This window comes from Salvelinus alpinus, chromosome 26, assembly GCF_045679555.1.
Source record: "Salvelinus alpinus chromosome 26, SLU_Salpinus.1, whole genome shotgun sequence".
Classification (NCBI taxonomy): domain Eukaryota; kingdom Metazoa; phylum Chordata; class Actinopteri; order Salmoniformes; family Salmonidae; genus Salvelinus; species Salvelinus alpinus.
In genome coordinates, this window is record NC_092111.1 from 37122479 (window position 1) to 37255630 (window position 133152).

At 44.2% G+C, this 133152-nt stretch overlaps 3 protein-coding genes across 5 annotated transcripts; 2 read left to right on the plus strand and 1 right to left on the minus strand.

Moving 5' to 3' along the window:
• Window positions 1-14216: 14216 nt before the first annotated feature.
• On the plus strand, window positions 14217-20565 carry LOC139555260 (amine sulfotransferase-like). Of its 2 annotated transcripts, XM_071368920.1 has the most exons (7): window positions 14219-16806; window positions 18186-18291; window positions 18461-18663; window positions 18958-19084; window positions 19180-19274; window positions 19821-19998; window positions 20140-20565. In XM_071368920.1, the coding sequence occupies exons 3-7, from the start codon at window positions 18511-18513 to the stop codon at window positions 20214-20216; spliced, it is 630 nt and encodes a 209-aa protein (XP_071225021.1). In that variant the 5' UTR covers window positions 14219-16806; window positions 18186-18291; window positions 18461-18510; the 3' UTR covers window positions 20217-20565. The 2 variants fall into 2 exon arrangements, with proteins under 2 accessions (XP_071225020.1, XP_071225021.1); XM_071368919.1 differs by having other exon boundaries at window positions 14217-18291.
• A 77-nt stretch (window positions 20566-20642) lies between these two features.
• On the plus strand, window positions 20643-25784 carry LOC139555262 (small integral membrane protein 13). Its single transcript, XM_071368921.1, has 2 exons — window positions 20643-21165; window positions 22775-25784. Exons 1-2 carry the CDS (start codon window positions 21090-21092, stop codon window positions 22963-22965), a joined length of 267 nt encoding a protein of 88 aa, XP_071225022.1. The 5' UTR covers window positions 20643-21089; the 3' UTR covers window positions 22966-25784.
• Window positions 25785-33491: 7707 nt separating this feature from the next.
• Window positions 33492-112105, minus strand: LOC139555263 (enhancer of filamentation 1-like). Of its 2 annotated transcripts, none has more exons than XM_071368923.1 (7): window positions 112043-112105; window positions 63062-63460; window positions 45841-45939; window positions 45418-45573; window positions 41447-42655; window positions 37624-37713; window positions 33492-36812 (listed from the first exon to the last, which is right to left on the minus strand). In XM_071368923.1, exons 2-7 carry the CDS (start codon window positions 63452-63454, stop codon window positions 36228-36230), a joined length of 2532 nt encoding a protein of 843 aa, XP_071225024.1. In that variant the 5' UTR covers window positions 63455-63460; window positions 112043-112105; the 3' UTR covers window positions 33492-36227. The 2 variants fall into 2 exon arrangements, with proteins under 2 accessions (XP_071225024.1, XP_071225023.1); XM_071368922.1 differs by lacking the exon at window positions 112043-112105 and adding an exon at window positions 106368-107608.
• Window positions 112106-133152: the final 21047 nt, after the last annotated feature.

The window sequence follows — 133152 nt, forward strand, 5'->3', positions numbered from 1 at the left end:
CCTCCACCCGTGTTGAAGCGAGGAATTATGTTACAACGTTATTTATGTGGCAAATAACACCTGTAAACTGTGTGTCAGTCTGTGGAATGAGTTAACGGACTCAACTCTAAACTAAAGCGATTTAGCGAGCTAGCTGTAAACATCTATTTACTTACTTGGTAACTAGAGCTAACGTTAGCTAGCAAGCACTGACAACAAGACAAAAATGAGCTGGCTTAGGCACCCCCGATTCCATCAGCGGGGGAATCCAAGCCCGACGTCACCAAGAAAACTCATGGGCCGGCTTGGCGAACAAGACATGACAATCTGGCTGAGGCCCGACGTGGGATGGGCGCCTTCCGAGCCAACCGGGTCAAGGAAACCTCTCGAGCCATAACCGACGAGCTGGTTATGCACCTACGGTCCCATCGGCGGCGTCCCAAGGACCGGCGTCACCACCACCCGGAACACCAGTACTCCCCGATGCTTTGGGTGATGGCTGCTGCATTCTGTAAGGACCGACGCCGGCCAGGAGACGTAGGTACGGGGAGTCAGACATTTATTCGGGAACAGACATAGAACAAGAAAGGAACAGCTTCAGCACATGGGTAACACGGCCATATGACAATCAATGCGAGAGCTGGGGAACTGACACATATAGGGGAGGTAATAAACAGGTGATTGAATGAGTCCAATATCGCTGAGGCGCGTGACGAGGGAAGGCAGGTGTGCGTAAATGATGGTGGCAGGAGTAAGATTGGTCCCATTTAAAATGTCCAAATGTCATCAGTTTGACCGGTTTTAAGGAAATGAAAAGCTGACTTCAGTTTGTCTGGAGACAACACATTATAGACATATTCATATTTTCTCAAGAGATGCTGAAAGAAATAAATCATATTTCTCCAGTCCTGTTCCCGAGACAAAATTAACATTTGTTGTATCATTTTACTGCAAGAAATGAACAATTCTGCAGGAGTAAATATTACAGTTGAAGTCGGAAGTTTACATACACCTTAGCCAAATACATTTAAACTAAATTTTTCACAATTCCTGATGTTTAATCCTTGTAAAACATCCCTGTCTTAGGTCAGTTAGGATCACCACTTTATTTTAAGAATGTGAAATGTCAGAATAATAGTAGTGATTTATTTCAGCATTTATTTGTTTCATCACATTCCCAGTGGGTCAGAAGTTTACATATACTCAATTAGTATTTGGTAGCATTGCCTTTAAATTGTTGAACTTGGGTCAAACATTTCGGGTAGCCTTCCACAAGCTTCCCACAATAAGTTAGGTGAACTTTGGCCCATTCCTCCTGACAGAGCTGGTGTAACTGAGTCAGGTTTGTAGGCCTCCTTGCTCGCACACGCTTTTTCAGTTCTGCCCACAAATTTTCTATAGGATTCTCTAATAGAATCCAATAGGATTCTCCACTCCAATACCTTGACTTTGATGTCCTTAAACCATTTTGCCACAGCGTTGGAAGTATGCTTGGGGTCATTGTCCATTTTGAAGACCCCTTTGCGACCAACTTCCTGACTGTTGTCTTGAGATGTTGCTTCAATATTTCCACATAATTGTCCTTTCTCATGATGCCGTCTATTTTGTGAAGTGCACCAGTCCCTCCTGCAGCAAAGCACCCCCACAACATGATGCTGCCACCCCCGTGCTTCACGGTTGGGCTGGTGTTCTTCGGCTTGCAAGCCTCCCCTTTTTCCTCCAAACATAGCGATGGCCATTATGGCCAAACAGTTCTATTTTTGTTCCATCAGACCAGAGGACATTTCTCCTAAAAGTGCAGTTGCAAACCATAGTCTGGCTTTTTTTATGGCGGTTTTGGAGCAGTGGCTTCTTCCTTGCTGAGTGGCATATCAGGTTATGTCGATATAGGACTCGTTTTACTGTGGATATATATACTTTTGTACCTGTTTCCTCCAGCATCTTCACAAGTTCCTTTGCTGTTGTTCTGGGATTGATTTGCACTTTTCGCACAAAAGTACATTCATCTCTAGGAGACAGAATGCGTCACCTTCCTGAGCGGTATGACGGCTGCGTGGTCCCATGGTGTTTATACTTGTGTACTATTGTTTGTACAGTTGAACGTGATACCTTCAGGTGTTTGGAAATTGCTTCCAATGATGAACCAGACTTGTGGAGGTCTACAATTTTTTTTCTGAGGTCTGGGCTGATTTATTTAGATTTTCCCATGATATCAAGCAAAGAGGCACAGAGTTTGAAGGTAGGCCTTCAAATACATCCACAGGTACACCTCCAATTGACTCAAATGGTGTCAATTAGCCTATCAGAAGCTTCTAAAGCCATGACATAATTTTCTGGAATTTTCCAAGCTGTTTAAAGGCACATTCAACTTAGTGTATGTGAACTTCTGACCCACTGGAATTGTGATACAGTGAATTATAAGTGAAATAATCTGTCTGTAAACAATTTTTGGAAAAATGCCTTGTGTCATGCACAAAGTAGATGTCCTTACCGACTTGCCAAAACTATAGTTTGTTAACAAGACGTTTGTGGAGTGGATGAAAAACGAGTTTTAATGACTCCAACCTAAGTGGATGTAAACTTTCGACTTCAACTGTATATTTCGCTACTAACCCATATGAATTTAAATTATGAATATTCTGTGAGAAATTAGGGATATTCCGAATTAGACCTTAAGCCTAAGATTACCAAGTGCCGTGCAAAGCATCGGCTGGAGCGGTGTAAAGCTCGCCTCCATTGGACTCTGGAGCAGTGGAAACGCATTCTCTGGAGTGATGAATCACTGTTCACCATCTGGCAGTCCGACGAACGAATTTGGGTTTGGCGGATGCCAGGAGAACGCTACCTGCTCCAATGCATAGTGCCAACTGTAAAGTTTGGAGGAGGAGGAATACTGGTCTGGGGCTGTTTTTCATTGTTAGGACTAGTCCCCTTAGTTCCAGTGAAGGGAAATCTTAACGCTACAGCATATAATGACATTATAGATGATTCTGTGCTTCCAACTTTGTGGTACCAGTTTGGGGAAGGCCCTTTCCTGTTTCAGCATGACAATGCCCCCATACACAAAGCCAGGTCCATACAGAAATAGTTTGTCGAGATCGGTGTGAAAGAACTTAACAGGCCTGCACAGAGCCCTGACCTCATCCCCATAGAACACACTTGGGATGAATTGGAAGGCCGAATGTGAGCCAGGCCTAATCGGCCAACATCAGTGCCCCACATCACTAATGCTCTTGTGGCTGAATAGAAGCAAGTCCCAGAAGCAATGTTCCAACGTCTAGTTGAAAGCCTTCCCAGAAGAGTGGTGGCTGTTATAGCAGCAAAGGGGGGACCAACTTCATATTAATGTCCATGTTTTTGGAATGAGCTGTTTGATGAGCAAGTGTCCGCATACTTTTGGTCATGTTGTGTATATACAGTATATATTTAGGAACTTAGTCGGGGTCTCAACTTACTAATGAGAGTTAGAATAGTAGAACACCCAAGGTGTAATTTTGAAACTTGGTTGTGTATCAGCAGTCTTCCTTTTCTTATATGTCACTCACTGATAGTCACTCAATTAGCCCATGACAGGAAACATTCAATGACGAAGGGCATGTCCCCAGGGGCCCTGATCTCCCGGGGCCCACATTGATTTTATTAGGCACTCTCACTCAGATGATTTTTGATTTGAATTCAGATCCCCATTAGCTGTTGAAGAAGAAGCAGCTATTCTTCCTGGGGTCCACACAAAACATAGAACATGACGAAATACAGAACACTAATAAACAAGAACAGCAACACAAATATCATATTTAATTGTATTTTGTTTGTATTCAATTCATATTAAATTAGCAAAATATATCATATTCAATCCAAGATGGCGTAGCAGTCGGACGTGTCTTTGTCTTGTCTTGTGTAAATAGTCTTCGTATTTTTCGTATACATTTCGTATATATTTTAATTTCACTTTCCATCTAGGAACTGAATATACATTCCTACATTCCGCCTCACCCAATGTGGTACGGACCTGCTATTTTTTTATACTTTAGAACCGTAACCCCAATCAGAAGCTAGCCAGATAACTAGCTACTAGCTAGTAGTCAGTTAGCCACTGCTGCGGTCTTCACCCTCAACTCGGACACAGCCAGCTTCAATACCGGGCCAATACCTGCCAGTCTGCAAGCGCGATATCAACCCAGAGCATATAGGACTGCTTTTTCTCTACCACATCACCGGATTCCTGACGCAAGCTCTGGACAATTACACCGTATCATCACAGCTAGCTAGCTGCAACCGAGTGGCTACTACTGGCTAACACCTCTGTCCCGAAGCAAGCACCAGTTAGCCTTGAGCTAGCCTCGAGCTAGGCCCATCTGCCGGCTAGCCGAAGAGGTCTACCAGCGAATTCTTGGGCTACAATACCTCTTTTGCCAATTGGACTGGACCTTTTTTTTTTTTTGCCGACACAGAGCCCTGCCAATCCATCACAACTGGTCTAAATCAGCTACAAGCTAATTTAGCCATTTTTTTGCCGCTGCTAGTAGCTTTTACCTTCTGCACAGACACCAGCCCTGTTATTAGCCTGGATATTACTCACCAATTTACCAGCATCGGACTGTCTCTCGACAACAACGCCGGATTCCTGCCGTAATCCCTGAGCCACTACTTCTGATCCTCACAGCTAGCTTGCAGCTAGCGCAGCTAGCGCCACTGCCACGAAGCTAGCACCAGTTAGCAAACACAATTCTACAATTCACAACCTCTCTTTCGCCATCCGGCTTGGATTCTCTGTCGACACGACCACGTCTGAGCAGACCCCCTCCGTCTGAGCAGACCACCCCCCGGGCTACTAACTTTAAACGCCGCGTGCTAGCTTAGTGGAGGCCTCCCTGCTCCATCTACGGCTGCCCCCTGGACACTATGATCACTTGGCTACATAGCTGATGCATGCTTGACTGTCCATTAATTCACGGTACTCCATTCTGTTTATTTGTGTTTTATCTGTCGGCTCTGTGCTTTAACTCAGGATCTGTGTGTAGTTAATCCGACCCTCTCTGCCTAGTCGTCGCCATTTTTACCTGTTGTTGCTGTGTTAGACTAGCACCCTGTTATTGCTGCTGTTATCTTACCTGTTGTTTTAGCTAGCTCTCCCAATCAAGACCTGCAATCACTTTATGCCTTATTGTATGTCTCTCTCAAATATCAATATGCCTTGCATACTGTTGTTCAGGCTAGTTATCATTATCATTGTTTTGGTTTGCAATGGACCCTGTAGTTCCACTCTCCGTACCTCTGATACCTCCTTTGTCCCACCCCCCACACATGCGGTGACCTCACCCATTGAGACCAGCATGTCCAGAGATACAACCTCTCTTATCATCACCCAGTGCCTGGGCTTGCCTCCGCTGTACCCGCGCCCCACCATACCCCTGTCTGCACATTATGCCCAGAATCTATTCTACCACGCCCATAAATCTGCTCCTTTTATTCTTTGTCCCCAACGCTCTAGGCGACCAGTTTTGATAGCCTTTAGCCGCACCCTCATCCTACTACTCCTCTGTTCCTCGGGTGATGTGGAGGTAAACCCAGGCCCTGCATGTCCCCAGTCACCCTCATTTGTTGACTTCTGTGATCGAAAAAGCCTTGGCCTCATGCATGTCAACATCAGAAGCCTCCTCCCTAAGTTTGCCTTACTCACCGCTTTAGCACACTCTGCCAACCCTGATGTCCTTGCCGTGTCCGAATCCTGGCTTAGGAAGGCCACCAAAAATTCTGAGATTTCCATACCCAACTATAACACTTTCCGTCAAGATAGAACTGCCAAAGGGGGAGGAGTTGCAATCTACTGCAGAGATAGCCTGCAAAGTTCTGTCATACTTTCCAGGTCTATGCCCAAACAGTTCGAACTTCTAATTTTAAAAATTAATCTCTCCAGAAATAAGTCTCTCACTGTTGCCGCCTGCTACCGACCCCCCTCAGCTCCCAGCTGTGCCCTGGACACCATCTGTGAATTGATCGCTCCCCATCTAGCTTCAGAGTTTGTTCTGTTAGGTGACCTAAACTGGGATATGCTTAACACCCCGGCAGTCCTACAATCCAAGCTTGATGCCCTCAATCTCACACAAATCATCAAGGAACCCACCAGGTACAACCCTAAATCCGTAAACATGGGCACCCTAATAGACATTATCCTGACCAACCTGCCCTCCAAATACACCTCTGCTGTCTTCAATCAAGATCTCAGCGATCACTGCCTCATTGCCTGTATCCGCCACGGGTCCGCGGTCAAACGACCACCCCTCATCACTGTCAAACGCTCCCTAAAACACTTCTGCGAGCAGGCCTTTCTAATCGACCTGGCCCGGGTACCCTGGAAGGATATTGACCTCATCCCGTCAGTTGAGGATGCCTGGTCATTCTTTAAATGTTACTTCCTTACCATATTAGACAAGCATGCTCCGTTCAAAAAATGCAGAACCAAGAACAGATATAGCCCTTGGTTCACTCCAGACCTGACTGCCCTCGACCAGCACAAAAACATCCTGTGGCGAACTGCAATAGCATCGAAGAGCCCCCGCGATATGCAACTGTTCAGGGAAGTCAGGAACCAATACACGCAGTCAGTCAGGAAAGCAAAGGCCAGCTTTTTCAAGCAGAAATTTGCATCCTGTAGCTCTAACTCCAAAAAGTTCTGGGATACTGTAAAGTCCATGGAGAACAAGAGCACCTCCTCCCAGCTGCCCACTGCACTGAGGCTAGGTAACACGGTCACCACCGATAAATCCGTGATAATCGAAGACTTCAACAAGCATTTCTCAATGGCTGGCCATGCCTTCCTCCTGGCGACTCCAACCTTGGCCAACAGCCCCGCCCCCCCCGCTGCTACTCGCCCAAGCCTCCCCAGCTTCTCCTTTACCCAAATCCAGATAGCAGATGTTCTGAAAGAGCTGGAAAACCTGGACCCATACAAATCAGCTGGGCTTGACAATCTGGACCCCCTATTTCTGAAACTGTCCGCCGCCATTGTCGCACCCCCTATCACCAGCCTGTTCAACCTCTCCTTCGTATCATCTGAGATCCCCAAGGATTGGAAAGCTGCCGCGGTCATCCCCCTCTTCAAAGGGGGAGACACCCTGGACCCAAACTGTTACAGACCTATATCCATCCTGCCCTGCCTATCTAAGGTCTTCGAAAGCCAAGTCAACAAACAGATCACTGACCATCTCGAATCCCACCGTACCTTCTCCGCTGTGCAATCCGGTTTCCGAGCCGGTCATGGGTGCACCTCAGCCACGCTCAAGGTACTAAACGATATCATAACCGCCATCGATAAAAGACATTACTGTGCAGCCGTCTTCATCGACCTGGCCAAGGCTTTCGACTCTGTCAATCACCATATTCTTATCGGCAGACTCAGTAGCCTCGGTTTTTATAATGACTGCCTTGCCTGGTTCACCAACTACTTTGCAGACAGAGTTCAGTGTGTCAAATCGGAGGGCATGTTGTCCGGTCCTCTGGCAGTCTCTATGGGGGTACCACAGGGTTCAATTCTCGGGCCGACTCTTTTCTCTGTATACATCAATGATGTTGCTCTTGCTGCGGGCGATTCCCTGATCCACCTCTACGCAGACGACACCATTCTATATACTTCCGGCCCTTCCTTGGACACTGTGCTATCTAACCTCCAAACGAGCTTCAATGCCATACAACACTCCTTCCGTGGCCTCCAACTGCTCTTAAACGCTAGTAAAACCAAATGCATGCTTTTCAACCGTTCGCTGCCTGCACCCGCACGCCCGACTAGCATCACCACCCTGGACGGTTCCGACCTAGAATATTTGGACATCTATAAGTACCTAGGTGTCTGGCTAGACTGCAAACTCTCCTTCCAGACTCATATCAAACATCTCCAATCCAAAATCAAATCAAGAATCGGCTTTCTATTCCGCAACAAAGCCTCCTTCACTCACGCCGCCAAACTTACCCTAGTAAAACTGACTATCCTACCGATCCTCGACTTCGGCGATGTCATCTACAAAATAGCTTCCAATACTCTACTCAGCAAACTGGATGCAGTTTATCACAGTGCCATTCGTTTTGTTACTAAAGCACCTTATACGACCCACCACTGCGACCTGTATGCCCTAGTCGGCTGGCCCTCGCTACATGTTCGTCGTCAGACCCACTGGCTCCAGGTCATCTACAAGGCTATGCTAGGTAAGGTGCCGCCTTATCTCAGTTCACTGGTCACGATGGCTACACCCACCCGCAACACGCGCTCCAGCAGGTGTATCTCACTGATCATCCCTAAAGCCAAAACCTCATTTGGACGCCTTTCCTTCCAGTTCTCTGCTGCCTGCGACTGGAACGAATTGCAAAAATCTCTGAAGTTGGAGACTTTTATCTCCCTCAACAACTTTAAAAATCTGCTATCCGAGCAGCTAACCGATCGCTGCAGCTGTACATAGTCCATCTGTAAACTACCCACCCAATTTACCTACCTCACCCCCCATACTGCTTTTATTTATTTACTTTTCTGCTCTTTTGCACACCAGTATCTCTTCTTGCACATGATCATCTGATGATTTATCACTCCAGTGTTAATCTGCTAAATTGTAATTATTCGATTTATTGCCTACCTCATGCCTTTTGCACACATTGTATATAGATTCTCTTTTTTTTCTACCATGTTATTGACTTGTTTATTGTTTACTCCATGTGTAACTCTGTGTTGTCTGTTCACACTGCTATGCTTTATCTTGGCCAGGTCGCAGTTGCAAATGAGAACTTGTTCTCAACTAGCCTACCTGGTTAAATAAAGGTGAAAAAAAAAAAAAAAAAAAAATATTAACATGGCATAAGACATGGAAAAGTGTCTAGAAATACAGGAAATTTGTTTGTAAATCAGCAAAAAAAATTATCCCCACCTCATGACAAAATGTGTAGAATTGTTGAAAATTTGCAGTAAAACTGCAACAACAACAAAAGTTATATAAAACAAACGTATTTGTTTACCTTTTGTTAATAAAATACTTTTTCTGCTAACAGATCCCTATGTCCGTATGAAATTATTTTTTAAAACCCGGTGCAGAGTTAATGTGTAGCTTCTAATATTATATAGCTAATAGTTAACGTGTTTGTAGATGGACTGAGGTGAATGAAGAGACTGAAAAACATCTTCTATCTCAAGGCTATCAGACTGTTAAATAGCCATCACTAGCCGGCTTCCAGACGGTTACGCATCACTGCACCTTAAAGGCTGCTGCCCTATGTACATAGACATGGAATCACTGGCCACTTTAATAATGGAACACTAGTCACTTTAATCATGTTTAAATAATGTTTACATACTGCTTTTCTCATCTCATTTGGATATACTTAGATTTGTGTGTATTGTTGTGAATCGTTTTTTTATACTACTGCACAGTTGGAGCTAGGAACACAAGCATTTCACTATGCCTGCAATAACATCTGCTAAATATGTGTATCTGACCAATAACATTTGATTTGATGTCAACTGTTGTGATTGCATAATGACAGTTATGTTATGGTTAGGGTTACAGGGAAAGGGAAATGGGGATACCTTGTTCAAGATTGCTGATCTAAGGTCTTATTTTAACAAAGCTACCAGCTTTAATGAACCACAGAGAGGTGTGACATGCCATCATCCAGAGCAGTGCGGTGCCATAAGCAAGTATCCATTATTAATAACAAAGGCGTTAAAGCACAGTGTAGTAGCCTGGAAAAAAGCCTGGGAGAAGTGTAGGGCCTCAAACAATCTCAGATGTGGATATACCACCCCCTGCTGGACTGATGAGGGATGAACTGACAGAAGCCCTCCAGTGAGATCTCGTTGGACAGAAAGACTGGCTGGCCTTCTGCTCTGGCTTTGGCGCTCCTGAGGGACATGTTGGATGTCAGTTTGTCTCTGTGGATGGTTTATCCTCAAGGTAAACAAATCAACAAATCAACTGTAAATTTCGGTGTTCCTCAAGGTGCCGTTTTAGTGCCTCTATTGTTTTCACTATATATTTTACCTCTTGGTGATGTCATTCGGAAACCTAATGTTAACTTTCACTGCTATGCGGACTATACACAGCTGTGCATTTCAATGAACCATGGGGAAGCACCAAAATCGCCCTCCTTGGAAGCTTGTGTTTCAGACATAAGGAACTGTCATTCTTATTGTAAACACAGCACCGACAGAGATGGTCACCTCGCTTCGCGTTCTTAGGAAACTAAGCAGTATTTCAATTAATTAATTATTTCTTACATTGTTACCCCAGGAAATCTTAAGTCTTATTACAAACAGCTGGGAAGAACTGTTGAATATAAGAGCAATGTCAACTCACCAACATTACGACCAGGAATACGACTTTCCCTAAGCAGATCCTCTCTTTGTACCACCACCCAGGACAATGGATCTAATCCCAGCAGCTGACCGAAAACAACGGCGAAGCGGAAGGGGCAGACGGAGCGGTCTTCTGGTCAGCTTTCGTAAACGGGCACATCGCTCACAAGTATACTACTCACCAATGTCCTGTCTCTTGACAAGAAGGTAGACGAAATTCGAGCAAGGGTTGCCTTCCAGTGAGACATAAGAGATTATAACATTCTCTGTTTCACAGAAACATGGCTCTCTCGGGATATGTTGTCGGAATCGATCCAGCCACCGGGCTTCTCTATGCATCGCGCCGACACAGATAAACACCTCTCTGGGAAGAGGAAGGGCGGGGGTATATGCTTTATGATTAACAACTCATGGTGTGATCATAACAACACACAGGAACTCAAGTCCTTCTACTCACCCTACCTAGAATTCCTTACAATTAAATGCCGGCCATTCTACCTACCAAGAGAATTCTCGTCAGTTATAGTTACAGTTGTGTACATCCCCCCCCTCAAGTGAACATCTAGACGGCCCTCAAGGAACTTCACTTGACTCTACGTAAACTGGAAACTATATACCCAGAGGCTGCATTTATTGTAGCTGGGGATTTTAACAAAGAAAATTTGAGATCAATGTTACCTACATTTTATCAGCATATTGATTGCACGACACGAAGGGCTAATACTCTCGACCACTGCTACTCTAACTTAAGCGATTTATACAATGCCCTCCCCCGCACTCCCTTTGGCAAATCCGACCACGACGCCATCTTGCTAGTCCCGACTAATAGGCAGAAACTCAAACAGGATGTACCAGTGATGAGAACCATTTAACGCTGGTCTGACCAGTCGGAAGCCACGCTCCAAAGACTGTTTTGATCACGCGGACTGGAAGATGTCCAGTCAGCCTCAGAGAACGACAATGATCTGTACGCTGACTCGGTGAGTGTGTTTATAAATAAGTGCATTGGAGATGTCGTGCCCACTATTACTGTTAAAATATACCCTAACCAGAAACAGTGAATGGATGGCGGCATTCGCGAAAAACTGAAAGCGCGATCCAGCGCATTTAACCATGGAAAGAGGTCTGGTGATATGGCTGAATATAAACAGTGTAGTTATTCCCTCCGCAAGGCAATCAAACAAGCAAAATGTCGGCACAGGGACAAGGTGGAGTCGCAATTTAATGGTTTAGACACGAGATGTATGTGGCAGGGTCTACATGAAATCACGGACTACAAAAACAAAAACAGCCACATCACGGATACAGATGTCACGCTTCCAGACAAACTACACACCTTCTTTGCCAGCTTTGAGGACAATACAGTGCCGCCGTCGCGGCTCGCTAACAAAGACTGCGCCCCCCCCCCCCCCCCTCCTTCTCAGTGGCTGACGTGAGTAAAACATTTAAACACGTTAACCCTCGCAAGGCTGCTGGCCCAGACGTCATCCCTAGCCGCGTCCTCAGAGCATGCGCATACCAGCTAGCTGGTGTGTTTCTGGACATATTTCATCGCATCCTATCCCAGTCTGTTGTCCCCATATGCTTCAAGATGGCTACCATTGTTCTTGTACCCAAGGAGGCAAAGATAACTGAACTAAATGACTACCGCCCGTCACACTCACTTCTGTCATCATGATGTGCTTTGAGAGGCTTGTCAAGGATCATATGACCGCCCCCTTACCGACCACCCTAGACCCACTTCAGTTTGCATACTGCCCCAACAGGTCCACAGATGACGCAATCGCCATCGCACTGCACACTGCCCTGTCCCATCTGGACAAAAAGAATACCTATGTAAGAATGCTGTTCATTGACTAAAGCTCAGCATTCAACACCATAGTTCACCATCAAGCTGGAGGCCCTGGATCTTGGACTTTCTGACGGGCCGCCCCCAGGTGGGGTAGGAAACAACAGCACCACTTCACTTACCCTGAACAGAGGTGCCCCACAAGGGTGTGCGCTCAGCCCTCTCCTGTACTCCCTGTTCACCCATGACTGCGTGGCCATGCACGCCTCCAACTCAATCATCAAGTTTGCAGACGACACAACAGTAGTGGGCTTGATCACCAACAATGATGAGACAGCCTACAGGGAGGAGGTGAGGGCACTCGGAATGTGGTGTCAGGAAAACAACCGTGGACTTCATGATGATCGTGGACTTCAGGAAACAGAGCACCCTCCTACCCACATCAAAGGGTCAGCAGTGGAGAAGGTGGAAAGTTTTGAGTTCCTGGGCATACAGATCACACACAAACTGAAATGGTCAGAACACACAGACAGTGTGGTGAAGAAGGCGCAACAGCATCTCTTCAACCTCAGGAGTCTGAAGAAATTTGACTTGTCACCCAAAAACCTGACAAAACTTTACAGATGCACAGTCGAGAGCATCCTGTCGGGCTGTATCACAGCCTGGAACGGCAACTGCACCGCCCTCAACCGCAAGGCTCTCCAGAGGGTGGTGCGATCTGCACAACGCATTACCGGTAGTAAACTATCTGCCCTCCATGACATCTACAGCACCCGATGTCACAGGAAGTCCAAAAAGATCATCAAGGACATCAATCATCCGAGCCACTGCCTGTTCAACCTGCTGACATCCAGAAGGCGAGGTCAGTACAGGTGCATCAAAGCTGGGACCGAGAGATTGAGAAACAGCTTCTGTCTCAAGGCTATCAGATTGCTAAACAGCAATCATTACGTCAGAGAGGCTGCTGCCCACATTGAGACCCAATAACTGGACACTTCTTAGAACTAGGGGGCGACATTTTCACTTTTGGAGGAATTGGTGCCCAAATTAAACGGCCTCATACTCTGTCCTAGATCATATGATATGCATATTATTATTACTATTGGATAGAAAACACTCTGAAGTTTCTAAAACTGTTTGAATTATATCTGTGAGTAAAACAGAACTCATATGGCAGGCAAACTTCCAAACAGGAAGTGAAAATTCTGAAATGGGTCGCTGTGAAAGGCATCGCCTATTCAATTGCCTTATATTTATGGATCTGTATGCACTTCATACGCCTTCCACTAGATGTCAACAGGCAGTAGAACGTGGAATGAAGCGTCTAGCCTGATGTGGGACCGAATGAGAGCCTTTGGAGTGACAGGTCAGGCATATTGCCAGTTCTCGGCCACGCACATTGGGAATGTCATGTCCTTGTCTGTAATGCGTTAGATAGACATGAAGAAATGCTCCGTCTGGGACGTTATTTGATATATATGAGAAAAACATCCTGAAGATTGATTCTCAACTGAGTTTGACCAGTTTATTCGATTTGTAATATCACTTTTTGAAGTTTTCGTTCATTAGCGTAAAGTTCTATGGTCATGTGAACTACACATGCTAGCCAAAGTTGCTAATTCGACAGAAGTAATGGACATTATAAAACAAAAAAACTATTTATTGTGGAACTAGGATTCCTGGCACTGCATTCTGATGAAAGATCATCAAAGGTAAGGGACTATTTATGATGTAATTTCGTATTTCTGTTGACTCCAACAGGGTGGAGAATGGCTGAGCGCTGTCTCAGATTATTGCATGCTGTGCTTTTTACTAAAGTTATTTTTTAAATCTAACACAGCGGTTGCATTAAGAACCAGTGTATCTTTAATTATATGTTAAACATGTATTTTTCATCAAAGTTTATGATGAGTATTTCTGTATTTCACGTGGCTATCTGTAATTACTTTCGCTATTTTGGAGCCATTTCTGAACATGGTTTGTGGCTATAAATATGCACATAATCGAACAAAACATAAATGTATTGTATAACATGATGTCATATGACTGTCATCTGATGAAGTTGTTCAAAGGTTAGTGATTCATTTTATCTCTATTTGTGGGTTTTGTGAAAGCTATCTTTGCTGTGAAAAAATGGCAGTGTGTTTTTGGATATTGTGGGGAGCTAACATAAATATATGTTGTGTTTTCGCTGTAAAACGTTTTAAAAATCGGACATGTTGGCTGGATTCACAAGATGTTTATCTTTCATTTGCTGTATTGGACTTGTGATTTCATGAAATTATATTATATCCCTGTGGCGCTAGGCTAGGCTATGCTAGTCAGCGTTTCTGATGACAGTTATCCCGGATCCGGGATCACTAGTCACTTTAATTAAACAACGCGACTTAAAATAATGCCACTTTAATAATGTTTACATATCTTACATTACTCATATCACATGTATATACTGTATTTTATACCATCTACTGCACCTTGCCTATGCCGCTCGGCCATCGCACATCCATATATTTATATGTACATATTCTCATTCACCCCTTTAGATTTGTGTGTATTAGGTAGTTGTTGGGGAGTTGTTAGATTTCTTGTTAGATTTGTGTGTATTAGGTAGTTGTTGGGAATTGTTCAATTATTTGTTACATATTACTGCACTGTTGGAAATAGAAGCACAAGCATTTCGCTACACTCCCATTAACATCTGCTAACCATGTGTATGTGACCAATAACATTTTATTTGATTTAATTTGGATTGCGGAATTCTTTTAAAAACTCGGACAAAACAGAGATGCTAGTTCTAGGACCCAAGAAACAAAGATATATTCTGTTGGATGTGACTATTAATCTTAATGGTTGTACAGTCGTCTCAAATAAAACTGTGAAGGACCTCGGCGTAACTCTGGACCCTGATCTCTCTTTTGACGAACATATCAAGACTGTGTCAAGGACAGCTTTTTTCCAACTACGTAACATTGCAAAAATCAGAAACTTTCTGTCCAAAAATGATGCAGAAAAATGTATCCATGCTTTTGTCACTTCTAGATTAGACTACTGCAATGCTCTACTTTCCGGCTACCCGGCTAAAGAACTAAATAAACTTCAGTTAGTGCTAAACACGGCTGCTAGAATCTTGACTAGAAACAAAAAATTGGATCATATTAATCCAGTGCTAGCCTCTCTACACTGGCTTCCTGTTATGGCTAGGGCTGATTTCAAGGTTTTACTGCTAACCTACAAAGCATTACATGGGCTTGCTCCTATCTATCTTTCCAAATTGGTTCTGCCGTACATACCTACACGTACGCTACGGTCACAAGACACAGGCCTCCTTATTGTCCCTAGAATTTCTAAGCAAACAGCTGGAGAAAGGGATTTCTCCTATTGAGCCCCAATTTTATGGAATGGTCTGCCTATCCATGTGAGAGACGCAGATCATTCTCGACCTTTAAGTCTTTATTGAAGACTTATCTCTTCAGTAGGTCCTATGATGGAGTGTAGTCTGGCCCAGAGGTGTGAAGGTGAACAGAAAGGCACTGGAGCGACGAACCACCATTGCTGTCTCTGCCTGTCCGGTTCCCCTCTCTCCACTGGGATTCTCTGCTTCTAACCCTATTATGGGGGCTGAGTCACTGGCTTACTGGTGCTCTTCCATTTTGTCCCTAGGAGGGGTGCGTCACTTGAGTGGGTTGAGTCACTGATGTGATCTTCCTGTCCGGGTTGGCGCCCCCCTCGGGTTCGTGCCATGGGTAATTAGTTGTCCTGGACCTGCTGTTTTCGACTCTCTCTATCGCACCTGCTGTCTCTAACTCTGAATGATTGGCTATGAAAAGCCAACTGACATTTACTCCTGAGGTGCGGACCTGTTGCACCCTCCACAACCACTGTGATTATTATTATTTGACCCTGCTAGTCATCTATGAACGTTTAAACATCTTGGCCATGTACTGTTATAATCTCCACCCGGCACAGCCAGAAGAGGACTGGCCAACCCTCAGAGCCTGGTTAGTGTCTAGGTTTCTTCATAGGTTCCTGCCTTTCTAGGGAGTTTTTCCTAGCCACCGTGCTTCTACATCTGCATTGCTTGCTGTTTGGGGTTTTTGGCTGGGTTTCTCAATAGCACTTTGTGACTTCGGCTGATGTAAAAAAGGCTTTATAAATACATTTGATTGATTGATACATATGAATCAGAAATGTATCAAACATGACTGATGATTCAATTTCTTGAGGGAAACGGTAAGTATATCTCAGAATGATATGGAGATGAAGGGGTTTAATTTTTAATTAAAAAAAAAAAATATGTCTCTGCTTGTATTTTTATTTGACCTTTATTTAACTAGGCAAGTTAGTTAGGAACACATTCTTATTTTCAATGACGGCCTAGGAACAGTGTGTTAACTTCACATGGAACACTTGGTCCTAGGCTGTAATAGCTGTTTTAACTGTAGGCTGTAATTGGTGTTTTAACTGAAGGCTGTAATAGCTGTTTTTGCCAATTTTCATGCCAGCAAGTCTTTGAACCATGATTTTATCTTTAAAAAAAGCAAATTTGGCAACGAGTGTGCGTTCATACCTGTGCCCTCTCTGTCCGAAGCGGTCTACACGTTCGAGTTGGATTTTGTCGATTGCTTCGTGTGGAATCTGAAGAGCTGTAAGGAGGAACTCTCTAACTACAGATTCAGGAACTTCTCCTTCTTTCTCTTGGATACCTGTAAGTACCAGATTCTCTCTCATGGATCTAGTCTGTATGTCAAGTAAGGCTTCTTTTAGAACGGTGTTCTCCTTTTTAAGTTCATTAACTTTGGTTTCAATCTTATTGACTGTCCCTTTTAGCTTGTTTGTGTCTTTCTCCAATGTTGCAGATTTTTCATCACTCATCTCGAGGCTTGCCTTCAACTCTTTTGCGTATATCCTTACTGACTAGTTCAAGTATACCCACTTTGTCATTTATTGATTTTAACAGATCGGTTTCGACCTTTACCATTTCCGGTGGTGAAAATATTAAATCGTCTGTGTCTATAGAAGAGTCACGTTTTCATTTTGAAATAGGTTCCCCTGTCTTACTCTCCATCATGTTTGGGTGTTGCTTGTTTTCGTATTATTTGTTGATACATATCTCTAGTTTTAAGATTTGTTGTATGTTGTTATCCAGATTGAAGGTTATCACCCACCAGATTGTGTAGTGCTAATATTTAGTCTAACTTACCAATTTTGAATATTACGTTTTTATCTTGAGGTGCTCTACATAGCTTTGTTCAGTGCGCCATCTTGGTGTGTGAGTCTTGGCGAATCATCTCCCTCCTTGCTGTCCCAAGTCCACCTGGTTGTGCTGCTGCTCCAGTTTCAACTGTTCTGCCTGCGGCTATGGTACCCTGACCTGTTCACCGGACGTGCTAACTTGTTCTGGACCTGCTGTTTTCGACTCTCTCTTTCTATCGCACCTGCTGTCTCTAACTCTGAATGATCGGCTATGAAAAGCCAACTGACATTTACTCCTGAGGTGCTGACCTGTTGCACCCTCTACAACCACTGTGATTATTATTATTTGACCCTGCTAGTCATCTATGAACGTTTGAACGTCTTGGCTATGTACTGTTATAATCTCCATCCGGCACAGTCAGAAGAGGACTGGCCAACCCTCAGAGCCTGGTTTCTCTCTAGGTTTCTTCCTAGGTTCCTGCCTTTCTAGGGAGTTTTTCCTGGCCACCGTGCTTCTACATCTGCATTGCTTGCTATTTGGGGTATTAGGCTGGGTTTCTGTATAGCACTTTGTGACTTCGGCTAATGTAAAAAGGGCTTTATAAATACATTTGACTGATTGATACATATGAATCAGAAATGTATCAAACATGACTGATGATTCAATTTCTTGAGGGAAGCGGTAAGTATATCTCAGAATGATATCGAATTAAAGGGGTTAAAAAAAGAAAAGAAAAAATTATATGTCTCTGTTTGTATCAACTTCACATGGAACATTTTGTACTAGGCTGTAATAGCTGTTTTAACTGTAGGCTGTAATAGTTGTTTTAACTGAAGATGGGAGAGGAACAGAAGATTCAGATTACTGCCCTTGGGCTTTTCCCATACAAGGGGATCAACCTGGTCAGAGGGGTATATCAAGTCCAACACCTTGATTCTCTGGAGACATTTGAAATATGGGATGATGACATCATTGCTGTTACTTACCCACGGTCAGGTAAGACCATGCATCTGACATAGGTTATCGGCCTGTACAGTACTTACTGTAGAGTGACATATAGGCTACACTACACAATCTATTGAATTCTGCATGAATTTAGGTATTGTATCGTGAATGTGCAACATGATCTGACAAATTCTGTGATTGTATTTCTTTAAAAACACAGGAACTACATGGATACAGTATATTTTGTCCCTTTTGTATCATGGAGATCAAATGACAGAGGGAAGTAACAAACCAATCCAGGAACTGGTGCCCTTCCTTGAGAAAAACATAAGACAAATAGACAACAACAAGCCATCAACAAGAACATTCGCGTCTCACTTACATTTGTCCTCGATCCCTCAAGGACTGAGAGAGAAGGGAAAGGTAAGAGAGAGAGAAATAACATGCAATGAATGCAAAACAACAACTGCCAGTGAAACCCATGTTTTGATAATTGTTTAAATAAAACTGTACGCAGACAGAATATATGAATATGTTTTTAAAAAGTCTTCAGAGACTGACTGTACATTTAAAAAAAACCTGGATGCCAACAATGAGATTTGACAGATTATTTAATTTACATCAATTGAATCTACAATGTACTGTATTAGTTTTGTATTGTGGTGTTCAAGTTATATTGATAAGGCTGCATTCTAATTGGGTCAATTGTTTATTAAGGTGATCTACATAGCCAGGAACCCAAAGGATGTTGCCGTGTCCTTATTTCATCTCCAAAATTTCACGAAAGTCCTTAAGAGCGAACCTGACTTTAATACATTTCTGATTCAATTTCTCAAGGGGGAGGGTGAGTATATCTCAGAAGTTTAAACACATTTTTAACCGATTCAAAACATGTCCAAAGTGTCAATGTGAAATACCCTAATAATGTTTCTTTCTTAGTTGTCGGGGGCTCTTGGTTTGATCATGTTGCTGATTGGTATGCTCACAAAGATGAATTTGACATCCTTTCCTTGAGATATGAAGATATGATCAAGGTAAGTTAATTTCCATAATAGATGAGATGACATAACAGTGGATACACTGAGCGGAGCAAACATTAGGAACACATGCTCTTTCCATGACGTAGACTGACCAGGTGAAAGCTATAGTCCCTTATTGATGTCATTTGTTAAATCTACTTCACTCAGTGTAGATGAAGGGGGGGATACAGGTTAAATAATATTTGTTAAGCCTTGAGACAACTGAGAGGTGTATGTGTGGCATTTAGAGGGTGAATGGGAAAGACAAAATATTGAAGTGCCTTTGAACAGGGTATGCCAGGCACACCTCTTTGAACGTGTCAAGAACTGTAACGCTGCTGTTTTTTTAATGCTTAACAGTTTCCTGTGTGTATACAGAATGGTCCACCACCCAAAGGACATCCAGCCAACTTGACACAACCGTAGAATGCTTTCGACACCTTGTAGTCCATGCCCCGACGAATTGAGTCTGTTCTGAGGGGAAACGGGAGGTGTTCCTAATGTTTTGTATACTCAGTGTATTGATGAGACTAGTAATCAAACTATAACAATTGCTTTCAGGACACACGAGGCGCAGTTGTCAGGATATCAAACTTCTTGGGAAAAAAGCTGGATGACCAAACCATTGACACAATCGTGGACAAATCCTCCTTCAAGAACATGAAGGAAGACCCACAGGCTAGACGTGATAAACAGCATCCAGAATTTTTTGAACAAAGTGGATCCTTTATTAGAAAAGGTATGGCATCTATGTGATCCACATTAAAAAAAGATTGCGTTAGTCATGAAGTCAATTTGAACTATTGGTTACAAAATTCAACAAGGAAAATATCACTAAAAATAATGCCCTCAAAATGCTGTCTGTTTTGTCTCTGACCAGGGAAGGTTGGGGACTGGAAGACTATGTTCACTGTGGCCCAGAGTGAGAGGTTTGACCAGATCTACATGGGAAGATGAAAGACGTGCCTCTTGAATTTGACTGGGAGCTGTGAAAATAGACATGTCCTGGTTACATGATGAAGACCTTCATCAACTTGGCTGAAGATGTCAGCAAATTGATCCAGATCAACAACAACAACAAAAAGTTGTTGATCTGTAGTTGTCAAATTGTGCTTCAGTTGTGCGAATCACTCCAAATATGTCACTTAAAGATGTTTTGAATCTAGGCTGACTAGATTGGAGGAAATAGCTGCCCTGCTGCAATGATTGTGAAAATAAACAAATGCAATTAATTACAAAATATTATTAAGATGCGCACATAATTAATATCTTCATAAACTGTTACTAATAAATAATTGATATCTTATTATGATTCGCCCCATGTTTTGTGGAACTACAAAGTGAGGAAATGGACTACAGTATCCAAAAGGCAATGCTGGTCTTCAGCCCAATGCACAGCTTCATTTCGAGACCAATGAATCATTGGTCTCTGTCTGTACTGTATTTATTTTGCAATAACGTAGATATGAACGATACTGCATCCTCCTGTGATACCTAGCTATCAGTCCATGATTTAGGCAAAGCAAAGCGACGTTGACATTTTTACAGAGGGGCAGACTGTCTGGCCAGCTGACCGTATCGGAAATGAGGGGTTTGTTTTCCTTAATAACAACAACTAGTTAGCTTCATCCACCCGTGTTGAAGCGAGGAATTATGTTATAACGTTTATGATGTGGCAAACAACACCTGTAAACTGTATGTCAGTGTCAGTCTGTCGAATGAGTTAACGGACTCAACTCTAAACTAAAGCGATTTAACGAGCTAGCTGTAAACATCTGTTTACTTACTTGGTAACTAGAGCTAGCTAGCAAGCACTGACAAGAAGACAAAATGTGGCAAAGCGTTGGTCTCACTGTGCTGGTAATTGTGGCCACCCTTGTGTGCGCGTTACTCTTCATGGTTTTTGGTAAGTAACAAATGTGTTACATTCGTTATTTTTCAGTTTTCTTGAATGTTGTGAGATTAACGTTACTGAGATTTGACGAGAACTTCTGACACAGCTTCGAAATGTATCAACTAACCGTTAGCTACAGTAGCTAGCTAGCGTTGCCATTATAACTAGCTACTGTACGTATACAACATCATCAAGATCTCATGTTTGCAGCTAACAATCTTTACTTAGGAGCAGTGACTGTGCAAGACCTCAATACACATCATGGTATTATAGGTTCGTAGTTAGCACCTGTTTGTAGCTAAGCCCCTCAGCTGTTATGAATTGGTGGAGGTCCTGGGCCGGCGTGGTTACACATGGTCTGAGGTTGTGAGGCCGGTTGGACATACTGCCAAATTCTCTAAAATGACGTTGGAGGCGGCTTATGGTAGGAAATTAACATTAAGTCCTCTGGCAACAGCTCTGGTGGACAACTCTTGCCAAGTTAAAAAAACAAACAGTTAAACAGCTCTGGTGGACATTCCTGCAGTCATGCCAATTGCACGCTCCCTCAAAACTTAAGACGTTTGTGGCGTTGTGTGACAAAACTACACATTTTAGTGTGGCCTTTTATTTGAATGATCATGCTGTTTAATCAGCTTCTTGATATGCCACACCTGTCAGATGGATGGATTATCTTGGCAAAGAAGAAATGCTCACTATCAGGGATGTAAACACATTTGAGATTAGTAAGCTTTTTGTACGTATAATATTATTTATTTCAGCTCATGAAACATGTATGATTTGTTTTGCTGACACTCCATACTGGACCATATAGCCTACTGGCTACTTTCACTCCTTTTTTAGAGAAGTTTTTGCTTATAATTTATGACATTTGGTAGGACATTTTTATAATTTATGACATTTGGTAGGACATCATTTCTGACATTTGGTAGGCCATTTGTTGGTCAACTATAAGTTGGATAAATTTAGCTTCTCTTCTGTCATAACTTGTTGCCCCAGAAGACTAAATAAAGTAGTTATCACCAGAATAATGTCATACATTGATAGAATGAATGCATTAGTAATCTAGTTAACACTGGTGAAGTTGTCTGTTTCATTTAGGGACCGGGGAGAAAACACAATAACTCCAAAACAGTGGAAAGATTGGTCCTGTGCAAAATGTAATCAGTTTGACCGGTTTTAAGGAAATGAAAAGCTGACTTCAGTTTGTCTGGAGACAACACATTATAGACATATTCATATTTTCTCAAGAGATGCTGAAAGAAATAAATCATATTTCTCCAGTCCTGTTCCCGAGACAAAATTAACATTTGTTGTATCATTTTACTGCAAGAAATGCACAATTCTGCAGGAGTAAATATTATATTACACTTCTAACCCATATGAATTTAAATGAGGAATATTCTGTTTATTCATGGATACTAGTGAGTGGGATATCAAAGGTGCATGTAAACAGCTTATCCCGAATAAGGCCCTAAGCGGGATATGAGCTACTATCCGGAATACTGTGTGCATGTAACCGTGGTCACTGACTCAAATACAACAAGTTCATTATTTGATTCTTACGCACAGTCAGTGTTCACTTTCTCCTGGATGACCTTTGCTCTGTTTGGCCCCTCAGGTTGGTATGTTGTCTGGCAGCTCTTCCTGTCCAAGTTCAAGTTCCTGCGTGAGATGTTGGGCGACACCGGCTCTCCACAGGCCGAGACCCAACCGTCCGAATCCAGGAGCGAACGTACCTCTCCTCCACCCCCACGCCAGAGGCCCAAGACTGCCCGCCAGAGGGCTGTTCCTCCTAATAGTACTACATAGATTACCTTACCCATCCGCTGTCGGCCACACCCTGTCCTGTTGTTCACCAAACCAGCGGTCCCACTAGGAAACAGTGGTGGACAAAAACCCCTTTAATAAATTGCATGATTTGGAATGGCATACTACTCCCATGTCCGTGTATACTGCTGCCTCTCCTGATGAAATCCACCCCTCCACTCTGCACTACTAAAGACATCCTCGTTGACACTTGACACTCTACTTTTCTCTCCTGGACATGTTCTTCTTACTAGACTAGGCACAGCTGCTGATATTATAAAGGGACAAGCCATCAAATCATGGAACATTCTGTATACCACTTGTTCATGTTTCAAATATGTATTTTAGCTGTTCACCGTGTATGTACTGAGCAGCATGTCTGGTCTCTTCACCTGGCCTTCACTGACACTGCAACATGGTCACCTCTAATTGGCTGACGCTGTAACATGGTCAGCTCTGACTGGCTGACACTGTAACATAGTCAGCTCTGACTGGCTGACACTGTAATATGGTCACCTCTGACTGGCTGACACTGTAACATGGTCACCTCTAATTGGCTGACGCTGTGACATGGTCAGCTCTGATTGGCTGACGCTGGAACATGGTCAGCTCTGTGGACTCCCGAGGGGCGCAGCGGTCTAAGGCACTGCATCTCAGTGTTAGAGGCGTCACTACAGACCCTGGTTCGATTCCAGGCTGTATCTCAACCGGCCGTGATTGAGAGTCCCATAGGGCGGCGCACAATTGGCCCAGCGTTGTCCGGGTTAGTGTCGTCCAGGTTAGGTTTTGGCCGAGGGAGGCTGTCATTGTAAATAAGAATTTGTTCTTAACTGACTTGCCTAGTTAAATAAAAGAATGGCTGACACTGGAACATGGTCAGCTCTGATTGGCTGACACTGGAACATGGTCAGCTCTGACTGGCTGACACTGGAACATGGTCAGCTCTGATTGGCTGTCATGCTGCTGACACCTGCATTTGGAATCTGTTTCTCCAACAGCAGACAGCTGAGTGTGAGTTCTCTGTCGTGTGTGTGTGTGTGTGTGTGTGTGTGTGTGTGTGTGTGTGTGTGTGTGTGTGTGTGTGTGTGTGTGTGTGTGTGTGTGTGTGTGTGTGTGTGCGCGCGCATGTTTTATGAGAGTGTGTTTATTTGAACATACGTGTGTTTGTAGTAAAGCCTATATTCAGACACATAGACAAAGTGTTGTATAAACAGGCTCATTTATCATTTACTTTCAGAGGCAAAATAACTTCTAGAAGAGAAACTGAATGAAACAATTTGCATAACTGACAACCGAAGTTCCTCCATGCCAGTAAATTTCACTTTATTTGTAACAAAAGTGCAATGAAAGGAATGTTATTATTTTTTTTGTTATTTTGTTGTTCAGACTACATATGCAACGGAACGGTTGATTACCCTTAAGACCGAGAGGGTTGTAATAACACCGTGAAGACAATGTCCAGGGGCTGTATCTGTCTCAGAGTAGAATTGCTGATTTAGGATCATTCTTGCCCTTTAAATCACATTGAATACAAGTACATGGACAGGGGGGACCTGATCCTAGATCAGCACCACTACTCTGATCCGCTTTATACACAGAGTTCCCTAGGAAGGCAACAAATAGGCTATAGCTCATTGCTCTGGCCAGCTAGCCTCCCCGAGGTGTTAACTGGGGTGTATTCAATAGGAACCAAACGGAAGCGAACAGCTGAAACGGGGTGGACCTAACCTGAACTTGTCCGATAAGAAACATTTGTTTTTGTTTTTCGTTGCAAAACACTTTGCTATGGTATGCACTAATGAATACACCCCAGGGCTCCAAGCTACAGCTAGCATAGTTCCCTTCCCAGTGATGTGTGATTCTAAAACGTCAGCACTCCTACTCTGATGTGCTTGACACACATGGCTCCAGAGCTCCCCAGGAAGGCAATAGAATAGGCTAACTGAAGCTCTGGCTCGCTGGTTCCCAGTAGACGTGTAGGCTGGGCTCCAAGCTGCAGCTATAGTCGAAGGCCTCCCGAGTAGTCCCCTGAGCCGCTGTACCAGTGCCTGTCTAGATGGCATCCTTTCCTCTAGTTGGTCACATGGCCTCTGATCCAGTTATAAGCCTATAGCCGCACAGCATTGTACAAAAACTAAATTCAATTCTATGTGTAATGGTTTTTACATGTGATGCTGGTCAAATTTTTAAGTTTGTTTTGGCTATTGCTGTAATTTAGCCTCATAATAAATATATTTCTTAAACTCTGTGTAGAAATACATTTCTTTTAAATTTAATTTTTGCAAAGCTGATAACTGATAATTTTAAGAATCTAACATTGACGTAGACAGTTCTTTAGGGAAATTGTAATCATAACATTTTACTGTAGGTTTAATTTGGTTATTGTCACGTCAATGGCTGATAACTTTCTCCGTGTGTTATTGTGTCTTACACATATACAGCCTGAATTCTGACACTATGTCCCTCATTCTTTTGAAAGTCAGCCTTCGTTTTACCCTTTCACCCCATAGACTTAGGCATTGTGGTTTTCCCGTCACGTTCATGTCATATCTGCTTACAGGGACTGAACAACAGGAGGCAGTATTGTCCAGCATTGTAGAACAATGGAGAAAATCAGTCTTCAAAGAGTTTGAAACCAGCCAGTTTTCATTTGGGATGTCGCTGTATTTCAAGTGTATCAAGCTAAACTTTGTGGCTGTGTGATGTTGAAAAAAAACTTTCTGTCATTGTGAATGATTTGTATAAGCAGCCTTGACAGTTAAATGGGCTGAAATGACTCAGATACTCAACTACAATAAAGTACAACATTGAAATCCCAGGCATCCAGCCGTTTCATCCCTCCACATTCAACGGATGCTTCTAATTTCAAAACAACGCGGAAGTAAATGGCTTTTGCGGCTTTATACTCTCACACTTTAACAGAAATGCTAATGAAGGCTCTTTATATCCTCTCACAGTGTGTTTTGCGAGCTACTGTGCTGTCTGCAGCTGGGCTGTTTTTTTTAAAGAGCAGCGAGAGCACATGCTGAGCAACAGCAAAAAAGCTGTAATTTCAGAGCCTGCAAATACTTTGCAGGAAATGATTGTGGTAAGCCAAGGAAATTACATAGACTCTCGACTCTTTCTATATATAAATCTCTCTGTCACTCCCCCGTGTGCTTGACTTGTAGCATTGCACATCATTTCCACGTAACCCTATCAGTCCTGAGACCCCAGTAAAAATCGGCTTTTCATTTAAACAGTTACATTAATGAGTTTTATTAACAAATGTAAAACATAAAAAAAAAAAAATTTGAAAGTCAGTCAAATCATAAACCTGATAAAAATACATTTATATGAACGCCGTGAGTACAGAAATTGTTTACATGTGCAAGTACAAAAACATGTTACGTATTCGTGTGAGTCTCAGCTTTTCATAAATCGTTTTTAATAGTTTGTAGCTCAAACCATTCTGACTCTACAGATGTTTTTTGGAAGAAGGCCCCGGTCACGGGTCCCTTCCATCGGGACCTGCCCTCGTCTCACAAACACTGATCTAGCTCAGCCCCTGTTCATCACGCAGACTAATGGTTGCTGCCAGCGGATGCAGAATAAATAGACGAATCCAAACACACAATGTTTAAAAGGGATTAGAATTCCTAAATCACGCCGGCGCGATGGTGGGATTCATTGGGTTAACTGACCTTGTCGTGATTCTACACTCAACAGCCAGGTGAACATAGTAGCTGACTTGGTTGGCTGTTGACCAGCTACCCTGTACATCCCTCACTCATACAACCCCCATACATCCAGCCAAACACCTGTTTGGAGTTTCCTGTCAGGACTAGACAGTGTCTCATTGAGGAGCACAGACAACTGCCCAGGGAACAGCAGAGCACAGCTTAATCCATCTGCCTTTGTGAGCACCTAGCTTGCCTGCGTGACCCGCTGTTGTTCCTACACTGTGTGTTAGCGGTGAGCCAGAGGTGAGTTGTTTGGCAAGCTGCCTTCTCCCCCCTCACATCCCACAGACAGACAGGAGCTGCTGTTTCTTTCATTCACCCCCTTAGGTGAGTTCAGTGTGTCCCTAATGGCACCCTATTCCCTGTATAGTGCACTACTTTGGGCTCTATTCAAAAGTAGTGCACTATATAGGAAATAGGGTGCCATTTGGTTCAAAAGTAGTGCACTATATAGGGAATAGGGTGCCAATTTGTTCAAAAGTGGTGCACTATATAGGGAATAGGGTGCCATTTGGGATGTCTCCCAGGACTGTCAGTCCTCCAGTTCTGAAATAGCTCATTGATTCATCAAGCTCTTTCCAGTCTCCAGGTCTGCAGGTTAACTCAGCCAAGGACCATTTCTTTCTCTTGTTTCTGAGCGACGCGATTTTCCTAGATGACATTTTTATCTGAGGATAAATCAGAGCAGAATCTTGTCAGCCAGGACCTGAGACTTACTTGGGGGAATGACACATCCTCCTGATTTACCGTGTTAGTCGGCAGCCTGTGTTTAAAACATATATATAATTTTTTAATTTCACCTTTATTTAACCAGGTATGCAAGTTGAGAACCAGTTCTCATTTACAATTGCGACCTGGCCAAGCTAAAGCAAAGCAGTTCGACACATACAACAACACAGAGTTACACATGGAGTAAAACAAACATAAAGTCAATAATACAGTAGAAAAATATGTCTATATACAATGTGAGCAAATGAGGTGAGATAAGGGAGGTAAAGGCAAAAAAGGCCATGGTGGTGAAGTAAATACAATATAGCAAGTAAAACACTGGAATGGTAGATTTGCAGTGGAAGAATGTGCAAAGCAGAAATAGAAATAATGGGGTGCAAAGGAGCAAAATAAATAAATAAATACAGTAGGGGAAGAGGTAGTTGTTTGGGCTAAATTATAGATGGGCTATGTACAGGTGCAGTAATCTGTGAGCTGCTCTGACAGCTGGTGCTGTGAGGGAATTAAAGCTAGTGAGGGAGATAAGTGTTTCCAGTTTCAGAGATTTTTGTAGTTCGTTCCAGTCATTGGCAGCAGAGAACTGGAAGGAGAAGCGGCCAAAGGAGGAATTGGTTTTGACCAGAGAGATATACCTGCTGGAGTGCGTGCTACAGGTGGGTGCTGCTATGGTGACCAGCGAGCTGAGATAAGCGGGACTTTACCTAGCAGGGTCTTGTAGATGACCTGGAGCCAGTGGGTTTGGCAACGAGTATGAAGCGAGGGCCAGCCAACGAGAGTGTACAGGTCGCAGTGGTGGGTAGTATATGGGGCTTTGGTGACAAAACGGATGGCACTGTGATAGACTGCATCCAATTTATTGAGTAGGGTATTGGAGGCTATTTTGTAAATGACATCGCCGAAGTCGAGGATCGGTAGGATGGTCAGTTTTACGAGGGTATGTTTGGCAGCATGAGTGAAGGATGCTTTGTTGCGAAATAGGAAGCCAATTCTAGATTTAACTTTGGATTGGAGATGTTTAATGTGAGTCTGGAAGGAGGGTTTACAGTCTAACCAGACACCTAGGTATTTGTAGTTGTCCACATATTCTAAGTCAGAACCGTCCAGAGTAGTGATGCTGGGCGGGCGGGCAGGTACAGGCAGCGATCGGTTGAATAGCATAAATTTTGTTTTACTTGTATTTAAGAGCAGTTGAAGGCCACGGAAGGAGAGTTGTATGGCATTGAAGCTCGTCTGGAGGGTTGTTAACACAGTGTCCAAAGAAGGGCCAGAAGTATACAGAATGATGTCGTCTGCGTAGAGGTGGACCAGAGACTCACCAGCAGCAAGAGCGACATCATTGATGTATACAGAGAAGAGAGTCGGCCCAAGAATTGAACCCTGTGGCATCCCCATAGAGACTGCCAGAGGCCCGAACAACAGGCCTTCCGATTTGACACGCTGAACTCTATCAGAGAAGTAGTTGGTGAACCAGGCGAGGCAATCATTTGAGAAACCAAGGCTATTGAGTCTGCCGATGAGGATGTGGTGATTGACAGAGTCGAATGCCTTGGCCAGGTCAATGAATACGGCTGCACAGTATTGTTTCTTATCGATGGCGGTTAAGATATTGTTTAGGACCTTGAGCGTGGCTGAGGTGCACCCATGACCAGCTCTGAAACCAGATTGCATAGCGGAGAAGGTGCGGTGGGATTCGAAATGGTCGGTAATCTGTTTGTTGACTTGGCTTTCGAAGACCTTAGAAAAGCAGGGTAGGATAGATATAGGTCTGTAGCAGTTTGGGTCAAGAGTGTCCCCCCCTTTGAAGAGGGGGATGACCGCAGCTGCTTTCCAATCTTTGGGAATCTCAGACGACAGGAAAGAGGGGTTGAACAGGCTCGTAATAGGGGTTGCAACAATTTCGGCAGATAGTTTTAGAAAGAAAGGGTTCAGATTGTCTAGCCCGGCTGATTTGTAGGGGTCCAGATTTTGCAGCTCTTTCAGAACATCAGCTGACTGGATTTGGGAGAAGGAGAAATGGGGAAGGCTTGGGAGAGTTGCTGTGGGGGGTGCAGTGCTGTTGACCGGGGTAGGGGTAGCCAGGTGGAAAGCATGGCCAGCCGTAGAAAAATGCTTATTGAAATTCTCAATTATAGTGGATTTATCGGTGGTGACAGTGTTTCCTGTCCTCAGCGCAGTGGGCAGCTGGGAGGATGTGTTCTTATTCTCCATGGACTTTACACTGTCCTAGAATCTTTTTGAGTTTGTGTTGCAGGAAGCAAATTTCTGCTTGAAAAAGCTAGCCTTGGCTTTTCTAACTGCCTGTGTATATTGGTTTCTAGCTTCCCTGAAAAGTTGCATACCACGGGGGCTGTTCGATGCTAATGCAGAATGCCATAGGAAGTTTTTGTGTTGGTTAAGGGCAGTCAGGTCTGGAGAGAACCAAGGGCTATATCTGTTCCTGGTTCTAAATTTCTTGAATGGGGCATGCTTATTTAAGATGGTGAGGAAGGCATTCAAAAAAAATAACCAGGCATCCTCTACTGACGGGATGAGGTCAATATCCTTCCAGGATACCCGGGCCAGGTCGATTAGAATGGCCTGCTCGCTGAAGTGTTTCAGGGAGCGTTTGACAGTGATGAGTGGAGGTTGTTTGACCGCTGACCCATTACGGATGCAGGCAATGAGGCAGTGATCGCTGAGATCTTGGTTGAAAACAGCAGAGGTGTATTTAGAGGGCAAGTTGGTTAGGATGATATCTATGAGGGTGTCCGTGTTTACGGCTTTGGTGTGGTACCTGGTAGGTTCATTGATCATTTGTGTGAGATTGAGGGCATCAAGCTTAGATTGTAGGATGGCTGGGGTGTTAAGCATGTCCCAGTTTAGGTCACCTAGCAGCACGAGCTCTGAAGATAGATGGGGGGCAATCAATTCACATATGGTGTCCAGAGCACAGCTGGGGGCAGATGGTGGTCTATAGCAGGCGGCAACGGTGAGAGACTTGTTTTTAGAGAGGTGGATTTTTAAAAGTAGAAGTTCGAATTGTTTGGGTACAGACATGGATAGTAGGACAGAACTCTGCAGGCTATCTCTGCAGTAGATTGCAACACCGCCCCCTTTGGTCGTTCTATCTTGTCTGAAAATGTTGTAGTTAGGGATGGAGATTTCAGAGTTTTTGGTGGTCTTCCTAAGCCAGGATTCAGACACGGCTAGGACATCCGGGTTGGCAGAGTGTGCTAAAGTAGTGAATAAAACAAACTTAGGGAGGAGGCTTCTAATGTTAACATGCATGAAACCATGAAGACCTTCTAAAAGCCATTCCAGAGCAGAGTCCTTTTCTCTTCTCATCCCCTGGGATAACAGTGAATGATGGAATGGAGTTGGTGATTAAAACACGGATTGCTTGTTAAGAGCAAGGCTATGTGTTCAGAGCCCTTGAATTAGGTTTTCTGATGGGGTTGGTAGTAGTCTCAGAGAGTATCTAGTCAGGGGTATGGGCGTCTCCTTCACAGCCCTTTACCAGTCCCTTATTGCTACAGACCCACCTCGCCACAGGGACAACATATATATAACGTATATTTCAGTCAGGCTGGAATGAAAAGGAGGGACAGAAGGAGGGTAGAGGGAAACAAAATAATGGTTGTTTTGAGTTGTATTTTAAAGGGGCAATCAGTAGTTGCTATGTGCATTGTTGGACTTACAAATGAATGAAATGTACCCATTGATTATTGAAGAATGTAACTTATAAATGCCTCATGAGCTTAGTTCAACTGTCTTACCTCATCAGAACCCAAAATATAATATTGTTTTACTCCAATGTTTGCAAACAAAGTAAAGGTGAAAAAACCCTCTATATAACCTCAAAACATGGTTAACTATAATGCTGACCCCATACACTGTTATGCGCAAACAACTACATTCTGACCCCATCCACTGTTATGGCAGACGAAAGGAGAGAATGCTAATGCTAGGATGTTCCACAGGCTAACTAAAGATAGCTCCTAGATCAGTAGGACGTGTTAAGTCCCCCTGTAACCCCTAACCCACGCCATAAAGGATGTTCCACAGGCTCACTAAGGCTGAACATTTGGCACGGATGGGCACCTTTCCATTGGCCATGCCCCACTTACCTTGAAATCCTTTTATCCCCGTCTTTCACCGTCCCCTCTGAGGCTCAGATGATATCCTCATTGAATATGACATGGAATGGAAAATATCATGCGAGTGTAAAGGATGTCACGCTGCTTAGTGAGTACCGCTTCCTCCTGATTCGGCCTACAATGAGGCTCCAACCCAGGACCTCTGCCTAGCACACATGACCCCCCCTCCTGAAGCATCTTACCAGTCGACGCCACGTGAAAAGCTAATTATTCACTGGCTCCATGCTATGCTACATGAGGATCCGAGAGGATAAAAGAGAAGAGACGACTTATCTTGATGTTAACATATGTTCTGCCATATCAGTTATGATGGTAACATGTGATCTGCTATACATCCGTTATGTTAACATGTGATCTGCCATATCAGTTATGATGGTAACATGTGATCTGCTATACATCCGTTATGTTAACATATGATCTGCCATATCAGTTATGATATTAACATATGTTCTGCCATATCAGTTATGATGGTAACATGTGATCTGCTATACATCCGTTATGTTAACATGTGATCTGCCATATCAGTTATGATGGTAACATGTGATCTGCTATACATCCGTTATGTTAACATGTGATCTGCCATATCAGTTATGATGGTAACATGTGATCTGCTATACATCCGTTATGTTAACATATGATCTGCCATATCAGTTATGATGTTAACATGTGATCTGCCATATCAGTTATGATATTAACATATGTTCTGCCATATCAGTTATGATGGTAACATGTGATCTGCTATACATCCGTTATGTTAACATGTGATCTGCCATATCAGTTATGATGGTAACATGTGATCTGCTATACATCCGTTATGTTAACATGTGATCTGCCATATCAGTTATGATGGTAACATGTGATCTGCTATACATCCGTTATGTTAACATGTGATCTGCCATATCAGTTATGATGGTAACATGTGATCTGCTATACATCCGTTATGTTAACATGTGATCTGCCATATCAGTTATGATGGTAACATGTGATCTGCTATACATCCGTTATGTTAACATATGATCTGCCATATCAGTTATGATGTTAACATGTGATCTGCCATATCAGTTATGATATTAACATATGATCTGCCATATCAGTTATGATGTTAACATATGATCTGCCATATCAGTTATGATATTAACATATGATCTGCCATATCAGTTATGATATTAACATATGATCTGCCATATCAGTTATGATATTAACATATGATCTGCCATATCAGTTATGATATTAACATATGATCTGCCATATCAGTTATGATATTAACATATGATCTGCCATATCAGTTATGATATTAACATATGATCTGCCATATCAGTTTTGATATTAACATATGATCTGCCATATCAGTTTTGATATTAACATATGATCTGCCATATCAGTTATGACGTTATGATATTAACATATTATCTGCCATATCAGTTATGATATTAACATATGATTTGCCATATCAGTTATGATATTAGCATATGATCTGCCATATCAGTTATGATATTAACATATGATCTGCCATATCAGTTATGATATTAACATATGATCTGCCATATCAGTTTTGATGTTAACATATGATCTGCTACATCAGTTATGATATTAACATATGATCTGCTACATCATAACATGAGCTGTTTACCATCCGGTCATGTAATATCCATTTCATTTATTTCAAATAACTACACCCAGATCTGAGTGAATGTGAAAGATGAATACCAGGCTTTGGCTGTGAGTTTCAGTGTTGTTGCCAATATTGTGTACAAGGCCAGCCATTCAGGTCTCTAGTTACTGTTATCCAGGCAAACATGTCCGACAGTTGTGTGTGTGTGCAATAACATAAGTGAGATTTAACAAGGCTTGGTTATGTCATGTCATGTGCAGTGTCTGAAAACAAAGTGGCGCTCACTAGTCTTCTAGCAGTTAACACACTTTATAAAAAAAGACACAGTCATATGGGTAAGAACAGTCCTTTACTTTGTCTGTTGAGAGCCCTACCCCCTTTTCAATAAAAGAGTGCGACATCAAACGATTTGCACAAAGCACTGACGTCATTTCCAGCAGTAGGGTGCGTCAACAATCTACAGGTAAAAAAAAAAAAAAAAGGACATCATCATCATTAGGTGCTTTATAATATATGAAACGGGAATGTTACGAAAATATGTCCAAATCACCCTAAAAAGACACATATATCATATCTATATATTTCATATCTTAATTAAATGGAGTACCAGTCAAAAGTTTGGACACACCTACACATTCAAGGGTTTTTCTTTATTTTTACTATGTTCTACATTGTAGAAGACATCAAAACTATGACATAACACATATGGAATCATGTAGTAACCAAAAAAGTATTAAACAAATCTAAATATATTTTATATTTTGTATTTATATTTTGATGACAGCTTTGCACACTCTTGGCATTCTCTCAACCAGCTTCACCTGGAATGCTTTTCCAACAGTCTTGAAGGAGTTCCCACATATGCTGAGCATTTATTGGCTGCTTTTCCTTTACTCTGTGGTCCAACTCATCCCAAACCATCTCAATTGGGTTGAGGTCAGGTGATTGTGGAGGCCAGGTCATCTGATGCAGCACTCCATCACTCTCCTTCTTGGTCGAATAGCCTTTACACAGCCTGGATGTCACGTTGGCATGAATGACTCGGGAGACAGACGCAAGAATGCGTAATATTTTTTTTATTAAGCGCCAAATTACGGCGTGCCGTGTAAAGACACGGGGACGAAGACCAAACAAACACGTAACAAAAACACAGGGTTGAAACCCAAACAAAAGAGCGAGGAGTACCTCGAATAAATAACACACGCCGCATAATGATTAACACACGGGACGAGACCCGTAATCATCTGCGCAATCCACAAGGGCACGAAAGCCCAAAACACACAGCACAGGTACTCACACTCACATTGTAAAAATAATCGACAAGACCATGGAAACCAAAGGGCACATATATACATGTTCTAATCAGTGGGAATAGGGGACAGGTGTGCGTCATGAAAGTTCCAGAGGGTTCATTGACTGTTGAAAAACAAATGAAAGTCCCATTAAGCGCAAACCAAATTGGATGGTGTATCGCTGCAGAATGCTGTGGTGGCCATGCTGGTTAAGTGTGCCTTGAATTCTAAATAAATCATGACAGTGTCACCAGCAAAGCACCCCCACACCATCACACCTCCTCCTCCATGCTTCACGGTGGGAACCACACATGCTGTTACGATTGTCTTCGGGAGAAGGAGAAGACCAAGGTGCAGCGTGGTAAGTGTTCATGTTAATGTTATTAAATTAACTGAACACTGAATGAACAAAATACAACAAAGAGAGAGAACGAAACAGTCCTGTAAGGTATACACACAAAACAGAAAACAATCACCCACAACTCAAAGTGGGAAAACAGGCTACCTAAGTATGGTTCTCAATCAGAGACAACGATTGACAGCTGCCTCTGATTGGGAACCATACCAGGCCAAACACAATAGAAATAGAAAACATAGACATACAAACATAGAATGCCCACCCACATCACACCCTGACCAAACAAAAAATAGAAACATACAAAGCAATCTATGGTCAGGGTGTGACACATGCAAAGATCAATCGTTCACTTACTCTGCGTCTCACAAAGACATTGCGGTTGGAACTAAAATTCAATTTTTTTTACTCATCAGACCAAAGGACAGATTTTCACCAGTCTAATGTCCATTGCTCGAGTTTCTTGGCCCAAGCAAGTCTCTTATTATTATTGGTGTCCTTTAGTAGTGGTTTCTTTGCAGCAATTCGACCATGAAGGCCTGATTCACGCAGTCTCCTCTGAACAGTTGTAGTTGAGATGTGTCTGTTACATGAACTCTGTGAAGCATTTATTTGGGCTGCAATTTCTGAGGCTGGTAACTCTAATGAACTTATCCTCTGCAGTAGAGGTAACTCTGGGTTTTCCTTTCCTGCGGCGGTCCTCATGAGAGCCAGTTTCATCTTAGCGCTTGATGGTTTTTGCGATTGCACTTGAAGAAACTTTCAAAGTTCTTGAAATGTTCCGGATTGACTGACCTTCATGTCTTAAAGTAATGATGGACTGTCGCTTTTTTGTGCTTATTTGAGCTGTTCTTGCCATAATATGGACTTGGCTTTTTACCAAATAGGGCTATCTTTTGTATACCACCCCTACCTTGGCTCAAATGCATTAAGGAAAGCAATTCCACAAATTAACTTTTAACAAGGCAGACCTGTTAATTGAAATTCATTCCAGGTGACTACCTCATGAAGCTGGTTGAGAGAATACCAAGAGTGTGCAAAGCTGTCATCAAGGCAAAGGGTGGCTACTTTGAAGAATCTCACATATAAAATATATTTTGATTTGTTTAACAGTTTTTTGGTTACTACATGATCCCATGTGTGTTATTTCATAGTTTTGATGTCTTCACTATTATTCTACAATGTAGAATATAGTAAAAATAAAGAAAAACCCTGGAATGAGTAGGTGTATCCAAACCTTTGACTGGTACTGTATATAAAAACATTCTACACAAAAATAGAGCCAAATATGTACAGAACAGCCCCCCAAAAAACTCTTAAGATTAACAACGAGCAATATACATTTATAGATATATACGGTATATACACATAGGATGCTATGGTGCAATAGGCGGGACCAGGTAGTGACAACACAAACTATCACAAAGCAGCCATCTGCAGCAGCTGTTCTTTGAACTGTTGAGCGTGGTGTGAGAGATCCGTGACTCTGTCCACCATGTCCTGAACGGCGGCTGTGTTGGGGTAGTGCAACGCGGCCGTCTTAGTGGCTCCCACCACAGTCTTCAGCAGGTCGCAAAGCACATTGCTAGAGTTCATCACCCGGTTGGCCACCTCGGGCGTGGCTGCCTGCCTGGACAGAGTGTCCCCAATAAATACCAGTTTGTGAGTGCTGAGGATGACAAACTTGCTGTGTGCCACAAAGATGCGGGGCGGCTGGCCAGCGCCCACGCAGCCGAAGAAAGCGTCCACGGCCTTGAGCAACGTGACAAAGTGCTGCTGGCACTGCTCTGCGTAGAAGCCCAGCAGCTGACGGTCCCGCCCACACAGCTGGGCCCTGCCTCCTGTCAGGGAGGGGGAGGGAGAGGAGGAGGTGTCTGACGGGGAGGAGGAGGGGCCTGAGGGGGAGGAGGAGGGGCCTGTCGGGTGCTGCTGGGAGATCCACTGCGTGATGTCATTCTCCACTGGTTTGATCACCTCTTGCTCCAATTGCTTGAACTGGTTCATCTGTGAAGGTTGAAAGAGAGTTGATATTTCTTTCTTCATATTTACACAAATGGGTTAAGGATTGTGGCGAGACGGGAGACGGAAATCTCTCGTACACAATAAACATGATGAAAATACATCCTACCTGTCAATTCCATCATATTAGTATAAAACAGAAGGAATTATCATCATTTTTTCCATAGAGAGCGTAACATAATTCATGGAGGATTACAGGAGTGAAAAGGTTCATCTCTTCTTCTATGTATGTGTGCCCTGAGGCCATCTGCCTGGTGGGCTGCTCTGTCAGAGGGGGACAGATGTTCATGTAGCACATGTTGGCGCTGATTTGTTCTAGGTACCTCCTATGAACCCATGCTAGAAAGGTCATCCACTGCGTGTTTCATTGAATAATGTTTGTTCCATAAATGATGTGAATAGTACGAAACAGAGAAGAACAGAACAGAGAAGAACAGAACAGAGACAAACAGAACAGAACAGAGAAGAACAGAACAGAACAGAGACAAACAGAACAAAGGAGAACAGAACAGAACAGAGAAGAACAGAACAGAGACAAACAGAACAGAACAAAGGAGAACAGAACAGAACAGAGAAGAACAGAACAGAACAGAGACAACCAGAACAGAACAAAGGAGAACAGAACAGAGAACCTACTGGGCACAGATGTCAATTCAACATCTTTTCCAAGTTTGTTCATCGTAATTTCATTGAAATGACGTGGAAAAAAACTTGGATTCAACCAGTGTCTGCCCAGTGGAACGAGAAGAACAGAGCAGAACAGAACAGAGAAAAGGAGAGAGAAAAAAGCCTTTACCTGTTCCTGTCCCAGCTGCACCTTGCTCTGTTTAATGATGTTCTCTTTCTCCAGGAGCTCTTTCTGCTGCCGCTCAAAGTCCTCTTTTCCCTGAGAAGAAACAAGAGTGTGAGGAAAACTCAACTAAGACAGCAGACTTAAACAGCAAAGGATGGCTACATACATAGGGTGGCTACATACATAGGGTAGCTACATACATAGGGTAGCTACATACATAGGATGGCTACATACATAGGGTGGCTACATACATAGGGTAGCTACATACATAGGGTGGCTACATACATAGGGTGGCTACATACATAGGGTGGCTACATACATAGGGTGGCTACATACATAGGGTAGCTACATACATAGGATGGCTACATACATAGGGTGGCTACATACATAGGGTAGCTACATACATAGGGTGGCTACATACATAGGGTGGCTACATACATAGGGTGGCTACATACATAGGGTGGCTACATACATAGGGTGGCTACATACATAGGGTGGCTACATACATAGGGTGGCTACATACATAGGGTGGCTACATACATAGGATGGCTACATACATAGGGTAGCTACAGTGCATTCGGAAAGTATTCAGACCCCTTCCCTTTTTCCACATTTTGTTACGTTACAGCCTTATTCTAAAATGTATAAAATATTTTTTTCCCCTCATCAATCTACACACACTACCCCATAATGACAAAGCGAAAACAGGTTTTTAGAAATGTTTGCTAATTTATTTAAAAAAATTAAGTATTCAGTATTCAGACCGTTTGCTATGAGACTCAAAATTGAGCTCAGGTGCATTTTGTTTCCATGATCATCCTTGAGATGTTTCTACAATTTGATTGGGGTTCACCTGTGGTCAATTCAATTGATTTGACATGATTTGGAAAGGCACACACCTGTCCATATAAGGTCCCACAGTTGACAGTGCATGTCAGAACAAAAACCAAGCCATGAGGTCGAAGGAATTGTCCGTAGAGCTCAGAGACAGGATTGTGTCGAGGCACACATCTGGGGAAAGGTACCAAAAAAGTTCTTCAGCATTGAAGGTCTTCAAGAACACAGTGGCCTCCATCATTCTTAAATGGCAGAAGTTTGGAACCACCAAGACTCTTCCTAGAGCTGGCCACCCGGCAATCAGGGGAGAGGGCCTTGGTCAGGGAGGTGACCTTTTTGGTAGAGTGGCCAGACGGCCTTTATGGTAGAGTGGCCAGACGGAAGCCACTCCTCAGTAAAAGGCACATGACAGCCCACTTGGAGTTTGAAATAACATTCTCTGGTCTGATGAAACCAAGATTTAACTATTTGGCCTGAATGCCAAGCGTCACGTCTGGAGGAAACCTGGCACTACTCTAAGCTGAGGCATGGCGGGGGCAGCATCATGCTGTGGGGATGTTTTTCAGCGGCAGGGACTGGGAGACTAGCTAGGATCAAAGGATAGATGAACTGAGCGAAGTACAGAGAGGCTGTAATCGCTGCCAAAGGTGCTTTAACAAAGTACTGAGTAAAGGGTCTGAATTCTTATGTAAATGTGATATAATTCTTTAAATTTTTTATAAATTAGTAAAAAATTCTAGAAATCAGTTTTTGCTTTGTCATTATGGGGTATTGTGTGTAGATTGATTAGGGGAAAAAACTATTTAATCAATTTCAGAATAAGGCTGTAACGTAACAAAATGTGGAAAATGTCAAGGGGTCTGAATACTTTCCGAATGCACTGTGCATACAGAGGGTAGCTACATACAGATGGTAGGTACATGTAAACTCATAAAATACATAGCCTCATTCAACCTTTACTTGCATTCCCCTCGATTAAGATCTGCCTCTTCCTTGATGAACATATGGTACAACCCAATAGGCCGACACAGCCTGACTACCTCTACACTGTAAGCAGCTAGTACACACATCCTGAATACCACCACATCCTCCAAGGGTCAATAAGGGTCAACCTTCCAAGGGTCAATAAGGCAGCAACACACCTTAGAAGCTGTAAAGGAATTTCACATCCAAGCTCTCACACATACATCAGGGATTATGTCTTGACATGAGTGGCTAACATCTTACCTACAGTGCCTTGCAAAAGTATTCACCACTTTGGCATTTTTCCTATTTTGTTGCATTACAACCTGTAATTGAAATATATTTTTATTTGGATTTCATGTAATGGACATACACAAAATAGTCCAAATTGGTGAAGTGAAAAAAATTACTTGTTTAAAAGAATTCCCCCAAAAATTAGAAAGGAAAAGTGGTGCGTACATATGTATTCACCCCCTTTGCTATGAAGCCCCTAAATAAGATCTGGTGCAATCAATTACCTTCAGAAGTCACATAATTAGTTAAATAAAGTACACCTGTGTGCAATCTAAGTATCACATGATCTGTCACATGATATCAGTGGATATACACCTGTTCTGAAAGGCCCCAGAGTCTGCAACACCACTAAGCAAGGGGCACTACCAAGCAAGCGGCACCATGAAGACCAAGGAGCTCTTCAAACAGGTCAGGGACAAAGTTGTGGAGAAGTACAGTTCAGGGTTGGGTTATAAAGAAATATCAGAAACTTTGAACATCCCACGGAGCAGCATTAAATCCATTATTAAAACATGGAAAGAATATGGCACCACAACAAACCTGCCAAGAGAGGGCCGCCCACCAAAACTCACAGACCAGGCAAAGAGGGCATTAATCAGAGGGGCAACAAAGAGACCAAAGATAACCCTGAAGGAGCTGCAAAGCTCCACAGAAGAGATTGAAGTTTCTGTCCATAGGACCACTTTAAGTCGTACATTGCACAGAGTTGGGCTTTATGGAAGAGTGGCCAGAAAAAAGCCATTGCTTAAAGAAAAAAATTAAGCAAACATGTTTGGTGTTTGCCAAAAGGCATGTGGGAGACTCCCCAAACATATGGAAGAAGATACTCTGGTTATATGAGACAAAAATTGAGCTTTTTGGCCATCAAGGAAAACGCTATGTCTGGCGCAAACCCAACACCTCACATCACCGCGAGAACATCATCCCCATGGGGATGTTTTTCATCGGCAGGGACTGGGAAACTGGTCAGAATTGAAGGAATGATGGATGGTGCTAAATACAGGGAAATTCTTGAGGGAAACCGGTTTCATTCTTCAAGAGATTTGAGACTGGGACAGAGGTTCACCCTCCAGCAGGACAATGACCCTAAGCATACTGCTAAAGCAACACTCAAGTGGTTTAAGGGGAAACATTTAAATGTCTTGGAATGGCCTAGTCAAAGCCCAGACCTCAATCCAATTGAGAATATGTGGTATGACTTAAAGATTGCTGTACACCAACGGAACCCATCCAACTTGAAGGAGCTGGAGCAGTTTTGCCTTGAAGAATGGGCAAAAATCCCAGTGGCTAGATGTGCCAAGCTTATAGAGACATACCCCAATAGACTTGCAGCTGTAATTGCTGCAAAAGGTGTCTCTACAAAGTATTGACTTTGGGGGGGTGAATAGTTATGCACGCTCAAGTTTTCAGTTCTTTTGTCTTATTTCTTGTTTGTTTCACCCCCCAAAAAATATTTAGCATCTTCAAAGTGGTAGGCATGTTGTGTAAATCAAATGACACAAAAAAATCTATTTTAATTCCAGGTTGTAAGGCAACAAAATAGGAAAAATGCTAAGGGGGTGAATACTTTCGCAAGCCTTTGCAGCTACCTTTTTTGTCTTAACTAGCTACCCTTAGTTGAATGCTCGACTGTACGTTGCTCTAGATAAGAGCATCTGTTAAATTACCAAAATGTCATGTAAATGTAACATCCAAGTGGTGAGTTGGGCTAGAGTCAGAGTCAGAGTCATACCTGCAGATGGACGTAGTCATAGTCCTCCATCCAGCTCTTAACACACTTCTCACTATTGTTCATGTTGCCTTTGTCTTGGCTGGAGGGCACAGGAAAGGGCTTGGTGTGGCCCCAGTATTTATCACTATCTGAGGGTGGAGAGGTTAGAGGGTGGATGACGGCCTCCTCGGGCGTACCACCCCTGGGGTAGGAGGACCCGTTCATGGTGGGTGCTCGTCTAAAAAGCAGCTCAGCGTTACCCCCCACGGAGGAGGCCAGCTGCTTGGTATCGTCGGGCACCGTCCTGGACACCATGACAAAGCGATCCAGGTCGTCACTCTTGATCTGGTGCTTGGAAGCGCTGGAGATGGTCAGGGCGTTGAGGGCCCAGCCGCAGTTCTCCAGGCTTTGGTAGGTCTGCAGGATGATCTGCTGGGAGTCCTCCAGCCTCCCCAGCTGCCTCCTTAGCTTACTGTGCAGGCTGGGGTCTGACAGGGCAGTGGCATTGGCCGCAGCACCCCTCCCAAACACCACAAAGTCTGCCAGGGCTGCCCGCACCCGGTCCAGCACGGCGCGCACCTCGTTGGTATGGCGCTCCATGAAAGGGTAAGTCCTCCAGTGGGGGGAAGAGGCCAGGCTCTGCAGGGCCCCGACTGAGGCCTCTACCGCCTGCTGCTGGCGGCACAGCCTCTGGACGGCCTGGTCCACATCCAGGGCCAGCCGGCCCTCAGCGCTGGAGACCGTGGAGGTGGAGGAGGTGGACATGGAACTGTGTGTGGAGCCCGTACTGGAGAAGGACAGGCGATTCACCCCATCCGTCACGTCCCCCAGAGCAGGGGGGATGTCATATATGCCTTGGCCCTTCCCCCTGTCCCTCTCCTGGGGGGTGGAGTGGTGCTGGGAGGAGGGCTGCTGCATCCCCCTGGGGATGTCATACAGGTCCCCCCGAGGCACCTCCCCAGAGAGCTGGTGGGAGGAGGGCGGCACGTCGTAGACTCCCTCGTTGTCATTGGCGACGGGGCGTTGGAGGTGGTGGGGGCCAATTGGCTGGGAACTGGGGAGGAAGTCATAGTTGGACTGGGGGGACAGGGAGGCTGAGGGCTTGGTAAATGTGGGAGGGGGTACGTCGTAGATGCCCTCCTGTTGTTTGTGTTGTTTGAGAGGCTGGGGGAAATCGTAGTTCCCCTCCTGGAGGGCTGGGGTGTTCCAGCAGGGAGGCACAGAGTACACCTGTGGGGACAAGACAAACATTTGTTGAGTGCCTCAGACTACTGTAGTAAGGAGGGCAATAGACAGTGATTCAACCAACAATACCTCATAGTTACAGACACACAGCTTACCCATATCAATATCATAGTTACAGACACACAGCTTACCCATATCAATATCATAGTTACAGACACACAGCTTACCCATATCAATATCATAGTTATAGACACACAGCATACCCATATCAATATCATAGTTACAGACACACAGCATACCCATATCAATATCATAGTTACAGACACACAGCTTACCCATATCAATATCATAGTTACAGACACACAGCATACCCATATCAATATCATAGTTACAGACACACAGCTTACCCATATCAATATCATAGTTACAGACACACAGCTTACCCATATCAATATCATAGCTACAGACACACAGCTTACCCATATCAATATCATAGCTACAGACACACAGCTTACCCATATCAATATCATAGTTACAGACACACAGCTTACCCATATCAATATCATAGTTACAGACACACAGCTTACCCATATCAATATCATAGCTACAGACACACAGCTTACCCATATCAATATCATAGCTACAGACACACAGCTTACCCATATCAATATCATAGTTACAGACACACAGCTTACCCATATCAATATCATAGTTACAGACACACAGCTTACCCATATCAATATCATAGCTACAGACACACAGCTTACCCATATCAATATCATAGTTACAGACACACAGCTTACCCCTATCAATATCATAGTTACAGACACACAGCTTACCCATATCAATATCATAGTTACAGACACACAGCTTACCCATATCAATATCATAGCTACAGACACACAGCTTACCCATATCAATATCATAGTTACAGACACACAGCTTACCCATATCAATATCATAGTTACAGACACACAGCTTACCCATATCAATATTATAGCTACAGACACACAGCTTACACATATCAATATCATAGTTACAGACACACAGCTTACACATATCAATATCATAGTTACAGACACACAGCTTACACATATCAATAGCATAGTTACAGACACACAGCTTACACATATCAATATCATAGTTACAGACACACAGCTTACCCATATCAATATCATAGTTACAGACACACAGTTTACCCATATCAATATCATAGTTACAGACATACAGATTACCCATATCAATATCATAGTTACAGACATACAGATTACCCATATCAATGACAAGCATACTTTGCATCACAATATTTTTGTCAGATATTGAGGAACTGAAAGTACTGTTTAGTTTCTGTTGATTCTATATGTGTTCATCTAAATATGGTGTCTGTCTATTACTCCATTTCTTCCCCCATGATAACTCCATATCAACTTGAATATGGCAAGCACTATAAGCAATAAACAGCTAGACCTTTAAAACCAGTATAGTCCTGACAGAGTGGAATGAGGATTGTGAGGTACAGTACATATCATGCAGCATTAAAGTGGAGTTGTATAAATAAAATGAGTGATTTCACTTAGCCTTGAAATCCACTCCTGAACCCAAACTGTAATTAGGAGCAACACAAATAACGGGTTCCCACATATTTCATGTTATTACAAAGTAACTGATGTCACAAAACCTTGGCTGTCCTGGACAGGCCTGGAACACTGGCTATTATGATGTCACTAAGCCTGCTGGTCCTGGATAGGCCTGGAACACTGGCTATTATGATGTCACTAAGCCTGCTGGTCCTGGACAGGCCTGGAACCCTGGCTATTATGATGTCACTAAGCCTGCTGGTCCTGGATAGGCCTGGAACACTGGCTATTATGATGTCACTAAGCCTGCTGGTCCTGGATAGGCCTGGAACACTGGCTATTATGATGTCACTAAGCCTGCTGGTCCTGGATAGGCCTGGAACACTGGCTATTCTGATGTCACTAAGCCTGCTGGTCCTGGATAGGCCTGGAACACTGGCTATTGTGATGTCACTAAGCCTGCTGGTCCTGGATAGGCCTGGAACACTGGCTATTGTGATGTCACTAAGCCTGCTGGTCTTGGATAGGCCTGGAATACTGGCTATTATGATGTCACTAAGCCTGCTGGTCCTGGATAGGCCTGGAGCACTGGCTATTCTGATGTCATTAAGCCTGGGCTGGCCCTGGATAGGCCTGGAACACTGGCTATTATGATGTCACTAAGCCTGCTGGCCCTGGATAGGCCTGGAACACTGGCTATTATGATGTCACTAAGCCTGCTGGTCCTGGATAGGCCTGGAATACTGGCTATTATGATATCACTAAGCCTGGGCTGGTCCTGGACAGGCCCGGAAGTTAATATAAGACGACCCAGGCCACGTCTCAAATGGCACCCTATTCCCTACATAGTGCACTACTTTTGACCACTCCTTTCTACCACATCCCTATTGGCCCTGGTCAAAAGGATGCACTATATAGGGAATAGGGTGCCATTTGGTACATAGCCCAAGAGAAGTAATAATTTATTCCTTGACTTTCCCTGCGAGAGAGAACGCTATTTTGGCAGGCAACGCTTTCATTTAGGGAACTGCAAAGAGGTCATAAATATGATCATTTGACATATTATTCATTTATTACCAGGCAATTAAGAGGAAAACTAGGACCTGTATCAATAAACGCATAGTAACATTCTCCGGACTTAAACGGCTACCGCTTCCTACAGGCCTTCTGTATGCTGTCTCTCCATGTGGGCAGTGTTTCTGTGTGTAGTATGAGTGGTCCCAGACATACCCCTTGTGTGGAGGGAGGGATATCGTAAACCCCTTGTGTCCGAGGATCCATTTGAGTGGATGGAGGAATATCATAGATTCCTCCTTGGGGACGAGCATTCCCATGTTGTCCAGGAGAGTGTGAGCCCATCAGTTTCCCAGGAGGAATGTCATACACCTGGAAAACACAGAGACAATCCCAAATCAGGACACCAATAATGACATTAAATTTACAAGGCAGAATTAGCTATGTGAAATACAGAGGTTGTGTCTGAAATTGCTCCCTGTTCCCTTTATAGTGCACTACGTTTGGCCATGTCCCTGCACAGCTGCGTTTCATATACAGTAGCTATTTGCATACGGTGAAAGGTTCCATTTTGGAATAGTCCTGATGAATTGAAATAGGGATTGCTATACACCGTGTGTAGTTGAGTGAGACACCTACCCCCTGTGGTCTCATGGGAGGAACGTCATAGAGGTCCTGTTGGTTATGCTGACCAGCGCTGTAGGCATAGGACTGTCCCACTCCTGTCGGGGTCACCACCTGTCCACACCAGGGGCGAGGCAGAAGAAACAAGACATGACAACAGGTTCAGGACAGTTCCAACAGTGTTAGCCCTACAAATGCTTAACCTGTATACCAGTCAGTTTGTTTCATTTTGTCATGCCAAGTAGTGGCATAATGGCACAAACAGACTGGTACCCAGGCTACCAAGGAGTGGCATGATGGCACAAACAGACTGGTACCCAGGCTACCAAGTAGTGGCATGATGGCACAAACAGACTGGTACCCAGGCTACCAAGGAGTGGCATGATGGCACAAACAGACTGGTACCCAGGCTACCAAGTAGTGGCATGATGGCACAAACAGACTGGTACCCAGGCTACCAAGTAGTGGCATGATGGCACAAACAGACTGGTACCCAGGCTACCAAGTAGTGGCATGATGGCACAAACAGACTGGTACCCAGGCTACCAAGGAGTGGCATGATGGCACAAACAGACTGGTACCAATGCTACCAAGGAGTGGCATGATGGCACAAACAGACTGGTACCCAGGCTACCAAGTAGTGGCATGATGGCACAAACAGACTGGTACCCAGGCTACCAAGGAGTGGCATGATGGCACAAACAGACTGGTACCCAGGCTACCAAGGAGTGGCATGATGGCACAAACAGACTGGTACCCAGGCTACCAAGTAGTAGCATGATGGCACAAACAGACTGGTGCCCAGGCTACCAAGTAGTGGCATGATGGCACAAACAGACTGGTACCCAGGCTACCAAGGAGTGGCATGATGGCACGAACAGACTGGTACCCAGGCTACCAAATGCTAGCCCCACATACTGTATATTCACCCTGTATGTCCTATGAGTTGATAATGTAGTCCCTGAGTCCCTGTGACTCTAAACCTGCACATCTCTCCTGACTATCATAGCTGGGTCACATTCATTAGAGCACACAGTAGTAAAATGTTTTGCAATGGAAAACAAAAACAGATGTTTCGTATTGGACATGTTCAAGTATTCCCCCCTCCCCTCCATGCCTTTCTTAGTCTGTTTTCTTCCGTTTGGTGACTAGTGTATATGAATGACCCTATTCTCTGTTAGTGTCCCAAATTGCACCCTATACTGCTTTTGACCAGGGCCAAAAGCAGTGCACTATATAAGTAATAGGGTTCGATTTGGGATGCAGCCCCAGTCAGTCCTCTCCTTATGTGACCCTGCAGCAGTAATAACGACTCAGACCAAATCAGTCCTGACTGTGCATGTCTCAGCTGTGCATGTCTCAGCCTACTCGCGGAGCGCCCTCCAAACCCAACCATGTGATAAACAGAAGCCTGGCAAGCAAAGGGCCAATGATGTGGGAGAAGGCTAGATCCAACCACTTAGGCAGCGGAGCTATGGCCAGAAATGTCACAGAAAAGCCATGGTCTACGTCCCAAATGGCACCCTATTCCCTATGTAGTGCACTACTTTTGACCAGAGCTCAGCCAACAGGGCTGGGGCCAGAAACATCACAAAAAAACTAAAGCCATGAAGTAGGGGACTGAGCTGTCATGAGGTGTGATGCTGCAAGTGAAAACAGAAGTCCCAGGACATTGGGTGTCACTTCAGGTCCTCGAGAGAAGAGAGGCAAGGAAGAAAGAAACAGCCCAAAAAGGCAGTAATACAGTGACAGCTTTTTCCTCCCTTTCCAGCATTTTCATTCATGGGTCTCTCTCTCTCTCTCTCTCTCTCCCTCCCTCCCTCCCTCTGTCCCTCCCTCCCTCTGTCCCTCCCTCTCTCTGTCCCTCTCTCTCTCTGTCCCTCTCTCTCTCTGTCCCTCTCTCTCTCTCTCTCTCTCTCTCTCTCTCTCTCTCTCTCTCTCTCTCTCTCTCTCTCTCTCTCTCTCTCTCTCTCTAACAATCAAACATTAACAGTAAACATTACACTCACAAAAGTTCCAAATAGAGACATTTCAAATGTCATATTATGGCTATGTACAAAAGGGAAAATAAATAAACATAAATATGGGTTGTATTTGTTGTATAAATCTTGCTGCTGTGATGGCAAACTGTGGTATTTCACCCAATAGACATGGGATTTGTTTTAGACTTCTTTGTGGGTCTGTGTAATCTGAGGGAAAATCTTTCTCTCTGTCCCTCCCCCTCCACAGACACACAACACACTAGCGTCGCCACACTGGAACACGCAAAGTTCACTGACAAGGCTGGAAAACGGGAAGCATACATACGCCTTCCAGTTCTAACAACAGAGAGACTGCCTGTAAGGGGTGCGTGTTGGTGGCAGGGAAGTCAGGCGCAGGAGAACGAACTTGGACTAAACGGAGTTCTTTAATAAATGCTGACAAAACTCCAAAAAAACAAAATATACAAAATAACAAAGTGAGCACAAAACCCGTCGCACACCAACACTAAATAGCACATCACATACAATCAAAACAATCTCCGACAAGGGCATGATGGGAAACAGAGGGTTAAATACACAACATGTAATTGATGGGATTGGAACCAGGTGTGAAGGAAGACAAGACCAAAACCAATGGAAAATGAAAAATGGATCAGTGATGCCTAGAAGGTCGGTGACGTCGACCGCCGAACACCGCCCGAACAAGGAGAGGAACTGACTTCGGCGGAAGTCGTGACACTGCCTCTCAAATGGCAACCTATGCCCTAAGTAGTGCATAGGCTTATAGGGCTAGGGTCAAAAGTAGTGCACTATATAGGGAATAGGGTGCCATTTGGGATGCATCCAGAGGTCTCTTCTTTAGTCCCTGTGTAGCCGTTCCAATACCTCCTCTCATTGACAAATAAACATCTGAATGATCAAAGGTATAACCCCAGCATTATACCCCATCCATCCACCCGACTAAGATGAATGTCTCAGTGGACAGAGACAGAGGGAGGGAGAGAGAGATAGAGAGAGAGGGAGAGACAGATCGAGAGGGAGAGACACAGAGAGAGAGAGGGAGAGACACAGAGATAGAGAGAGAGACAGGGGGTACCGGTACCGAGTCAATGTGGAGGCTTTATACAGGGGGTACCGGTACCGAGTCAATGTGGAGGCTTTATACAGGGGGTGCCGGTACCGAGTCAATGTGGAGGCTTTATACAGGGGGTACTGGTACCGAGTCATTGTGGAGGCTTTATACAGGGGGTACCAGTACCGAGTCAATGTGGAGGCTTTATACAGGGGGTACCAGTACCGAGTCAATGTGGAGGCTTTATACAGGGGTTACCGGTACCGAGTCAATGTGGAGGCTTTATACAGGGGGTACCAGTACCAAGTCAATGTGGAGGCTTTATACAGGGGGTACCGGTACCGAGTCAATGTGGAGGCTTTATACAGGGGGTACCGGTACCGAGTCAATGTGGAGGCTTTATACAGGGGGTACCGGTACCGAGTCAATGTGGAGGCTTTATACAGGGGGTACCGGTACCGAGTCAATGTGGAGGCTTTATACAGGGGGTACCGGTACCGAGTCATTGTGGAGGCTTTATACAGGGGGTACTGGTACCGAGTCATTGTGGAGGCTTTATACAGGGGGTACCAGTACCGAGTCAATGTGGAGGCTTTATACAGGGGGTGCCGGTACCGAGTCAATGTGGAGGCTTTATACAGGGGGTACCGGTACAGAGTCAATGTGGAGGCTTTATACAGGGGGTACTGGTACCGAGTCATTGTGGAGGCTTTATACAGGGGGTACCAGTACCGAGTCAATGTGGAGGCTTTATACAGGGGGTACCAGTACCGAGTCAATGTGGAGGCTTTATACAGGGGTTACCGGTACCGAGTCAATGTGGAGGCTTTATACAGGGGGTACTGGTACCGAGTCAATGTGGAGCCTTTATACAGGGGGTACCGGTACCGAGTCAATGTGGAGGCTTTATACAGGGGGTACCGGTACCGAGTCAATGTGGAGGCTTTATACAGGGGGTACCGGTACCGAGTCAATGTGGAGGCTTTATACAGGGGGTACTGGTACCGAGTCAATGTGGAGGCTTTATACAGGGGGTACTGGTACCGAGTCATTGTGGAGGCTTTATACAGGGGGTACCAGTACCGAGTCAATGTGGAGGCTTTATACAGGGGGTGGCTACAGCATCTCAAAATGGACAAACAGTACTAGTGCGCTTCTTTCTTGTTTTTCAAGCGAAAGTCTTTTAAAAGAGTATGTGAGCACACTCGTTTGGTTCGGCTAGCTGAGTTCTGCTTGGCGCCTTTACCCAGCAGAACTGAAGCATGCCGGCGCCTTTACCCAGCAGAACTGAAGCATGCCGACGCCTTTACCCAGCAGAACTGAAGCATGCCGACGCCTTTACCCAGCAGAACTGAAGCATGCCGACGCCTTTACCCAGCAGAACTGAAGCATGCCGGCACCTTTACCCAGCAGAACTGAAGCATGCCGGCACCTTTACCCAGCAGACCTGAAGCATGCCGGCACCTTTACCCAGCAGAACTGAAGCATGCTGACGCCTTTACCCAGCAGAACTGAAGCATGCTGACGCCTTTACCCAGCAGAACTGAAGCATGCCGGCGCCTTTACCCAGCAAAACTGAAGCATGCTGACGCCTTTACCCAGCAGAACTGAAGCATGCCGGCGCCTTTACCCAGCAGAACTGAAGCATGCAGACGCCTTTACCCAGCAGAACTGAAGCATGCCGACGCCTTTACCCAGCAGAACTGAAGCATGCCGACGCCTTTACCCATCAGAACTGAAGCATGCCGGCACCTTTACCCAGCAGAACTGAAGCATGCCGGCACCTTTACCCAGCAGAACTGAAGCATGCCGACGCCTTTACCCAGCAGAACTGAAGCATGCCGACTTCTTTACCCAGCAGAACTCTCTCCCTCCCTCCCTCCCTCTGTCCCTCCCTCCCTCTGTCCCTCCCTCTCTCTGTCCCTCTCTCTCTCTGTCCCTCTCTCTCTCTCTCTCTCTCTCTCTCTCTCTCTCTCTCTCTCTCTCTCTCTCTCTCTCTCTCTCTCTCTCTCTCTCTCTCTCTCTCTCTCTCTCTCTCTCTAACAATCAAACATTAACAGTAAACATTACACTCACAAAAGTTCCAAATAGAGACATTTCCAAATAGAGACATACAGGGGGTGCCGGTACCGAGTCAATGTGGAGGCTTTATACAGGGGGTACTGGTACCGAGTCATTGTGGAGGCTTTATACAGGGGGTACCAGTACCGAGTCAATGTGGAGGCTTTATACAGGGGGTACCAGTACCGAGTCAATGTGGAGGCTTTATACAGGGGTTACCGGTACCGAGTCAATGTGGAGGCTTTATACAGGGGGTACCAGTACCAAGTCAATGTGGAGGCTTTATACAGGGGGTACCGGTACCGAGTCAATGTGGAGGCTTTATACAGGGGGTACCGGTACCGAGTCAATGTGGAGGCTTTATACAGGGGGTACCGGTACCGAGTCAATGTGGAGGCTTTATACAGGGGGTACCGGTACCGAGTCAATGTGGAGGCTTTATACAGGGGGTACCGGTACCGAGTCATTGTGGAGGCTTTATACAGGGGGTACTGGTACCGAGTCATTGTGGAGGCTTTATACAGGGGGTACCAGTACCGAGTCAATGTGGAGGCTTTATACAGGGGGTGCCGGTACCGAGTCAATGTGGAGGCTTTATACAGGGGGTACCGGTACAGAGTCAATGTGGAGGCTTTATACAGGGGGTACTGGTACCGAGTCATTGTGGAGGCTTTATACAGGGGGTACCAGTACCGAGTCAATGTGGAGGCTTTATACAGGGGGTACCAGTACCGAGTCAATGTGGAGGCTTTATACAGGGGTTACCGGTACCGAGTCAATGTGGAGGCTTTATACAGGGGGTACTGGTACCGAGTCAATGTGGAGCCTTTATACAGGGGGTACCGGTACCGAGTCAATGTGGAGGCTTTATACAGGGGGTACCGGTACCGAGTCAATGTGGAGGCTTTATACAGGGGGTACCGGTACCGAGTCAATGTGGAGGCTTTATACAGGGGGTACTGGTACCGAGTCAATGTGGAGGCTTTATACAGGGGGTACTGGTACCGAGTCATTGTGGAGGCTTTATACAGGGGGTACCAGTACCGAGTCAATGTGGAGGCTTTATACAGGGGGTGGCTACAGCATCTCAAAATGGACAAACAGTACTAGTGCGCTTCTTTCTTGTTTTTCAAGCGAAAGTCTTTTAAAAGAGTATGTGAGCACACTCGTTTGGTTCGGCTAGCTGAGTTCTGCTTGGCGCCTTTACCCAGCAGAACTGAAGCATGCCGGCGCCTTTACCCAGCAGAACTGAAGCATGCCGACGCCTTTACCCAGCAGAACTGAAGCATGCCGACGCCTTTACCCAGCAGAACTGAAGCATGCCGACGCCTTTACCCAGCAGAACTGAAGCATGCCGGCACCTTTACCCAGCAGAACTGAAGCATGCCGGCACCTTTACCCAGCAGACCTGAAGCATGCCGGCACCTTTACCCAGCAGAACTGAAGCATGCTGACGCCTTTACCCAGCAGAACTGAAGCATGCCGACGCCTTTACCCAGCAGAACTGAAGCATGCCGGCGCCTTTACCCAGCAAAACTGAAGCATGCTGACGCCTTTACCCAGCAGAACTGAAGCATGCCGGCGCCTTTACCCAGCAGAACTGAAGCATGCAGACGCCTTTACCCAGCAGAACTGAAGCATGCCGACGCCTTTACCCAGCAGAACTGAAGCATGCCGACGCCTTTACCCATCAGAACTGAAGCATGCCGGCACCTTTACCCAGCAGAACTGAAGCATGCCGGCACCTTTACCCAGCAGAACTGAAGCATGCCGACGCCTTTACCCAGCAGAACTGAAGCATGCCGACTTCTTTACCCAGCAGAACTGAAGCATGCTGACGCCTTTACCCAGCAGAACTGAAGCATGCCGACACCTTTACCCAGCAGAACTGAAGCATGCCGACGCCTTTACCCAGCAGAACTGAAGCATGCCGACGCCTTTACCCAGCAGAACTGAAGCATGCCGACGCCTTTACCCAGCAGAACTGAAGCATGCTGACGCCTTTACCAAGCAGAACTGAAGCATGCTGACACCTTTACCCAGCAGAACTGAAGCATGCTGACGCCTTTACCCAGCAGAACTGAAGCATGCCGACGCCTTTACCCAGCAGAACTGAAGCATGCCGGCACCTTTACCCAGCAGAACTGAAGCATGCTGACGCCTTTACCCAGCAGAACTGAAGCATGCCGGCACCTTTACCCAGCAGAACTGAAGCATGCCGACGCCTTCTCTCATATTACCTACCATTCCACCATCCCCGCTCACCCCCCACCTTCCATCCCCCATCTACTGTTAGCCTCTGTCAGCTTTGACACTGAGGGAGTGCAGGAGTCATGCAGGCAGACTCCAGGATACATGTGGGTACCAGTGAAATTCAATCTGCTGCCACCCGATAGGTGATTCAGAACGTAGAGGAGAGTGGTTATTCCTCCTATCACTCCAAAGGGAAGGGCTGTGACAGAGTTTCTTTAATAGCCTTGCCTCTTGGTTTCAAGGGGGCACCTGCGGTTGCTGAATCACTGTCGGATAGCTTTACAGTGTTATTATAGGTTACTTTTCCAGCTTTTCGCCTAATGTTCCCGTACACAGCTCGGAGCAACGGTGGCCTATTAAAGTGACAAACTAATTAATGCAGGCAATTACGTGGACAAACCCAAGAGTCCTCAATCAGCCGTCTCCATGACGACGGTGTGACCATGTGGCCAAATCAAAATCTAAACAGAGATTGGGCATAAAGAGGGGCAAAAGGGAGCACACACACACACACACACACACACACACACACACACACACACACACACACACACACACACACACACACACACACACACACACACACACACACACACACACACACACACACACACACACACACACACACACACACTGATTACATCGCTAATAAGGATAATATTTTATTCCCTCTGATCAAAGGGCTTCTCAAGACAGGACCCAACTTTAATGTGATTATACTGATAGGGGGTAGTTTTAATGATGGCATGGTCATTTCCAGTTTACTTTCTAGAAATGAATTCATTATTAAGATGTCCCTCTTGACTTTGTTATTCATTCATTATTCATTATTAAGATGTCCTTCTTGACTTCTTTATTCATTCATTATTCATTATTAAGATGTCCTTCTTGACTTCATTATTCATTCATTATTTAGATGTCCTTCTTGACTTCTTTATTCATTCATTATTCATTATTAAGATGTCCTTCTTGACTTCTGAGAAAGTAAAAAAAAAGCGGAAAGAGGGGATGAGAAATGTCTGGTCTGACCCCTGACCCCTGCCAGTATAGATGTTAAACATGGGAAAATGTAAGTCACCATTCAGCCAAGCATTTCCTGTCCTCCTTCTTTACTTTCACTCCTCTTTCTTACTCCTTTGCACTGCAGAACTTTTCCGGAAATGATCTCTCTCTCTCTCTCTCTCTCTCTCTCTCTCTCTCTCTCTCTCTCTCTCTCTCTCTCTCTCTCTCTCTCTCTCTCTCTCTCTCTCTCTCTCTCTCTCTCTCTCTCTCTCTCTCTCTCTCTCTCTCTCTCTCTCTCTCTCTCTCTCTCTCTCTGTATGCGGTGGCAGGACGGGGCCAATGGCTTTTCATACAATGAGATTTATGACCTTGCCCTGGGTCAATTCACACATGCCAGTGATTCGTCACCACGGCGACAACAGAGAGCAGACAAGTGTCTAAAGGAGTGGAGCGCCACAGGAAGGAATCATTCATTTATCTGCTGCTGGGTCCCTTCCACACATGATTAGAGGGAGAAAATATGTCTGTCAAGCCTCACAAACAAGTCCATACAGTACATTGGTGCTTAACCGGGTTACCTCAAAAATAAAATCATCTTATCAAGCTAACGGACGGCTCAGTTACCCAAGCAGTGCACTTCCTCAATCCTCTGTGACTTGTGGGAGTTTATTAACTCAGTCCCTCTGTGTTCCTGTCTGTCCTGATGGTATGTCCATAGTCCACATCAATGAATAATAGAATCTCTTTATGGCTATTTAACATAGTGACAGGAAGGGCCCATAGAAGGAGCCTTGTAATGCAGGATGTGAAGCAGAGAAGGCGTTCCAGCCTGGTAGGAGTAGATAAGAGGCTTGGCGGGGCCTTTGAACTCCAACCCGACTCCGTCTTTGAGCGCTGTGACCTCACTGCCTGACTCACACAGGGGGAATTACAGAGAAACAACCGGGAAGTCAAAGAGAGAGAGAAAAAAAGAAAGAGCGCGCGAGAGAGAGAGAGAGAGAGAGAGAGAGAGAGAGAGAGAGAGAGAGAGAGAGAGAGAGAGAGAGAGAGAGAGAGAGAGAGAGAGAGAGAGAGAGAGAGAGAGAGAGAGAGAGAGAGGGAAACAGACACACCTTTCAGAATCAGAGCTGTAAAATAATTTAAAAAAGAAGCAGTGCCAGTGGCTGATGATAATCTTCCCTCTAACACCAGGGTGACAAAGTGGTACAAGGCAGCTCCTGGCTTCCATGTGAGGGGCTCTTTGTGTAGCCGAGAGACCCAGGGATAGCTTCCAGCTTCGGGCCAACACTGGGGCCTTGAATGGGGCAGCTGTGGGACGCTTTAGCTCACCCTCCCTGGAGGGTCAGTCAAGGACAGACAGGGAGGGCCACAGCATCAAACTGAGCAGCCCGAGAAAGCTAGCTAGAGCCAGTGCCAAACCTCAGTGTGCCTTTATATACAACATGAACAGAAAATAACCAGTCGACAATCTGGATTTGCACAGCGGGGTTGGCACACACACACACACACACACACACACACACACACACACACACACACACACACACACACACACACACACACACACACACACACACACACACACACACACACACACACACACACACACACACACACACACACACACACACACACACACACACACACACACACACACCATGCTGGGTTCTTTCACTGTTGGGGATGACATGTTGACACATGGTGGCTTTGGTGGAATATGAGAGGGGATCATCAGTGCAGGAGGTTGCCTCAGTGCCCATTACCATTTGATTCCTCGGAGGAGGAAGTGTGTGTGTGTGTGTGTGTGTGTGTGTGTGTGTGTGTGTGTGTGTGTGTGTGTGTGTGTGTGTGTGTGTGTGTGTGTGTGTGTGTGTGTGTGTGTGTGTGTGTGTGTGTGTGTGTGTGTGTGTGCTTGGCAACCAGGAAATCCATTCTTCTAACCAGCTCAATCAAACAGAACACCTAAACAGCATATAACCTGTCTACAGCTCTCAGCCAATCAACGACAGGGCTGAGCACTCCTCTTACTTCATCAACCTAGACCAGGACTGCTTCACAAATGGGACCCTATTGGTCAAAAGTATTGCATTATATATAAATATATGGAATATCAAATCAAACTTTATTTCTTACATTCGCCCCGAATACAACAGGTGAACAGTGAAATGCTTACTTACAAGCTCTTAACCAACAATGCAGTTCAAGAAAGTAAAAGATTATAAAAAGTAACACAATAAAATAACAATAACGAGGCTACAGTTGAAGTCGGAAGTTTACATACACTTAGGTTGGAGTCATTAAAACTCGTTTTTCAACCACTCCACAAATTTCTTGTTAACAAACTATAGTTTTGGCAAGTCGGTTAGGACATCTACTTTGTGCATGACACAAGTAATTTTTCCAACAATTGTTTACAGACAGATTATTTCACTTATAACTCACTGTTCCAGTGGGTCAGAAGTTTACATACACTAAGTTGACTGTGCCTTTAAACAGCTTGGAAAATTCCAGAAAATTATGTCATGGCTTTAGAAGTTTCTGATAGGCTAATTGACATAAGTCAATTGGAGGTGTACCTGTGGATGTATTTCAAGGCCTACCTTCAAACTCAGTGCCTCTTTGCTTGACATCATGGGAAAATCAAAAGAAATCCGCCCAGACCTCAGAAAAAAAATTGTAGACCTCCACAAGTCTGGTTCATCCTTGGGAGCAATTTGCAAATGCCTGAAGGTACCACATTAATCTGCACAAACAACAGTACGCAAGTATAAACACCATGGCACCACGCAGCCATCATACCGCTCAAGAAGGAGACGCGTTCTGTCTCCTAGAGATGAACATACTTTGGTGCGAAAAGTGCAAATCAATCCCAGAACAACAGCAAAGGAGCTTGTGATGATGCTGGAGGAAACAGGTACAAAAGTATCTATATCCACAGTAAAACAAGTCCTATATCGACATAACCTGAAAGGCCGCTCAGCAAGGAAGAAGCCACTGCAAGCCCTTTGTCTTGCTCAACCGCCATAAAAAAGCCAGACTACGATTTGCAACTGCACATGGAGACAAAGATCATACTTTTTGAAGAAATGTCCTCTGGTCTGATGAAACAAAAATAGAACTGCTTGGCCATAATGGCCATCATTATGTTTGGAGGAAAAAGGGGGAGGCTTGCAAGCCGAAGAACACCATCCCAACCGTGAAGCATGATGGTGGCAGCATCCTGTTGTGGGGGTGCTTTGCTGCAGGAGGGACTGGTGTACTTCACAAAATAGATGGCATCATGAGGGAGAAAAATTATGTGGATATATTGAAGCAATATCTCAAGACATCAGTCAGGAAGTTAAAGCTTGGTCGCAAATGGGTCTTCCAAATGGACAATGACACCAAGCATACTTCCAAAGTTGTGGCAAAATGACTTAAGGACAACAAAGTCAAGGTATTGGAGTGGCCATCACAAAGCCCTGACCTCAATCCCATAGAAAATTTGTGGACAGAACTGAAAAAGCGTGTGCGGGCAAGGAGGCCTACAAACCTGACTCAGTTACACCAGCTCTGTCAGGAGAAATGGGCCAAAATTCACCCAACTTATTGTGGGAAGCTTGTGGAAGGCTACCCGAAACGTTTGACCCAAGTTAAACAATTTAAAGGTAATGCTACCAAATACTAATTGAGTGTATGTAAACTTCTGACCCACTGGGAATGTGATGAAAGAAGTAAAAGCTGAAATAAATCATTCTCTCTACTATTATTCTGACATTTCACATTCTTAAAATAAAGTGGTGATCCTAACTGACCTAAGACAGGGAATTTTTATTAGGATTAAATGTCAGGAATTTTGAAAAACTGAGTTTAAATGTATTTGGCTAAGGTGTATGTAAACTTCCGACTTCAACTGTATATAGAGGGGGCACCGGTTAATCAAGTAATGTGTACATGTAGGTAGGGGTAAAGTGACTATGCATAGATAATAAACAGGGAGTAGCAGCAGTGTTTGAATGTAAATAGTCCAGGTGGCCATTTGATTAATTGTTCAGCAGTCTTATGGCTTGGGGATAGAAGCTGTTAAGGAGCCTTTTGGTCCTAGACTTGTCACTCCGGTACCACTTGGGCTTTCCTCTGACACTGCCTAGTATATAGGTCCTGGATGGCTGGAAGCTTGGCCTCAGTGATGTACTGGGCCGTACGCACCACCCTCTGTGGTGCCTTACGGTCAGATGCCGAGCGGTTGCCATACCAGGCGGTGATGCAACCGGTCAGGATGCTCTAGATGGTGCAGCTGTAGAACTTTTTGAGGATCTGGGAATCCATGCCAAATCTTTTCAGTCTCCTGAGGTGGAAAAGGTGTTGTTGTGCCCTCTTTACGACTGTCTTGGTGTGTTTGGACCCTGATAGTTTGTTGGGGATGTGGACACCAAGGCATTTGAAACTCTCAACCCGCTCCACTACAACCCCGTCGATGTTAATGGGAGCCTGTTCGGCCCTCCTTTTCCTATAGTCCACGATCAGCTCCTTTGTCTTGCTCACATTGAGGGAGAGGTTGTTGTCCATTTGGGCCTAGCTCTCTGAGTAACTCGGAGCCGGGTGGAAAACAGCCCTGTCTGTCTGTCTGGACTCCACAGAGGACACAGAGACAGCATTTCTGCTCTCTTTAATGGCCAGCAACACAGCTGAAATCTGACTGCACCACTTTGCCAAACACAGATTGGACATTCAGACGTTGACGCAGACTCAATTTAATCTAAAAAAAGGCAATTATACACAAGTATAGACACATTCATAAAGACACATTTAATTGGCCTTATTAACAAAGACTTCATTCCGTTCCCTTAGTAAAGCTCCCTGTCAGTGAGAGGGGGAGTGTGAGTGTGTTGGTAGGACTGGTCTGTGAGTGTGATGGTAGGACTGGTCTGTGAGTGTGATGGTAGGACTGGTCTGTGAGTGTGATGGTAGGACTGGTCTGTGAGTGTGAGTGTAATGGTAGGACTGGTCTGTGAGTGTGATGGTAGGACTGGTCTGTGAGTGTGAGTGTGATGGTAGGACTGGTCTGTGAGTGTGATGGTAGGACTGGTCTGTGAGTGTGAGTGTGATGGTAGGACTGGTCTGTGAGTGTGAGTGTGATGGTAGGACTGGTCTGTGAGTGTGATGGTAGGACTGGTCTGTGAGTGTGATGGTAGGACTGGTCTGTGAGTGTGATGGTGGGACTGGTCTGTGAGTGTGATGGTAGGACTGGTCTGTGAGTGTGATGGTAGGACTGGTCTGTGAGTGTGATGGTAGGACTGGTCTGTGAGTGTGAGTGTGATGGTAGGACTGGTCTGTGAGTGTGAGTGTGATGGTAGGACTGGTCTGTGAGTGTAATGGTAGGACTGGTCTGTGAGTGTGATGGTAGGACTGGTCTGTGAGTGTGAGTGTGATGGTAGGACTGGTCTGTGAGTGTGAGTGTGATGGTAGGACTGGTCTGTGAGTGTGAGTGTGATGGTAGGACTGGTCTGTGAGTGTGATGGTAGGACTGGTCTGTGAGTGTGAGTGTGATGGTAGGACTGGTCTGTGAGTGTGAGTGTGATGGTAGGACTAGTCTGTGAGTGTGAGTGTGGTGGTAGGACTGGTCTGTGAGTGTGAGTGTGATGGTGATGGTAGGACTGGTCTGTGAGTGTGAGTGTGATGGTAGGACTGGTCTGTGAGTGTGAATAGGGATGTGTCTGAAATGGCACCCTATACCTTATATTGCACTACTTTTAACCAGAGCTCTATGGGCACATGCCTTGCTGTTTTCCCTGTGGGCCCTGGTCATAAGTAGTGTACTATGAAGGGAATAGGTTGTCATTTGGGAGACAGCCACAGTCTCCTAAGCACCAGCTCCCTATTTACCCCACAAACACACCTTAGTTGGGTAACGTCTCTGCCAACTCAAGCCATGTTGAAAATACCCACAGACAGAATACATTTCGCCAGGTTATAATTATTTCCCCTCTCCTAAGGAGATGGAGTAGAGTACCTCTCCAGTTCAGGTTAAGAACTGGTTATAATTATTTCCCCTCTCCTAAGGAGATGGAGTAGAGTACCTATCCAGTTCAGGTTAAGAACTGGTTATAATTATTTCCCCTCTCCTAAGGAGATGGAGTAGAGTACCTATCCAGTTCAGGTTAAGAACTGGTTATAATTATTTCCCCTCTCCTAAGGAGATGGAGTAGAGTACCTATCCAGTTCAGGTTAAGAACTGGTTATAATTATTTTCCACAAGAAAGCCCAAACAGATATAATATTTGACAAAAACACAATAATTCAAACCGTGCTTACATTTGTATATTTCATTTTTATTTTTACCTTTATTTAACTAGGCAAGTCAGCTAAGAACAAATTCTTATTTTCAATGATGGCCTAGGAACAGTGGGTTAACTGCCTTGTTAAGGGGCAGAACGACAGATTTTTATCCTTGTCAGCTCAGGGATTCAATCTTGCAACCTTTTGGTTACTAGTCCAACGCTCTAAAAACTAGGCTACTTGCCGCCCCATATGATCATATATACTGTACACTATATATACAAAAGTATGTGGACACTCCTTCAAATGAGTGGATTTGGCTATTTCAGCCACACCAGTTGTTGACAGGTGTTTAAAATCAATTACACAGCCATACAATCTCCGTAGACAAAAATTGGCAGTAGAATTGCCTTAATGAACAGCTCAGTGACTTTCAACAAGTCAGTTCGTCAAATTTCTGTCCTGGTAGAGCTGCCCCGGTCAACTGTAAAAGTGCTGTTATTGACATTATAGACGATTATGTGCTTCCAACTTTGTGGCAACAGTTTGAGGAAAGCCCTTTCCTGTTTCAGTATGACAATGCCCCCGTGCACAAAGGGAGGTCCATACAGAAATGGTTTTGTTGAGATCAATGTGGAAGAACTTGACTGGCCTGCACAGAGCCCTGACCTCAACCCCATTTGACACCTTTGGGATGAATTGGAATGCTTGCGAGCCAGGCCTAATGGCCCAACATCAGTGCCTGACCTCACTAATGCTCTTGTGGCTGAATGGCAGCCAGTCTTCGCAGAAATGTTCCAACATCTAGCGGAAAACCTTCCCAGAAGAGTGGAGGCTGTTATAGCAGCAAAGTGGGGACCAACTCCATATTAATGCCCATGATTTTGGAATGAGATGTTTGACGAGCAGCTGTCCACATACTTTTTGGACATGTAGTGTATCTCTCTATTATACGTGGGACATTTTTTAAACACATTTCCCGAATTAAAATAAATTGGAGCTGATTTGCTGGTGTTTTTACAGTCTTGTCCAACAAATACAAAGAATTATTTTACTCAGAAAATTGGGGGGCAAATAAAATGAACCGCTGGCCAGTTGGGGAACCCTGCTGAAGAGTATAACTAGCTTATTACAGTATAAAAATACACAGCTGTACTGTACTGCCTGGAACATGAATAGACATGTAGATGACTGGTGAATCCATTTGCACTGGACTTGGTTGTTGTCTGTGAGCTGGTGTACAGTATTTGAGTACAGACACACCTAAATACATGCAGCTGTTGCTGGACTCCACCAAACACCAACAGCATAAAAACACAACTCTGCACTGTTGGCTTTTCCATGAGTTGTGCCCTGTTCAGTGCCCTTCTGTGGCTTCCTTGGCCCTACACACAGCTCGCCAACACACAAATAAGCCAAATGGGAGTCTCTCTCTGTCTATGTGAATAAAAACACTGCCCTGTGGTGAACTAACATCTCGGCACACCCTGTCCACATTTCATTTCACATTGCAGCCCTGCAATCCCTCCACCCTGTGACTGTGTCTGTGTAATGACTCTCATTAGACTGGTCTGGGGCCAGTGGCATGGCAGTAGCCTCACAGGGCAGGACAACAGAACAGGCCATGGTTTAAACTGGTCTGGGGCCAGTGGCGTGGCAATAACCTCACAGGGCAGGACAACAGAACAGGCCATGGTTTAAACTGGTCTGGGACCAGTGATGTGGTAGTACCCTCACAGGGCAGGACAACAGAACAGGCCATGGTTTAGACTGGTCTGGGACCAGTGACGTGGTAGTACCCTCACAGGGCAGGACAACAGAACAGGCCATGGTTTAGACTGGTCTGGGACCAGTGACGTGGTAGTACCCTCACAGGGCAGGACAACAGAACAGGCCATGGTTTAAACTGGTCTGGGGCCAGTGGCGTGGCAATAACCTCACAGGGCAGGACAACAGAACAGGCCATGGTTTAAACTGGTCTGGAACCAGTGACGTGGTAGTACCCTCACAGGGCAGGACAACAGAACAGGCCATGGTTTAAACTGGTCTGGGACCAGTGATGTGGTAGTACCCTCACAGGGCAGGACAACAGAACAGGCCATGGTTTAAACTGGTCTGGGACCAGTGATGTGGTAGTACCCTCACAGGGCAGGACAACAGAACAGGCCATGGTTTAAACTGGTCTGGGACCAGTGAGGTGGTAGTACCCTCACAGGGCAGGACAACAGAACAGGCCATGGTTTAAACTGGTCTGGGACCAGTGATGTGGTAGTACCCTCACAGGGCAGGACAACAGAACAGGCCATGGGTTAAACTGGTCTGGGACCAGTGATGTGGTAGTACCCTCACAGGGCAGGACAACAGAACAGGCCATGGTTTAAAGCTCCATTTAATGCCGTTTGAACATCTCAGAGCCCTCTGTCTCTTCTTGCCAGGGGACCGGCTTTAGCTGAGCAGTTAGTATTTTTCACAATTTCTCTCTGTCTGTCTGGCCCCCCCCTCTCTCTATCCAGTCCTCTGTCTGTCTGCCCCCCCCCCACTCTCTTTCTCTATCCAGCCCTCTGTCTGTCTGCAACCCCCCCCCCCCCCCCCTCTCCAGTTGGCTTACCTTGCTGGGGGTGTTGTCTGCAGCCAGGGCATTCCTCTGAGGGGGGACCTGGTACACATCTTGTCCCAGGGGTACCTGGTAGATCCCTTGCTGCCCCGGGCTCTGGAGGGACGGGGGCACCTGATACAGCCCCTGGGACGATGACACGGCCTTCTGCTGGTAGGCTGAGCCTATAGGTGATGATTGGGCGATAGGGGACTGGGCGTCGAACATTGGACCAATCAGCAGCTTGAGGCGGTTGCCCGGGGCGATGCCCTGGCGTCCGTGTAGCGAGCAGAGCCACCACCCCTCCAGGCCGCCCGTGTTCTGCTCAATGATTGTTAAGATGTCCCCTTTCCGGAAGGCCAGCTCCTCCGGGGACTCGGGGACGTTGTCGTACAACGCCTTGGCCATCAGGTTCTGCAGAGAGAAGAGAGGTCAGTCTACTGTTCAGAACATACTGTTAAAGAAGAGAGGTCCGTCTACTGTCAGGAACATACTGTTAAAGAAGAGAGGTCAGTCTACTGTCAGGAACATACTGTTAAAGAAGAGAGGTCAGTATACTGTCAGGAACATACTGTTAAAGAAGAGAGGTCAGTCTACTGTCAGGAACATACTGTTAAAGAAGAGAGGTCAGTCTACTGTTCAGAACATACTGTTAAAGAAGAGAGGTCAGTCTACTGTCAGGAACATACTGTTAAAGAAGAGAGGTCCGTCTACTGTCAGGAACATACTGTTAAAGAAGAGAGGTCAGTCTACTGTCAGGAACATACTGTTAAAGAAGAGAGGTCAGTCTACTGTTCAGAACATACTGTTAAAGAAGAGAGGTCCGTCTACTGTTCAGAACATACTGTTAAAGAAGAGAGGTCCGTCTACTGTCAGGAACATACTGTTAAAGAAGAGAGGTCAGTCTACTGTTCAGAACATACTGTTAAAGAAGAGAGGTCCGTCTACTGTTCAGAACATACTGTTAAAGAAGAGAGGTCCGTCTACTGTCAGGAACATACTGTTAAAGAAGAGAGGTCAGTCTACTGTCAGGAACATACTGTTAAAGAAGAGAGGTCAGTCTACTGTTCAGAACATACTGTTAAAGAAGAGAGGTCAGTATACTGTCAGGAACATACTGTTAAAGAAGAGAGCTCAGTCTACTGTCAGGAACATACTGTTAAAGAAGAGAGGTCAGTCTACTGTCAGGAACATACTGTTAAAGAAGAGAGGTCAGTCTACTGTTCAGAACATACTGTTAAAGAAGAGAGGTCCGTCTACTGTCAGGAACATACTGTTAAAGAAGAGAGGTCAGTCTACTGTTCAGAACATACTGTTAAAGAAGAGAGGTCCGTCTACTGTCAGGAACATACTGTTAAAGAAGAGAGGTCAGTCTACTGTCAGGAACATACTGTTAAAGAAGAGAGGTCAGTCTACTGTTCAGAACATACTGTTAAAGAAGAGAGGTCAGTCTACTGTCAGGAACATACTGTTAAAGAAGAGAGGTCAGTCTACTGTCAGGAACATACTGTTAAAGAAGAGAGGTCAGTCTACTGTAAGGAACATACTGTTAAAGAAGAGAGGTCAGTCTACTGTTCAGAACATACTGTTAAAGAAGAGAGGTCAGTCTACTGTTCAGAACATACTGTTAAAGAAGAGAGGTCAGTCTACTGTTCAGAACATACTGTTAAAGAAGAGAGGTCAGTCTACTGTCAGGAACATACTGTTAAAGAAGAGAGGTCAGTCTACTGTTCAGAACATATTGTTAAAGAAGAGAGGTCAGTCTACTGTCAGGAACATACTGTTAAAGAAGAGAGGTCAGTCTACTGTCAGGAACATACTGTTAAAGAAGAGAGGTCAGTCTACTGTCAGGAACATACTGTTAAAGAAGAGAGGTCAGTCTACTGTCAGGAACATACTGTTAAAGAAGAGAGGTCAGTCTACTGTCAGGAACATACTGTTAAAGAAGAGAGGTCAGTCTACTGTCAGGAACATACTGTTAAAGAAGAGAGGTCAGTATACTGTCAGGAACATACTGTTAAAGAAGAGAGCTCAGTCTACTGTCAGGAACATACTGTTAAAGAAGAGAGGTCAGTCTACTGTCAGGAACATACTGTTAAAGAAGAGAGGTCAGTCTACTGTCAGGAACATACTGTTAAAGAAGAGAGGTCAGTCTACTGTCAGGAACATACTGTTAAAGAAGAGAGGTCAGTCTACTGTCAGGAACATACTGTTAAAGAAGAGAGGTCAGTCTACTGTAAGGAACATACTGTTAAAGAAGAGAGGTCAGTCTACTGTCTGGAACATACAGGACTGGGATATGTTCCGGGTTGCCTCTGAGAATAACATTAACGTATACGCGGACATGGTGACTGAGTTCATCAGGAAGTGTTTAGGGGATGTTGTTCCCACTGTGACTATTAAAACCTACCCAAACCTTAATCCGTGGATAAATGGCAGCATTCGCGCATAACTGAAAGGTGCAAACCACCGCATTTAACCATGGCAAGGGGACTGGGAATATGGTCGAATACAAACAGTGTAGTTATTCCCTCCGTAAGGCAATCAAATAGTCAAAACGTCAGTACAGAGACAAAGTGGAGTCGCAATTCAACGGCTCAGACACAAGACGTTTGTGGCAGGGCTTCCAGACAATCATGGATTACAAAGGGAAAACCAGCCACGTCGTGGACACCGATGTCTTGCTCCCGGACAAGCTAAACACCTTCTTCACACGCTTTGAGGATAACACAGTGCCACAGATGCAGCCCACTCCCAAGACTGTGGGCTCCGTGGCCGATGTGAGTAAGACATTTTAGCGTGTTAACCCTCGCAAGGCTGTCGGCCCAGACGGCATCCCTAGCCGCGTCCTCAGAGCATGTGCAGACCAGCTGGCTGAAGTGTTTACAGATATACTCAATCTCTCCCTATCCCTGTCTGCTGTCCCCACTTGCTTCAAGATGTCCACAATCGTTCCTGTACCCAAGAAAGCAAAGGTAAATTAACTAAATGACTATCGCCCCGTAGCACTCACTTCTGTCATCATGAAGTGCTTTGAGAGGCTAGTTAAGAATCACCCTAGACCCACTTCAATTTGCATACCGCCCCAATAGATCCACAGACGATGCAATTGCCATCACACTGCACACTTCCCTATCTCATCTGGATAAGAGAAATACCTATGTTAGAATGCTGTTCATTGACTACAGCTCAGCCTTCAATACCATAGTACCCTCCAAACTCATCATTAAGCTCAGGCACTGGGTCTGAACCCCGCCCTGTGCAGCTGGGTCCTGGACTTCCTGATGGGCCGGCCGTGAAGGTAGGAAACAACACCTCCACTTCGCTGATTCTCAACACAAGGGGCCCCACAAGGGTGCGTGCTCAGCCCCCTCCTGTACTCCCTGTTCAACCATGACTGCGTGGCCATGCAAACCTCCAACTCAATCATGAAGTTTGTAGATGACAAAACAGTAGTAGGCCAGATTACCAACAATGACGAGACAGCCTACAAGGAGGAGGTGAGGGCCCTGGGAGAGTGGTGCCAGGAAAATAACCTCTCCCTCAACATCAACAAAACAAAGGAGCTGATCGTGGACTTCAGGAAACAGCAGAGGGAGCGCGCCCCTATCCACATCGACGGGATCACAGTAGAGAAAGTGAAAAGCTTCAAGTTCCTCTGCGTACACATCACTGACAACCTGGTGAGGAAGGCGCAGCAGTGCCTCAGGAGGCTGAAGAAATTCATAAACTTTTACAGATGCGCAATTGAGAGCATCCTGTCGGGCTGTATCACCGCCTGGTACGGCAACTGCACTGCCCAGAACCGCAGGGCTCTCCAGAGGGTGGAGTGGTCTGCCCAACGCATCACCGGGGGCACACTGCCTGCCCTCCAGGACACCTACAGCACCCGATGTCACAGGAAGTCCAAAAAGGTCATCAAGGACATCAACCACCCGAGCTATGTCCTGCTCTCCCCGCTGTCATCCAGAAGGCGAGGTCAGTACAGGTGCATCAAAGCTGGGACGGAGAGACTGAAAAACAGCTTCTATCTCAAGGCCATCAGACTGTTAAATAGCCATCACTAGCTGGCTTCCACCCGGTTACTCAACCCTGCACCTTAGAGGCTGCTGCCCTATGTACATAGACATGGAATCACTGGCCACTTTAATAATGGAATCACTGGCCACTTTAATAATGGAATCACTGGTCACTTTAATCATGTTTACATACTGCTTTACTCATCTCATATGTATATACTGTATTCCATTCTACTGTATTCTAGTCAATGCCACTCCGACATTGCTCGTCCTAATATTTATATATTTCTTAATTCCATTCATTTACTTTTAGATTTGTGTAATGTTGTGAATTGTTAGATACTACTGCACAGTTGGAGCTAGAAACACAAGCAATTCGCTACAACCGCAATAACATCTGCTAAATATGTGTATGTGACCAATAACATTTGATTTGATTTAAAGAAGAGAGGGGTCTACTGTAAACAACATAGTACCGTTAAAGAAGAGAGGGGTCTACAGTAAACATCGTAGTACCGTTAAAGAAGAGAGGAGTCTACAGTAAACAACATAGTACCGTTAAAGAAGAGATCAGTCTACAGTAAACATCGTAGTACCGTTAAAGAAGAGAGGAGTCTACAGTAAACATCGTAGTACTGTTAAAGAAGAGATCAGTCTACAGTAAACATCGTAGTACCGTTAAAGAAGAGATCAGTCTACAGTAAACATCGTAGTACTGTTAAAGAAGAGATCAGTCTACAGTAAACATCGCAGTACCGTTAAAGAAGAGATCAGTCTACAGTAAACATCGTAGTACCGTTAAAGAAGAGATCAGTCTACAGTAAACAACGTAGTACTGTTAAAGAAGAGATCAGTCTACAGTAAACATCGTAGTACCGTTAAAGAAGAGACCAGTCTACAGTAAACAACATAGTACTGTTAAAGAAGAGAGGAGTCTACAGTAAACATCGTAGTACTGTTAAAGAAGAGATCAGTCTACAGTAAACATCGTAGTACCGTTAAAGAAGAGATCAGTCTACAGTAAACAACGTAGTACCGTTAAAGAAGAGAGGAGTCTACAGTAAACATCGTAGTACTGTTAAAGAAGAGATCAGTCTACAGTAAACATCGTAGTACCGTTAAAGAAGAGATCAGTCTACAGTAAACATCGTAGTACTGTTAAAGAAGAGATCAGTCTACAGTAAACATCGCAGTACCGTTAAAGAAGAGATCAGTCTACAGTAAACATCGTAGTACCGTTAAAGAAGAGATCAGTCTACAGTAAACAACGTAGTACTGTTAAAGAAGAGATCAGTCTACAGTAAACATCGTAGTACCGTTAAAGAAGAGACCAGTCTACAGTAAACAACATAGTACTGTTAAAGAAGAGATCAGTCTACAGTAAACATCGTAGTACCGTTAAAGAAGACTTCAGTCTACAGTAAACATCGTAGTACTGTTAAAGAAGAGATCAGTCTACAGTAAACAACATAGTACTGTTAAAGAAGAGATCAGTCTACAGTAAACAACGCAGTACTGTTAAAGAAGAGATCAGTCTACAGTAAACAACGTAGTACTGTTAAAGAAGAGATCAGTCTACAGTAAACATCGTAGTACCGTTAAAGAAGACTTCAGTCTACAGTAAACATCGTAGTACCGTTAAAGAAGACTTCAGTCTACAGTAAACATCGTAGTACTGTTAAAGAAGAGATCAGTCTACAGTAAACAACATAGTACTGTTAAAGAAGAGATCAGTCTACAGTAAACAACGCAGTACTGTTAAAGAAGAGATCAGTCTACAGTAAACAACGTAGTACCGTTAAAGAAGAGATCAGTCTACAGTAAACATCGTAGTACTGTTAAAGAAGAGATCAGTCTACAGTAAACAACATAGTACTGTTAAAGAAGAGTTCAGTCTACAGTAAACAACGTAGTACTGTTAAAGAAGAGATCAGTCTACAGTAAACATCGTAGTACCGTTAAAGAAGAGATCAGTCTACAGTAAACACCGTAGTACCGTTAAAGAAGAGATCAGTCTACAGTAAACATCGTAGTACCGTTAAAGAAGAGAGGAGTCTACAGTAAACAACGTAGTACCGTTAAAGAAGAGAGGAGTCTACAGTAAACATCGTAGTACCGTTAAAGAAGAGATCAGTCTACAGTAAACATCGTAGTACCGTTAAAGAAGAGAGGAGTCTACAGTAAACAACGTAGTACTGTTAAAGAAGAGATCAGTCTACAGTAAACATCGTAGTACTGTTAAAGAAGAGATCAGTCTACAGTAAACAACGTAGTACTGTTAAAGAAGAGATCAGTCTACAGTAAACAACGTAGTACCGTTAAAGAAGAGATCAGTCTACAGTAAACAACGTAGTACTGTTAAAGAAGAGATCAGTCTACAGTAAACAACGTAGTACCGTTAAAGAAGAGAGGAGTCTACAGTAAACATCGTAGTACTGTTAAAGAAGAGATCAGTCTACAGTAAACAACGTAGTACTGTTAAAGAAGAGATCAGTCTACAGTAAACAACGTAGTACCGTTAAAGAAGAGATCAGTCTACAGTAAACAACGTAGTACTGTTAAAGAAGAGATCAGTCTACAGTAAACAACGTAGTACCGTTAAAGAAGAGATCAGTCTACAGTAAACATCGTAGTACCGTTAAAGAAGAGAGGAGTCTACAGTAAACATCGTAGTACTGTTAAAGAAGAGATCAGTCTACAGTAAACAACGTAGTACTGTTAAAGAAGAGATCAGTCTACAGTAAACATCGTAGTACCGTTAAAGAAGAGATCAGTCTACAGTAAACAACGTAGTACTGTTAAAGAAGAGATCAGTCTACAGTAAACATCGTAGTACCGTTAAAGAAGACTTCAGTCTACAGTAAACATCGTAGTACTGTTAAAGAAGAGATCAGTCTACAGTAAACAACATAGTACTGTTAAAGAAGAGATCAGTCTAAAGTAAACAACGCAGTACTGTTAAAGAAGAGATCAGTCTACAGTAAACAACGTAGTACCGTTAAAGAAGAGATCAGTCTACAGTAAACATCGTAGTACTGTTAAAGAAGAGATCAGTCTACAGTAAACAACATAGTACTGTTAAAGAAGAGTTCAGTCTACAGTAAACAACGTAGTACTGTTAAAGAAGAGATCAGTCTACAGTAAACATCGTAGTACCGTTAAAGAAGAGATCAGTCTACAGTAAACATCGTAGTACCGTTAAAGAAGAGATCAGTCTACAGTAAACATCGTAGTACCGTTAAAGAAGAGATCAGTCTACAGTAAACATCGTAGTACCGTTAAAGAAGAGAGGAGTCTACAGTAAACAACGTAGTACCGTTAAAGAAGAGAGGAGTCTACAGTAAACATCGTAGTACTGTTAAAGAAGAGACCAGTCTACAGTAAACAACGTAGTACTGTTAAAGAAGAGTTCAGTCTACAGTAAACAACGTAGTACCGTTAAAGAAGAGAGGAGTCTACAGTAAACATCGTAGTACTGTTAAAGAAGAGATCAGTCTACAGTAAACAACGTAGTACTGTTAAAGAAGAGATCAGTCTACAGTAAACAACGTAGTACCGTTAAAGAAGAGATCAGTCTACAGTAAACAACGTAGTACTGTTAAAGAAGAGATCAGTCTACAGTAAACAACGTAGTACCGTTAAAGAAGAGATCAGTCTACAGTAAACATCGTAGTACCGTTAAAGAAGAGATCAGTCTACAGTAAACATCGTAGTACCGTTAAAGAAGAGATCAGTCTACAGTAAACAACGTAGTACTGTTAAAGAAGAGATCAGTCTACAGTAAACAACGTAGTACTGTTAAAGAAGAGATCAGTCTACAGTAAACAACGTAGTACCGTTAAAGAAGAGATCAGTCTACAGTAAACATCGCAGTACTGTTAAAGAAGAGATCAGTCTACAGTAAACATCGTAGTACCGTTAAAGAAGAGATCAGTCTACAGTAAACAACGTAGTACTGTTAAAGAAGAGATCAGTCTACAGTAAACATCGTAGTACCGTTAAAGAAGACTTCAGTCTACAGTAAACATCGTAGTACTGTTAAAGAAGAGATCAGTCTACAGTAAACAACATAGTACTGTTAAAGAAGAGATCAGTCTACAGTAAACAACGCAGTACTGTTAAAGAAGAGATCAGTCTACAGTAAACATCGTAGTACCGTTAAAGAAGACTTCGGTCTACAGTAAACATCGTAGTACTGTTAAAGAAGAGATCAGTCTACAGTAAACAACATAGTACTGTTAAAGAAGAGATCAGTCTACAGTAAACAACGCAGTACTGTTAAAGAAGAGATCAGTCTACAGTAAACAACGTAGTACCGTTAAAGAAGAGATCAGTCTACAGTAAACATCGTAGTACTGTTAAAGAAGAGATCAGTCTACAGTAAACAACATAGTACTGTTAAAGAAGAGTTCAGTCTACAGTAAACATCGTAGTACCGTTAAAGAAGAGAGGAGTCTACAGTAAACATCGTAGTACTGTTAAAGAAGAGACCAGTCTACAGTAAACAACGTAGTACTGTTAAAGAAGAGTTCAGTCTACAGTAAACAACGTAGTACCGTTAAAGAAGAGAGGAGTCTACAGTAAACATCGTAGTACTGTTAAAGAAGAGATCAGTCTACAGTAAACAACGTAGTACTGTTAAAGAAGAGATCAGTCTACAGTAAACAACGTAGTACCGTTAAAGAAGAGATCAGTCTACAGTAAACAACGTAGTACTGTTAAAGAAGAGATCAGTCTACAGTAAACAACGTAGTACCGTTAAAGAAGAGATCAGTCTACAGTAAACATCGTAGTACCGTTAAAGAAGAGATCAGTCTACAGTAAACATCGTAGTACCGTTAAAGAAGAGAGGAGTCTACAGTAAACAACGTAGTACCGTTAAAGAAGAGAGGAGTCTACAGTAAACATCGTAGTACTGTTAAAGAAGAGACCAGTCTACAGTAAACAACGTAGTACTGTTAAAGAAGAGTTCAGTCTACAGTAAACAACGTAGTACCGTTAAAGAAGAGAGGAGTCTACAGTAAACATCGTAGTACTGTTAAAGAAGAGATCAGTCTACAGTAAACAACGTAGTACCGTTAAAGAAGAGATCAGTCTACAGTAAACAACGTAGTACTGTTAAAGAAGAGTTCAGTCTACAGTAAACAACGTAGTACCGTTAAAGAAGAGATCAGTCTACAGTAAACAACGTAGTACTGTTAAAGAAGAGATCAGTCTACAGTAAACAACGTAGTACCGTTAAAGAAGAGATCAGTCTACAGTAAACAACGTAGTACTGTTAAAGAAGAGATCAGTCTACAGTAAACAACGTAGTACCGTTAAAGAAGAGATCAGTCTACAGTAAACATCGTAGTACTGTTAAAGAAGAGATCAGTCTACAGTAAACAACGTAGTACTGTTAAAGAAGAGATCAGTCTACAGTAAACAACGTAGTACTGTTAAAGAAGAGATCAGTCTACAGTAAACAACGTAGTACCGTTAAAGAAGAGAGGAGTCTACAGTAAACATCGTAGTACCGTTAAAGAAGAGATCAGTCTACAGTAAACAACGTAGTACCGTTAAAGAAGACTTCAGTCTACAGTAAACATCGTAGTACCGTTAAAGAAGAGATCAGTCTACAGTAAACAACGTAGTACCGTTAAAGAAGAGATCAGTCTACAGTAAACATCGTAGTACTGTTAAAGAAGAGTTCAGTCTACAGTAAACATCGTAGTACTGTTAAAGAAGAGTTCAGTCTACAGTAAACATCGTAGTACCGTTAAAGAAGACTTCAGTCTACAGTAAACATCGTAGTACCGTTAAAGAAGAGATCAGTCTACAGTAAACAACGTAGTACCGTTAAAGAAGAGATCAGTCTACAGTAAACAACGTAGTACTGTTAAAGAAGAGATCAGTCTACAGTAAACAACGTAGTACCGTTAAAGAAGAGATCAGTCTACAGTAAACAACGTAGTACTGTTAAAGAAGAGATCAGTCTACAGTAAACAACGTAGTACCGTTAAAGAAGAGATCAGTCTACAGTAAACATCGTAGTACCGTTAAAGAAGAGATCAGTCTACAGTAAACATCGTAGTACCGTTAAAGAAGAGAGGAGTCTACAGTAAACAACGTAGTACCGTTAAAGAAGAGAGGAGTCTACAGTAAACATCGTAGTACTGTTAAAGAAGAGACCAGTCTACAGTAAACAACGTAGTACTGTTAAAGAAGAGTTCAGTCTACAGTAAACAACGTAGTACCGTTAAAGAAGAGAGGAGTCTACAGTAAACATCGTAGTACTGTTAAAGAAGAGATCAGTCTACAGTAAACAACGTAGTACCGTTAAAGAAGAGATCAGTCTACAGTAAACAACGTAGTACTGTTAAAGAAGAGTTCAGTCTACAGTAAACAACGTAGTACCGTTAAAGAAGACTTCAGTCTACAGTAAACATCGTAGTACCGTTAAAGAAGAGATCAGTCTACAGTAAACAACGTAGTACCGTTAAAGAAGAGATCAGTCTACAGTAAACATCGTAGTACTGTTAAAGAAGAGTTCAGTCTACAGTAAACATCGTAGTACTGTTAAAGAAGAGTTCAGTCTACAGTAAACATCGTAGTACCGTTAAAGAAGACTTCAGTCTACAGTAAACATCGTAGTACCGTTAAAGAAGAGATCAGTCTACAGTAAACAACGTAGTACCGTTAAAGAAGAGATCAGTCTACAGTAAACAACGTAGTACTGTTAAAGAAGAGATCAGTCTACAGTAAACAACGTAGTACCGTTAAAGAAGAGATCAGTCTACAGTAAACAACGTAGTACTGTTAAAGAAGAGATCAGTCTACAGTAAACAACGTAGTACCGTTAAAGAAGAGATCAGTCTACAGTAAACATCGTAGTACCGTTAAAGAAGAGATCAGTCTACAGTAAACATCGTAGTACCGTTAAAGAAGAGAGGAGTCTACAGTAAACAACGTAGTACCGTTAAAGAAGAGAGGAGTCTACAGTAAACATCGTAGTACTGTTAAAGAAGAGACCAGTCTACAGTAAACAACGTAGTACTGTTAAAGAAGAGTTCAGTCTACAGTAAACAACGTAGTACCGTTAAAGAAGAGAGGAGTCTACAGTAAACATCGTAGTACTGTTAAAGAAGAGATCAGTCTACAGTAAACAACGTAGTACCGTTAAAGAAGAGATCAGTCTACAGTAAACAACGTAGTACTGTTAAAGAAGAGTTCAGTCTACAGTAAACAACGTAGTACCGTTAAAGAAGAGATCAGTCTACAGTAAACAACGTAGTACTGTTAAAGAAGAGATCAGTCTACAGTAAACAACGTAGTACCGTTAAAGAAGAGATCAGTCTACAGTAAACAACGTAGTACTGTTAAAGAAGAGATCAGTCTACAGTAAACAACGTAGTACCGTTAAAGAAGAGATCAGTCTACAGTAAACATCGTAGTACTGTTAAAGAAGAGATCAGTCTACAGTAAACAACGTAGTACTGTTAAAGAAGAGATCAGTCTACAGTAAACAACGTAGTACTGTTAAAGAAGAGATCAGTCTACAGTAAACAACGTAGTACCGTTAAAGAAGAGAGGAGTCTACAGTAAACATCGTAGTACCGTTAAAGAAGAGAGGAGTCTACAGTAAACATCGTAGTACCGTTAAAGAAGAGACCAGTCTACAGTAAACAACGTAGTACTGTTAAAGAAGAGATCAGTCTAGAGTGATGAGGAAAAACCCTGGAATGAGTAGGTGTATCCAAACTTTTGACTGGTACTGTATATATATTTTGGGAAGGTAGGGGGGGGAGGGTTCCCCTCGACCCATCAGGGCCCCAGCCCGACCCACAGTTTGGGAACCACTGTTCTAGTCTATGTGGCTCTCGTCCACAGTTAGACCTAGGGTGAACTGTCACATTTGTGCTTTGCAGAACTTGCAATTACCATGCACAATTCTATTAGCTCCGATGCCAGATGTCTTTTCGACTGATTTGAATTTGATAGGATTTTCTCTCAGTCTTTGCTGGGAGTGCTCCAGGGCATGGTGACCCAACCGGTTGGTTGTTGTGGTGGTGTGTGGTCATAGGAAGGGATAATGGTTCCTAACCACAGCACTAGAGATAGGAAACCCCTAAGGGCTGCTGCTATTGTGTCTATAGGGGACAGACACCTGGTAAACCGACATTCAGTGCAAAACAAATACGCATACATACCGTCTGCACTACAGGCTAGCATAGCAATAAAATGGCTATCAAAACATACAACCACAAAAAGGTTCCTTATCATCACATCCCAAGCAGAGATAAACCCACAGTGGGACTGGCAGGATTGAGCTCACCGTGTAACACAAGTCCTCCGGACTTACTGTTCATTTTAAATCTGCTTTTCTTCATACACAGTACAGTCAGTGTGCTTTACTGCTTTTTACTTACTACGCTAGCAGAGAACCTGAGCTAGGCTGGGCTAGCAGAGAACCTGAGATGGGCTTGTCTAGCAGAGAACCTGACCTGGGCTTGTCTAGCAGAGAACCTGTCCTGGGTTTGTCTAGCAGAGAACCTGGGCTGGGCTGGGCTAGCAGAGAACCTGGGCTGGGCTAGCAGAGAACCTGAGCTGAGCTGGGCTGGGCTATCAAAGAACTAGGGCTGGGCTGGGCTACTCTATGAGAGAACCTGGGCTGGGCTTGGTTGGCAGAGAACCTGGGCTGGGCTATCAGAGAACCTGGGCTGGGCTATCAGAAAACCTGGGCTGGGCTGGGCTACTCTATCAGAGAACCTGTGCTGAGCTGAGCTGGGCAAGCAGAGAACCTGGGCTGGGCTGGACTATCAGAGAACCTGGACTTGGCTGGGCTATCAGAGAACATGGGCTGGGCTACTCTATCAGAGAACCTGGGCTGGACTGGGCTGGGCTATCAGAGAACCTGGGCTGGGCTGGGCTGGGCTATCAGAGAACCTGGGCTGGGCTGGGCTGGGCTATCAGAGAACCTGGGCTGGACTGGGCTGGGCTATCAGAGAACCTGGGCTGGGCTGGGCTACTCTATCAGAGAATCTGGGCTGAGCTGGGACACTCTATCAGAGAACCTTGGCTGGGCTGGGCTAGTCTATCAGAGAATCTGGGCTGACACAGTACAGGATCATTCATTGCCGTAACTAACAGCTCGTTTTACAGTAACAAACAGCTAGTTTTACAGTAACTAACAGCTTGTTCTACGGTAACAAACAGCTAATTCTACAGCAACAAACAGCTCATACTACAGTAACAAACAGGTTGTTCAACATTAACAAACAGCTCGTTCTACAGTAACAAACAGCTTGTTCTACAGTAACAACTACAGTAACAAACAGCTCGTTCTACAGTAACAAACAGCTTGTTCTACATTAACAAACAGCTCGTTCTACAGTAACAAACAGCTTGTTCTACAGTAACAACTACAGTAACAAACAGCTCGTTCTACAGTAACAAACAGCTTGTTCTACAGTAACAAACAGCTCGTTCTACAGTAACAAACAGTTCGTTCTACAGTAACAAACAGCTTGTTCGACAGTAACAAGTTCTACAATAACAAACAGCTCATTCTACAGTAACAACTACAGTAACAAACAGCTTGTTCTACAGTAACAAATAGCTCGTTATACAGTAACAAACAGCTCATTCTACAGTAACAAATAGCTCGTTCTACAATAACAAACAGCTCGTTCTACAGTAACAAACAGCTTGTTCTACAGTAACAAACAGCTCGTTCTACAGTAACAAACAGCTCATTCTACAGTAACAAACAGCTCGTTCTACAGTAACAAACAGCTCGTTCTACAGTAACAAACAGCTCGCTCTACAGTAACAAACAGCTTGTTCTACAGAGTTATGAATAGAATACAAACACATAACCCAGTGTTCAGGAAGCACTGTCCTTGCTGTTTCTGCATATAGTCTCTCATTTCAGAATGTAGGCTAAGACCTCTCTCTCACACACTGTCTTTCACTGTCACTCTCTTCCTTGCTCTCTCAAGCACACCTTATCTGAGCCCTTCTCTGTCACTGTGTGGGAATCATGATTCAGGAAGCATTCCTCTCAGGCTGAATGTTCCCTGGCCTTCTCCCTTTTCACACCGGCTCTGATTCTCCTGAATTGCGTCCCAAATGGCACCCTATTACCTACATAGTGCACTACTTTTGACCAGGGTCTATAGGGATCTGGTCAAAAGTAGTGCACTATGAAGGGAATAGGGTGCCATTTGTGACATACACAGGGTTCCCATGTGAATCTTAACTAGGTCGGTGGTTATCGTTATCTCTCACTGGGCGTCTCACTGGGCGTCTGGCCTCACTAGCCATTGTCTCAGTGCTCTGTCACAGGCCCCAACACTCATTGCACAATTACAGAACACAATTACCCCCCCCCCCCCCCCCGCCACCCGGCCGCTTGCCTGACCACAAATGTCACGGCATGCTGCTGGCCAATGGGAGCGGATCGCTGGGCTCTGTTCTTGTTCATTATTCAGATGATGAACGTGCTAGTTACAGTCTCTTAGGAGCAACAGAAATGCTGATTATTATGAGTATGAACTGCCTCGCTATTCCCCTGATACAGTACAAATATAGACATCTATATCCATCTAACCTCCTTTATGGATGAACGTTTGATTAATTGCTGAGACAACAGTTCTGAAAGCAAAGCCTCTGTTCTAGTAGGATTCCATGTAATATTTACAGTATGAGAAGGACAGAAGAGGTCACCATCACAACAACAATAGACATGAGAAGGACAGAAGAGGTCACCACCACAACAACAATAGACATGAGAAGAACAGAAGAGGTCACCACCACAACAACAATAGACATGAGAAGAACAGAAGAGTTCACCATCACAACAACAATAGACATGAGAAGGACAGAAGAGGTCACTACCACAACAACAATAGACATGAGAAGGACAGAAGAGGTCACTACCACAACAACAATAGACATGAGAAGAACAGAAGAGGTCACCACCACAACAACAATAGACATGAGAAGAACAGAAGAGGTCACCACCACAACAACAATAGACATGAGAAGGACAGAAGAGGTCACTACCACAACAACAGACATGAGAAGGACAGAAGAGGTCACTACCACAACAACATACATGAGAAGGACAGGAGAGGTCACTACCACAGCAATAGACATGAGAATGACAGGAGAGGTCACTACCACAACAACAATAGACATGAGAAGGACATGAGAGGTCACTACCACAACAACAATAGACATGAGAAGGACAGGAGAGGTCACTATCACAACAATAGACATGAGAAGGACAGGTGAGGTCACTACCACAACAACAATATACATGAGAAGGACAGGAGAGGTCACTACCACAACAACAATAGACATGAGAAGGACAGGAGAGGTCACCACCACAACAACAGACATGAGAACGACAGGAGAGGTCACTACCACAACAATAGACATGAGAAGGACATGAGAGGTCACTACCACAACAACAATAGACATGAGAAGGACAGGAGAGGTCACTACCACAACAACAGACATGAGAATGACAGGAGAGGTCGCTACCACAACAACAATAGACATGAGAATGACAGGAGAGGTCGCTACCACAACAACAATAGACATGAGAAGGACAGGAGAGGTCACTACCACAACAACATACATGAGAAGGACAGGAGAGGTCACTACCACAACAATAGACATGAGAAGGACTCATCTTACCACACAAACAAACACAAACAACCACACACACACAGTGAAAGAGCCTTACTCAGTTAGTCTTTCAGAGTGTAAGGATAAGAGCTCCACTAATCCTAACACCTCTGAACCACCAATAGTCTGCTAGTTCTCATATCTGACTGTCAGCGGTTAGCTTCCCCTTGTATCAACAACTTTACCTCACACACTAAAAACACTAAACACTCTTGCACACACACATTGCAAACACACACACACACACACACACACACACCTCTATTTTTTGCAGGTTTGAAGCACCAAGGCACCCAGAGATGGCAACAAACTTTACACGTCTTCTTTTTGACTATTTCATCTGAACAATTGAGCTTTCATTTGAGTGATTAAATAAAACTCCATCTGGTCAAAACACTTCATCTGGATGCAGTCTCTCCTCGCTGTTTGATATCTCCCCCTCTCTCTCTCCCATAGATGAACGGGACCGGGTACATAAAAAGACCCGATCAGGACACACACACACAACAGTCAATATACAGTAGTGAGGTAGCTCGAAGTGATTAAACTCAACTGTTATACTGTGGTAACTGGACTTCTGAGGTCTGACAACTGAGTCAGTTGTCAGGAAGTCCAGTTACCACAGTATAACAGCTGAGTTTATTCACTGTCAGTATGCATCAACTTTTGCTGATGAGTGTTGACAAAGTATTGGCTTCGAGCTACCTCACTACTGTATATTGACTGTTGTGTGTGTGTGTCCTGATAGGGTCTTTTTATGACTCTTTTTATGACGCACGCACGCACGCACGCACGCACGCACGCACGCACGCACGCACACACACACACACACACACACACACACACACAAACAAATGCATACTAATACAAGCACTTCCTGCTATGCAAAGTTTGGGTTTCAAGGGGCTAAAGTTAACCGTTTATAGTAATGATTCAGATTTGTCCATGCAAAGCACTTCAGCAGAATCAATGACTCAGAAGAGTATTAAACCAGAATAGGATTCCAGTTAATGTGAGCTGAATATAGTCTTGATATATTGTGACAGCAAAAACATGATGATACCAGCAATGCAAATGACCTAACAGAAATGTTGAGACTGAGAAATATTTTTGATCTAAAGTGAGGAGGAAAAGAAATGGTCTCCTATTTGTTGGTCTTGGTTTGGTCTGTGCTACTACACATCTGTAATTGGAGCAGGTGTGACGACCAGTGAGCACATACGTACATATATCCCTGGTAAAAACATTGGCTAGTCATACGGAGGTGACTCAGCGGGCTGCTGACTGTTGATCCTCCGGTAAACATCTGTCCTCCATCTGTCAGTGGGTTGGGAGGCCGGGAGGCCCCGGCTCTTACTCTACTGATGACAACCAATGGGCTTCCTTGGATCCTGGAACATGGAAGTTGTCTTTTAACGAGCAGTAAGTACCTCGTGAGAGGGGGGAAAGAGGGGCATTCCACCACCTCTCACGACATGAACCATGACAAACCAGGGAGTGGTCTTTCTGGTCCTTCTGTTACCCAACGTCCCTAACCAGGGAGTGGTCTTTCTGGTCCTTCTGTTACCCAACGTCCCTAACCAGGGAGTGGTCCTTCTGGTCCTTCTGTTACCCAACGTCCCTAACCAGGGAGTGGTCCTTCTGGTCCTTCTGTTACCCAACGTCCCTAACCAGGGAAGAGTCTTTCTGGTCCTTCTGTTACCCAACGTCCCTAACCAGGGAGTGGTCCTTCTGGTCCTTCTGTTACCCAACGTCCCTAACCAGGGAGTGGTCCTTCTGGTCCTTCTGTTACCCAACGTCCCTAACCAGGGAAGAGTCTTTCTGGTCCTTCTGTTACCCAACGTCCCTAACCAGGGAGTGGTCCTTCTGGTCCTTCTGTTACCCAACGTCCCTAACCAGGGAGTGGTCTTTCTGGTCCTTCTGTTACCCAACGTCCCTAACCAGGGAGTGGTCTTTCTGGTCCTTCTGTTACCCAACGTCCCTAACCAGGGAAGGGTCTTTCTGGGTCTTCTGTTACCCAACGTCCCTAACCAGGGAAGGGTCTTTCTGGTCCTTCTGTTACCCAACGTCCCTAACCAGGGAAGGGTCCTTCTGGTCCTTCTGTTACCCAACGTCCCTAACCAGGGAGTGGTCTTTCTGGTCCTTCTGTTACCCAACGTCCCTAACCAGGGAGTGGTCTTTCTGGTCCTTCTGTTACCCAACGTCCCTAACCAGGGAGTGGTCTTTCTGGTCCTTCTGTTACCCAACGTCCCTAACCAGAGAAGGGTCTTTCTGGTCCTTCTGTTACCCAACGTCCCTAACCAGAGAAGAGTCTTTCTGGGTCTTCTGTTACCCAACGTCCCTAACCAGGGAGTGGTCTTTCTGGTCCTTCTGTTACCCAACGTCCCTAACCAGGGAAGGGTCTTTCTGGTCCTTCTGTTACCCAACGTCCCTAACCAGGGAAGGGTCTTTCTGGTCCTTCTGTTACCCAACGTCCCTAACCAGGGAAGGGTCTTTCTGGTCCTTCTGTTACCCAACGTCCCTAACCAGGGAAGAGTCTTTCTGGTCCTTCTGTTACCCAACGTCCCTAACCAGGGAGTGGTCCTTCTGGTCCTTCTGTTACCCAACGTCCCTAACCAGGGAGTGGTCCTTCTGTTACCCAACGTCCCTAACCAGAGAAGGGTCTTTCTGGTCCTTCTGTTACCCAACGTCCCTAACCAGAGAAGAGTCTTTCTGGGTCTTCTGTTACCCAACGTCCCTAACCAGGGAGTGGTCCTTCTGGTCCTTCTGTTACCCAACGTCCCTAACCAGAGAAGAGTCTTTCTGGGTCTTCTGTTACCCAACGTCCCTAACCAGAGAAGGGTCTTTCTGGTCCTTCTGTTACCCAACGTCCCTAACCAGAGAAGAGTCTTTCTGGGTCTTCTGTTACCCAACGTCCCTAACCAGGGAGTGGTCCTTCTGGTCCTTCTGTTACCCAACGTCCCTAACCAGAGAAGAGTCTTTCTGGGTCTTCTGTTACCCAACGTCCCTAACCAGGGAAGAGTCTTTCTGGTCCTTCTGTTACCCAACATCCCTAACCAGGGAAGAGTCTTTCTGGTCCTTCTGTTACCCAACGTCCCTAACCAGGGAAGGGTCCTTCTGGTCCTTCTGTTACCCAACGTCCCTAACCAGGGAAGGGTCCTTCTGGTCCTTCTGTTACCCAACGTCCCTAACCAGGGAAGGGTCTTTCTGGGTCTTCTGTTACCCAACGTCCCTAACCAGGGAAGAGTCTTTCTGGTTCTTCTCTAAAGGGGTCTACACAGAATACGCAAAGGGAGCCGACGAAGCGTAGCAATGTCGTTTTTCATCAAAAAGTGGCGGCTCCTTGTATTTCGCTCTGACATACTCCTGTACCACATGAAAACTGTAACGCGCTGTATCATTCCTTCTGTAGCCGTGGAGACAGGGTTGTGTAGGCAATGAAACACGCTTGGTTCCTTGATCTGATCTATAGGTTATGCATCAAAGTAGCCTATTTTGCATTGATAAGCAATTACAATCTCAGTGACTGTTTAAAACATTTATAATAACTAGTAATTCCAGGCAACTGGTAAAAACAGCTGTGAGATATGTGCTTTTTCTATGACATTCTGGTATGGGAGTGAATACATCCAAGCAGCATATTAACTGGGATAACATTGTAGGTTACACACCAGCAAGTAAAGAATATTTGCCAGAGCATATTATTTATTTATAGATCTAATTATTTCACATGGAGATGTGGGAAGCTAAAAAGGCTAGCTAGCTTGCTATGTTTTAATCGAGGCTAAAGCCAGCTAGCCAGGCTGCCAGCTAGCTACTACCTAGCTACTAACGTCCCTAAACAGAGAGGGTTTTTTCTAGTCCTTCTCTTACCTAACATCACCAATGGGATGATTATACAGGGAGACAGTGATAATGATCCACCCAGGATTCCCTTCCAGGTAGCTACAACAAAACATTCTTCAGTATGTTGACTCACTGTCTCTGTCACTTGGTAGGTAGCTTCATCACAAACTGATAACATGGAGTACAATCTAGCACCAGTACTTAGATAATAGTTTTAAGATAAGAATTGAACACATAAACAGTTTGTGTGTCTCCAGACACGTAGGCTAATGATTGAAGAGAAAGAAAACTCTGATTCACACATGACCTAGTTGGAGATGAGTCTCACGTCTCTCTGTCCACGGCTGGGATACAGCTGGCTAGTGATATATAGTCCTGGTCTCATATGCTGTTGTCATTAGAAGTGTGGAATAGTGCAGTGTTGAACTGTCCAGACCCACACCTGGAGGCTGGAACACACACACATACATGTATATCCAGCTGTTTACCTCCTTTCATTCCCTTAAGTTAGACCTACCACCCCTCCAGCCACTCTGGGGAGTTTTATGACTCAGACATTTCTATATCAAGAGGGGTTTCAACAGGGTCTCGCCGAAACACAAATAACAGTTCTCTCATTTGTTTTGGGGGAACACGTATGCTTGGTTGCTGAGCAACCCGAAAATAAAAAGCCTTTACGTAACGTCACCACTGAACGGGGCCCCGCCTACCTCCCAACTCCAAGTCAGTCAGTATTCAGTACTCTGCCTCCAGAGTACACATCAGCCTAATGAAGGTGGCTTTGGGTAAATGAGCTCACAAATACGACAGTCCAAATTCCCCCTCTGCTTCAGCCAACATCACCACCACAGATCTGTGTCCCTAGGCAACGGGAGAGAGTAGCAGCCCTAGCTGCAATTAAGGAGACAAGGATTTAAACCACTCCCCCCCCCCCCCCCCCCCCAGATGTGGTACCCCGGCAATGGGCTGCTGGTGTGAAAATTAGGGCCAGCCCATCTTTAACACGTGCCCCAGGGGTGATGGTGGTGCATACTGCATATGAAAGGGTGAACCAGCACATCTCATTTGGCCTCATTTCACCATACTGTAGGTAAATATAGAAAATAATTATAGTAATGATGGTGGAATGAGAACCTGACGACTTTGAACGGCCTGTTCCTCTGAGTGTTCTGTTCCTCTGTGTGTTCTGTTCTGTTCCTCTGAGTGTTCTGTTCCTCTGAGTGTTCTGTTCTGTTCCTCTGTTCTGTTCTGTTCCTCTGTTCTGTTCTGTTCCTCTGAGTGTTCTGTTCCTCTGAGTGTGCTGTTCTGTTCCTCTGAGTGTTCTGTTCCTCTGAGTGTTCTGTTCTGTTCCTCTGTTCTGTTCTGTTCCTCTGTTCTGTTCTGTTCCTCTGTGTGTTCTGTTCTGTTCCTCTGAGTGTTCTGTTCCTCTGAGTGTTCTGTTCTGTTCCTCTGTTCTGTTCTGTTCCTCTGAGTGTTCTGTTCCTCTGAGTGTTCTGTTCTGTTCCTCTGTTCTGTTCTGTTCCTCTGAGTGTTCTGTTCCTCTGAGTGTTCTGTTCCTCTGCTCTGTTCTGTTCCTCTGAGTGTTCTGTTTCTCTGAGTGTTCTGTTCCTCTTTTCTGTTCTGTTCCTCTGAGTGTTCTGTTCCTCTGTTCTGTTCTGTTCCTCTGAGTTTTCTGTTCCTCTGTTCTGTTCTTCTGAGTGTTCTGTTCCACTGAGTGTTCTGTTCCTCTGAGTGTTCTGTTCCTCTGTTCTGTTCTGTTCTGTTCCTCTGAGTGTTCTGTTCCTCTGTTCTGTTCTATTCTGTTCCTCTGTCCTGTTCTGTTCCTCTGTTCTGTTCTGTGCCTCTGTTTTGTTCTGTTCTTCTGAGTGTTCTGTTCCTCTGTTCTGTTCTGTTCCTCTGAGTGTTCTGTTCCTCTGTTCTGTTCTGTTCCTCTGAGTGTTCTGTTCTGTTCCTCTGAGTGTTCTGTTCCTCTGGGTGTTCTGTTCCTCTGAGTGTTCTGTTCTGTTCCTCTGGGTGTTCTGTCCCCCTGAGTGTTTTATTCTGTTCCTCCGAGTGTTCTGTTCTGTTCCTCTGAGTGTTCTGTTCCTCTGAGTGTTCTGTTCTGTTCCTCTGGGTGTTCTGATCTGTTCCTCTGGGTGTTCTGTTCCTCTGAGTGTTCTGTTCTGTTCCTCTGAGTGTTCTGTTCTGTTCCTCTGAGTGTTCTGTTCCTCTGAGTGTTCTGTTCTGTTCCTCTGAGTGGTATGTTCCTCTGGGTGTTCTGTTCCTCTGAGTGTTCTGTTCTGTTCCTCTGAGTGTTCTGTTCTGTTCCTCTGGGTGTTCTGTTCCTCTGGGTGTTCTGTTCCTCTGAGTGTTCTGTTCTGTTCCTCTGAGTGTTCTGTTATGTTCCTCTGAGTGTTATGTTCCTCTGTGTGTTCTGTTCATCTGAGTGTTCTGTTCCTCTGGGTGTTTTGTTCATCTGAGTGCTCTGTGCCTCTGAGTATTCTGTTCTGTTCCTCTGAGTGTTCTGTTCCTCTGAGTGTTCTGTTCTGTTCCTCTGAGTGTTCTGTTCCTCTGAGTGGTATGTTCCTCTGGGTGTTCTGTTCTTCTGAGTGTTATGTTCCTCTGAGTGTTCTGTTCCTCTGGGTGTTCTGTTCCTCTGGGTGTTATGTTCCTCTGTTCTGTTCCTCTGAGTGGTCTGTTCTGTTCCTCTGGCTGTTCTGTTCCTCTGGGTGTTCTGTTCTGTTCCTCTGGCTGTTCTGTTCCTCTGAGTGTTCTGTTCTGTTCCTCTGGTTGTTCTGCTCCTCTGAGTGTTCTGTTCTGTTCCTCTGAGTGTTCTGTTCCTCTGAGTCTTCTGTTCTGTTCCTCTGAGTCTTCTGTTCTGTTCCTCTGAGTGTTCTGTTCCTCTGAGTCTTCTGTTCTGTTCCTCTGAGTGTTCTGTTTTGTTCCTCTGAGTGTTCTGTTCTGTTCCTCTGAGTGTAGCCTCATGCTGAGGCTGTTCTGTTCTCTTCCTCTGAGTGTAGCCTCATGCTGAGGCTGTTCTGTTCTCTTCCTCTGAGTGTAGCCTCATGCTGAGGCTGTTTTGTTCTCTTCCTCTGAGTGTAGCCTCATGCTGAGGCTGTTCTATTCTGTTACCCTGTGTGCTGCTAGCCTGCTAAAGCTGAGGCTGATGTGTTCTGTTACCCTGTGTGCTGCTAGCCTGCTAAAGCAGAGGCTGTTCTATTCCTCTGAGTGCTGCTAGCCTGCTGAGGCTGAGCATCACAGCCAAATGGCACCCTATTCCCTATATAGTGCACTACTTTTGTAGTATATATGGGTGCCATATGGGACGCAATGCGAATTAATTGGCCGTGTGAAGGGTTTGGGGTAGAACAGGCTCGCGGGACTGAAGGAAGTTCAGAGCTCAGGGTACATTTCTTAATGTGGACCTAGAGAATCCTGCTGATCCTCTGATTACTACGGCCTAGAGAATCCTGCTGATCCTCTGATTACTAAGGCCTAGAGAATCCTGCTGATCCTCTGATTACTACGGCCTAGAGAATCCTGCTGATCCTCTGATTACTACGGCCTAGAGAATCCTGCTGATCCTCTGATTACTAAGGCCTTTTAAACCCTGCTGATCCTCTGATTACTAAGGCCTAGAGAATCCTGCTGATCCTCTGATTACTAAGGCCTTTTAAACCCTGCTGATCCTCTGATTACTAAGGCCTTTTAAACACAGCTGATCCTCTGATTACTAAGGCCTTTTAAACACAGCTGATCCTCTGATTACTAAGGCCTTTTAAACACAGCTGATCCTCTGATTACTAAGGCCTTTTAAACCCTGCTGATCCTCTGATTACTAAGGCCTTTTAAACCCTGCTGATCCTCTGATTACTAAGGCCTAGAGAATCCTGCTGATCCTCTGATTACTACGGCCTAGAGAATCCTGCTGATCCTCTGATTACTACGGCCTAGAGAATCCTGCTGATCCTCTGATTACTAAGGCCTTTTAAACCCTGCTGATCCTCTGATTACTAAGGCCTAGAGAATCCTGCTGATCCTCTGATTACTAAGGCCTTTTAAACCCTGCTGATCCTCTGATTACTAAGGCCTTTTAAACACAGCTGATCCTCTGATTACTAAGGCCTTTTAAACACAGCTGATCCTCTGATTACTAAGGCCTTTTAAACACAGCTGATCCTCTGATTACTAAGGCCTTTTAAACCCTGCTGATCCTCTGATTACTAAGGCCTTTTAAACCCTGCTGATCCTCTGATTACTAAGGCCTTTTAAACACAGCTGATCCTCTGATTACTAAGGCCTTTTAAACCCTGCTGATCCTCTGATTACTAAGGCCTTTTAAACCCTGCTGATCCTCTGATTACTAAGGCCTTTTAAACCCTGCTGATCCTCTGATTACTAAGGCCTTTTAAACCCTGCTGATCCTCTGATTACTAAGGCCTTTTAAACCCTGCTGATCCTCTGATTACTAAGGCCTTTTAAACCCTGCTGATCCTCTGATTACTAAGGCCTTTTAAACCCTGCTGATCCTCTGATTACTAAGGCCTTTTAAACCCTGCTGATCCTCTGATTACTAAGGCCTTTTAAACCCTGCTGATCCTCTGATTACTAAGGCCTTTTAAACCCTGCTGATCCTCTGATTACTAAGGCCTTTTAAACACAGCTGATCCTCTGATTACTAAGGCCTTTTAAACCCTGCTGATCCTCTGATTACTAAGGCCTTTTAAACACAGCTGATCCTCTGATTACTAAGGCCTTTTAAACACAGCTGATCCTCTGATTACTAAGGCCTTTTAAACACAGCTGATCCTCTGATTACTAAGGCCTTTTAAACACAGCTGATCCTCTGATTACTAAGGCCTTTTAAACCCTGCTGATCCTCTGATTACTAAGGCCTTTTAAACCCTGCTGATCCTCTGATTACTAAGGCCTTTTAAACCCTGCTGATCCTCTGATTACTAAGGCCTTTTAAACCCTGCTGATCCTCTGATTACTAAGGCCTTTTAAATGCGGGCCAATGCGAATGTAATAACATAATTACAGACTGGGTGAAACCCCATGTCCTGAGTTTCTCCAATTCTCTCAATGCCAGTAAGGCCTATACCACGTCACAACGTCGACTTTTCCATTTCTAAAGTAGCCTAGTACCAGTCTGTAAGGAGGCATTAGCAACAATCTATCATAGCATGCCACGTTTTCTATCCCCTTGCAGTTTATGATGCCATGTGTATACAGACTACAGTACAGTAGTAAATCAATGCTCCAGTCCAGTTACAGACAGTAAATACAGCCAGTATTTAGATAATCCATAATAACACACTCTGTGCTGAAGCTAACATCACTGACAAACTCAGGTCAATAGTCATTTTGAACACATCCTAGTATCCTGCTGGAAAGCCGAAGTGAAACGGATTAACCAACAGCCAAACTGTGGTAAAGATGACTCTCTAAATACATTGTTTGTACAAGTCGTTATCAATAAAAGACCACAGTAAGTTCCAGAGCGTTATATTTGCCTTCTGGGAGGGGGGGGGGGGGGCATGGAAACCCGCAGAGCCGCTAAAACCATTGACAACTGCGTGCCGTTTTTAAGGGATTGTAAAAAATTTTTAAAATAAATAAACATTTGGTTCAAATATCATCCCCTCTTGAAGACCATAGTCAGAACTACAAAATGTCAGATTATTCCATCCAAAACAATGACGTACATTTAGCTCTATTATCAGAGGTATAGGCCTTCAGCTAGTAGGCTAGGCCTAACTGCATACTTTTCATGATCAGTAGGCTTAACATCAATTGATCATGTCATTTCAAAAACGTGAGGGTAGCCTAATAACAGATCACGTCAATATAGCTAGATAACAAGCTTTCAGGGAATAAACCAGATGGCTATGTATCCAGATATTGTTTGATTTGCTTTCCATCAGTAGTAGTGACAGTAGTCCAACTGACAACTTTACCAAAACGATGTCAAACTCTTTCCAAAAGCCTAATCTCTGATGACGGAAGCGAAATAACACGTGTTGTTTGCTTAGCTAGCTAGCTACATGCCAAATGGATCTGGCTACCCTCACAAATACATGATCAATTGATGTTTACTGGTTGCTGTATAACTCTGATGACAGACCTAAATGTAGAATAATAGGAGCTGTGTAGTTCTCTTCAAGAGATGATATTAAAAACAAATAGTTTTAACATTTATTTAAAAATCCCTTGAAAACGGCACATAGTTGTCAATGGTTTTAGCAGAGCTGGAGGTCTCCTTGCTCCCCAGCAGCCAAATTGAACGCTTTTGTGATGTTTAATTGAAAACGACCTATATAGGGGAAATGGTATATACATATAAGGGTAGCTCGATGTCACCCACCTTCCTCCTCTCAGCTATGATTCACTATATTCCGCTACACACAGGGACACATTGATAGTATCACTGAAATCCTCCAGTAAACAGTGACACCATGGATACTGTAACTTCAACAGGATATGATATGCAATGTAGTGTCTAACTGCAATGCATGTTGGTACAAACCACACACGCTAAGTTTCACCTTGACATTTCTGCAAGATGTAGGCTAGCACCAAACTGATGTCCTTAGTCAATACAGTCCCGTACCATCCACCTTGTGTGTTGGGTTTCAGAACAGACTTACGTATATTCAATTCAAGTCTTACATGTGATAATTTCACATATCAAAGGTCAAATGTAATATTGTTGAACCCTTCCCAGTGGAGACGATCCTCTCTTGTGGATGTACCCATGTCTACTGTGTTGGTTAGGTGTTCCACCCTCACCAACTTCCACCAAACCAACTTTCACCAAACCAACTTTCAACGAAGGCTAGCAGTATAAGTCTAGATGAAAGCTTTAAATTGTGGGCAGGTCAGAATGTCAGATAGCGCAACGTCTAAAGACCTCCATTGACGCCAATCACAGAGTACAGTCTGACCGTCTCCAAGCCCGTTACGTAAAACAAACGTCTTCCGCACCCTTGAGTCAGCCCTCGGTTTGTTAGTTTTATTGTCACATTGATGACATGATGTCCACCTCTCTCCTCTCCATTTCCGCCACGTTCCTCCTTAGCCTGAAGCAGTTCCTGTTTACACACTCAGACTCTAGCCTGATCTATCTCTGTCTGGCCACGTAGACAACTGACACCCTCTACCACAGAAAACAAGATAAGACAGATACACGCGGGTATATTCTTTTAATTGTGTATTGAAAAGCCTTCTCCAAAAGTGCTCAGTATAGTAGTGTATTGTGTAATACAGTCCTTGACATAACTAAAAGCCAGAAGACTTTTTGACTGTCAACTAATGTAACGGTATTCATGGGATCAGAGATAAAGAAGTCTCAGCTCTGGAGAAGAAGGGGGTTCTATTAAGAGGAATAAGGGGGGGGGGGTGTAACCTAGTAACCCTTGGGGACATAATCCGTCAAAGCTATTGGCCGAGATGTACGATGTGTTTACGGTATCTCTACAGGAACACATTTCATGGCTTTACATAGAAACAGCCAACCAACTCCAGATTCGCTTCACACTGTCCTCTCAATTTCACGCTCCACAAAGAGGTTCTGCCCGAACACAAAAAGATAAAACGTCCTCCATCGTCGTATCTTTAATAAAATAAAGAAGACCACTTTGGGGGGAAAAAAAGGAGAGTATTTACTCCACAAAGCGTGACTTTATAAAACAAGATATTTGCCGACTTACAAAATAGTAACTAACGTAGACAGTGCTATTTACTCTCTCTAACACAGACACTCACACGGACTCTCCCAGGCACTGAACGCACAGTAGCCGCTTGCATACAAGGCAATTTGTTGTGAAAGCTGAGCTTGAGAATGCCTTAGCAGCATGGGGACTTCTGGGCCGGACCACCATGTTCTCAGCTGTCAAGGTTCTTTTAGTTTGACATCTGGACGGAATCCCAAATGGCACCCTATTCCCTAGACAGTGAACAACTTTTGACCTAGGCCCATATTCACAACCATCTCAGAGTGATCTAGGATCAGTTTTGCCTTGTAAATCATAATTATATGAGAGGGGGGGGGGGGGGGGGGCAATGATTTCCTCCTAAGGTTAAACATGGAAATTATTGGTTTTGTATTGTTGTTGATGTAAGGCAGAGAACTCTCAGGCGCCGCGGCCCACAATGCATTCTGCCTCTCCCCACTGGCCATTTTCAAATGGTAATGCTCGGCCCACGGTGCAATGGCACAGCAGGGGGTGGGGTACCTTTGTTCATTCATAGCAGGGGAAAATGCTCTTCACGTTGCTCACAGTGGAACATTTTGTTGACGGGGGGGGGGGGGGGGGGGGGGATGAAGTGGGGGCAACAAGAGGGAGAATTCAGAAATAGCTCCAGAGAGGTGTAGAGAAACTGAGTACACACACACACACACAGTGACACACACACACACAGTGACACACACACACACCCACAAACACTTATGCATGCGTACGAGCAAACTACACTCTAAAATGTCTCCCAAACTTTTCACCACCTTATGAAAACAACATAGCGAGTCTGTTTTGTGGGGTCTTATATTGAAAGGACTAAGAATGATTTGATATTGAAAGTAAGAACATTGAGATACAATGGTCGTGTCATACCAATGTACCTGCATAACAATGTCTTTGTAATTACACGGGTACAGGCTCCCTCAGTAAAAGGTTGATTTGTGGGAGAAAGGCCTTGCAACAAAGGAGAGGACTGTATAGTTCAACAATGGCTGAAGTCTGTTCCATGAATCAACCCTATTCTTCTCCTGGAGAATACAAAATGCCTGCCCGGAGAAGTGCTCTTTCTGAGCAATGCCACACACACACACACACACACTGAAAAGACTGTGAACTCTTGGTGGGCCCCGTAGCTGGGGTAAACTCTCAGAGCCAATCAGAAGGGGAAACCTTGAAACAATCAAGTGCATCTTCTGACTAATCTCTCCATACACATTCCTCTAGGAGGGTTTTAGTCATGGGGAGCTCCTGGACCCAACCACCCCACCCCCATCTCTCCATACACATTCCTCTAGGAGGGTTTTAGTCATGGGGAGCTCCTGGACCCAACCACCCCACCCCCATCTCTCCATACACATTCCTCTAGGAGGGTTTTAGTCATGGGGAGCTCCTGGACCCAACCACCCCACCCCCATCTCTCCATACACATTCCTCTAGGAGGGTTTTAGTCATGGGGAGCTCCTGGACCCAACCACCCCACCCCCATCTCTCCATACACATTCCTCTAGGAGGGTTTTAGTCATGGGGAGCTCCTGGACCCAACCACCCCACCCCCATCTCTCCATACACATTCCTCTAGGAGGGTTTTAGTCATGGGGAGCTCCTGGACCCAACCACCCCACCCCCATCTCTCCATACACATTCCTCTAGGAGGGTTTTAGTCATGGGGAGCTCCTGGACCCAACCACCCCACCCCCATCTCTCTATACACACCCAGCTCTATTACACCTCGCTCCGCCTACCCCACTTCCTATTTCTTTCAGTTTCTTTCTCTTTCAGTATTAGAACCCCCCCTCCTCCATCCTCAATCGCTGGCTTGCAGAACAATGTCTTCACCTCCGCCCCCATTCTCTTTGGACCGCTGCCTGGCACCTGAGCCCGTAAGAAAGAGAGAAAACACACCCCAGAAGAAGTTCGGTTCACCTAATCACTCTTCACTGTGGTGGTGGAGCTATTTCTGCCACAGTTTATGTACTGTAAGTCTCAAAAGAACCAGCTTAAAGGGGTGGATGTTGGACTACTATGGGTATGTAGGACTGAGCCATTAAGACCAAAATAAACACATCACAATATTTTTCTCATTTCTTGATGGACTGGTGGTATTTGACGGTATGTTTCTGAATAATAAAAGTGCTAAATGTGTTTTATGACCCCAGATGACTTATCTTATCCCTCTGCTGTCTTTTATATTTTCCTCCAGGATATTCTCTCTCTCTCTCTCTCTCTCTCTCTCTCTCTCTCTCTCTCTCTCTCTCTCTCTCTCTCTCTCTCTCTCTCTCTCTCTCTCTCTCTCTCTCTCTCTCTCTCTCTCAATTCAATTCAATTCAATTCAAGGGGCTTTATTGGCATGGGAAACATGTGTTAACATTGCCAAAGCAAGTGAGGTAGGTAATATACAAAAGTCAAATAAACAATAAAAATGAACAGTAAACATTACACATACAGAAGTTTCAAAACAATAAAGACATTACAAATGTCATATTATATATATGCAGTGTTGTAACAATGTACAAATGGTTAAAGCACACAAGTTAAAATAAATAAACATAAATATGGGTTGTATTTACAGTGGTGTTTGTTCTTCACTGGTTGCCCTTTTCTTGTGGCAACAGGTCACAAATCTTGCTGCTGTGATGGCACACTGTGGAATTTCACCCAGTAGATATGGGAGTTTATCAAAATTGGATTTGTTTTCGAATTCTTTGTGGATCTGTGTAATCTGAGGGAAATATGTCTCTCTAATATGGTCATACATTGGGCAGGAGGTTAGGAAGTGCAGCTCAGTTTCCACCTCATTTTGTGGGCAGTGTGCACATAGCCTGTCTTCTCTTGAGAGCCATGTCTGCCTACGGCGGCCTTTCTCAATAGCAAGGCTATGCTCACTGAGTCTGTACATAGTCAAAGCTTTCCTTAAGTTTGGGTCAGTCACAGTGGTCAGGTATTCTGCCACTGTGTACTCTCTGTTTAGGGCCAAATAGCATTCTAGTTTGCTCTGTTTTTTTGTTAATTCTTTCCAATGTGTCAAGTAATTATCTTTTTGTTTTCTCATGATTTGGTTGGGTCTAATTGTGCTGTTGTCCTGGGGCTCTGTGGGGTGTGTTTGTGTTTGTGAACAGAGCCCTAGGACCAGCTTGCTTAGGGGACTCTTCTCCAGGTTCATCTCTCTGTAGGTGATGGCTTTGTTATGGAAGGTTTGGGAATCGCTTCCTTTTAGGTGGTTGTAGAATTTAACGGCTCTTTTCTGGATTTTGATAATTAGTGGGTATCGGCCTAATTCTGCTCTGCATGCATTATTTGGTGTTCTACGTTGTACACGGAGGATATTTTTGCAGAATTCTGCATGCAGAGTCTCAATTTGGTGTTTGTCCCATTTTGTGAAATCTTGGTTGGTGAGCGGACCCCAGACCTCACAACCATAAAGGGCAATGGGCTCTATGACTGATTCAAGTATTTTTAGCCAGATCCTAATTGGTATGTTGAAATTTATGTTCCTTTTGATGGCATAGAAGGCCCTTCTTGCCTTGTCTCTCAGATCGTTCACAGCTTTGTGGAAGTTACCTGTGGTGCTGATGTTTAGGCCGAGGTATGTATAGTTTTTTGTGTGCTCTAGGGCAACGGTGTCTAGATGGAATTTGTGGTCCTGGTGACTGGACCTTTTTTGGAACACCATTATTTTGGTCTTACTGAGATTTACTGTCAGGGCCCAGGTCTGACAGAATCTGTGCAGAAGATCTAGGTGCTGCTGTAGGCCCTCCTTGGTTGGTGACAGAAGCACCAGATCATCAGCAAACAGTAGACATTTGACTTCGGATTCTAGTAGGGTGAGACCGGGTGCTGCAGACTGTTCTAGTGCCCGCGCCAATTCGTTGATATATATGTTGAAGAGGGTGGGGCTTAAGCTGCATCCCTGTCTCACCCCACGACCCTGTGTGAAGAAATGTGTGTGTTTTTTGCCAATTTTAACCGCACACTTGTTGTTTGTGTACATGGATTTTATAATGTCGTATGTTTTACCCCCAACACCACTTTCCATCAATTTGTATAGCAGACCCTCATGCCAAATTGAGTCGAAGGCTTTTTTGAAATCAACAAAGCATGAGAAGACTTTGCCTTTGTTTTGGTTTGTTTGGTTGTCAATTAGGGTGTGTAGGGTGAATACATGGTCTGTTGTACGGTAATTTGGTAAAAAGCCAATTTGACATTTGCTCAGTACATTGTTTTCATTGAGGAAATGTACGAGTCTGCTGTTAATGATAATGCAGAGTATTTTCCCAAGGTTACTGTTGACGCATATTCCACGGTAGTTATTGGGGTCAAATTTGTCTCCACTTTTGTGGATTGGGGTGATCAGTCCTTGGTTCCAAATATTGGGGAAGATGCCAGAGCTAAGGACGATGTTAAAGAGTTTTAGTATAGCCAATTGGAATTTGTTGTCTGTATATTTGATCATTTCATTAAGGATACCATCAACACCACAGGCCTTTTTGGGTTTGAGGGTTTTTATTTTGTCCTGTAACTCATTCAAGGTAATTGGAGAATCCAATGGGTTCTGGTAGTCTTTAATAGTTGATTCTAGGATTTGTATTTGATCATGTATATGTTTTTGTTGTTTATTCTTTGTTATAGAGCCAAAAAGATTGGAGAAGTGGTTTACCCATACATCTCCATTTTGGATAGATAATTCTTCGTGTTGTTGTTTGTTTAGTGTTTTCCAATTTTCCCAGAATTGGTTAGAGTCTATGGAGTCTTCAATTACATTGAGCTGATTTCTGACGTGCTGTTCCTTCTTTTTCCGTAGTGTATTTCTGTATTGTTTTAGTGTTTCGCCATAGTGAAGGCGTAGACTCAGGTTTTCCGGGTCTCTATGTTTTTGGTTGGACAGGTTCCTCAATTTATTTCTTAGATTTTTGCATTCTTTATCAAACCATTTGTCATTGTTGTTCATTTTCTTCGGTTTTCTATTTGAGATTTTTAGATTTGATAGGGAAGCTGAGAGGTCAAATATACTGTTAAGATTTTCTACTGCCAAGTTTACACCTTCACTATTGCAGTGGAACATTTTACCCAGGAAGTTGTCTAAAAGGGATTGAATTTGCTGTTGCCTAATTGTTTTTTGGTAGGTTTCCAAACTGCATTCCTTCCATCTATAGCATTTCTTAATGTTACTCAGTTCCTTTGGCTTTGATGCCTCATGATTGAGTATTGCTCTGTTCAAGTAGACTGTGATTTTGCTGTGGTCTGATAGGGGTGTCAGTGGGCTGACTGTGAACGCTCTGAGAGACTCTGGGTTGAGGTCAGTGATAAAGTAGTCTACAGTGCTACTGCCAAGAGATGAGCTATAGGTGAACCTACCATAGGAGTCCCCTCGAAGCCTACCATTGACTATGTACATACCCAGCGTGCGACAGAGCTGCAGGAGTTGTGACCCGTTTTTGTTGGTTATGTTGTCATAGTTGTGCCTAGGGGGGCATATGGGGGAGGGAATGCTGTCACCTGCAGGCAGGTGTTTGTCCCCCTGTGTGCTGAGGGTGTCAGGTTCTTGTCCAGTTCTGGCATTTAGGTCGCCACAGACTAATACATGTCCCTGGGCCTGGAAATGATTGATTTCCCCCTCCAGGATGGAGAAGCTGTCTTTATTAAAGTATGGGGATTCTAGTGGGGGGATATAGGTAGCACACAGGAGGACATTTTTCTCTGTTAAGATAATTTCCTTTTGAATTTCTAGCCAAATGTAAAATGTTCCTGTTTTGATTAATTTAATGGAGTGAGTTAGGTCTGCTCTATACCAAATTAGCATTCCCCCTGAGTCCCTTCCCTGTTTCACACCTGGTAGTTTGGTGGATGGGACTACCAGCTCTCTGTAACCTAGAGGGCAACCAGTGGGTCCGTCTCCGCTATACCATGTTTCTTGCAGGATGACAATGTCTGCATTACCGATTTCTTTGGTGAAGTCCGTGTTCCTGCTCTTTAGGCCAAAGGCAGATGACCTCAGGCCTTGGATATTCCAGGATGATATAGTGAAGGCTTTTTGTTCCATAAAGTGTCCAATGTTGTTGGCCGTGTGGTTTGGCCTCAGGCCAGTAAGTGTGAGCAGAGCCTGCTGAGCATCTGGTACATGCCGTTGGCTTGGGCGAGTGTAAGAGTGGGGGTTGGGCCTGTTTGCCCGCTCACTACCTGGGCGTATGTGTGACTTCCATGTTGATGCTCTCTTTGCGGGGGTGGGGTGCATGGGGTGGGCAGGAGTGGCATAGGTCTGATCTGAGGGGGCCTAAATGGGGTGTGGGCATGGTTGATGTGGGGGGGTGTTGATTGGTTGGGGTGGGGGTGTGGATGTGTCTGGGGGTGCTGTGGTCTGGATGTAAGTCCTCTTGGCGTGGGTCCTCTATGTGTAGGTCCACGGGGGGGTCCTGCAGGTCTTGGAGGGTGTCTCGCTGGTCTGGGTGGGGTGTCTATTGATCTGTTGCTCCTGTGTGAAGTGTTGGGGCTGCGTTTGAGAGCGATGTCCTTTAGAGTCCGGACAAAGGTGGGCACTGCTGCCTTATAGAGGTGGACCTGGTCATAGAGGCTGTTCAAGTCCAGGGTGGAGTGGTGGGCCAGGAAAACATTTGGTTTTGAGGCACAGTCACGGGAAATGCTTGCGTTTACCCGCTGTATTGTAGCAGGGTGGAAGTCTTTTCGTGGTAGCAGGGTGGAGATAACCACTTGTGCATTGGGGAAAGTAGAAGAAGCTTTTTCAATCACTCCCTTCAGTGCTGTGGCCACCCTTTCCTGCTTTGCTCTCAGGTCGTTTGTGCCTGTGTGTATTATTATGTGGCTAGGTGAGCCTAGTTTGTCCTCAGACAGAAGGTCTAGGGCGCGCTGGGTGTTTGGACACCAGAGTTTAGACACACTGTGTTTGGGAAAAAGTTTTTTTTCTTCTATATATTTCCCATTTGAGTCCATAAGGAGAACAATCTGTGTCTTGTGTTTGTTCTCAGTGGGTGTGGGGGGGTTGTCAGGAGGGCTATCAGGGTGGCTGACAGGGGGGGTGCTCAGGGGGGGTGAGAGCTGCTGGGCTTGGGTTTTTTCTTTTGTCTGTTCTGCTGTGATGTTGACTCTATGGTCAGGGTCTGGTGTGGACTGTTCTGCTGTGGTGTCGAGACTTTTGTCCGGTGCTGAGGTGGGCTGTTCTGCTGGCATCTCTGTGGGGATGGCCACCTCCCTAGTGGGTTGTTCTCTGTCACATGCCATCCCCCTCAACCTCTCCTCCAGCAGTCTGATCCTCTCCTCCATCCCCCTCTCCCTCTCCTCCAGCAGTCTGATCCTCTCCTCTAGTGCTTTGTTCTGCTCCTGCTTCTGCTCTTTCTCCTGTTGAAGTTGTCTCACCACTGTCCAGAGTGCAGATATGTCTCTCTCCACCTCCAGCTCTCCTGGTCTGGTTAAGGGGTTGTTGTGCTGGACTGTTGTCTGGGTCTGTGCTGACTGGAGTGTAATCACCTGCTGTTCCAGCTCCACCTGCCTTACCTCCAGCTGGGTGAATTTATCCTTCATTTCAATGAGGGAGAAGTGCTCTGTACTGGGATGTTGACTGTCTGCTGAGGGTTGCTCGTCTGTGGGGTTATATGATGAAGAGGTCTGGTCTGACCCGCTTGGGGTGGGGGTATCTTTATCAAGGGAGAGCTTCTCCTGCTGGGCTAATTCTTTGATTAGGTGAAAGTCCAGCTGAAACTGTTTGGGGTTGCCCTGTACCAATACTGTTCCAGACTTATATAGATTTATGTTAGCTGACTCAGAGTCCTCGTTGTCAAGTATCCTGAGTTTCCACCCCTCGTTAACCCCCCCTCTCTTAACAGAGGGGTAGTGTGCTAATATAGCACTGTGCCATGCCAGGGGATGGTTTGTGTGGAAGATAAGGTTGCTGATGTTCCCATTTTTGTAATAGTCAGCAAAAAGTGTCTCTTGATTTTCCATAAGGAGCTTCATTTTGTGCTCTTTTCTTGCCTTATCATTCTTTACACTCACAGGGTACTGTATTTTAATTACCTCTGAACAGCAGGAGGGAGCTTCTAAGGCCTCTCCATTTGGTTGGGGTAGACTATTCGACTCTCCTGCCATTGTTGGGCTAATGGTCTTTGACACCTCTCACTTGACACGTCAGTGCTAGTTGAAGCTGTATCAAGTCAGTTACAGTTGAATACAGTTGAAGCTGTATCTCTCTCAGTTCCACAAAAAATCCAAGTTTAACTAACTCTAAATCTATATTTTTTAAAGAAAATGCTGAAAAATGCAGGAGCTCATCTGATCATCTGATCATGACCTCTCTCTCTCTCTCTCTCCTTGTTAGCTAGCTAGCTTCTTTCCTTTCACTTTCTTTCTGTGCTGTCAATCTCTCTCTCTCTCTCTCTCTCTCTCTCTCTCTCTCTCTCTCTCTCTCTCTCTCTCTCTCTCTCTCTCTCTCTCTCTCTCTCTCTCTCTCTCTCTCTCTCTCTCTCTCTCTCTCTCTCTCTCTCTCTCTCTCTCTCTCTCACTCTCTCTCACGTTCCTGACCTATTTCTGTTAGTTTGTTGTATGTGTTAGTTGGTCAGGACGTGAGTTTGGGTGGGCATTCTATGTTGTCTGTTTCTATGTTGGTTTTAGGGTTGCCTGGTATGGCTCTCAATTAGAGGCAGGTGTTTGGCGTTCCTCTAATTGAGAGTCATATTTAGGTAGGTTGTTTCACAGTGTTCGTTGTGGGTGGTTGTCTCCTGTGTCAGTGTTTGTCGCACCATACGGGACTGTTCGGTTTGTGTTGTACATCGTCATTTTATGTGTAGGCTATTTTCCCTGTTCGTGCGTTCTCGTGTTTAATGTAAGTTCGTCGTTCAGGTCTGTCTACTCCGTTTGTTGTTTTGTTAGTTTATAGTGAAGTTCGTGTTTTCGTCTTGTCTTTAATAAATATTATGTGTTCACAACCCGCTGCGCCTTGGTTCCCTCAATACTCCTCCTTTTCGGTTGAAGAGGAGGAGGACCACCGTTTCTCTCTCTCTCTCTCTCTCTCTCTCTCTCTCTCTCTCTCTCTCTCTCTCTCTCTCTCTCTCCTCCCTGGTTCAGTGTTATGAATCTGTGAACCCCAGACAGTCCAGTGTTATGAATCTGTGAACCCCAGACAGTCCGGTGTTATGAATCTGTGAACCCCAGACAGTCCAGTGTTATGAATCTGTGAACCCCAGACAGTCCAGTGTTATGAATCTGTGAACCCCAGACAGTCCAGTGTTATGAATCTGTGAACCCCAGTCAGTCCGGCAGGCAGCCAGCGAGTCCATTTCATCTGACCCGGGTGGTTTGAGTAAAGTAGTGGACTATATAGGCCAGGGAATAGTTTGTCATTTGGTACGCATCAGGTGTTCCCATGGCAACCCATAAACAATCCAGGAGGAGTTTAATACTTAACACTTTAGTGCTATGAATAATTCACCTTCAGTAAGAGGAAGAGCATCTGATAGAGGGGACAACTTCCTGTCAATATTTAACTGGAGACAAAGGCTGTAAACTGTCAACCAGAATGGTTGACTCAGGAACAGACAGCAGATAGATTAAATGGCACACTAATCGCAATATAGTGGACTACTTTTGACCACAGCTTAATAGGCCCTAGTAAAAAAAAAAGTAGTGCGCTACTACCCTATGGTCCTGGTCAAAAGTAGTGCACTACAAAGGGAATATGGTGCCATTTGGGACTGAACCTGTGAAGTGTAACCAGAGGTCAGGTCCCTGACTGCCTGACCTATCCCAGCCTGGCATGCATCCAGCCTTCCCTTTCTTTGTTCCGTTACATAATAAAGATAGGTTATCACAGGCTGAATGGTGTGGTGGTGTCTGTCCTATTGCTAAGCCCTCTCAGACATACGTGGCAGAGCAGAGAGTAGTAGAGAGTAGTAGAGAGAGGAGTGGTGTAGTAGAGAGTGGTAGAGAGAGGAGAGGGGTAGTAGAGAGAGAAGTGGAGTAGTAGAGAGAGGAGTGGAGTAGTAGAGAGAGGAGTGGAGTAGTAGAGAGAGGAGTGGAGTAGTAGAGAGAGGAGTGGAGTAGTAGAGAGGAGTGGAGTAGTAGAGAGAGGAGTGTAGTAGTAGAGAGTAGTAGAGTAGTAGAGGGTAGTAGAGAGAGGAGTGGAGTAGTAGAGAGTAGTAGAGTAGTAGAGAGTAGTAGAGAGAGGAGTGGAGTAGTAGAGAGAGGAGTGGAGAAGTCGAGAGAGGAGTGGAGTAGTAGAGAGTAGTAGAGAGAGGAGTGGAGTAGTAGAGAGTAGTAGAGAGTAGTGGAGAGGGGAATGGAGTAGTAGAGAGTAGTTGAGAGAGGAGTGGAGTAGTAGAGAGAGGAGTGGAGTAGTAGAGAGTAGTAGAGAGTAGTGGAGAGGGGAATGGATTAGTAGAGAGTAGTAGAGAGTAGTGGAGAGGGGAATGGAGTAGTAGAGAGTAGTAGAGAGTAGTTGAGAGAGGAGTGGAGTAGTAGAGAGAGGAGTGGAGTAGTAGAGAGAGGAGTGGAGTAGTAGAGAGTAGTAGAGAGTAGTTGAGAGAGGAGTGGAGTAGTAGGGAGAGGAGTGGAGTAGTAGAGAGAGGAGTGGAGTAGTAGAGAGTAGTAGAGCGTAGATTGAGAGAGGAGTGGAGGAGTAGAGAGAGGAGTGGAGTAGTAGAGAGAGGAGAGGAGTAGTAGAGAGAGGAGTGGAGTAGTAGAGAGAGGAGAGGAGTAGTAGAGAGAGGAGTGGAGTAGTAGAGCGTAGTAGAGAGAGGAGTGGATTAGTAGAGAGAGGAGTGGAGTAGTAGAGAGTAGTAGAGAGAGGAGTGGAGTAGTAGAGAGTAGTAGAGAGTAGTAGAGAGAAGAGTGGAGTAGTAGAGAGAGGAGTGGAGTAGTAGAGAGAGGAGATGAGGAGTAGAGTAGTAGAGAGTAGTAGAGAGAGGAGTGGAGTAGTAGAGAGTAGTAGAGAGGAGTGGAGTGGTAGAGAGGAGTGGAGTAGTAGAGAGGAGTGGAGTAGTAGAGAGTAGTAGAGAGAGGAGTGGAGTAGTAGAGAGTAGTAGAGAGGAGTGGAGTAGTAGAGAGGAGTGGAGTAGTAGAGAGTAGTAGAGAGAGGAGTGGAGTATTAGAGAGTAGTAGAGAGGAGTGGAGTAGTAGAGAGGAGTGGAGTAGTAGAGAGTAGTAGAGAGGAGTGGAGTAGTAGAGAGGAGTGGAGTAGTAGAGAGTAGTAGAGAGAGGAGTGGAGTAGGAGAGAGAGGAGTGGAGTAGTAGAGAGTAGTAGAGAGGAGTGGAGTAGTAGAGAGAGGAGTGGAGTAGTAGAGAGTAGTAGAGAGGAATGGAGTAGTAGAGAGTAGTAGAGAGAGGAGTGGAGTAGGAGAGAGAGGAGTGGTGTAGTAGAGAGAGTAGGAGAGAGGAGTGGAGTAGTAGAGAGTAGTAGAGAGAGGAGTGGAGTAGTAGAGAGTAGTAGAGAGAGGAGTGGAGTAGTAGAGAGTAGTAGAGAGGGGAGTGGAGTAGGAGAGAGAGGAGTGGAGTAGTAGAGAGTAGTAGAGAGGAGTGGAGTATTAGAGAGTAGTAGAGAGAGGAGTGGAGTAGTAGAGAGTAGTAGAGAGGGGAGTGGAGTAGTAGAGAGTAGTAGAGAGGAGTGGAGTAGTAGAGAGAGGAGTGGAGTAGTAGAGAGAGGAGTGGAGTAGTAGAGAGAGGAGTGGAGTAGTAGAGGGAGGAGTGGAGTATTAGAGAGTAGTAGAGAGAGGAGTGGAGTAGTAGAGAGTAGTAGAGAGAGGAGTGGAGTAGTAGAGAGTAGTAGAGAGGGGAGTGGAGTATTAGAGAGTAGTAGAGAGAGGAGTGGAGTAGTAGAGAGTAGTAGAGAGAGGAGTGGAGTAGTAGAGAGTAGTAGAGATGGGAGTGGAGTAGTAGAGAGTAGTAGAGAGAGGAGTGGAGTAGTAGAGAGTAGTAGAGAGGAGTGGAGTAGTAGAGAGAGGAGTGGAGTAGTAGAGAGTAGTAGAGAGGGGAGTGGAGTAGTAGAGAGTAGTAGAGAGGAGTGGAGTAGTAGAGAGAGGAGTGGAGTAGTAGAGAGAGGAGTGGAGTAGTAGAGAGTAGTAGAGGGAGGAGTGGAGTAGTAGAGAGTAGTAGAGAGAGGAGTGGAGTAGTAGAGAGTAGTAGAGGGAGGAGTGGAGTAGTAGAGAGTAGTAGAGAGAGGAGTGGTGTAGTAGAGAGTAGTAGAGAGAGGAGTGGTGTAGTAGAGGGAGGAGTGGAGTAGTAGAGAGTAGTAGAGGGAGGAGTGGAGTAGTAGAGAGTAGTAGAGAGAGGAGTGGAGTAGTAGAGAGTAGTAGAGGGAGGAGTGGAGTAGTAGAGAGTAGTAGAGAGAGGAGTGGTGTAGTAGAGAGTAGTAGAGAGAGGAGTGGTGTAGTAGAGAGTAGTAGAGAGAGGAGTGGTGTAGTAGAGAGTAGTAGAGAGAGGAGTGGTGTAGTAGAGAGTAGTAGAGAGAGGAGTGGAGTAGTAGAGAGTAGTAGAGAGAGGAGTGGTGTAGTAGAGAGTAGTAGAGAGAGGAGTGGAGTAGTAGAGAGTAGTAGAGAGAGGAGTGGTGTAGTAGAGAGTAGTAGAGAGAGGAGTGGAGTAGTAGAGAGTAGTAGAGAGAGGAGTGGAGTAGTAGAGAGTAGTAGAGAGAGGAGTGGTGTAGTAGAGAGTAGTAGAGAGAGGAGTGGAGTAGTAGAGAGTAGTAGAGAGAGGAGTGGAGTAGTAGAGAGTAGTAGAGGGAGGAGTGGAGTAGTAGAGAGTAGTAGAGAGAGGAGTGGTGTAGTAGAGAGTAGTAGAGAGAGGAGTGGTGTAGTAGAGAGTAGTAGAGAGAGGAGTGGTGTAGTAGAGAGTAGTAGAGAGAGGAGTGGAGTAGTAGAGAGTAGTAGAGAGAGGAGTGGTGTAGTAGAGAGTAGTAGAGAGAGGAGTGGAGTAGTAGAGAGTAGTAGAGAGAGGAGTGGTGTAGTAGAGAGTAGTAGAGAGAGGAGTGGTGTAGTAGAGAGTAGTAGAGAGAGGAGTGGAGTAGTAGAGAGTAGTAGAGAGAGGAGTGGAGTAGTAGAGAGTAGTAGAGATGAGTGGAGTAGTAGAGAGTAGTAGAGAGGAGTGGAGTAGTAGGGAGTCCAACAAGGTCAGGTCTGCTGTGTCAGAGGGAACAGGAAGGCAGTATACCAATCCAACCCCTACAGTGCCTGAAAACAAACCCTGTCGCCCTAAAGAGCCCTGTATTACTCCAGGATGGAAGAACAGACCTACAGTATAAGGCTGAATACATGACGAAACACACAGCACACATGACGCCACAATCACTAGGCCCTTAGGGAAAGCCTGCATGCGCCATGCACTCAGAAGTGTGAAGTGGACTTCAGGCAAATGAGGGGTCTTCTAATACTAATCTAGATGTGGGTTCTTTTCCCAACGATTAAGGCCAAGCCGAGCATTACAGCATTGTGGTAACTTAACACTGAAGTCATTGGCCCTTAACACTACCCAAACACCAGAAAACTACATCACAGCTTTGCATGACAGAGCTGTGAGTTCTGGCATTCCTAATATGGTAGGATAACACAGAGTTCAGACCCAAGCACATGACTCCAATAAAGACCCACAGAGGTTATTTCAGTAACTACAGTATTCTGGAGGATTCCAAACAGCACCATCAGTCGGATCCAGAACTAATAGTCAGCTCTCTTGCCAAGTGCCCTACATTTCCCCGATAGTGTGAAGTAGACAAAAGCCTTCCAATCGAGAGGAGTCCTGAACCTCAAACCATAGTAGGACGTGAGCTCTTTCCATAAGCTCCAATCAGTGCCTTACAGAGTTTGTTAATGGTGACTGGAAGGGCTGAAACTATAACAGAGGCCAGGTTTCCTTGACTTAGGAGTTGAGAGACAGACAGACCCATGCCCCCAAGGCAAGATTTTATGCTGATGCTGTAACTGAGTAATCTCAGTTACTTTACAGATCTCATGAACAGTAAAGTCTATTCAATTATGCAATCTAAGCAGCTTTTTAAAAACCCCTGAATATGCTATGTCATGGAGACCATTTTGTATAACGAGGTTAACTTGTTACAACAGGCCACTCAGTGCTAGGACTCACACCCACAGGGTAGAACGGGTTAAATCAACTTCACTGAATGTCTCGTTTGTTCGGCAGAACTTGAGTGTAAACAAAATATATTGGCCAAACAAAGCTACAGCCACGGTCGGACGGACGGACAGCAAGGGGATACAGGGAGAGAACTCAGAATGACTGTGCCGACATATCCTCCTACTAAGTAACCTGATTCGATACAATCATGCATTATTTATTACCCGTGAAGGTATAGCGTTCACTGTCAACGCATGGGTATTTGATTACTCCGAAATAAATCGACCCATGGGCAGAGGAGAGAGAATTCTTGGGAAGAGGAGAGGGAATTCTTGGGAAGAGGAGAGGGAATTCTTGGGAAGAGGAGAGAATTCTTGGGAAGAGGAGAGGGCATTCTTGGGAAGAGGAGAAGGATTTATTGGGAAGAGGAGAGGGAATTCTTGGGAAGAGGAGAGGGAATTCTTGGGAAGAGGAGAGGGAATTCTTGGGAAGAGGAGAGAATTCTTGGGAAGAGGAGAAGGCATTCTTGGGAAGAGGAGAGAATTCTTGGGAAGAGGAGAGGGAATTATTGGGAAGAGGAGAGGGAATTCTTGGGAAGAGGAGAGGGAATTCTTGGGAAGAGGAGAGGGAATTCTTGGGAAGAGGAGAGGGCATTCTTGGGAAGAGGAGAGGGAATTCTTGGGAAGAGGAGAGGGAATTCTTGGGAAGAGGAGAGGGAATTCTTGGGAAGAGGAGAGAATTCTTGGGAAGAGGAGAGGGCATTCTTGGGAAGAGGAGAGGGAATTCTTGGGAAGAGGAGAGGGAATTCTTGGGAAGAGGAGAAGGAATTCTTGGGAAGAGGAGAGGGAATTCTTGGGAAGAGGAGAGGGAATTCTTGGGAAGAGGAGAGGGAATTCTTGGGAAGAGAAGAGGGAATTCTTGGGAAGAGGAGAGGGCATTCTTGGGAAGAGGAGAGGGAATTCTTGGGAAGAGGAGAGAATTCTTGGGAAGAGGAGAGGGCATTCTTGGGAAGAGGAGAAGGCATTCTTGGGAAGAGGAGAGAATTCTTGGGAAGAGGAGAGGGCATTCTTGGGAAGAGGAGAGGGAATTCTTGGGAAGAGGAGAGAATTCTTGGGAAGAGGAGAGGGCATTCTTGGGAAGAGGAGAAGGATTTATTGGGAAGAGGAGAGGGAATTCTTGGGAAGAGGAGAGGGAATTCTTGGGAAGAGGAGAGGGAATTCTTGGGAAGAGAAGAGGGAATTCTTGGGAAGAGGAGAAGGCATTCTTGGGAAGAGGAGAGAATTCTTGGGAAGAGGAGAGGGAATTATTGGGAAGAGGAGAGGGAATTCTTGGGAAGAGGAGAGGGAATTCTTGGGAAGAGGAGAGGGAATTCTTGGGAAGAGGAGAGGGCATTCTTGGGAAGAGGAGAGGGAATTCTTGGGAAGAGGAGAAGGAATTCATCGGCAGAGGGGAGCATTCTTATGTAGGCTAGTATTCAGCGTCACATGCGATTCGAGCATCACTTCAGCACTTTAAATCCCACTTCGCCCACTTTGGAAGAGCGCCTACGCACAGAGAAAGTAACCGGACGTATTTAAAAAAAAACAATTTCATTCATATCGTAATGTCACTGTTTATGACTGGAGACCAAAGAACGAACTGACAGACTACGGAACACCCTCTTCCCGCGTTGACATCCCACGGCTGCGGTGGGCTAAATGTCTCCCTGGCTAACATTGTTACACAAATGCTGTTAGCCTACAACACTGTTGTTACAACATTGTTACAATCTGAATTGAAACTAACTCCGGTTCCTTCTTGTTTTTATTTGTAGTGAAAATAGTTATAACTTTTCCCCAATACATAGCCGTAGGCTACGTAAAGTCTAGTCTGAAGGAGAGGAAATATTGGTGTTTTGACAGTTTATAATCACAAAATAATGTAATAAATCCATTACAACAACCTTGTCAGGGAATTCCTGAAGATCTAATTTCAATGACTTTGTGGAGAGTCACTTACTTTGTACTTCATTTTGAGCGCCTCGTCTTCTCTCTGACTCCGGGGAAGTGTCAAATATCCGCTTGTCGCGTCAAAGAGAACACATGTGAATGTCGCAACGAAACGTTTTATTTTGCGATCAAATAGCCATCAAAATTTGGTCAATGGTAAAGACAATAAAAAGGCGAATGTTTCCTTCAATAATTTTCAACCCAGTCGTGCGTATCACCCAGATTCTGCAATATACGTATCTGGTTGCCGCTGAACGAGAATGATCTTACTACATGAGCGCCTCAGCTCATTTACAATGTCTCTTAACCCATTGGTCAAATCGGACCCGGGTACCTCCCCTGTCGCTGCAGCGTACAACTGACGTCATATAATGAACGGCCTGCTACGATTTTTTAATGTCCGTGTCTATTGACTACGTTAGAGGTAAGGACCACTGGAGGAAAACATTTATAAAATGTAGTGAATTATGACTCAAAGTCTTATGGGACTTCGCTTGGTGCAATGTACATGCACCTATAAAGGTATTTTAGCCGTCACTAACAGGCAGGGTTGGGCTACTTTCTAAATGTAATCCGTTACCTGTCCATCATTTTAATAAGTAACGTAATTTTTGGATGACCCCAAACTCAGTAACGTAATCTGATTACATTCAGTTACTTTTAGATTCATTTCCCCTTAAGAGGCATTAGAAAAATACAAAAAAAAATATTTACCAATTTACAACATCTATTGCAGGATAAATCAATGTTAAAGTTTACATAGCTGGTCATATATGGATGTTACATTTTACTTTATGGGTTGGTTCTGTAGACTTCTTCTATAACCCATCGCTTTCTACTACATATAATAATACCATTAAATGATATCTTCACATTAAAAACCAAGTCTATCAGAATTCCAGTCATTCCAATAAATGTTATTCCCCTTAACTTCAAGAATAGGATGTGGAAATATGGAAATATAGATTAGCCAAATTGTTTTACCTGAGCATGACACAAAAACTAAGGATTTATTAGCCAGCCCCACTCTGTTGTTTATGATTTTGTTATCGTGGAGGACTGATTGGTCTCATTGATTCAAGTTTAAATATAAATGCTGCTCTCATGGAATGGCATGCTTTGAGCGCTACTGAAAAGTGCAATTTACATGTGAAAAATGAATGCCATATTATGCATTTGCTATTGGCCTATTGTTTACCTTTTTGTTGGTGACACTTTGACATCTTGATAATATGCAGCTGTTTAAAGGGCAAATCCACAGATGAAACAATAACAAAACTGTCTCCCCGCGTCTGTTTTGTTAAAAAGCTGAGGGATGGGCCTGGAGAAATGTAACCACTCTCTGATGAATAGACAAAGCTATGGATGCAAGGACTGAACATCCATGATATAAAACTATTGTTTTAACCATGTTATGAGGCTATACAGTGTTTGTTTACAATGACAATGGACACACCTACTCATTGCAGGGTTTTTCATTATTTTGACTATTTTCTACATTGTAGAATAATAGTGAATTCATCAAAACTATGAAATTACACATATAGAATCATGTAGTAACCAAACACGTGTTAAACAAATCAAAATATATTTTATATTTGAGATTCTTCAAAGTAGCCACCTGTCACACCCTGGCCTTAGTATTCTTTGTTTTCTTTATTATTTTAGTTAGGTCAGGGTGTGACATGGGGAATGTATGTGTTTTTGTAGTGTCTAGGGTGGTTGTATGGTTTAGGGGGTTAAATAGAGTAGATGGGTTTGTGTTTAATATAGGTGTCTAGCTGTGTCTATGGTTGCCTGAATGGTTCTCAATCAGAGACAGATGTCATTAATTGTCTCTGATTGGGAGCCATATTTAAGGCAGCCATAGGCACTAAGTTAATGTGGGTAATTGTCTATGTTGTGCGTTTGTAGCCTGTGTGTGCACTTACGTTATTAGCTTCACGATTCGTTTGTTGTTTTGTTTCAGTTTGTTATAGTGTTTGTTGCGTGTTTTTTTTCCCCTTTCTCTACAATAAAAGAGAATGTATTTTGCACACGCTGCGCCTTGGTCCACTTTCTCTCAGCAAGACGATCGTGACACCACCCTTTGCATTGATGACAGCTTTGCACACTCTTGGCATTCTCTCAAACAGCTTCATGAGGTAGTCACCTGGAATGTATTTAAATTAACAGGTGTGCCTTGTTAAAAGTTAATTTGTGGAATTTCTTTCCTTAATGCTTTTGGAACAATCAGTTGTGTTGTGACAAGGTAAGGGTGGTATACAGAAGATAGCCCTATTTGGTAAAAGACCAAGTCCATATTATGGCAAGAACAGCTCAAATAAGCAAAGAGAAATGACAGTCCATCTTTACTTTAAGACATGAAGGTCAGTCAACAAGGACAATTTCAAGAACCTTGAAAGTTTCTTCAAGTGCAGTCTCAAAAACCATTAGGCGCTCAGATGAAGCTGGCTCTAATGAGGACTACCACAGGAAAGGAAAACCCACAGTTACCTCTACTGTAGAGGATAAATTCATTAACTGCATCTCAGATTGCAGCCCAAATAAATGCTTCACAGCGTTCAATTAACAGACACATCTCAACATCAACTGTTCAGAGGAGACTGCGTGAATCAGGCCTTCATGGTCGAATTGCTGCAAAGAAACCACTACTAAAGGACACCAATAAGAAGAGATTTGCTTGGGCCAAGAAACACGAGCAATGGACATTTGAGCGATGGAAATCTATCCTTTGGTCTGATTAGTCCAAATTTGAGATTTTTGGTTCCAAACGCCATGTCTTTGTGAGACGCAGAGTAGGTGAATGGACGATATCCACATGTGTGGTTCCCACTGTGAAGCATGGAGGAGGAGGTGTGATGGTGTGGGGGTGCTTTGCTGGTGACACTGTCTGTAATTTATTTAGAATTCAAGGCACACTTAACCAGCATGGCTACCACAGAATTCTGCAGCGATACGCCATCCCATCTGGTTTGCGCTTAGTGGGACTATCATTTGTTTTTCAACAGGACAATGACCCAACACACACCTTCAGGCTGTGTAATGGCTATTTGACCAAGGAGAGTGATGGAGTGCTGCATCAGATGACCTGGCCTCCACAATCACCCAACCTCAACCCAATTAAGATGGTTTGGGATGAGTTGGACCACAGAGTGAAGGAAAAGCAGCCAACAAGTGCTCAGCATATGTGGGAACTCCTTCAAGACTGTTGGAAAAGCATTCCTCATGAAGCTGGTTGAGAGAATGCTAAGAATGTGCAAAGCTGTCATCAAGGCAAAGGGTGGCTACTTTGAAGAATCTCAAATATAATATATATTTTGATTTGTTTAACATGTGTTTGGTTACTACATGATTCCATATGTGTTATTTCATAGTTTTGATGTCTTCACTATTATTCTACAATGTACAAAATAGTAAAAATAAAGAAAACCCCTGCAATGAGTAGGTGTGTCCAAACTTTTGACTGGTACTGTACATGGTGCATAAATAAGCGTAGGTTGACGTAGCAGAGGGTCTGTTGATATACCCGGCCGCCAAACAAATAGAAAACCGTCCGGAAAGCAACCACTGCATTTTTTGTCTGCGCCAGGTACACCGCCATTTAGGTGTAACCAACCCAAAACATAGGGTATAGCTCAACCAAGTCATGGTCACCAGACAATAAGAATAGTTGCCGTTCTAAATCTAGCTCTTCATCCATATGTTCCTTCTACATATTTAAGTGGCGGTAGCGTAGCCTAGTGGTTAGAGCGTTGGACTAGTTACAAGATTGCAAGATCGAATCCCTGAGCTGACAAGGATAAAAATATTTCGTTCTGCCCCTGAACAAGGCAGTTAACCCACTGTTCCTAGGCCATCATTGAAAATAAGAATTTGTTCTTAACTGACTTGCCTAGTTAAATAAAGGTAAAAAATATATATAAGTTGGTGCATTAACAGGTCAGGAGGAACTACTCTTGTTTGATCTCATTGAACAAGGTCATCAACACTGCACCACTAAGTCATAGAATAGGGCCTGTAGGCCAACTCGTTGGCATTGAAACCAAAGTAAGTTTAACTATGTGTAGACATGGTAGTGATGTTGTGCGAGCAGGACGTGTGTGGGTGAAGTTGATGCAAGTCATCGGTTCCATCATGTACAGTTCATCGTAGAGCAACATGGAACATTCCATTTGTGTTATATCTTGTCAACAGTTATATCCTCTAAGCCATTGAAGTTTTACCGTTGGCTCATTGTCAGGTAAACTTTCATAAACTGACTAGGGAGGGCACAGGAAATCACAAATACACACACACACACACACACACATGTATTTGAGAAAGAGCAAGTGTACCAGGCAGCAGAGTATTTACCAGTTGAGGTTCATATGACAGATGGAAGAAAAAGGAAGTGCGATTGAACTGTATGTATCATGCTTTTTTCAAGCTCAAGCTTCCACAGAGTTTCCGTTTTGATGACAAACGATTGTTAATCAACTTTTCTTGGAAACATAAGTTTTTTTTTTGAGCGTCACAAATTGTCACAAAATTTGTGTCAGGCCTAGTTATTTATCAGTAGCTGTACTTTACTTTACTATTTATATGTGCTTTTTACTCCCATACATTTTCCCTGACTCCAAAAAGTTCTCGTTACGTTTCGAATGCTCAGGCAGGACAGCAATATGGTCCAATTCACGCACCTATCAATATAATGCGTTGTCATCCCTACTGCTTCTGGTCTAGCGGACTTACTAAACACAAATACTGCGTTTATAAATGGTGTGTTGGAGTGTGCCCCTGGCTGTCCGTAAATGTAAAAAAAACAAGTAAATCGTGCCGTCTGATTTGCTTAATATCAGGAATATGATCTATAGCTTTTACTTTTACTCAAATATGAACGTTTAGTACTTTTTTCAGTATTTAAAACCATATACTTTTCAAACTTTTACTCAAGTAGTATTTTACTGGGTGACTTCAACTTTTACTTGAGTCATTTTCTATGAAGGTATCTTTACTTTTACTCAAGTATGACAACGGGGTACTTTTTCCACCAGCGTCTCCTTTTTTGTCTTGACATTGAGTGGGACTTCAATATTCATGATAACTTATCTTTTCCCCCTGATAGACACACCATGGACCTTGATCACACTGTTTTTCCTGCCCAGTAAAATCAAGAACCCAACAGCATCTAATGAGAAAACACTTATTAACCCCCCCCACCTTCACCCTCTAAACAAATGTCCTGCCTAACCATTCTCTTTTATCAACCCTCGTCTAGCTGTTACTAAGCGAATCATCACACAATCCCTTAATTCTTAAATAATACACACAGCCACTCACTTTTATCAAGACATAATCGCTCCGGGGTGACAGGTAGTCTAGTGGGGTGGAAGGTAGCCTAGTGGTCAGAGTGTTGGGCCAGTAACCGAAACGTTGCTAGATCAAATCCCAGAGCTGACAAGGTAAAAATCTGTTGTTCTGCCCTAGAACAAGGCAGTTAACACACTGTTCCTAGACTGTCATTGTAAATAAGAATATGTTCTTAACTGACTTGCCTAGTTAAATATATGTTCTTCAAAGTTAATGTCAATATAAGTTATTGTGAAATAACATTATCATCATTGTTTTGTGATAACAGTAAAAATATTTATTGTGCTAACCAAGAAAACAGTGTCTGAATGACTTCAAATAAAAGGAACTTACCCCGTCTCTATGTGTGTGCAGTGTTGTAGTTTAACAGCACAGACTTACGGTCTTGTCTTAGAGAGTATAGTGGTGAAGAGAATAGAGGTGAGAAGAAACGCCCTAGTTAGCATCGTGTGTGTGTGTGTGTGTGTGTGTGTGTGTGTGTGTGTGTGTGTGTGTGTGTGTGTGTGTGTGTGTGTGTGTGTGTGTGTGTGTGTGTGTGTGTGTGTGTGTGTGTGTGTGTGTGTGTGTGTGTGTGTGTGTGTGTGTGTGTGTGTGTGTGTGTGTGTGTGTGCGTGCGTGGGTGGGTGTGGGTGTGGTTAAGAACATTGGGCCAGTAACCAAAAGGTTTCTGGTTCAAAACCCAGAGGCGACTAGGTCAGAAAGCTGTCAATGTGCCCTTGAGCAAGGCACTTAACCCTAATTGCTAGTGTAAGTCGCTCTGGGTAAGAGTGTCTGTTTATGTGTGAACATTTTGTTTTTTGATAATGATTCTCTGCTGCTCTGTGTTATCCAACCAAAATCCCCTGTTTGAAGTGTCTGCAGACAAGCCAAACAATCAACGGCCAGAGAACGATTAGTGTTAGCATTTAGGCTCACAGTGTTCCCTACCCCACGTCCCCATGACAACAAGTCACCATGGTCGTATCGTTCTGTACTAGATCTACTGTAGTGTGGTAGCAGAAGCAGCTCCCAGAACTGTTTGTGGGGTCTTGCCATCTCTACTGCTGTATTATCATACCAAACAATGGCACCAGTTTGGCAAGACAGCACAAACAGATCTTGGCCTACATTATCACAGGGAATTGCACCACAGAAAAAGCCTTCCAAATAGCCTTGTAATGACCCTTTCATCTTTGTCTGCTTCTGGGTATCTGTGAAGTCTGAGTTGCATAAGAGCCCTGTAGATTTCACCTCTGTTTAACAGGGACAGACGTCTTTCACATGTCTTCCATAAGAAGGTCCCAGGGTTCTGTGCTAAACTGAAGGACAGATGTTTTGCTGCCTTGTATGTGAACCGGACTGACGGTGGAAGGAGGCGGGATCTCCAGGTAGTGTGACATGACAACAGGCTCTCTGTGCTGGGTAAAGATAGGGTAAAGAGGTGGCCCCTCGTGGATTACAGCCTTCACACTCTCCCAACCACCTTAGGCAGATTTGTGGGTCTCCCTTCCTACCCTGCCTTGGCTGCCTCCCACCTTGTCCAGCGGGGCCCAGACAGGGTGTTTGTCCTAAATGGCACCCTATTCCCTACATTGGGCACTACTTTTGACTAGAGCCCTATAGGGCATACATGGGGCATATGTAGACAATGTATGCATAGGAAATATAGGATACTACATAGGGAATAGGGTGCCATTTGGGACTCTAACTTGGTGAGGCCCCAAGTTCGGCCCCCCGCTCGTCACCTCTTTGTGGGCCGTGACCCCAAGTGACCTCGTGGCCTGGCAGCAGCATGATGGAATGCTGAGCACACTAAGACAAGGGCGTCAAAATAAGGAATTAGCCCACAATGTTTCTTATATCCTTATATTTAAATTGATAGGTGCCATTTTGAATTGACATTGAACCCTAATCCTAATCCGCATCGCGGAAGTTCACCTTTAAGCACGATTGAAATTTAAAGGCAATCTTTCTGCTTTAGCAGAGACTGCATTCATGGTAAACGCTGCCTAAGTCGGCTCAATCTGAAATCACCTTTACATTTCTATCACGCAATCTATAACGGTTCAGAGAAACAGATTGAATAGAGCCCTAAATCTGGAACGCCTCAGCTGTATCCCAAATGGCACCCTACATAGTGCACTGCTTTTGACCAGAGCCCTATGGGGGAGTAGGTATTCCATTTGGGACGTAACCTTGATCTAGCTGGGTGTACCTGGCGACAGAGGAGAGCTGAAAACATGTGGTCTATAGTTACACAACTGGGACCAGTCCAATCCTCAAACTGTTGACTTTTCCTTGGGTTGTAAAATGGTGGTATTTTTGTGACAAAGTTCACTGCTTTCCTGTTGCTCTCTGTGTTCTTTGTAACTGCAGACAACCCCTGTTCTCCTTGCCACCTTTTACAGGCTTATTCTAAAGCCAGTCATTATAGATGACGAAACATTGCATGGGGTTTTCTTGAATAACAATCCTCGGTAACACTTTATTTGGATAGTATAATGTAGATGCTCTACAGACTATCAGTAACATTTCAACTAACTATCTACTAAACCTAACACTAGCTCTAACCTTAACCCCTAACCCTAACCTTAACCCCTAACTCTAACCTTAACCTTAACCCCTAACCCTAACCCTAGCTCTAACCTTAACCCCTAACCCTAACCCTAACCCTAGCTCTAACCTTAACCCCTAACCCTAACCCTAACCCTAGCTCTAACCTTATCCCCTAACCCTTATCCTAACCCTAACCCTAGCTCTAACCTTATCCCCTAACCCTAACCTTAACCCTTATCCTAACCCTTATCCTAACCCTAACCCTAGCTCTAACCTTAACCCCTAACCCTAACCTTAACCCTTATCCTAACCCTAACCTTAACCCTTATCCTAACCCTTATCCTAACCCTAACCCTAGCTCTAACCTTAACCCCTAACCCTAACCTTAACCCTTATCCTAACCCTAACCTTAACCCTTATCCTAACCCTAACCCTTATCCTAACCCTAACCTTTGTTCTAACCCTAACCTTAACCCTTATCCTAACCCTAACCCTTATCCTAACCCTAACCTTTGTTCTAACCCTAACCTTAACCCTTATCCTAACCCTTATTCTAAACCTAACTCTAACTGTAACCTTAGCAAGCAGTTGCTTATCGACATATAGTTTGTTGATAATGGTAGAGCATCTACAGATGGAAAATCCAGACTATCAAATAAAGTGTGTCCAAATCCTGTATTGTTTTAAAACTCTTCCAGTTCATTACATTTCCAAGCAGTGATACAATTGAAAGCGCTTTCTTTTCATGCAAAAACGTAGTATATCCACCCCTAATATTGTTATTCAATGCCGCTGTGGACAATGACAGAGTATCTTAGATTTATGTAATTTTCTCAGCATCATTAGTGAATTATTTATGGAGCAGAGTGAATAGTAATGTGTCCAAGACTAGACCCTGTGGTACTCCAGAAACTCCCGGTTGACTGCCCTTCAAACAGCCTAGCCAATGTAAACATTTCCTTTAGGTCGATTGTCACAGCTATAACTCTAGGAGCTGAATAGATCTCCTTGTCTAACGGCGTGTCGTTATTTGAGCTTTCAGACTGAGGTGGTATACATGATACACAACCACCCAAACAAGGTCATAAAAAAACAGTCTGAGAGATGGATTGTGCTTGATAAAGTAAATACTCAGCCTACTTTCAAATGATGCTCTATAACTCTTTTGTATTTTTTTTATTTAAATAAAGATTTAATGGCATTTTACAGCGCCTAGATTAAAGTCCTGTTCTCCTGTTGGTCTCTCATTGTACGTTGTTCTGATTCTGACACAGCTTCTCGTTGTACTCATTTGTTTCAGTATAAGACTTGTTTTCTCATCTAGAGTTTTACAATTGAAATTAATATGTTGCACTTCCTGTCTCTCGGTCATTTCATACCATTGTTATGAACGTTCTCCAGCCACCCAGCACCTTAGTTGTGCCCTAAAAGCTTGTCATAAGCCCAGTCATTTTGAACAGGGGCTAATGACAGTTTCGTCTAAATTACACTCTGGAGTAGGCAAATATTTAGTAGGAACAACTTTGTCTCCATTATCATGTCATCAAATTTACTTCAGACAGATGGCAAAGTTCGTCCAAAAATAGCTATCAATGCTAACGTTAGCTAGCCTAAATCTGGTGGTCTCCCCTCAAACTTAGCCAACTAGCTAACGTTATATACTACATCCAAAGGCAATCTGGCAACATCAAAATGACGACAAAAGGGTTCCCCCACAAATTATTTGCCTATTTTAGAAATTACATTGTATTTCTAAGCCACTGTAATGCACTTTTGATGAAATCTTCATCAGCGCCAATTGACAAAGCATTGAGTAGAACGATCAGTCAGGCATCAGTCCTACAACGAATGTTCAAAACATTATTGTGATGAAATGTGCAACCCATGAATGGGAATAGGAGTGAGGTATTTCATTGTGCTCTCACAAGAAAAGATGGGTATCTAATTCTGAACCACATCGTTGATCGTAACAAGCTCTTCGAGATAAAATAGCCCACCTTGATAGTGATGTCAAGGCCCCTACATCTCAGCCAATCATTCAGTCCATTGAACAGAACAGCAAGTCCCTACCACCTAAATACATTTCACACACTACTCCCTCTGGCAATTTAATGGTGATAAGGGGCTGCAACTCAAATGACACCCTACTGTGCACACATAAGGCTCTGGTCAAATGGAGTGCACTATATAGGGGATAGGGTGCAATTTGGGACAGAGGCAAGGTACCTGAGGGATTAAAGGTAGGGGGTGTTGGCATAGTTGGGGGGCACAGTGAGTGATGAGGGCTGATAACGTGTCGACACTTGCATTTCCAAGAGCGAGACACCCCCGCCTGTTTGGTAGTGCAATGAGACCCTCGGTTGGCACGGTGACAGACTGTGTGATGGTAACGGGAGGGCCCCCCCTCCCTCTGTGTGTGATGGGGGGATGGGGTGATGGGGTATGGGGGGGGTGGGGGGGGGGGTGGAGGGATCTCTGAGTGTTCAGGCCACAGGGTTTTAAAGCAGCACCATTGTCAGAGTGAGAGGGAAATGAGATGATTTAAGCTGCTCTTGAGACGATATGGGAGGGGGGTTGTGTTTGTCTGTGTGTGAGATCAAAATTGTGGGTCCACAAGAGTGTATGGATGTGTTTATTATCAATATCATCCAAAATTGGGATTTGCTAAAAGCGTTACGCACTAACGAGCCTACGGAGGAAGTCTGCTCAGTCACAGCCACGGTACCACTCATTCCCAGCATGCAGATGAGTTCCTCCTGTCGTCCTGTCGTCCGTGTCTGCCAATAGATTCTCCTGCGTGACAGATCCAGTACATGTGGACAGCCATTTTCAGAGAAACACTGCTTTGAAATAGAGATGAGAACATAGTGGTTATCTTCTGGTTATTTTATGGTCGGTATCCATCCATCCTTTGTGTTTTTTGTGGCCAGGGGCGCAGGGGGCCGGTGCGGGTGGGATTCCTAGGACCTGGGGGTTAAAAGTGAAGCTTCCCCCCATAGACACTGGATGGATAGTGATGGTGCCCCTGGCCTTCAAAATACACACAAACATGCATGAATGCAAACAGGCACGCACATACAGACGTACACATATGTGTAAACGCACACACAAACACACACACACACGGACACACAGTAAATCTAACCCCAACCTCTCCTGGGTTCAGTCCTCCATTTTTTTTTCGGAGACGAACAGTCCTCAGCCAAGTGACCTATGTTAGGGTCATGCTATGTACTAACTGCTTCTCCCTTCATTTAGAGATGCCTTCTCTTGGTTCTCCTCTATGGCTTTGCCACCCTCCAGCTGTACCTACAATACCTACTTGTTAGACCCAGGCATGTTGTGTTAGATTCATCTTAATCTTACCAAAACACCAGGAGGAACAAAACAAACAAAACGGACTAGTACAAAGACACAGGACAAAACAAAACAAAACGGACTAGTACAAAGACACAGGACAAAACAAAACAAAACGGACTAGTACAAAGACACAGGACAAAACAAAACAAAACGGACTAGTACAAAGACACAGGACAAAACAAAACAAAACGGACTAGTACAAAGACACAGGACAAAACAAACAAAACGGACTAGTACAAAGACACAGGACAAAACAAAACAAAACAAAACGGACTAGTACAAAGACACAGGACAAAACAAAACAAAACGGACTAGTACAAAGACACAGGACAAAACAAACAAAACGGACTAGTACAAAGACACAGGACAAAACAAACAAAACGGACTAGTACAAAGACACAGGACAAAACAAAACGGACTAGTACAAAGACACAGGACAAAACAAAACAAAACGGACTAGTACAAAGACACAGGACAAAACAAAACAAAACAAAACGGACTAGTACAAAGACACAGGACAAAACAAAACAAAACGGACTAGTACAAAGACACAGGACAAAACAAAACAAACGGACTAGTACAAAGACACAGGACAAAACAAAACAAAACGGACTAGTACAAAGACACAGGACAAAACAAAACAAAAGCAGTGATTACGCTCCAGATGGCACCCTATTCCCTATATAGTGCACTACTTTAGACCAGGGGCCTATTCCCTATATAGTGCACTACTTTAGACCAGGGGCCTATTCCCTATATAGTGCACTACTTTAGACCAGGGGCCTATTCCCCATATAGTGCACTACTTTAGACCAGGGGCCTATTCCCCATATAGTGCACTACTTTAGACCAGGGGCCTATTCCCCATATAGTGCACTACTTTAGACCAGAGCCCTATTCCCTATATAGTGCACTACTTTAGACCAGGGGCCTATTCCCTATATAGTGCACTACTTTAGACCAGGGGCCTATTCCATATATAGTGCACTACTTCAGACCAGGACCCTATTCCCTATATAGTGGACTACTTTAGACCAGAGCCCTATTCCCTATATAGTGGACTACTTTAGACCAGGGGCCTGTAGGGGATACAGTGCCATTTAGGATGTACAGAGTGATACAATAAATCAAAACACATATTTTGCTAATGTTTTTTTGCCGGTGTATCAAAATGCTTGTGTTCCTATCTCCGACAGTGCAGTAATATCTAACAATACACAACAATAAACGCAAATCCCCAAATAAAAAGAAACAGGCACTGTTTGGGTTGGAGTTTTCGTACTTTACTTAGTCTTTACATTTTTTTTGTCCTTCTCATAATCATAAACGTGAACTTGGGATATACTTATAGCAATTAAGATTACTCTTCCAGTCTACTTTTAAGAGACCATTAAGAATGTAACTTGGCTGAGGGCTGTTCGTCTCCAAACAAAATAAATTAAGTAATATAGATATATTAGAATGAGCAATATCAGAGTCTGGAATATAAATATCTATATATATGATGGTGTGTATAGACATTATGGACAGTGTAAGAATAGAAAAGGTGTGTACAGTAGTAGTTATATAGGATGGGCCTTGACTAGAATACACTATATGCATATGAAGTGGGTAAAACAGAATGTCAACATTATTAAAGTGACCAGTGTTCAATGACTATGTACATAGGGCAGCAGTCTCTAAGGTGCAGGGTTGAGTAACTGGGTGGTAGCCGGCTAGTAACAGTGACTAAAGTTCAGGGCAAGGTACTGGGCGGAGACCGACTAGTGGTGACTGTTTAACAGTTTAACAGCCTCAGCTCGGGTGGCTGAGGTCTTTGATGATCTTCTAGATGGTAGTGGGTTGAACAGGCTGTGACTCGGGTGGCTGAGGTCTTTGATGATCTCCTTGGCCTTCCTGTGACACCGGGTGCTGTAGATGTCCTGTAGGTTAGGCAGTGTGCTCCCGGTGATGCGTTGAGCTAACCGCACCACAATGTGGAGACCACTGCATTTGCTGATGGTGCAGTTACCATACCAGGCGGTGATACAGCCTGACAGGATGCTCTCAATGGTGCATCTGTAGAAGTTTGTGTGGGTCTTAGGGGCCAGATGAATTTCTTCAGCCTCCCTCCACACTGTTTGTGTGGATGGACCATTTCAGGTTGTCAGTGATGTGCACGTCGAGGAACTTGAAGATTTTCACCCTCTCCACTCTCCGTCAATTTGGATGGGTGCGTGCTCCCTCTGCTGTCTCCTAAAGTTCACAATCGGCTCCTTCGTTTTGTTGACTTTGAGGGAGAGGTTCTTTTCCTGGCACCACGCCGCCAGGGCCCTCACCTTCTCCATGTAGGCTGTTGTGTTGTATGCAAACTTGATGATTGAATTGGAGACATGCGTGGCCACACAGACATGGGTGAACAGGGAGTACAGGAGGGGGCAGAGCACACACCCTTGAGGGGCCCCTGTGTTGAGGACCAGCGAAGTGGAGGTGTTGTTTCCTACCTTCACCACCTGGGCCGGCCCGTCAGGAAGTCCAGAACACAGTTGTCCAGGTGGGATAGGGCAGTGTGCAGTGCGATGGCAATTGCGCCATCCATGGGTCTGTTGGGGTGGTATGCAAATTTTAGTGGGTCTACGGTTTCGGGTTAGGTGGAGGTGATATGATCCATAACTAGCCTCTCAAAGCATTTCATGATGACAGAAGTGAGTGCTATGGGTCGATAGTCATTTAGTTCAGTTATCTTTCCTTTGTTGGCTAAAGGAACAATGGTGAACATCTTGAAGCAAGTGGGGACAACAGACTGGGATAGGGAGAGAATATGTCCGTAAACAGCCTTGCGAGGATTAACACCCTTAAATGTCTTTCTCACGTCGGCCACGGAGGACGTGAGCTGACAGTCCTTGTGAGCGGCGATGACCTGCGTCGGCGCTACTGTGTTTTTCTCGAAGCGAGCGAAGAAGGTGTTTAGCTCTTCCGGGAGCAAGGCTTTGGTGTTCTCGACGTGGCTGGTTTTCCCTTTATAATCCGTGATTGTCTGGAGTCTCTGCCACATACGCCTCGTATCTGAGCTGTTGAATCGCGACTCCACTTTATCTCCTTACTGATGTTTTGCCTGTTTGATTGCCTTACGGAGGGCATAGCTGGACTGGTTGTAGTCACCTTGCCGTGGTTAACTGCGGTGGTTCGCGCTTTTCAATCTATCCACGTTTTTTTGATTTGGATAAGTTGCAATCGTCACAGTGGGAACAACATCTTCTATGCACTTCCTGATGAACTCAGTCAATGAGTAAATGTATACATTAATGTTATTCTCATAGGCAATGCAAACCATCCTTGCCGCAAGGCTCATTGTGCTGTCTCTGGTACGAGTGGCGGTTGGTCGTTTGGTGGAAACAGGGTTTCCTGCATACTCTGGTCACTCTGATGAATGGGTGTAGTCTGGGGGAAGTTCTTCATGAACTCATTGGGTGTAGTCTGGTTTTCTAGAAGACCAGGGGTACGTCACAAATGGCACTCTATTCCAGTAGTGCACAAGTAGTGCACTATATAGGGAATAGTTTGCCATTTGGGACTATTGCTCAGAACCGTCTCTGTGAAAACTAGATATCTTGTGAAAGAGTCTGACTGTTGTTGTGGTGGTTGTTAAGAGCCATGTTGGGTTTAGTAATGAATGGCACAATCCTGCTGTTTGTGTCCCAGTTTTCTGGCGAGGGTGTGTTTTGATGAGATGGGGGTGAGAGGAACATCTCTGCCTGGGCTTACTGAGGCAATGTTTTATCAATGTTGTGGGAGTATATTCTCCCTCTCTCTATTTCACATGCACGCACGCTCGCACACAGCCCAGGGAGAAGGTCAGGTCAAATGTAACATGATGGTGAGAGAGTGGACCTCAGTGTGTGCCCTTCTGTGTCTCACCAACAAGCCATTCAGAAATGATGAACCGGTCACTGACGTCTTTCAATGGGTCGTTTCCTTCCTTAAAACCCACAGCTGCTGAGAAACAGTCAGCTACCGCTAAAAACAGTTTTCAGTCACACATTATTGTGAAAGATAACTAAAGCTGCACACACACACAAAGAGTCACCGGTCGGTGGTGAGCACTGTAATTTAATTACTTCTCCCTGCCATCCGGAGTGGTTTCGCCTCAATGCCGTGTTCTAATCCACGAAAGCTTCCCTGGTACAGCACCATTCTGTACTCTCTGTTTAGATTCAAATAGCATTCTAGTTTGTGCAGTTTTTTTGTTAATTCTCTCTCTCTCAACCTCTCCCCTGTCTCTGTGTCTCTCTCTGTGTGTCTCTCTCTGTGTCTCTTTGTCTCTCTCTCTCTCTCTCTGTCTTTCTCTCTGTGTCTCTCTCTCGGTGTGTCTCTCTCGGTGTGTCTCTCTCTGTGTCTCTCTCTCGGTGTCTCTCTCTCGGTGTGTCTCTCTCTGTCTCTCTCTCTCTCTCTCTCTCTCTCTCTCTCTCTCTCTCTCTCTCTCTCTCTCTCTCTCTCTCTCTCTCTCTCTCTCTCTCTCTCTCTCTCTTTGTCCTGAACATCAACAAAACATAGATGGCGTGTTACGGTACCACCATTCTGTGCAACAAAGATAGGTCATCATTGTAGTCTTACCTGTATAAATAAAGGTGAAATAAAATAAACATTGAAACCCCATTCAGTCATAATATTGACTACGTTTTTGTTTGGTCAGTTATGTTCCAAAAAACTGAGTTTGTAAAGAGGACATTTTGATACAGAGGCATGGAAGCCGATCCAACCCGTTTAAAAACATGGAAAAGCAAATAGCACTTCTTCCGATTGCTGAACATATCACAACAACAGCAACAGATAAGAGTTGCAGCATTTCGCTTCCTGACAACAATATTTACCTATAGATTAGATGACAGTTTCCTTGGAACTATGTTATGGACATACGATAACAGTTCAGAAGTACAGTACAGTTAGGAATAGTACAGTATAGTACATTACAGAAGTAAAAAATCAGACGGACCTCTGAAATACAGTAAAATGCCGACAATGTGTTGCTGTCTGTAGTTGTCAAGTAAAAGACTTGCTGATTATGTCAGATTAACCTGCTTCAATTAAATAATGTTTGACAGTAACTTCAAATTCACAATGTTCCTAAAAATAAAAAAATACTATGGTAGAATGGGATTGTTTACTGTGAAATACTTTTTACATTCCGTAAACAAACTAAATCTGAAGGGTTTTAACCATGCAAACAATATAATTCCCCCTATTTTCTTCTGTGGCCATGTTATTTTGATCTGCTACGTATACTGTCTCACTGACTGACCAAACTTTTCATCTGCGTCCCAAATCACACCCTATTCCCTTTACAGTGCTCTCCCCATAGGCCCATAGGGCTCTGGTCAAAAGTAGGGTTGCAAAGCTACCGGTAATTTCCCAAAGTTACCGGAATCTTCAGTAATTTTGGTAATTAACAGAAAATCTATGGCAATCTATCGTCATTTTGGTAATTTATACTTGAATAAAATGTTTTATTCAGATATAGTATAATTTAAAAAAAATATCCGTGTCATATTGTTTCTTTTAGATAGACCATGTGGTTCAAGAGTATTTAGCCTAATTGATGAAAAAAGCATCTAATCAACAATGGAATTATTTTCAATTAACTCTGCAACTCTTCTACTTACTTTCTTCACAACTGCCACCAGTTTGACGCTAAAACCTTGACAACAAATACATACTGGCATAGTAAAATAAATAAAAATCTAAAGGACATTTCATGCTGATGTAACCGATGTGAAATGGCTAGCTAGTTAGTGGTGGTGCGCGCTAATAGCCTTTCAAACGGTGACGTCACTCGCTTTGAGACCTTGAAGTAGTGGTTCCCCTTGCTTTGCAAGGGCCGCGGCCTTTGTGGAGCGATGGGTAACGATGCTTCGTGGGTGACTGTTGTTGATGTGTTCAGAGGGTCCCTGGTTCGCGCCCGGGATGGGGTGAGGGGACAGACTAAAGTTACACTGAAAACACTCATACTAAACACCAATGGTATTTACTAAGGTGATTTGTATTTGGGACAATGTTTTATGGCTTTGTCATTCTATTTTTTATTTTTTAAATCATCTTATTTGATTATTTCATATATTTTACATGTGATAAGGCCGGAGAGAGGTCCCGAGACACCTGTGATAATCTGAAGTACCCAAAAAGGGCCACTAGATGTCTTGTGATAGATTACATAAAATCCTTGAAAGATACCACAATTCTGGTAGTCTACTGGTAAACTTTGCAAGTCTCCAGTAATATACCCTCCCTTTGCAACACTAGTCAAAAGACGTGCACTATTAAAAGGAACAGGGTAGGACGTAGCCTTCGTTTACAATCCTAATCCCCATCAAGTTGGTGTACACTGACATCACAATAGACTTTCCAGAAGCTTCTCCTGGACTCTAGACAGATGCTGTGGAGTTAAGAGAGTGATCCAGGTAACAAAAGCTGTAAAATAGACTTTATAGCAGAGGAAAAATACATTTGGAAAGGAATTCATATCCGGCATAGTGCCTGAATTTAGCCAACCATTTGTTTTTGCTATTGAGTATATCTGGGCACAGGAACTGTATATGATGTTTATGTTCGTAGGCTTCTGACCACGGAAAGGGATCACTCTTTAGTGTTTCTTTTCAGCAAACATATCTGTCATCAGAAATCACTTTATATTTCCAAATCACGGACCAACACAAGTTTTGAGCCAGAACTGTGGGAAATATTCCGGGAAGCAATGCTTCGTAACAGCAATACTTATTCATATCAAATATACCTATTTGAAATTCAGGAACACATCATACCATATTCATTATGTTGACTTACTGCTGCTCATCATACGCTACGATCTCTTATCAAGATCCATTGCTGTGTATCATGGCTAACCTCAGCACAACCCACCCCTCATCTCTTATGAATAAAATCACTGGGCTCGTATTCACTGGGTATCTCAGAGTCGAAGGGCTGATCTAGGATCAGACCGCCCCCCGTCCATGTAATCTTATTCATTATATTCTATATTCAAAACTGATCTCAGCACTCCTACTTGTTGTCTTAGGTCTCTCTTTATGTAGTGTTGTGTTGTCTCTCTTGTCGTGTTGTGTGTTTTGTCTTATATCTGTATTTTGCCTGTGGTCTTTTGGTAGGCCGTCATTGTAAATAAGAATTTGTTCTTAACTGACTTGCCTAGTTAAATAAAGGTTAAATAAAATAAAAATATAAAAACTCTGAGATTATTTTTTTTTTTAAACGGTCCTAGGTCTGTTTCTTCCCAGCGTAACCCAGTAGCAAAAACCCCATTATTCTCTGAGACTGGCTGACTGCATCGCCTCAACAACTAACTGGAGGAGAGGTCATTAAACTGTAGAGAGCCCTGCTTTTCCCCAGTCAGCTAAAAATATGGAATCCTCATAAAAACACTACATTGGGCTGAACCAGCACTGTCCCCCAAATGAAACCCTATTCCCTATATAGTGCACACAGATTCCTATAAACCCTGGTCAAACGTAGTGCACTATGTTATGAATAAGGTGCCATCCTGGGACACAGCCATAAAGGTGGAATGAAAACAGGGCACGGTACCAGCTGTAGGACCCCTGAGAAACAAAATGTTAATCCTGACCTGAGGTAACTTGTTGTGTGTCCCATATGGCACCCTATTCTCCACATAGTGCGCTACATAGCTCCCCTGTGGTGCTGCCAGCTAACTAACCCCCCACCACTACACCCCCACCCCCCATCACTACAAACCCCCACCACCCCACCCCCCACCACCCCACCACCCACCACTACACCCCCACCACACCACCCCCCACCACTACACCCCCACCACCCCCACCACTACACCCCCCACCACCCCACCCCCCACCACTACACCTCACTCTGAATCCAACCAGACTTCTTCAACATCTCAGAGGCTAGAACATAGGAACGCCATGTGAACAGCAGAGACAAAAACAGAACGAAAAATATATAGATTTTGCATGCTTTCTAGGAATGCCTCAATGAGAGCCTTACAGGGTAAACGATGCTAATCTGTCAAGGATCTTTAGATGTGTAGAGACACAGGACAATCTACAGTTTATTTACATCTGTAAGGAGACTTTGCTCTTCCAACATTTCACCCACTGACATTCAGTCTGCACGTGATAGGTTTTCTGCATGGTTTTGCGAATTACTCCAGATGTTTGAAGTTACACAGAAACTTTACGAACCTTTGTAATATAAGCTCAAGTAAGCTCCTGCTTGCCTTGGTCAGCCGATCAGACTGATACATGCACTTCACAGACAGGACAGTATTACCCGATTCACCCAATCTTTGTTGTTGCCAAACGAGAGACAAAGTCAGACCACAGCCAATTCATCTGAATCGTTACTGATACGATCATCCCTGCTACAACTATTTATATTCATATAGTGTGTTCCCGTGGACTATCCTTTGTTCAGACTGTTGATTGGACTATCCAGTGTACTATCCCTTGTTCAGACTGTTGTTTTTAGTCCTCCGGGTGCATTGGAATAATGGAGAGTTTATCAGAGAACATTTCTCATAGAGATAATGCAATCCTGGTAAGGTGCCAAATCATTGTCATGTAGAGCTCAGATAACTCTGTCATTTTGGATATAGCATTTCACATCATGATATTCCCTGGGTTCATTGAGGGGCATAAAACAGTATTTCAGTGTGTCATCATTCCAAACTCTGCAACAAACATGACCAATAACCTTATGAGTCAAGCAGCTTTACTGCCTCAAGGAACTGGTATACAGTGGGGCAAAAAAGTATTTAGTCAGCCACCAATTGTGCAAGTTCTCCCACTTAAAATGATGAGAGAGGCCTGTAATTTTCATCATAGGTACACTTCAACTATTCTCCACCTCAACCCCACCCTGCAGTCAGGTCAGAGTAGACCCGGTCCATTAGTTATGTTCTCCACCTCTACCCCACCCTGCAGTCAGGTCAGAGTAGACCCGGTCCATTAGTTATGTTCTCCACCTCTACCCCACCCTGCAGTCAGGTCAGAGTAGACCCGGTCCATTAGTTATGTTCTCCACCTCTACCCCACCCTGCAGTCAGGGCAGAGTAGACCCGGTCCATTAGTTATGTTCTCCACCTCTACCCCACCCTGCAGTCAGGGCAGAGTAGACCCGGTCCATTAGTTATGTTCTCCACCTCTACCCCACCCTGCAGTCAGGTCAGAGTAGACCCGGTCCATTAGTTATGTTCTCCACCTCTACCCCACCCTGCAGTCAGGTCAGAGTAGACCCGGTCCATTAGTTATGTTCTCCACCTCAACCCCACCCTGCAGTCAGGGCAGAGTAGACCCGGTCCATTAGTTATGTTCTCCACCTCTACCCCACCCTGCAGTCAGGGCAGAGTAGACCCGGTCCATTAGTTATGTTCTCCACCTCTACCCCACCCTGCAGTCAGGTCAGAGTAGACCCGGTCCATTAGTTATGTTCTCCACCTCTACCCCACCCTGCAGTCAGGTCAGAGTAGACCCGGTCCATTAGTTATGTTCTCCACCTCTACCCCACCCTGCAGTCAGGTCAGAGTAGACCCGGTCCATTAGTTATGTTCTCCACCTCTACCCCACCCTGCAGTCAGGTCAGAGTAGACCCGGTCCATTAGTTATGTTCTCCACCTCTACCCCACCCTGCAGTCAGGTCAGAGTAGACCCGGTCCATTAGTTATGTTCTCCACCTCTACCCCACCCTGCAGTCAGGTCAGAGTAGACCCGGTCCATTGGTTAACAGCATGTTGCGCTCTCCCATCAACGGCTAGGCAGCAACATGAGGACTGTATCCTGAATGGCATCCTATTCCCTTTATAGTGCATTACTTTTGACTAGAGCCCTATGGGGAAAAGAGTGCCCTTTGGGACACAGATTAACTATTTTATCAACCCACAGTTCACCTCAGTGGTTGAATGTAATGCTGTAGAGATTCATATCACATACTTTAGAAAACATCTGAGTCAAGACTACCCTGGCTTCTGTTTTCGTTCTGTCTGCTCAGCTTCTTGGTGCAGATCAAAACTGTCTATGAGGAGCAGAGAAGTGGGTCACGGAGGCCGTGCTGCTCTCTTTTTTCAGCCAGTCTTTACCCCTCACGGCAAGGCTCCAGGCCAGCCAAACATTACTCCCCCTGGCCGACAGAACTCAGAGGATAGGCTCGCATCCTCATCCTTGTTATAGAAATGGGGAAAATGTTGTTAAAAATAATGTCCAGGTCTTGAGAGAACTGTGTAAATAGAATTCTCAGAGGACGGTTGGAATTCATACCTGATTTCCTCTTTTTATGAGTGTCACGCCCTGGCCTTAGTTATCTTTGTTTTCTTTATTATTTTAGTTAGGTCAGGGTGTGACACGGGGGATGTTTGTGTGTTTTTGTCTAGTCTAGGGTGTGTGTATTGTCTAGGGGGTTTTGGTAGAGTTCATGGGGTTGTGTTCAGTGTAGGTGTTTATGTAAGTCTATGGTTGCCTGGATTGGTTCTCAATTAGAGACAGCTGTCTATCGTTGTCTCTGATTGAGAGTCATATTTAGGCAGCCATAGGCATTAGGTAGGTTGTGGGTAATTGTCTATGTCTTGATGTTAGTTGCTTGTGTCTGCACTTTCGTTTTGTAGTGTCACTGTTGTTTTTGTTTAGTTTGTATTAGTGTTTGTGTTTGTTTTCATCTTCAAATAAAAGAAGATGTATTTATATCACGCTGCGCCTTGGTCCTCTCTTTCACCTAACGACGATCGTGACAATGAGACTAATCTTGGAGCAATCATATGGCCTTATCTAACCCAGGTGTCAGGATGCCTCTACAACAGGAAAAGGGTTCTAGACAGCCAAACAGCACACTGCTGTGAGCCATGTATTCTTTAGACAGTTGTTTAAGGTGAACAGGTATAAGTTAAAATGGCGCCGGAAGAAATGGCAGCAGTTTTACGGGTGCCCAACCACCTTTTTTTGTACTGTTGGTTAGAGCCTGTAAGTAAGCATTTCACATTCGGCGCACGCGACAAATTAACTTTGATTTGATTACAGTTTCTTAGGCCATGTGGGCTGGGCATCCTGAAGATAAATAAATAAATAAAATCAGGTGCCAGATTTGGTGGCTGAATCTGTCACATCTAAATATGTTGATTATGGAACATTCATTGTCTCTGAAGTTTTATATGACAGTTGTCCTGTGTGTCATTACTCTCTTCCAGACAAGGGGAAATCCCAAAGCCTCAGGCTCACGGTCTGGTCCACCGACCCAGGCTATGTCCCAAATGGCACCTTAATCCCTATATACAGTGTCTTTGGAAAAAGTATTCAGACCCCTTGACTTTTTCTGTATTTTGTTACGTTACAGCCTTATTACCAAATCTATAAAAAAATAAAAAACACAAATATCTTATTTAAATAAGTATTCAAACCCTTTGCTATGAGATTCGAAATTGAGCTCAGGTGCATCCTGTTTCCATTGATCATCCTTGAGATGTTTCTACAACTTGATTGGAAATTCAATTGATTAGACATGATTTAGAAAGGCACACCTGTCTATATAAGGTGCCACAGTTGACAATGCATGTCAGAGCAAAAACCAAGCCATGAGGTCAAAGGAATTGTACATAGAGCTCCGAGACAGCATTGTGTTGAGGCACAGATCTGTGGAAGGGTACCAAAAAATGTCTGCAGCATTGAAGGTCCCCAAGAACACAGTAGTCTGGCCAAACTGAGTAATCGGGGGAGAAGGGCCTTGGTCAGGGAGGTCACCAAGAACCCAATGATCACTGACAGAGCTCTAGAGTTCCTCTGTGGAGATAGGAGAACCTTCCAGAAGGACAATCATCTCTGCAGCACTCCACCAATCAGGGCTTTATGGTAGAGTGGCCAGACAAAAGCCACTCCTCAGTAAAAGGCACATGACAGCCTGCTTGGAGTTTGCCAAAAGGCACCTAAGACTCTCACACCATGAGAAACACGATTCTCTGGTCTGATGAAACCAAGATTGAACTCTTTGGCCTGAATTCCAAGCGTCATGTCTGGAGGAAACCTCGCACCATCCCTACGGTGAAGCATGGTGGTGGCAGCATCATGCTGTGGGAATGTTTTTCAGCAGGACTGGGAGACTAGTCCCTTGAAAAGTAAAGTACAGAGAGATCCTTGATGAAAACCTTCCTCAAGAGTGCTCAGGTCCTCAGACTGGGGCGATGGTTCACCTTCCAACAGGACAACGACCCTAAGCACACAGCCAAGACAATGCAGGAGTGGCTTCGGGACAAGTCTCTGAATGTCCTTGAGTGGCCCAGCCAAAGCCTGATCAAACATGAACCCGATCAAACATATCTGGAGAGACCTGAAAATAGCTGTGCAGCAACGCTCCCCATCCAACCTGACAGAGCTTGAGAGGATCTGCAGAGAAGAATGGGAGAAACTCCCCAAATACAGGTGTGCCAAGCTTGTAGTGTCATACCCAAGAAGACTCGATGCTGTAATTGCTGCCAAAGGTGCTTTAACAAAGTACTGAGTAAAGGGTCTGAATACTATAAATTAGCAAAAGTGTCTAAACCTGTTTTTACTTTGTCGTTATGGAGTATTGTGTGTAGATTGTTCAGGAAAAATGTACTATTTTATCAATTTTAGTAGAAGGCTGTAACATAACAAAATGTGGAAAAAGTAAAAGGGGCGGAATACTTTCCGAAGGCACTGTAGTGCACTACTTTTGACCAGATCCCTATTGTAGTGCACTACTTTTGACCAGATCCCTATTGTAGTGCACTACTTTTGACCAGATCCCTATTGTAGTGCACTCCCATGCTTCCGACACACACTGTCCCCTGTCTCAGGCTGTCTGAGCAGAGCCCCATGTAGACACCCACAGGAGGCCAGAGGTTAACAGACACAGTGTGTTTGGTCCCAAGCAGAGATATATCCACATTCATGTAAATGAATGGCTCTGGCCACAAGCTTTGGCTGTCAACGAGTGTTGTCCTGTGGGTCTCTGAGTCACAATGAACAGACGATGTGGGTTTTAAACCTGGAACTAGGAGGCGTTTTGCTAGTTTTGATTGACAAAGCATTCCATTGGATTGAATCTGAGGAGAAGTAATCACTTACACCTGTTTTCATATCAGTTTATCTGTGTCACGTGTGCTCCCTCTCTGGCCTCTAGGTCACCAGGCTGCTCCTTACACCTGTCACCATAGTTACGCTCACCTGGACTCTATCACTTCCCTGATTACCTTCCCTGTACATGTCACTCCCTTTGGTTCCTTCCCCAGGCGTCATTGTTTCTGTTTCTGTGTCATGTCTGTGTGCTGTTTGTGTTTTCTTGTTTTGTATTACGTTGTGTTTATTAAAACACTCACTCCCTGAACTTGCTTCCTGACTCTCAACGCACATCGTTACAATCTGTTTCACTGACCACAGTTACATGCACACAATAATGTGATTATTGTGGGTAGTAATAATAGTTTGTTTAAAACATTTTAATGCTTTGCAAGAAGAACGATGTCCCGAATAATCCTGTTTACATCTGAAATCAGGCTACCTGATGGGACTTTTGATAAATGCAGACTTTCGCCAGTCAAAATAAACGTTCTACCACAGTGACTGTTATTTCTGCGAAAACCTTATTTTTTTAAATTCTGACTACGTACAGTTTATATGTGGAAACTCTTTCTTTGATGCGTACTTTTAGTTTTTACGAACTCACTTCGTAATAGAGGGACGCCCGCTCGGCTGATGCTCATGCAGAGATCAAATAAACCGCTGGAACACTGATTAAGTTGTCTGTTCACATGTCCTAATGAAATGTCCTAATGAAATGTCCTAATGAAATGTCCTAATGAAATGTCCTAATGAAATGTCCTAATGAAATGTCCTAATGAAATGTCCTAATGAAATGTCCTAATGAAATGTCCTAATGAAATGTCCTAATGAAATGTCCTAATGAAATGTCCTAATGAAATGTCCTAATGAAATGTCCTAATGAAATGTCCTAATGAAATGTCCTAATGAAATGTCCTAATGAAATGTCCTAATGAAATGTCCTAATGAAATGTCCTAATGATTGCTCAGAAAACCAGGTGTTTTAATCAGCGTATGCTTACTTAGATTATGACCTTACTATCTCCATACTCAGCCTACTGCCATAATCAGTTTAATAACACATGTTTTGTGTGATGTAAACTCATTAAAACAAAGCACCAAGGTTCCGTCCCAAATGGCACCCTTTTCCCTAAACAGTGTGTTACTTTTGACCAAAGCCCTATTGACTCTGGTCAAAAGCAGCGCACTACATATGGAATAGGGTACCATTTGGGACGCACACCAAGTCGAGGTTAAAGGTGTGTCCTGAGGCAGAGAGAGATGTGTTTGTTTCCTTCGCGCCTCTATCGCCTCTTGCACCTGTGTATGTGTTACTTAGGCAACATGCAGAAGATGTTTGTGTTACTAGGCAACATGCAGAAGATGTTTGTGTTACTAGGCAACATGCAGAAGATGTTTGTGTTACTAGTCAACATGCAGAAGATGTTTGTGTTACTAGGCAACATGCAGAAGATGTTTGTGTTACTAGTCAACATGCAGAAGATGTTTGTGTTACTAGTCAACATGCAGAAGATGTTTGTGTTACTAGGCAACATGCAGAAGATGTTTGTGTTACTAGGCAACATGCAGAAGATGTTTGTGTTACTAGGCAACATGCAGAAGATGTTTGTGTTACTAGTCAACATGCAGAAGATGTTTGTGTTACTAGGCAACATGCAGAAGATGTTTGTGTTACTAGTCAACATGCAGAAGATGTTTGTGTTACTAGTCAACATGCAGAAGATGTTTGTGTTACTAGGCAACATGCAGAAGATGTTTGTGTTACTAGTCAACATGCAGAAGATGTTTGTGTTACTAGGCAACATGCAGAAGATGTTTGTGTTACTAGTCAACATGCAGAAGATGTTTGTTTGTTAGGTTCCTTGTTAGGCCTGTAGCAAAGCCTACAATCGGTTGAGAGATTTGAGATTTCTTTAGTTCCTTGTTAGGCCTGTACCAAAGCCTACTATCGGTTGAACATATTTGTTAGGTTCCTTGTTAGTAAAAATATTTCCGACTTGAACTAACTGATATCCTGGGAATGTACGGAATGTGGTCAGGTTAATGTGTGGTATTGTCTTTTAGAAGATTGACTGTATTAAGCCTTTTAGACGATGGTGGGAGTGACTGCATTAAGCCTGTTAGAAGATGGTGGGAGTGACTGCATTAAGCCTGTTAGAAGATGGTGGGAGTGACTGCATTAAGCCTGTTAGAAGATGGTGGGAGTGACTGCATTAAGCCTGTTAGAAGATGGTGGGAGTGACTGCATTAAGCCTGTTAGAAGATGGTGGGAGTGACTGTATTAAGCCTGTTAGAAGATTATGGGAGTGACTGCATTAAGCCTGTTAGAAGATGGTGGGAGTGACTGTATTAAGCCTGTTAGAAGATGGTGGGAGTGACTGCATTAAGCCTGTTAGAAGATGGTGGGAGTGACTGCATTAAGCCTGTTAGAAGATGGTGGGAGTGACTGCATTAAGCCTGTTAGAT

Excerpts from the sequence above, each read along its gene's own strand:
- LOC139555260 (XM_071368919.1), top strand. The coding sequence starts at position 18,132 with ATGGGAGAGGAACAGAAGATTCAGATTACTGCCCTTGGGCTTTTCCCA. Across the intron at positions 19,085-19,179 it reads TCAATTTCTCAAGGGGGAGG|TTGTCGGGGGCTCTTGGTTT; the intron begins GTGAGTATATCT and ends TTTCTTTCTTAG. Across the intron at positions 19,999-20,139 it reads TGGATCCTTTATTAGAAAAG|GGAAGGTTGGGGACTGGAAG; the intron begins GTATGGCATCTA and ends GTCTCTGACCAG.
- LOC139555262 (XM_071368921.1), top strand. The coding sequence starts at position 21,090 with ATGTGGCAAAGCGTTGGTCTCACTGTGCTGGTAATTGTGGCCACCCTT. Across the intron at positions 21,166-22,774 it reads GTTACTCTTCATGGTTTTTG|GTTGGTATGTTGTCTGGCAG; the intron begins GTAAGTAACAAA and ends TTGGCCCCTCAG.
- LOC139555263 (XM_071368922.1), bottom strand. Across the intron at positions 45,940-63,061 it reads CAGACAACACCCCCAGCAAG|GTGGTGACCCCGACAGGAGT; the intron begins GTAAGCCAACTG and ends TGGTGTGGACAG. Across the intron at positions 37,714-41,446 it reads ATGACTACGTCCATCTGCAG|GGAAAAGAGGACTTTGAGCG; the intron begins GTATGACTCTGA and ends GTTTCTTCTCAG.